This window comes from Cnephaeus nilssonii (genome assembly GCF_951640355.1).
Source record: "Cnephaeus nilssonii genome assembly, chromosome: 10".
In the NCBI taxonomy this organism is placed as follows: Eukaryota; Metazoa; Chordata; class Mammalia; order Chiroptera; family Vespertilionidae; genus Cnephaeus; species Cnephaeus nilssonii.
The window spans coordinates 30,843,248-30,974,009 of record NC_137081.1 but is presented as its reverse complement, the minus strand read 5'-3'; the positions used below and the strand labels follow the sequence as shown (position 1 = coordinate 30,974,009).

Below are 130,762 nucleotides of genomic sequence, written 5' to 3'. Positions count from 1 at the left end.
AGTCCTAAAACTTAATTGGAAATAACAGTATGAACTTATGAGATACTTTATCTATCATTCTATCAAACTTATGAGGTATTTTATCTATCATTTTATCTATATCAATTAGTCTGCCCACTGAAAAGGCTGAGAAACAATGACCAAACCAGCAGCAATGAGCATTCTTATAGAATCCATAAAGTCAGGGCAACATTTCCCTGGCCATGTGGCTCAGTTGGCTGGAATGTTGTCCCATACACTAAAAGGTTGCAGGTTTGATCCCTGGTCGCACATACCTGGGTTGCAGACTCAACCCCCAGCCCTGGTCAGGGTGCATGCAGGAAGCAACTAATCAATGTGTCTCTCTCACATCAATGTTTCTCTCCCTCTCTCTATCTCTTCCTCTGTGTGTCTCTCTTTCCCTCCCTCCCTTCCACTCTCTCTAAAAAGCAATGGAAACGTATCTTCAGGTGAGGATTAACAAAACAAAATATTAAAAACATACCCTTGAGTGAGGATAAAATAAAAAAGTTAGGGCGATGTAGAGAAATGACTGATTGCAGATCTGAGGAGAGAATGTTCAAAGGAGTCTGGAACATCTTGACATAAACAACATGGGAACCATCAGAGAAAGGTTATGCATAGACTAGGGTAGAACATGGCTTCCCACTGGCCAAAGACAGGACAAGCAGAGCTTTGATCACAGTAATAATTCCAATAAATTGAAACTCACCAAATTTATTTCAATCCATGAGTACATAACGATACTGAAAATAAATTGATCACCTCCAGAAGATAATAAGGAACCAGTTTATTATCTTACAAACTGGTAAATTTAGGGGGGAAAGGAAGCATTTATTATCCTGCCTCTCCTAAATGAGCTCTACCACTGGATAACCTCATGGTAGATAGAAGGCAGCATCTGTTTATAAAGAATTCCAGCACCTAAATGAAAAAGAAATAATGGAACTAAAATACCATCATTTTGTACTGGTGACAGCTGTGGTTCTTCTCATTACCTTATGCAAAACACTGGAACAGTCCCATCAATGTTGCCATCATCTGTTTAACACTCTCCATATATTCTCTCAAAGCCTATTTGCTTATAAATTGTGTGGAATGGTAAAATAAGCAATAAAATGTGAATCACAGCACAATGAAAACAATATATGTCAGCATTTTGGACCCCCAGTGAATTAATGGAGCTAAGGACTGAGCATCCATGATTATGAATGGCACAGAGAACGGCAGCCTGACACTATGCGGCCACCTAGAGTCTTACCAGAGAGACAGAAGCTGAGTCTGATCGAGCTACTAGATCTGGCTGACAATGAACAGCAAATACAGAGGGCAGCGGAGCAGACTATAGGGAAACACTACAGTTAAATTGCGTGGATTCTTCAACAGATAAAAGGAAAGGATGAAGGGGGAACCTGTAGATTAAAAGAGAGGGAGAAGATACACTTTTTAAAGTGGGCAAGACTGAGTCAGTTTCTAGGAAAGCATGATCGGATGATAAAACTATAAAGAAATACAAGGAAATTATTACTATAAAAGCCAGGCAATAGTTAATCTTGCAGTTGGGGTGGGGAGTTATGATTGAGACAGGGGACATAGAGTTGCTGCTGGTGGCTGCAACATTCCATCTCTTCGATTACAAGAGCATTTGGGGTGTTTGCCTTAAATAATATGTTAAATTCTACCTGTGTTTTGTGTATTTTTCTATCTCTATTTTATTTTACAGTAAAAAGATTTTTTAAAGGAATGTTTAAAATTTGATGCATATCTATTAAAATAAGTCACATACCACAATGGCATGACTAGCACACTTTGGGAAACACTGACCTTTTCCATAAACCTGAGTACCATGGGGCACTAGAAGCAGCCTTGCCCCGGTAAAGTCTCTCTCTAAAGACCTCTGGGTGCACTGGAATGGGTGGACTTAATAGTGGGGGTGGGGAAGAATAGAGCAGAAAACTGATGTCTGTACTGGGCAGCTAGAGGATACAAGGGGCAGCCGGTAAATGTGGTGTGGATGAGGGCGGAGGCCCTATCTAAATACATCCCAACTCCTACCTAACGTATGCAGCTGAAACCTAAACCCTGTTTCAACCACAGCAGTTCCGTGGCAGCCCACTGTCTTCTGCAGACCTACATCAAGCCAGTGGAGATGGATTGAGACACCATGACTAGCCTAACATCCTGAGGTATGTGGAGACAATATACGCAGCAGACGTGTCTTAGAGACATGAACCACTACTGTGCTAGAGACCTCCTGGGCTATCTGCCCAGCTGTCACACACACCCCCTCGTGCAAGAACTGCACTCCCAAGGAGGGACACAAAACCCCTACTGGAGGTAGTGGACAACTGTGGTTTACTGCCCAGCATCTATTTCCCCTCCCCCTGGAAATAGCACTTCCAATTTCTTCTCAAACACCTCCCCTCTCCATGAGCCTCAGGTGCCAGTTCTGTTATTCCTCTGGATTTTATTACATGAACCAATATTCCTCCCCTTCCTTTTTTTTTTTTTAATTAAACCAATTTGCATTAGGTTTTCTGCACCTTGCAACTGTATGTATGTTTGGAATGTTATGGCTGCAAGTAACAGAAAACTCTACTAATGATAACTTAAATAAATATGGGTATACTTTTTGCACAAATCAAGAAGTCCAAAAGACGCCGAAACCGGTTTGGCTCAGTGGATAGAGCATCGGCCTGCGGGCTGAAAGCTCCCAGGTTCGATTCCGGTCAAGGGCATGTACCTTGGTTGCGGGCACATCCCCAGTAGGGGTTGTGCAAGAGGCAGCTGATCGATGTTTCTCTATCATCAATGTTTCTAGCTCTCTATCCCTCTCTCTTCCTCTCTGTAAAAAATCAATAAAATATATTAAAAAAAAAAAAAGAAGTCCAAAAGATGACAGTCCAGGACCGCTCACATAGCTCCACAATATCATGAACATGCATGAGTTCATCCACACCACATTTACCGGCTGCCCCTTGTATCCAAATGAGGCCTGAATTGCACCAATGTCATCCTCCTGGTTTAGATCTTATACTAAAACTAGAGGCCCAATGCACGAAATTCGTGCAAGAGTAGGCCTTCCTTCCCCCGGCTGCCAGCACTGGCTTCCCTCTGGCACCTGGGACCCGGGCTTCCCTAGCAGCCCTGGCTTCATCCAGAAGGTCGTCTGGAAAGACGTCTGGTCTAATTAGCATATTATGCTTTTATTATATACTAAAATTATAGGAGATGTTACCACTGAGGGGCACTGGGTGAAAGGTACAAGAGGCCTCGCCACTCTTTTTCAATGACTTCTGAATGTATAATTGATTGAAAATTAAAATCTTAAAAAATGATTAAAGTGCATAGATCAGGCGTCCTCAAACTATAGCCCGAGGGCCACATGCGGGTGTTTTTGCCGTTTTATTTACTTCAAAATAAGATATGTGCAGTGTGCATAGGAATTTGTTCATAGTTTTTTTAAAACTATAGTCCGGCCCTCCAACAGTCTGAGGGACAGTGAACTGGCCCCCTGTTTAAAAAGTTTGAGGATGCCGAAACCGGTTTGGCTCAGTGGATAGAGCATCGGCCTGCGGACTCAAGGGTCCCAGGTTCGATTCCGGTCAAGGGCATGTACCTTGGTTGCGGGCACATCCCCAGTAGGGGGTGTGCAAGAGGCAGCTGATCAATGTTTCTCTCTCATCGATGTTTCTAACTCTCTATCCCTCTCTCTTCCTCTCTGTAAAAAATCAATAAAATATATTTTAAAAAATAAATAAATAAACAATAAAAAATAAAAAGTTTGAGGACCCCTGGCATAGATGATTCTGCATATGATTTCAGGAGCTTCACATCTTCCTGAGGCTTACCTAGCTTCCTAGGGTGAAAGGAGGCCTGGGCAGTGTTCACAGGTCTTCATCCCTCCCCAACCCCACATTTCTGCATCATCACCCAGACCCTTCCTACTCAGCTGCTTCAATTTCCCAATGAGACTGAGAACAATACAGCTCAAACAGAGAGGTTGGCATATATGAAAGCTTATCCAGCTACCTTTCTGGAGTGTGGGGTGTGCATTTGCACATATACAAGTACAAGTACACACACACACACACACACCCCATATTCTGGTAACAACCTAGTACCCCTGCAGTGGCACAACCACACAAAAAGTGCCTTCTATCTTAGGGCTCCTTGATGTCTCCTATCAGAATTCAGTTACTAGTCTGTGACCTATAGTCTTGACCTTTCAACATCATCTTCTTTTTCTACCCACCCATCGATTTCCAGACAAACAACTCAATTTGGAGAGTAAATTAACCGCCTTGTCTGTGTTTGTCCTAAGTTTCTGAGTCCACATCTCAGGATTCAGGCTCCCCTTTGTGCAAAATAATCTTTAAGGTTCCGATTCCAGCTCCAGACCCTCAGCACCATGATGCACTGCTGCCCTCTGATGGCAGTTTCTAGGTAGTACTTACAAATCTGTATAAAAAAATCAACAGCTCCAGTAGCAAAATGAGTAAGGGAAAAGAAGAAAGTCACAAAAGAAAAAATGTGATGGGATAATGAACATTAAAAAAAAAGTGGTAATTAAATAAATGAACAATATAACATCAAGGAGTTACTACTCCCTCAATCAGATTGGTGATAATGGAAAAGAATTATAATATCTAGGGCTGTACAGGGTTCAGATTCAGGGCTTGCACAACAGGGCACACACAGAAGCTGATCACCTCAGCAGGCCACCCTCTGTAACCCCCTCAGGCTCTGGCACCCGGCACCCCATTGTAAAGCTTTGGCTTCCAAAGCTGGGGGAGCGTAAGTCGGCAAGGCCTTCTGGGAGTGTTGTTTGGTTCCATTTATCAGTGGCCTTAAAAATTCCAACCACTGGAAATCTCAAACATTCCACTTCTAGTTTTTCCTAAAGAAGTTATCAGACAACTAAATGACAAAACTAAAACCAGAAGAACCAATCTTTATACAGCCACATTCTCAGGAGAGGTGCCCCCTATCTTCTCCCAGAAGCCAACCAGGCAGGATTTCAAAACTGAGAACCAAGCTCTTTGAAGCTGACCCCCAAGAGGCTGTCTTTGTCACTTGAAACCCTTCCCCCTACCTCCCTTCCACACTCACAGTATTTGGGAACAGGACTTTCAAGAAGTAATTAAGGTTCAATGAAGTCATAAAGGTATAGCCCTAATCCAATATGGCTGGTGTCCTTATAGGAAGAAGAGGAGACACCGAGGATGCATATCAGAGAAAAGGTCCTGGGAGGACACAGAGAGGGTAGCCATCAGCAAGCCTAGGAGAGGGGCCTTAAAGGGCACCAATTTAATGCCCTTAAGGTAATGTAAAGGAGATATAAGGCAAAATTTATGCATATTGAAAAGTATATTTCAACCTGTAATCTAAAACATAATTACAAGAAAAGATTTAATGAAGCAGATATTCATGGCTGCGCAGATCCCCAGAGAAGACACAGGTGCAATCACAGACCGAGCTGAATAGGCTACATTTGAAACTCAGATACCCAAGTAGTGTGACAGTCCTTCGGGTCCAGTAAAAATCAACTAATGGCCTGGCCTGCATGGCTCAGTGGTTGAGCATCGACCTATGAACCAGGAGGTCATGGTTCGATTCCCATCACATTGATGTTTCTCTCTCTCTCTCTCTCTCTCTCTCTCGCTCTCGCTCTCTCTCTCTCTCTCTCTCTCCCCCTCTCTCCCTCCCTCTCTCTCTCCATCCTTCCTCCCTCCTTCTCCCTTCCTCTCTGAAATCAATAAATATGTATTTTTTTCAAAATCAACTAATGGCTGCATTAAAAAAATGTTTGAAGTTTCAGGCTGTTAGAATAGTGACTCTAGTACAAGAATTAGAAAGTAGTTTGATTTCAGGCAACCCAGAACATGAGAGATGAAGAAAATAGCAAATATGTAAAATTATCACAAGCTGTTTAACATCTTAGATTTTTTGTCTCCACCCTATTTCCTATGACTCAAAAGTTTGCAGGGAGAGTCCTACTATCAATGATGGTCATCTCAAATTGGGAACACTAAAGCAGGCCATATTGAGGGCTTTGACCACTTCCCTAACATTAGCCAAGTAGGAACCATGATGCCTCTCACTTGGACAAACAATAAAGACCACAGAGGACCTCAGGAAGCAGACAGCTTAGGGTCCAAGGTGGCTAAAGCCAGTCCATAGGCACTACTACCAACCTTATCCTATATAATAATAGAGGGATATGCTAATTAGCCTGGACGCCGTAACAGTCACGACCAGTCAGGCACAGCCCAGGAGTGAGCCCCGGTGGAAGCGGACAACAGCGTTGCCGCCCAGCCCAAAGGCCACCCGGCCGGGGGTCACATGCTGGCATGCCACGCCACCTGGCCTGGGAGCGGCCCCAAGTGGAAGCGGACACCAGTGGGGGCGTGCGCAGGCCCGTGGCATCCACGCCCTGTGCTGAGGTGGAGTGGCCCCTGGTGAAGGTGGCCACCAGCGGAGGCATGCGCAGGCCTGCCCAGCACTGACGTCATGCTGCCTGCGTGTGTCCCCACCCAGCACTGAGGTGAAGCTGCCTGCCTGCGTCCCTGACCTTGGACATGGAGCTGCCTGCCTGCGTCCCTGACCTTGGACATGGAGCTGCCTGCCTGCGTCCCTGGCCAGGGACGTGACACTGCCTGCCTGTGTCCCTGACAAATAGCAATATTAAAATATTTCCTCTAATTAATTCCTTTAATGTGCATGAATTTCGTGCACCAGGCCACTAGTATTAAATATTATTTAATTCTTTTTAATCCCTGTTGATGAGGACACATCTTCTGAACATTGTGTTTACATGTAAAATAACTGGGCATGTTTCAAACCTAAACCCTGCTGTAACAGCATGCGGGTTGGGAAACTGCAAAGCCCAGAGTCCCGGCCTCCTACCAGAGTCCCAACAAAGCAAAGAACATTCCAGCTATTCCCACAATTCCTGGAGCCCCAGCCCCGTACTCTCAGCTTCCTTATAAAGTGGCTGAGTGGGTTTGGGAAGCAGACTGTGGTGCATTGGTGTCAGTTAAAAGCAAGATGAGCCCTCAGAGGAACAAGCAGGGTGCCAAGTGTTAGTTTGGGGAGCAGACTAAATTAGAATGTAACACAGAGAAGGTGGCAACACTTACAACCTTATCCTATATAATAATAGAGGGATTGGGCCTAAACTGGCAGTCAGACATCCCTCTCACAATCCTGGACCGCTGGCTCCTAATCGCTCACCTGCCTGCCTGCCTGCCTGGTCGCCCCTAACTGCCCCCCCCTGCCAGCCTGGTCACCCCTCACGGCCCCCCCGCCCCCGCCGGCCTGGTCACCCCTCACGACCCCCCCGCCCCCGCCGGCCTGGTCAAGAGATCCAGGAGTCTTCATTTTGACACTTACCATGGGATACTTTGAAACTCTGAGTTTTCATTTGCTCATATGTCAAGTTAGGATAACTGCAGTAATACCCTTACCAACCTCAGGAGATGGTCTGGATGGAAGGGATTCAATGATTTATTGTCCATGAAGGCACTCTGTAGAGCACTTTACAAAGGTGTTCTCATTATTGTCATTTCTATTTTGAAGGAAGCAGCAAAACTGTGGAGATGAACCTTCAGCTCCTCAGGACCATGGGACAAACAACAATCACACATTTCCTACTAGTTAAGCCACACGTCCTCTCTGCTCACTAGTGGGAAAGACAAGGATGAAAGACTTGCTGAAAGCACGTGTGCCTATTCTGGGTCTAGAAAGAATATAGTCATGAACTGCACAACATTTCAGTCAATGACAGATGGCTTATAGTACACTGATCTTCTGAGATTAAAATTCCTATCACCTGATGACGATGGGGCTGTCATAGCATCTTAGCACTTTCTGAAGAGTGACACCTCCTCAAGAAGAAGCTCAGGTAGGTCCTTCAGGAGGCGGTCCAGAAGAAATACATCCCAGGAGATGACAGTTCCATGCCCATTAGTGTCCCTGGAGACCTTCCAGTGGGACAAGATGTGGAGGTGAAGACAGTGATATTGATGATCCTGACCCTGTGTAGGCCTAGGCTGACATGTATTTGTGTCTTAGCTTTTAGTTAAAAAGTTTAAAAAGTGAAAGAAAAATAAAACATTAAAAACAGAAAAAACTTATGCTATAGAAGATATAAAGAAAATATTTTAGCACAGTTGTATAATGTGTGTTTTAAGCTAAGTGTTATTACAGAAGAGCCAAAAAGTTTTTAAAATGTTAAAAGTTTATAAAGTAACTAGAGGCCCAGTGCACAAAATTTGTGCACGGGGGGGCAGGGGAGGTGGGTCCCCTCAGCCCAGCCTGCACCCTCTCCAATCCGGGACATCCCTCTCACAATCCTGGACCACTGGCTCCTAATCGCTCACCTGCCTGCAGACCTGATCGCCCCTCACTGTGTCTGCGTGCCGGCCTGATCGCCCCTAACTGCCCCCCCTGCCATCCTGGTCACCCCTCACGGCCCCTCCACTGACCTGTTCGCCCCACGCAGCCTGCTGTTCAGTCGTTTGGTCATCCCTCACTAACCCCCCTGCCGGCCTGGCCACCCCACACAGCCTGCTTGTTCAGCTGTTTGGTTGTCCCTTACTAACCCCCCTGCTGGCCTGGTCATAGGCAGCCATCTTTGTGAGGGTGTGATGGTCAATTTGCATATTACCTCTTCATTAGATAGGATAAAGTTACAGTAAACCAAGGTTAATTTATTAAAGAAAAACCGTTTCTATCACTTCAGTGTAGCCCAAGTGTACAGTGCTTATAAGTGTACAGTCTGCAGTGGTATACAGTCATGTCCTAGGTCTTCACACTCACTCACCATTCACTCACTGACTCATTCAGAGCAACTTCCAGGCCTGCAAGCTCCATTCATGGTAAATGTACCACTGTTTATTTTTATACCTGATTTTTACTGTACCTTTTCAATGTCTGCAATATTCAATACAGTACCATGCTGTATAGGCTTGTAACTGAAGAAAAATAGGCTATACCATACAGCTGAGGTGTCAGTAGGCTAGACCAGTGGTCGGCAAACTCATTAGTCAACAGAGCCAAATATCAACAGTACAACGATTGAAATTTCTTTTGAGAGCCAAATTTTTTAAACTTAAACTTCTTCTAACGCCACTTCTTCAAAATAGTCTCGCCCAGGCCATGGTATTTTGTGGAAGAGCCACACTCAAGGGGCCAAAGAGCCGCATGTGGCTCACGAGCTGCGGTTTGCTGACCACTGGGCTAGACCATCTAGGTTTGTGTAAGTGCACCTATGATGTTCACACAACGAAATGGCATAACAATGCTTTTCTCAGAATATATCCCATCATTAAGCAACACATGACTGTAGTTATAGAAAAACCTATAAAGCTGAGAGGTATTTTTGAGAAATATGATGTTTAAAAACTTCCCCAAAATGTGTTCCACAAGGTATCCAAAGGATTTGGTGGTGACATCAGTGTGGGAACAGGCTACCTCACCCAGGCCTTCTCTGAGACCACAAGAATGAATTTCCAATGAGGATATGGGATGCAGGATGTGCCAAATTTATTTAACAACAGAACCCCTTTCCACAGAGCATCTGTCAAGAGGTTTCACGAAACATACATTGGGAACTAAACTCTCCCATTGGACATAATGTTATATGGGCACATGGACCAGCTTAAAGGGGAAACGAGAATAACTGTTAACATCTGATCAGCAGCAGGCAGTTACTGGACATGTTGGAAAAGGAGATATGGATTTTCTCCAGGTACTGACACAGCAGGACATTTCCCTGAAGCACCCTGATCCCAGCTCCTCCAGATGTACCAGCTATGCAACCCTGCACACCAGTCACACAGTAACTACACTTTAATTTTTGTTCTAAAATGTGCTTTTTCCCTCCGTGAACTTTAATATTAGTCCAGACCTCCACTTCCTCTTAAACACACACACACACACACACACACACACACACACACACACACACCACCCTCCAAGCGAGTGAAAAATCCCCGGCGATCTATAACAAATATTGACACGAGGGGGAAAAAAGGCATGTTGAAATGTATTAGAATCAGAACCTGTACAAAAAAAAAAATTAAAATATAACCTGAAACTGTTCAAGTTCAGAAAGGCTAGTCAAGTCCTTTTCTCTTGCCAAGAGAATGCCATCATCAGAGGGCTCTGGGTCATCAGCCAAGGAGGGGTGGAAAGAAACAGACAGAAGCAGCAACAGGTCCTTCCCCAGCAGGCTGGGCCTCAGCACCACCATCCCCACCACAGATGCAGCCAGGAGTAATTAAAGATCTGGGGAGAGCAAGTGTTGGCAGACAGTCCCAGTGGGCAGCTGGGCCTTCACACCGAAAGCCAGTCTGAGTAGTCAGGCAGCAGAGAACACCAAGCTGGAAGAAGTTTCTGCCACCGAGCAGACCCACAGCACCCTCCACTGGTGCTCAGATACCAGACATCAGTTAACCTAGTGCTCCCAACTAATGAGAGATTTGAGCTGGGCTTAAGAGGCTGAGTAAACATAGCCCAGCATCACATCCCTCCATGGCCTGATTGGAGCTGCCAACAAGGGGAAGGAAAACAAAGCATTTTGATACCTGGCTAGAGTGCCTGCACCATTGTGGGTTCTGTGGTACATGGGGCTGGAGGAATGCCCCCTCCTCACTCAGAGGAGCCTCCTTTGCAGTCATCCCTATGGGCTGGTTAAAGCTGCCTCTGGCTATGACCAGCCTGACCAAATGACATGGAGCAAAAGAAAAACTGGGAGAGACAAGCCCTTAAACAGAGACAAGAACCTCCTGGAGGGAAGCTGGGCAGTGTTGACCCTGTTGGGATGGCATCAGTGGAGCCCCTGAGTCTGAAGGGAACAACTGGGGAAGGAGGGTGTGGGCGAGGGAAAGGAGTTAACGGTTCTTCTGGAACAGTACCAACAGGATGGGGAGGCGCTGGTGAGGGGACGGGCAGGTCTGGAACTCACTGAAGGTAGAGAGAGGAGGAAGTAGGCCCTAGGTGTCCCCTCCCCACCTGCCCAGGCCTGGTGAGTGCCAGCTGCCCCAGCCGGCCCTAGTGGCGGCTGGAAACCAGACCTTTCACTTTGGACATCTTCTTGGTGGGCTGCCTCTGCTCGGCGTGAGGGGGACACTCCCGTTCGGCCAGTTGTTGCTCCATCTCCTGAGCCGAGGAGGATGCTGTGGCCTTGAGGGTCTTCTTGATGTTGGTAACCTGGAGGGAGACACAGAATTTGTGTGCTCCTTCTGTAAGCACCAGAAACCCACCGAGACTCATTCTCATTATAATGGGGGCCACCTAGGGAAGAAGCCAGAATCCTCTGCAAGAAAATGTGAAATTACCTTTAACCAGATGAGGAGAAACAAGCTGGGGCTACTCATAAGAGATATGTGGAAATGAGTCAAGCAAAAAAGTGAAACTAATGCCTGCTTCGTTGAAAAGAGGGGAAAAGCCATGTGGAAGTGGACCATTTGGCAAAGAAGTGAAAGAAAGCAGTGGTTAAAATGGCCTTCGAAAAAGAAAGGGTGACAAAGAATTTGACTGCTACTGTTCATGTATGAAACCAAATATTTCTACAAGAACTCTGGGGATTCTGCTCCCCAAGCGCTTCATGAATAAACAACTAGAGGTTGAACTTCAGCCACCTAACTGATAAATGATGAAAATGTAGTAAAAAAAATTAGCAAAATGTTATCACCCTACTGTTTTTCAGGATACCTTTTTTCACTCAACGAAGGAGGAGCTCAAATCTACTTAAGCAACTCCTGAACACTTACCCATGTCAGACTACACATTCTCTGTACCATCTGTGTACTATTCTGCTATGAATGTTCTATCATCTTCAAATTAGCTCCCAGTTTGTTGTTCACCAAGTACAGAGCTCCTACATCACCCTTCTATGTTTACCTTTGCATATTTTTGTGAATATCTGTGGAGAACAGTCTTAGAAGTGAGCTTTCAGTTCCTGACCTGCCAGCCCAACCAGCAGACTTGGCACTGTAGCACATGCACCCCACTCACCAAGTCAGCTCTCCCATTAGCCTCTCAACAGTCCCCCTGACTAAAACACTTTGCTGTTTGCCTCTTTTGCTATATATATTCTTTTTCCCCCAAAAAAAGTTCAGCACTCCCAGTTTCACATCCTTTAATGTAATTTAATGTCACAGGTTCTCACCCCGCTCTATTCACAGAGGGCCCATTTGTGTTCTCTTCCCATCCCTACCACCACTCCCCACCAGGGTAATGCAGACTCCCCATCTCTTGGTAACTCAATTCCATGTAAAAGTCTTTGATTCAGAATCCTGTCAAAAGCTTTTCACCAAATAAACAAACAAAAGCACAATTCCCTTCATCCTGCCCCCTTTTCATTCAAATGCCTCAAGTACTGCCCTCCCAAAAAGTCCTTATTTTGGGTGCTCAGTGACCCTGGTCACATGCAAGGAAAAGAAATGAGACGTATCCCCAAGGGAAAGCTTGGTTCTCTCTCCATATCTGAAACACCACTCATGATCCTGTACCTTCCTTCCCCCAACATACATTCTTCACTCAAGCCACGCCAGTCCACTGTGTCTTGGCTGGAGCAGTCATTCATCTCGCCTTTGAAGCACCCTGTTATTCTATCCTGGGCAAGCTTCCTCCTTAGCTAGACACCTGTAGTCAAGCACCTTTCCCACAAACCTGCCCTGACCACTCTAGCCCACACCGACCTGCCTCCCAATCTATACTTGCCTAGCAGTACCTCCTCCTCTTACATGGAAAAAGAAAAGAGAAGAGCTTCCCGGGTAGGAAAACGTCACTCAGTTGTGAGGCAAAGCAAAGGTAGATAAAAGCAGAGTCCACAGTGGGAAAGAGCTGGGAGATGGAGAGAACACTCTCCAGAAAGAACCAGGAGGCACCCTTTGGTGTGCTCTAACAGCCAACAAGCCTCAAGACTCTCACTAACCTAACTCCTGGGATATTTTCTGCATCATGGAAAACTGGGCTTACTTTGTCCAATTACACTTTATTACCTGCATGACTCAAACAAAGCCTACTTTGTAAATGTAATGGTAGCTATATATTAACATTCCACAGAACATCAGACATATGCACAAACAAATATGAAGAAAAACATGCTCCAAAGTCAAATACAAACAAGGAGATGCTCTGATGCTTCCACCAATCGTTTCCTTCCCTCCAGAGTACTTGCTCAGAGACTATGAAACAGATCACAATGTTATTACTCTATCTTCCCCAGGTATGCTAGAATTGTAACTTATTAATATGTGTTATTTCTGTGAAAGGGAGAGAATATTCTTAGGCAATAAGTGAGAGCTGACTGCACTAAGAGGGAACGTTCTTGAAGCTACAACTCACCAAAGGGAAGCTGCTGTTATAAGAATTTGGGGGCGGGAAACATCAAGTTTTTCCCCTCTCAGAAAAAGCAATCTAATTTAAGGACAAATAAGGAAAGATCACCAACTCAGTTGATAGAATGGCTAAAAAAATTAGGTCAAGTGTAACAGAAGCATAAATACCAACAGAATATTACAGAATTATACTTTTGTTCTTTGTAGATTTCTTTTCTTTTCTAGTCAACAAATATTTAGTGAGCCTTTGCTGGGGAATGATCAACAACCTACACTCAGTGCTCCGATCATCATTTACTGAATGAAAAAACTTGCCCTGGCCGGTGTGGCTCAGTTGTTTTGGCATTGTCCCGTGCACCGAAAGGCTGCCAGTTCAACCCCCAGTCAGGGCCATGTCCAGGTCAGGCTGTGTGCTCAATCCCCGGTCGGGGATATGCAGAAAGAAGGTAGCCAATCAACATTCTGCTCTTACATTGATGTTTTTCTCTCTCCCCTCCCTTCCCCTCTCTCTAAAAATCGACTTTTAGAAAAACTGGCAAGGCTCTAGGCTTTGATCATGCTCCCTTTCCTCTCATAGTGGTCTGTTCCAGATTTCCTAGAAGATGATTACTAGTAAATCAGTAGATTGGTATTGAAGGGATCTTTAGCCTTTTCTGCAAATTACTTTCTCTTGAACTTAATCTAATCCCTACTGCCACCTGGTGGCAGCTTCAGGTTCTGTCAGCAGGGATCTCCATAGCCCAGTTTTGCATCAGTGAGCCATAATAAATCCATGTGTCCTGGCTCTTTTTTTTTTTTTAAATCCTAACTTAAAGAGTCACACTCATCTCTATCCCAGCACCCAGCCAGTGCCTGTTTGTTGATGATTGATTATTTCATCTACAACAAGAGTCACAAGATAAAGGAACAAACAGGGATCCTCTGGAGCAGGGGAACAAAATTCTCCTCCTTACCTCTGCCTCTACCTGCTGCTGAGTTCGGCTGTGGTTCTCCTTGTACTGGTTGGCTCTCAGAACTTGCTGCTCAATGCCTAGCAGAACTGCTTCACAGCCATCACACCTGCAAAGGAGACAGCCAATCCTGAGCCATATAAAGGTCTGGGAGCTCTCCTGCAGACTCCAAAATCCCCCTCCCAACTCCTTACAAGGGCTTTCTGTAACACCCCCTCTGCCAAGGCTCTTACCCCCATACTCCTTCCAAAAGACAAGCATTTCTAAACAGGGCATATAACATAGGGCACAAAGAGACAAATATGGAGGATGTGGGGTAGTTTCTTAGAATACAGCCTTAATCTCCAAGTTCTGTATCCCATGGGAAAGTTTTACACATTGTGAGATAAAAGAAATTAGGAGAGAGTTTACACATGTCTTGAGAGAAAAAATTATGTTCTAAAAGCTTATATTTTGAAGATTGTCCCCTTTCTCAGAAATTTAAATTACTTCCTGTCACCCCCCTCATTTTCTTTTCCCTACTTTTTATTTTGAAAATTTTAAACCTAAAAAATGTTGAAAGATAGTACAATGAATACCCACATACCCTTCACTTAAGATTCAATAGCTGTAAACAGTTTGCCATATTTGTTGTACCGCTCTGCATTCCAATTTTGCTTCAAATTGAACTCCAATGCCTAAACACAAGTTTTAAGAATCTGCACCAGTAAACACCCTGGGATAGGGGTTAGGATGCCACCTTTAGGTAGAAACATACTGGAGGCTAAAAACATAGGAAGCCAGACCATGGATGTGAAAACTGTGTCAGCCATCTCAAAAACAGCCTAAGACATCCAACCGTAGTGGTTGGAAAACCAGATTGTGTACGCCAGACCATTTTCATGTTAGGGGTATTTTCTAAGTTTATTTCCCATTTATTCTGCTTTAACAGTTCTACAGTCTTTTAAAAACTCTTGCTTTGGTCAGAGGTTGTAAAGGGAAAGTGTTTGGGGTCACACCTAGGCTATAACTTGGGGTGAGGGGTGGGCAGCACATGTCCTGGGGCCCAAGAGTAGCTAAAGTGAGGGAAACTTGGAAGGGGTTGGGGGCATTAGACCCCAGAGAGTCAAAGCTGGGCCATTCATCTCTGGATATACTACTCCTGGGGATAAGCCAGAGATTTCATCCATTTTATGGAAAATAATTTCCCTCTCACTCAGCACAAAGCTCGCCTACTCTGCTTCCTGATCTCCAAAATGCCATGAGCCTGCCTGGGAACATATTCTCCTCAGCTCCAACCACGCTCTACCCCTGGCCCTCCTTCAAAACTCAGCTAAAACCTCATCTCCAACTAAGCCCATCTGGCTTTATAAGCCCCAAATCATTTAAATAACTTCATAACAACCCTTGTAGAACCTGAAATAGCTCTTGCACACATCAAATTCTATTAAAATAGAGTACGTGCAAATATCCCACTTCTTTTTATATACCAGAATATAGTTATATTAATATAGTATTCTGTGTTCCAACTTAGAATAACCCATTCCTTGTCTTCACTACCGCTCACAATGTTTTTATAAACACTAGCCCAATGTTACTGATGCTGAACATGGTTTCTCTTACCCAAAGAATCTTATCAACACTAACTTCCTGAGTTTGCAAAGTACAGGGTCTGTGTCACATAGCTAGGCTTCAGAGCTCCACCTGCCAACCCTGGGCATTTTACAGCCCACCATTAAATAGTCCCAGCTACACTAGGATAAGACTATTTTACAACAAGGCACTAGATTAAAAAAAAAACAAAAAAAAAAACAAGGCACTAGGAGGCCTGAAATGATTCTTGTTGCCACACAGCTATAGTCACAAATGTAGCCCCTAGTTCTCTGGCTTACTATCCTAAGACCCCAGATCCCAGGGAGCCCCAGCTAATACCTGGAGACCATATTTCCCCAAGCAGAGGCTAGCTATCCCCCTCCCTAGAGAAAAGGGACCCCTCCATCTTTCAGCCTCACCACTCATGCAAGGTCTTGACAATATTATTGATGTCCTTCTTTCGGATGTCACGGCCAATGCAGAAGTCCACTTCCAGAAGCTGGTTTCGCTGGTCCAGCTTGCCTTGGATGATGTCAGTGTAGACAGCCTCTATGATGAGGTCTTCCAGTTCCCGGAGATTCCGCATCTCCAGGTCCTTCAGCAGCACGGAGTAGGGGATACACTGCAGATAAGGCCATGTGATATTTACAAAAACCACTGGCAAACATTAAAGAAATGCAAGTATTACCGACATAGCCAACAGCTGCCTCTGGGCTTTGGGAAATGCAGTGTAATGATAATTATTAACATCTATGGCAACAAGAGATGGATAAATGAGCTATAAGACCTATGGGATCCAAACAAAACCCATCTAGAAATTCGTTCTCCAAGATTCTCTGCCTCCTGGACTTTGCCCCACCTTCAGCTTTCATGCTCTAAAGCAAACTCTTTGGGATCCTAAAGACTCTTTCCAGAAGAGAAAGGGAAATACTTGGTATATACTTGGTATATGCCACTCTGCCACCTTCTGGAAGCTTGCAGACTTTGCATAAAATGCCAGCTCATCACAAAACTCCAAACAATCTCAGCTGCTGGCGAGGAGAACTGAGGGCACAAGCAAAAACACATGCAGGCTAACACATCCACTATAGGTGACCAGCGGTACAGCCAGCTCAGTCATCCTCAAGCTTACAGTTGTTTTCTCAGACTCTTGCAACCAATGTCAATTCCCAACAACAGTCCTTTATTGGGCTGTACCAACATTCTGCATGACTCCAAGACAACTGGATATCTAAACATCCAGCTTTCTGCAAATCCTGACACATTACTTTTAGTCTGAAAATTAACATAGTGATCAAATCTGCAGAAACTGACAGGAGGAAATGGATACAGAGGAGAGAGCACACCTACCTAGAGTGGTTTTTTATGACTAAAGGTCTGAAATCCAGGGGCGATAGGTGAGCTTACAACGACAGGTTGCAAAAATAAAGGAAAAAGTTACTACTACTCTTTGGTACACTTAAGAAGTCCATGATCAGGACAAAAATAAATAAACAACAGTCAGGTCATTATTCCCTAACAAAATAGGCCTCCCCTCTGAAATGTCAGGCTAAGAATCAGAAGTTTGTGATCAGATCAGGTAAAGTGATTTCAGCAACCGAAATGGCAATACAAGAACAAACATATACCTCTCAAGCTCCATCACAGAGGGGAAATCCAAAAACAAATTCTTCAAAGGCATAGCCCCGCAAAAACTTACTCAGGCTGGGATTGGGCAAAGGGCAAATCAACTATCAGCTAACCTAATCTGGATCTTCTTTGTTAATGACTATGAGCAGCTGGTTGCAAGGCTGCTGCTAAAGTGAGTGGGGGCAGAGAACTCAGATATAATGGAGTGACATCTTACAGAAGGTTCGTGTCTAAAGCTAGCATGTAAGGCAAAAACTCCAATTAGTATAATTAATCTTGAAAATCCCCAGAGGGCCCTGGCTGATTTAGCTCAGTAAATAGAGCGTTGGCCCACAGACTGAAGGGTCCCAGGGTTTGATTCTGGTCAAGGGCACATACCCTGGTCACAGGCTCGATTCCCAGCCCCAATGCGGGAGGCAACCATTTGTTGTGTTTCTCTCACTCTGTCTTTCCACTTTCCTCCCACTCTATAAAAAATCAATGGGAAAATATCCTCAGGTGAGGATTAACAAAAATAAATAAGAAGAAAATCCCTAGAGGAAGGCAGCATATTAAAAATTACTTCTCAGTAAGTCCAACAAAACAAGTTTTTCCTCCAGCAACTGTACACCGAGCAACAAATGAAGTGGTTAACTTGCCCTGAGATGCCCTGCTATTTGAAAAATACCTATCTTTAGACAGCAGTCTCCCTTTAAGATGGCAAATACTCACACTACATGAGGCACCACAGCATGCCAGAACTGAGATCTGCTGATTCACAATCACTCCTGGGCATATTTTTCCTAAATGGGAGGGTGAGTTATTGTCAACACTATTTTAATTATCTTTTTTATCTTTTGTCCTTTGCCAAGCAAATCTTATGCATTTATGCTATGACTCTACTGTGTGTAGCTGGGAATTCCCGCATTTATGCCAATTACAGACTTGCCTCAGGGGAGGAGGAGACAGGAAAGGGTTCAGAACTGTACCTTCATTCTCGACGCCAAGCTCACGATGGTAAGGTGCTTCAGCTTGTTCTGCTGAGCTGTGCTCAGTTCTGGCAGGCTCTCCTTGTTGGCTGCTCAGTCCCACCCACCACAAAAATCAAGACACAAAATAAAATTAGGATTTCTTTATGGAATAAGCACACCATTTCCTCACACCAAATCTACTACTAAGTCATTCTTGACTCTTCACTTATTCTTAGGCAAATGTTCCATGAGCACTTCCTGTCTTTTCTGGAAGACCATGTGCTTCCAAAGAAGACAAGACTCAGTCTCTACACACAAGGAGCTTAAACGCCTGAAAATCCAGGCATGAATGCACAAAATGATGACAATTACCCTAATGAAATAGTACTATTTGTACCCTTTGTGACATTCAATCAAGTTCAACACATCTTCACTAAGCATCTGTTCTGTGCAAGGCACAATCTTAAATGATTCAGGGGCACCGAGGATAAATAAGATGGGCCTTGACAGGATGCTGCACTACACATCTCCAGGGGCACCAACCACCTGGAGCTATGTAACTCAGTGGCCCTGGACTTATCCTCAGTGTTACAAGTAGATATTTCAACAGCTACAAATGCAAGGCAGAACTAATAGAAGGTCCAAACTATCACAAGAGAGCAAAAGGGTGAGGAAGAGAGGGGGAAGGGATGTGGGAGAAAGGGAGAGACAGAGCTAGGAAAGAGGGGGAGAGGGGGTAGGAGAAAGACTGAGAGCGAGTGAGTCCAATCACATTGGGAGGTACAGGAGAGGGGAAAAAAAGAAACATAAGAGTTTGAGATGAGCCTTGAAGGATAGGCAGAATTTCAGTAATAGCAATGACGCTAACAATAGCCATGGCGGCAGCCACAGGTAACATACAGGACAAGCTTAACTTAGTGTAGATGCACACACAGATCCAGAGGCATATACACACATCCAGTCCTCACAACAACCCCATGAGATAGATTCTAAATGCTCTCAAGTCCATAATACTGGACTCCAAAAGAGTGAATCCAAACTGATTTTATTTTTCCTTGAGCATGGTACTAAAATTCATCTATTAACAATTCCTGACCTGAATTAAGGTGGGCTTTTTATCCCACTTGTGAACATTCACTTATTTTGCTACAAAACTATGATTGCAGCCCTGGCCGGGTGGCTCAGTTGCCTACAATGTCATCCCGTACACCAAAAGGTTGTGATTCGATTCCTGCTCAGGGAACATACCTAGGTTGCAGGTTCACTCCCCGATCAGAGCACATAGGGGAGATACCTGATGATGTTTCTCTCTTACATCGATGTCTGTCTGTCTGTCAGTCTGTCTGTCTATCTGTCTCTCTCTCAATCCCTTCCTCTCTCTCTAAAAAATCAATAGAAAACATATTCTTGGGTGAGGATTAAACAAATTATGATTGTGTTTGACTACAGGGACTGCCCACACCCCTCAAAGGTGTTACATAAAAATGCATATGCATCATATTATACCTTTTTTAATTCCCACAAATCTAAATTCTGAAACATTTTGCCCAAGAAGTACAGGTAGAAGACTATAGACCTGAATTATTACAGAGAAGGAAACTGGGGCAGAGAAGGTTATTTAATTTTCCAAGGCCACGACCAGTGGAAGTGGAGCTAGAATATGCAGGCAGTCTGGTTCCAGAGTCTGTGCAATTCTGCCTCTACAGTGAGGACAGAAACAGAGGATACACTCATTGGAACAAAGTGAAGATCAGGAAAAACTGGCAAGTGGGAAACTATATAGTCTGACAGCAGCAAAGAGTAAGCAGAAGTGATGAGCAAGAAAGAGAGTAAGTCAGGGATATAGTAGGGAATGTTCTGAGTCACACCACTAAAATAAACTACCAGGCCTTTGTCATGCCACTAAAATAAGCCAGGGAAGCCAGACAAAAATGGCTTGGGTGGGAGGTAAGTTAGCATTTGGACATGCATGCACCTCATTCCTAATATTTATGATTCTAATTTTAAATGACTCAAATTACCTACAGAAGAGAATGGACTAAGTCCATTATGGAGTAGTGGATTGTGAAATACTAAAAATGACTTCACAGACTTAAAACATGAATAAATACCTATGAAATAAGTGGGGGGAAAAGCAAGATATAAAATTGTGAACATAATCTAATTATACATACATAATAGAAAACCAAGCAGAGGGGGGAAATCCAGCACCATAACGCTAACAGCAGTTTAACACTGGCACAACTATGAGTGACTTCCCCCCCCCTATTTTCCAGATTTTCTTCAATATAGTATAGCAATATTATTTTGATAATATTTAAAATGTTTACTTTACAAGTGGGTATTCTGACATTTCACAACACTCCAAGAGTTCTACAAACACCAGTCCTCAAGAATCTCATCTGGAAAATAAACAAGGGCTATATTTATGAATGAGCATAAACATAGTCCCCATTTTAACCATTAATAAATAAAGGTGAGCCCTAACCGATTTGGCTCAGTAGATAGAGGATTGGCCTGCGGACTGAAAGGTCCCAGGTTCAATTCCGGTCAAGGGCATGTACCTGGGTTGCGGGCATATCCCTCTCTATCCCTCTCCCTTCCTCTCTGTAAAAAATCAATGAAATCTATTTTTAAAAAAAAGAAATAAAAGGTGAGAAGGAAGAGTCCTCATATAAGATCACCTAAAGAACACAGTAAAATGGGCAACAGCCAGGTCAAGAAGTTCCCACCCCATGCTTTACATCCCAAACCTTGGTGATCCTCTTGGAGGCAACACATCTAAACAGAGGGATATAACTGAGAAAAGTCTTTGGAGGATCTTAACCAACTCACCTATGTAATCTGGGTATGTTCCATAGGCAAACAGGTTCAGCAACTGCAAATACGCAGCATTAGCTCCTTCTGCAAGCTGAGGAGGAAAAGAAACAGTTCAGAGACCAAGCTGTCCATCAATCACTGGCAGTATTCAAGCAGAAGGCGGGTGACCATGTACCACCGTTCTGTATTCTATTAGCTGGTCCCTTACAACTCTTTCTTTGGGAAAAAAAGTATTAAGATTATTAAAGCCCCCAATTTAACTTTTCTCTCTCAGGAATTCCTTTTTTTACATTTCACACAGCATGCCCAAGGAACTGCTTTTGCTTCAACAGACACACAAAGCAGTAAGTATTAGAAGCAGTTCAAGTTTTCTCAAGATTCCCTTGCCATTAAAATGAACACTGGAGCAACCTTGTCCACACACCACCTTGGCAGGTACACTATCAATCCTAATTAAACAAAATGTAGGGTTGGTTCCAGGTTTCAGGACTCTATGTGGACTGTGACACTGGGAGAGATTAGCACAGCATAAGGTGCGACAGAAGAGCCAGGTTGGGACAAGAAACCAGGATATCAGCAACCCTAAATAAAACTTTTCATTAAAATTACTTATGCCTCACTAATGTTGGTGTCAAAGACCTTTCTTTAGAAGAAAAACGAAAGAGAATGTGTTCTTCCTGAACTGCTCTGCTCTGCTGTCAATTACCTTAACTAGGTGTTTCTTTTACTCACAAATATGGACCTGTTACTCTTCCAATTTACCAAACTCAGTGAAGTCTAAACAGGAATATCCAAGTTATTCTATGGACACCTATGAAATACTACTCAATTTTAACCATCTTTTAAAAAAAATTTAAAAAAAATTCCAAGCCTAGCCAGTGTTGCTCAGTGGCTGAGCATCAACCCATGAACCTGGAGGTCAAGGTTCGATTCCCAGTCAGGGTACATGCCCGGGATTGCAGGATCGATCCCCAATAGGAGGAGTGAAGGAGGCATCCGATCAATGATTCTCTCTCATCATTAACGTTTCTATTCTTCTCCCTCTCCCTCTCCCTCTCCCTTCCTCTCTCTGAAATCAATAAAAGCATTTTATTAAGTTTAATAAAGGGTTCCAAGAAACTATAATTGTAATTTCAAACCACTGAAAGTCAACTAGCTTATTCCAGGCTTACATATGGAAAAAACAAAACAAACTACGGGGAGGTAAAGGGGATTTGCTAAACACCCCAAATTAGAGCAAGCATCCTAATATCCCAGTCTACCTTTTCAGGTCTGTTAACAACTTCCTGAGGTTCTGAATCAGAGGTGGAAGAGACCATCTAATCCAGTCCCTACTTTTCAAACAGATGATTACAAAACTAGCTGTAACAGACTATTTCCTCTAGAGCAGATGCTCCAAGACTTCTCCCACTGGCCCAAATCAATAAGGTCTTTCCAGTTTTAATTTTCATCCATCTCCTCTTAGCCAATCTTTCACAATTACAAAACTAGTTGGCATATTCATTCAGGCTTTTTATGAACCTGAAGGAACAGATTATCCCTTAGTCATCTCTTCTATTTAAATGATTAGCTATCAAGCCATGAAAAGACACAGAGGAAATTTAAATGCATATTACTAAGTGAAAGAAGCCTATCTGAAAAAGCTACATATTATATGATTCCCTCTATAGCAGCGGTTGCCAACCAGTGGTCCCCAGACCACTGGTGGTCCGTGAGGTCCAAAAGGGTGGCGACCGCTGCTCTATAGCATAATAGAAAAGTCAAAATTACGACGACAGTAAATAGATCAATGGTTGCCAGGGGTTAGAGGGAAGGGAGTGATGAACAGGTAGAATACAGAGGAGTTCTAAGGCAGTGAAACTACTCTGTATGATACTGTAATAGGGGATCCATGGCATTATGCATTTGTTCAAACCCATAGAATGTACAGCACCAAGAGTGAACCCAATGTAAATTATGGACTTTGGGTGATAATGATGTGTTAATGCAGGTTCCACACTGGTGAGGGATATTGATAACGGGGGAGGCTATGCATGTGTGAGGGCAGGGGATATATGATAAATCTCTACCTTTCTTTCAATTTTGCTGTGAATCTAAAACTGCTCTAGCCTGGCCAGCATGGCTCAGTGGCTGAGCATTGACCTATGAACCGGAAGGTCACGGTTCAATTCCCGGTCAGGGCACATGCCCGGGTTGTGAGCTCTATCCCCAGTGTGGGTTGTGCAGGAGGCAGCCAATCAGTGATTCTCTCTCATCCTTGATGTTTCTATCTCTCTCTTCCTCTCTGAAATCAATAAAAATATTTTTTAAAAACTGCTCTAAAAAATAAAGTCTATTTTTTTAAAAAGAACCCAGCTCTCCTCAATTTTTCTCATAGTATTCCTTTTCCATCTCTGATATATTAAATTTGTACTGAAAGCCCACTGTGTTTCCGTCTACATATTAAGCTGTAAGGAAACAAGGGTGAACACAATGGAGCATAGTCTCAACAACACTGATATTAAAAAAAATTCACAATTAAAAAAATAAAAGCAGCTCTTTTGGTCTCCAGCTGTTGCAGGGAAAAGAAATGACGCTATGTCCACGTGCCTACAATGGATGGTCATAGGGAACTGCTCCAATATCCTCACTAAGAGGAATAAGCAGCCCTAACCAGTTTGGCTCAGTGGATAGAGCGTTGGCCTGTGGACTGAAGGGTCCCGGGTTCAATTCTGGTCAAGGGCATGTACCTTGGTTGCAGGCATATCCCCAGTAGGGGGTGTGCAGGAGGCAGCTGATTGATGTTTCTCTCTCATCGATGTTTCTAACTCTCTATCCCTCTCCCTTCCTCTCTGTAAAAAATCAATTTAAAAAAAATTTTTTTAAAAAAGAGGAATAAGCAGATGTACAGCAGCAAGGCCAGTCATCTGAAGGCCTGCAACTCCTACTACAATGGGCTGATTCACCACAAAGCTGTAGGTGTGGAGCCAGCAGCCAGCAGCCAGCAGCCAGCAGCAGAAGTGTCCTAGTGGTTGTGAAGCGAAGAACCAGCCAACAAGACAACCACCTCCAGCCTGGCTGGTGGGCCCAGAGGTAAGCAAGTTGGCCCGCACACCCAGGGGTCACAGAGTTGGTTCTGGTCAACATTTCTGGGTTGCAAGTTCCCTGGCCCCAGTCGGGGCTTGTGCGGGGAGTAACCAATTGATGTGTCTCTCATATCGATGTTTTTCTCTCTCTCTCCCCCTCCCTCCCTCCCTTCCACTCCCTCTAAAAAGCAATAGAAAAAAATATGTTCAAGTGAGGATAAAAAAAAAAAAAGACAACCACCTCCTATGTGTGGACCACCAAAAATAAGAACACCAGGCCACCCTCAGCCGCATCATGCACACAATCCACAAGAACAAGTACTGCCCAAATTTGTGATGGAAGCCATCTGCAGAGCCAGCACCCTCCTGGCAGCCAGAAAGAAGCTGTGATGGTAAAAAGGAAGCCAACCCACCCCACCAAGAGTGCCTGAACACAACCCCCAAAGTAATAAAGATGCCACCAGACTTCTATCTATCTCAGTCAATAAGTATAAAAATATCAATCCATAAATAAATACAGTAATCCTCCATATCCAGAGGTTTCACATTGGCGATTCAACCAACCACAAACCAAAAATATTTGGGGGGGGGGGGGGGGGGAAGTCCCAGGAAGTTCCAATATGCAAGCCTTGAATTAGCCATGCACCAAGCACTATGATGAATCCATGTGAATGAAGTGATGTGATAGCATACCCTGCTATATATGCAAATACTGTGCTATTTTATACAAGGTCCTTGAGCATCAAAGGGGGGTCCTGGAACCAATCCCCCAAGGATACCGAGGGACAACTATATAAAAGTATCCAAAGTGGGAAGTGAAAATTGAAAAGTATAGGTTGCTTTACATCTCTTTATTCCACCTGGTCATTCTTCACTGGATCATCTCATTTTTAAGGCACAACAACCAAAACTGGATACCCAAGGTTTTAATAACTACAATCAAACAAAGAAGCAAACAAGCAAAAAGGACTACTTCACAGCTTGTCAGTCATATCCTTTTTATACATCTACTTTACACATCTACACAACATTGCCCTTTTCCACAGGAAAAATACATTCCTTATTCATGCCTATCTCAGGTTCAACTGCAAACATTTTCTGCTATTATACATCTGACCAGTCTTCCTTGTCTATATTTGCACGGAAGGTTTTATCCTTAAGAATACCTGAAATTACCCGTTAAACATCAGTCTATGATTACACTCTATGTTTCTAACTTATTAGGTTTAATTGGATCTTTTCCCTATCTTTCAAAATTAGATTAGCAACCTAATCTAATTTAGTTCAGATGAAAATGTGACTAGAAGGAGTCCAAGACATTATCCTTGCTCTCTTCCCCTGTCCCACCAATTCCCATCTCTCCCTCAACAGGGTACCTCACAGGTGCACAGTGCTTTGGCACTGAAATTCCTTGGAAACCTGAAGACTCAAATGAAGGCTTAGAATAAAGGAGATAGAGAAATTGTTCTTACCTCCTGCACATTGGCCAGCTCCAGCAGTTCTCCAAAGACATAGACTCCAGGAGCCTCCAAGACTTGGTTTATGAGAGCAGTGAGGGCTGAGCCACTGGTACCTTTGGCTAGTAAAATAAACTGTTCCAGGAGGTTACTTGAGGGTTTCTGTTCACCTGCCATTCTCTGGTCTTAAGATCTGTCCAAAATAAAGGTGTTTCCATCATTTTTCCTTCTCCTTTGCAAAGTCTATGCTTATTTAATGCTGGATCAGATATCTGAATAATTTTATAGTATTAAAAAAGAAAAAAGAACAGTTAGAGTCCAGATGCTATGGCCACTTAGTGAGATGAGTAGGATTCAACCTGGAGTTAAAGGGATTTTGTCCTTATGCTGAGGTTTGAAACATACTTAGTAAAAGCCACTTTATCCCCATCTGACCCTCTCCCAAAGGCAGCATGTTCTAAACCCTCTATACCTAACCAGGACTTAAAGAAACACATGGGAGTTTTTCAGTACCTGTTTTATATTCACCTTATTTATAGACTCGTTAAGAAAAAGGAAATCTTGCCCATACACAGAGGTGGCAGATGTAAGCAAAAGCAATCAGTTACAGCTTCCAGTGTGTCATTAGACTCTCACCTGCAGCCAGGTACAGATAAGGAAAAGACCCAAAAACAGATCAAGAAAGATGTCTCATTTAATCAGAAAAGTTATTGAAGCATAGAAAAAAGGGGGGAAATCATCTTGAAAGATAAGCAACAACATATTCAAACTAAGAAAATACATGGTGTGTAAATCCATGAAAAAAAAAAAATCCCTCAATTTGGCCTCCTACTTGATATGTGACACTTTACCAAACTTCAGAATTTGTATGAAACATCAAGAAAACAATGAAGGTATTATATTGCCATCCTGAAGACATTAGGGGCAGGAGAGTCCCTCAACTGCATAATCTAATCACATGCTGAGTGCATGTGAACGCACACACCACACACCTACAGTACAGGAATCCTGCTTAAGAAAAGATTACTCCTCCAAGAATGGTACGTATTGGGGCAGTATGACAAAATGAAGGAGAAGGATTACAGTAAGCTGAAGCAGAGAACAATTCAAAGAACGATAACTTGGTGCAAGAGAAACTAAGTTTTCCTGGGGAAGCAGGCACACAGGGCAGCAGCAGCCCTTTTACAGTATTAGAGAAATAAGTATGTCGCCTCACTTAAGGTTACCTAAGGTCTTGTCGGAAACAAACAAAAAAAGTGAAGTGCCAGGGAATAAAGGTTGCTGAGAAGGCAAGAGGAAAGAGGAGAGAAGGAGAAAAGGTGGGAGGAAGAAGAGGGGTAGGTGATGGCTAGGAGAGGATGAACGAAAACCTCCTTTCCAACTGGAACACGTGTGAAGCGATTGAATGTAAGGGACTGGGGTGGAGACGGATTCGACAAATGGGCAGAAATTTCGGTTCTTCAAAAATAATATCGGCCTAAAGAGCAAAGCCCGTGGGGGCAAAGCGGTAAGAAGGCGCTGGGAATCGCTTTCTTCTGGAGTGGGCGGGCCCGAGGAGGAGGCTAGAGACGCAGTGATGATGAATTCCCGTCGTGGGGGGCACTATTTTGATGGATAGCAGAGGGGCGAAGTGGCAGCCTTTGGGAATGGGGAAGCGAGAGGAGCCGCGGTGCGGCAGCGGAGGGTCTCAGGCTAGGAAGGACTTCTGGGAGGGCGGACCAGCGGCGGCGTGCTCCAGACAGAGCGGCGAGTGAGGAGTGAGGAGCCGCGGGGCGCGCTCTCCGGGGCGGGGGCGGGGCAGTGTGGCCGCGGGCTTTCCCGGCAGCGGGCGTGAAGCCGAACAGCCCCGACTAACCTGGCCTGCTGGGTCCCGCCTTCTCGCTGACCCCGACCTGTCTTCGCGGTCTCTCCGTCCTTTCGCTCGCTGTCTCGGCCTCCCGGCGCCTGCCCGCAGGTTGTCAAGCGTCCATGATCGACCCGGCGTCCGACGCTTTTCTACCTCCGCCGACCCGTCGGCCTTACCGCTCCCCCGGAAGCCTCCCGCTGCTGCACTCGAGTTCCGCCTACACTAGGTTCTCCTCGCTGGGGAAAGGGTCCTTGTGGGTCTGTAGCCCAGGAATTGGGGTGGGCAGTCGCCAACCCGTGGTCCGCGAGGTCCGAAAGGTTGGCGACCGCTCCGGCGGTACTGGGGCCCAAACTATCACCATCACCATTTCCTGGATCTGAAATCCACCCCTTTGGTGGAGCTTTACCCCCAGGAGCTCCCTATGGCGACTGCGGCTACCCTGGCGTATGGAGACATATTAAGCCTAACAACTGTTTATTAATCGTTTTTCCATGGGCTAAGTGCTGTACATTGTCTTGTTGAATTTTCATAATTCTATGGCCTACAATATTATCCCCATTTTTCAGGTGAATTAACTACGCCTAAAAATCCAAAAGCCAGTAAGTAACAAAGTCTGCTTTGGCACCTAGGCTATCTGAAGCCAAAGACCATGTTCTTGGCATCTATTCAGAAAATGTTTTAAAATAAGCAAGAGCTGGGTTGAGTCAACAATGCCTCTGTGACCAAAATGACATTCATGGCTGTATTTGGGACTTACCAACTCCACTGGAAGATGGCAAAGGAAGATGGCTACATAACTGAATACTTAGGCTGATTCCTTTAAAGTACAGTATACACTACAGGCTTTCAGGTCTTTTTTTTTTTTTTTTTTTGAGAATATGTTTATTAAAGCTGGGAACAGTGAAACAACCGGAGAGAGCCTAGGCAGGCCTGCTTTGGCTCTCTAGAAATGTTATGGGAAAGAGGTGAGCCACGGGCTGCTGTCAGCTCACTGAAAAGTCAGAAAAAATGGGGCCTTGGAAACAGCAATGCCGCTGCCCATTGCTCCACTGGTTGCAAATCTTGTGGGGAGCCTTAGAGTTTAGGAGAAAGAAAATTCACTGGAAAAAGAGATTCAAGTGGCGTACCCCAAGGAGGACTCTCCAACTTTCAGGTCTTGAAGATGAGGAAAAGACCTCTATTTGCCCTTTGTGCTTTATAGGGTACAGAAATCAGGACGGATGTGAAGGAGCTTAACACCAACCCATTCATGAATTCAAAAAATTTCTTTAACACCTATTATTTTCTAGAATGTTATATGAAGAAAAAACAAGGTTCTTGCCCTCAAAAGCTTCAATGTGTTAAGTGCTATGAGAGACACTTTGGAAGCACAGGAGAGTATGTTGAGGAGGAAGGAAAAACAGGCAAAAATGGGAAGAAAAGGGGGCAGTGATCACAGTTACAGGCTTGCACTGTGCAACATATATTGATGCAGAAAAGAAACCCAGAATAGCTGGAACCAAGGTTTCAGAAATTAGGGATACAGAGCTGGAATCAGGTCATCCAGGGTCTTGGAAACCACAGGCCTGGCACCATACCCAGTAAATACCTAAATACAGCAAAGTTTCTACCTTTGAGAGTTTACTGTCCCCTGGAAGAGACAGGCCTATCTGACTATGATAGATGGTTGCCACAGGCACCTAGGAATACAGGCAAGGCTCTCCTTGGGGGAGATGAGGCTTGAGTTGAGCCAAGAAGAATAAGCAAGCAAATCACAAAGGGTGAAAACCATATACAAGAGGTTTTATTTTATCTTAAGGGCACTGGGGGCCAAGTTTGGGGTTTTAAGCTGTGGAGAGCTATGAATAATTGCCATTTTAGAATGATCACACCAGCTGTTCTAGGAATGAATTGGATATGGAGAGAACTGAAGCAAAGAAACCCTTGAGTGACTTGATGTATTCCAGATAAGAGACTGTGAGATCTTGAAGAAAGGTAGTGGCAGTTGGGCATGTAAAAAAGGGATGCTGTTAGAGACATTTAGATCATAGAAGCTACCATAAATATTCCAGCAGTGCCTCCACTTCCTCCAGAACAATGTCCAGACTCCAAGGCTGCAGCTAAAGTCTTTTGCACTATGCCTCCTGCCTACCCCCCCCCCCAGCTTTGTCTTGCCTCACCCTCTTTACAGCCCCAACTCCAGGCCTTCCCATGCCCACTGCAAACTACACCCTCACTTATTCACATCAGGGCCTCGAGCTTGCTCTATCTCCTTTGCAAATCTCTTCCCTCATAATTCCCTGCTAAAATCCCACCAACAATATCCTGAACTCCATGATGATGTCACTAGTACCACTGAAGGAGGAGAAACTCATGGATGTCAAAATGGGAGCTGCCAAGCTGAATACTGATGCAGGATTTCACCCCTAAAGGCACTGCTGAAGCATTCCAAAGAGGTTTCTACCAGTATTACAACAAGTATACCAATGTCAAGAAAGGGAACATCGTTGGGGTTTCTATGGTGCTGGCAGCTTCTGTGTTTTTCAACTTACTACTGCCATTAGTATAAGGAACTCAAACATGAGCTGTGACTGAAGAGCACCACTGAAGAAGGCCCAATGTGGACTCCACATTCCTGACCATGACCTTTGTCCAGCACCTGTGAATCCTCTCATGTTGTACTTAATAAAAAATGACTGGTTAAAAAAAAAGTTTTTAAAATAAAATACTACCAACCCTGTACACAAAGATTTCTTAAACTTTATGTAAAAAGCATTAATCATAAAAGAAAACACAACTATTGCACTAGAATTAAGAATTTCTGTGTATCAAAAGACACCAGTAAAGAGAGTGAAAGGACACACTACAGACTTGGGAAAGATATTTGCAAGCATATGTCAGAAAAATAATTCCATATCCAGGCTATAAAAAAGAACTATAAATCAATAAGAAGACAAACAGCCCAGTAAAAAAAATAAAAAATAAAAGATTTGAACAAGTATTTCACAAAAGAAGACATCCAAATAGCCAATAAGCACATGGAAAGGCCCTCAACACCAGAGACATTGTAAATAAGAACTATATGTTATGAGATGCCACCTTTAACCAAAATGGCTAAAACTAAAAGAATAGCAGCACCCAGTATTGACAAGGTTAAAAGTCAGCTAGAGCTCTTACATTGCCGGTGAAGGTGAGAACTGCTACAAACACTTGCAAAACTGGCAACATCTACTATTGCTGATCAACACAGCCAGCAACTCCTCTCCTGTAAATGAATACACAAGTCCACAGAAAGAAACATAAGAATGCTCATTGCAACTCCTGGCCCAGTAGCTCAGTTGGTTAGAGCGTTAACCTGATATGCCAAGGTTTCAGGTTTGATCCCCGGTCAGGACATATACAAGAATCAACCAATGAATTTGTGAACGGGTGGAACAACAAATCAATGTTTCTCTCTCTCTAAAAATCAGTTTTTTAAAATTGATTTCAGAGAAGAAGAGAGAGATAGAAACATCAATAATGAGAGAGAATCATTGATCGGCTGCCTCCTGCACATCCCCTACTGGGGATCGAGCCTGCAACCTGAGCATATGCCCTTGACCGGAATTGAACCCGGGACCCTTCAGTCCATAAACTGATGCTCTACCCACTGAGCCAAACCAGCTAGGACTAAAATAAATTTTTTTAAAAAAGAATCAACCAATGATTGCATAAATAAGTGGAAGAATAAATCAAAATCTCTTTTTCTCTTCCTCTTTCTCTCTAAAAAAACCAATAAATAAAAAAATTATAATAAAGATTGCTCATTTCAGCTTTGTTAATAAAAGCCAAAAGTTGATAACTAATAACCTAAATGTCCATCAACAGTGTTATATGCATACAATGGAATACTATTCAGCAATTTTTTTAAAAAAGCTACTGCTACATACGGATGAATGTCACAAAAATATTGATGAATGAAAGAAGACATTCATATTGTACATACTATATAATTACATTTAAATGAAATTCAAGAAAAGATAAAACTGATCTATAGTGATAGAAGTCAAAGGAGTGGTTATTGGGATGCAAAGGTGCAGTACTGACTGTAAGGGGCACAACGGGTCCTGGAATAAATTCTATACCTCGATTTGGGGGGTGGTGACACAGGTGTACACATATGCAAAAACTGTGCCCTTACTGTATGTTAAAAATCTAAAGATAAAATTTTTTAACCAAGAAAAAAATTCTATTTATCCTTCATATTCAAATGCCACCTCCTCTATCAAGTTTTGCCAGCTAGAATACATCTCTTCATTACAGCCTCTGTAGCATTCTGATGTCCTTTCTTTTATGCCATTTATCATGCTCCATCTCAAATCTCAGTGGAATCTCTTTATTTCCCTAAATAGATTATTATCTTCCTGTGGCAGTGACCATGTCTTTCACCTTTTACTGGCAAATAAGGAAAGCTGAGAAAACTGTTTGTTGAATTACATGGAAGGAAAAATTGGGTGGCTGCCCATATGGGTTAAAGGGGAACAAAAAGAGGAAGGAAGGCCTAGAAAAAGAAATAAATCCCCAAGGAAACCTTAACTTACACTACAACTATTCCTACTTCCTGAAATCTCATTAAATGTCACCTTGAGCAACAAAGAATGATGGAAAAGATATTTGCAAGCATATGTCAGACAAATAATTCCATATCCAGACTTGGTTCGCCAAGTCCTACCTAGACTGAAGATGAACAACATCACACTTACAGGAAATCCACCAAATAAATGCTTACCTAATCTCTGGGTGTTTCAACCTGTATGAGGAAATTTCACCAAGGAGACTGATAATCACATAGCCATGCTGCTAAAAATATCGCCAGCCTGGTGTGCAAAAAGCTCAGACAGCGGGTCAGGACTCTTAGGGCCTAATTCTAACTCTACCCCAACTTGCTGTGACCGATGGACAATCTCTCCGTTTCTGTGGGCCTCAGTTTCCTCATTTGTAAAACAACAGGGGTCGGATTAGCAAATTCTCTAAAGTCCTTTCCTGTATTTATATTTTGGGTATACAATCACTCTCTCCCAGTCCAACGCAGGAACACAATAGAAACCCCCGCAAAACACGTAAAAGGCGCTCCAGACCATAAAACCAACAAGATTTGAAGGAGTTATTTTGTTACATATCTTTCACGGTTTAATCAGTGTTTTTGTTTGTTTGCAGCCTTACCATGATTTGCAGGAGATTTCTGAGTTCCATGTAAACAGAAGTTACCTCTCTGTGGGCTGTCATCTTCTTTTAGAGTGAAGAGGGTCTTCTCGCCTGGTCCCAACTCTCGAGATTCAAAAACCACCAAACCTGAGAGAGGGTTTATGAATTTGCGCACACTGCGCGGCACACTGGAGTCTAAGTTACAGGGGAATAGGGTTTATGGAATGCTGGGATTTGTAGTCCCTGGGCTTCTTTGCGCGCCGGGACCTGTGGTTCCCCTGTGCGCCCCTGGAATACTGGGAAATGTAGTCTTTGGTTCATCGCACAGTGCAACCTGCAGTCATCTCAGCACTCAGCTGCGGGAGCGAGCCCCTCGAGCCTCTGCAGATCTGAAGCCAAACCTCCGGGGGTGCAAACTCTAGGCAACAAGAACGAATGAAAAATTTGTCCTACGGGACTTCCCGGGGAGGGCCCTTCCCATCGACGCTCTTCAACCCCCCCCACCCCCCACGAAGCCGCTGAGTGTTTCTATTGGATGAGCAGGATGCCAATCGCCGAAACGAGCTTTCTATTGGCTTTGGGGCGGGCACTCCAAGGCTAAGGGGAAGGAGAAGGGATCAGGAGCGGGAGCTGTGGGGAGGGAGAGGCCGGTCCAGGTCTGGCCGCCGCCTCTGCTCGCCCGAGGTCTCCAGGCGGGGCTGCGGCTCAGTCCTCGGCTCCGGGGCACCGTCTGCGAGGCTCCGTCGGGCCAGCGTGGGAGAGCCGCGGGCGGCGGCTGCCGCATCATGTCAGCCAAGGACGAGCGTGCCAGGGAGATCCTGAGGGGCTTCAAACTGTATCCGCCCGGGAGCGGGGCGGGGTCGGGAGGACTTGGGAGGCGGCCGCTCGCTGAGGAGACGGGCCAGGGAAGGGAGCCGCGCCAGGTGGGCACCAGAAGGGTGGAGGCGGGGGAGAGGAAAGGAAAGGCTTCCCGCGCCCCCGATGGGACCGGGCGCTGGAGGTGGGGAAGGGGGCGTCCTGAGAGAGGACTGGGACGTTGGCGGGAGCCCCGCGGGGGTGGAGGCGAAGGAGCTCTGGAATTGGGCTGGGAAAGGCGCCGGACGCCGGGAACGGGTGTCAGGGAGGCCGGCTTGGGTCCGAGCTCCAGCCCGCCCCCAGAGGCCGCGAAGCGGCTGCGGCTCCCAGGGAAGGGCCGGGGGGTAGGAGGGGGGGCCGGTGGGTTGGCCTGGAAGTTCAGTAGTAGCCTCTTTGGCGGGAAGCCCCTCGGGGGAGCAGGGAAAAGTGACGTGGAGCGACGGCCCTTGTGTGGGACATATGCAAACGCTTGTGTTAAACTCTCTTGGGTTCCCCCATCCCACACCACCCCCGTCTTGTTTCCACAACTTCTCTTCCTCACTTGTGGCTCCACGGGGCTGGAGCAGAGGAAGGGCGGCGGGGGGGGGGGGGGGGGGGGGCGGGGAAAGGAGGGGGGAAGAGAGGTCCCGCATCACCCTCATCTTAACTCTGTCTTGGCCTTTGAGGCATTGGACTGTGCTGCTTCTCCCTCAGCTCCTCCGCTTTCTTTCCAACAAAATGAGAACCTTAGGCTTGTGCGTGAGATGCCTTGAAGTGTTTTGGTTTTGCTGTGGGACTCCTGGCAAAGGTATCTTAGCTCGCGTAGACAAGGTGGAGCTGTCCAGCAAGTACTTGATTACGCTGGGGACACAGTAGGATATACCGTAGTAGGGTACAGAAATCATTGCTTCGGGCCTGTTGTGGTACCGCTTGTGCAACCTCTCCTTAATGCAGTGAGGAAGCTTTGTGTTTACTGGAGTGTTAAGTCTGTAACCATGTAATACAGATGAAAAATACGCAATCTTGTACAGTCCAATTTTATATTTTCCTGCTGACCTTAATCTCTTCTTACAACGTATGCATTCAAAATGGAACATTCTTAAATTCCTCTCTCAGTGAAAACGTAGTCACCACTTTAGGGCTCCTCCCCTGAGGTTTAGTAAACCACTGTTTTCTGAGCCATGTGTTTTTCACAATGCCCGTTTCAACCCTGCAAATCTTAATGGCTTTGTCACAGTCAGAAACCAAGTTGTTAGTAAATTTTAGCACACAAATGCAAAAAAGTTACAAGACATTTTGAATGTACAAATGAAATTTTCCAAATGGAAGCTGATCTGCTGTGCTTGTTTTAAAAACAAAACAAAACACACAACAGACGTCATCACCTTTGCATACTACCATTTCAGTAGTTTTATATAGCTCCATGTACCTTACCATGTTTCTCTTCATAATGGCACCTGTAAGTAGAATAGGATGGCTGAAGTGTTAGAAAAGCTATGACATGGATTTTGTTTTTCCCTTAAGTAATTTATATTGTTATTTAACATGTATACTGTAGACAGTAAGCCAGAGACTGTGGAGAATTGTCATATTTCAGAAGCAATATTTTGTCAGCTTGGAATTAACATATTGCTGAAAACAGGAGGGGGTCTTATTAACAACTTTTGAACAGAGCAGAAAGGGAAAGTTTGAGCTTTTCACCTTGGTTCTTGGACCTGTTGAGAAAGAGGCTAAGGGACAAATATGGAAAACAGTAGAAAGCAGAACCTCTGTCAGCCCAATAGAAAGGAAGGTGAATTAACCAAGTCAGTAATGACATTAGTGGGTCAAGAAACACATTTTTAAGGAATTTGATATAGGTTGATTAAATTACAAGGGAAGCAGCCACACTAAAAAAAAGTTAGCATGGGAGCAGTGGAATGCTTATCCTTTGGTAGCCTTTTTTAGCATCTGAGAATTAAGAGAGAAAAGGGGCCCTGGTCAGTGTTGCTCAGTGGTTGGAGCATTGGCCCCCCTCACACTGAGGGGTCTCCGGTTTGATTCCCAGTCAAGGGTGTGTCCCTCAGTTGCCATCTGGTCCCCCAACCAGGTCAGGGCAAGTTCAGGAAGCAACCAATTGGTGTGAGAAAGAAAGACACATCCCATTGATGTGTGTGTGTGTGTACTCTGTCTTCTCCCTCCCTCCCTCCCTTCCGCTCTTCTAAAAAATCAATAGAAAAAGTATATCCTCCTGTGAGGATTAACCAAAAAAAGAGAGAGAGAGAAAAGGAAAGGAGTTCTAAGATTTGATACTACCTTCAGGAAAAATAAAATTGTTTTATTAAGAAACTACCTGATTGTTGTCCACCTTTTATTGAATTTTTTTCTGAACTTTCTTTTAGAGTGTCTATTTCTGTAAAAAGTTTTTATTTATTTTTAAATATATTTTATTGATTTTTTTTTTTACAGGGAGGAAGTGAGAAAGATAGAGAGTTAGAAACATCGATCAGCTGCCTCCTGCACACCTCCTACTGGGGATGTGCCCGCAACCAAGGTACTGCCCTTGACCAGAATCGAACCTGGGACCTTTCAGTTCACAGGCCGGCGCTCTATCCACTGAGCCAAACCCAGTTAGGGCTAAAAAGTTTTTTTTAATTGCCATTATAGTCTCCTACCACCTTGACTATGTTGGTTTTTAAAAATTTTGGGCCAGTTTGGACAACAAATGATGTCTTCTTTTAGTTTATATTTCCCTCAATCACTAGGTCCCTGGAGAGGTGATACTGGATTGTAGAGCTATGCTGCCTGCATTAGAATCCCAGCCCTGCATTCCTGGTTTTGTGTCCTTGAGCAACTTCTTTAACTGCTGCCTCAATTTCCTCATCTGTAAGTGGGGATAAAAATAGTACCTATCTATAGGGTTTTTGTGACCCTAGGCAGAGTACCTAAACTATGAAACTCACTATGCATAGCATTTCCTGTGAGAGTTGTCATGAGGATTAAATGAGGCTGCATATAAAATACTTAGTATATTGCCTGGCACATATTAAGTAAGTAATAAATGTTAAGTGCTGTTATTATTTGTTTTATTATTATTATTAATCACAGTAAAGATAATGTTGCTATAAAGCCACTTATTTTTCTGAGATATAACCAATGTCTTCATGCTGTTATTCTCTTTTCTAACTGAGAAAAATATAATATTTTTATTTGCCTCTTTGAAAAAATGATTTAGTTAATAAGCATTGATGTATACCTAGTGCTTACCTTGTTTTCTAGGAATTAATCACATTCCAATTTATGGCCAAAAGAGAACTAGTTTTTTAAAATATGTTTTTATTGATATCAGAGAAAGGAAGGGAGAGGAAGAGAGATAGAAACATCAGTGATGAGAGGGAATCATTGATCAGCTGCCTTCTACACGCCCCCTGCTTGGGATCAAGCCTTGCAACTCTGGCATGTGTCCTCACTGGGAATTGAACCTTGACCTCCTGGCTCATGGGTTGATACTCAACCACTGAGCCAACCAGCCAGGCCAAAGAGAACTAGTTTGGCTCAGAAGGTTTCTAAAAACACCTTTCACTTGTATTCTTGCATTTCCTCTCTATAGTTTAGTCCTGGATCCCACATATCCTCTTTGTTGTAGCACCTTGATCTTTGACTTTACTTCCAGTCAAAAATAGTTTGTTTTACATCTTCTATTCACTTAGTTTTCCTTACTAAGAATAGTAGACTGTCAAACTTTTTTTGAATGTCAATATTACCTAATAGACGCCTTAACTAAGTGTTAAAAATGAATTTGAGATTTATGCTTTCCTAAAATACAGTTTTTGACTGTCAACCCCAGTTCTGGTAAAGCAACCAAAACATACCACTCATATATCCAATGAACACTGTTGATCACAGATTGTCTAGTCATGGACTTCATGTAGATTATGATTGGTACTGTGTTTTCCAAGACACTCATGCATAGACTTTGAGAGGTTGTTACTATTATCCTGAATGGATTAAGTGAATATAATGTCCTGTTGATTATGTTATTTTGCATTATTTGGGAGGAATTTGGAGTATACTTAGATACTTATAGTCTTCTTCAAACCTAAATTTCTCTCCAGGATTGCGAATATGGTTTATAGTGAAACATTTTAGTGACTTCTGGAGAAATGGACTAGAACATGGTAAGACTCGCATGGAAAATTCTGGTTATTACTGTATTTGATAAAGGGCTAGCAATGGTGCTGAGGTTTGGCAGCTCTAGGTTCTTATTAGGCTTAACCTCACTTTTGCCTCACAAGCCTCCTTTACCAGCACCTGCATCCACAAATCCCCATGATAGAGAAGGACTTGACTTCGGAATGTATAGATTTGTCCTTAATCCTGAGCTTTAGCATCTTTGTAATATATTTTAACGGCCATCTTATCTAGTATCTGACTGTTCCAACCATTGCTTGCATGCTTAAAACTCAAATTTTAAGAGCATCATTCTTTTTTTGCTTTTGACCTGCTGGTAATTTGAAGCTGAGATGGAAAGCATATATTTTTTTTTCTACAGTCCAGTATCCATAAAGATATCAGCGGACTGGACTAAAGAAGCACACTATTTATGGCAAAGAAGGTGATAGTGTCACTGTAAGAACACACATAGGGAATTTGTTTAGGTACAATGAAGGGGGTGTGCACAGTGGACCTGCTCTAGAGGAGAGGGACTTGAAATGTGCCATATTATCCTATCTAATAAAAGAGTAATATGCAGATTGACCATCACTCCAACACACAAGATCAAGATAGCTGCCCCCATGTGGTCAAAGATCCTACCCCCATGTGGACACAAGATGGCCATCACAAGATGGCCAGCAGGGGAGGGCAGTTGGGAGGGACCAGGCCTGCAAGGGAGGGCAGTTGGGAGCGATCAAGCCTACAGGGGAGGGCACTTAGGGGTGACCAGGCCAGCAGAGGAGGGAAGTTGGGGGCAAACAGCCTGGCAGGGGAGCAGTTAGACATCAATCAGGCTGGCAGGACAGTGGTTAGGGGGTGATCAGGCTGGCAGGCAGAAGTGGTTAGGGGCAATCAGGAAGGAAGGCAGGCAAGCAATTGGGAGCCAGCAGTCCTGGATTGTGAGAGGGATGTCCGACTGCCCATTTAGGGGTCCATCGAGGGGTCTCAGATTGGAGAGGGTGCAGGCTGGGCTGAGGGACACCTCCCCCATGCACAAATTTCATGCACCAGGCCTCTAGTTGAACAATAATTGGAGAACTGAGAAGTTTAACCTGAAGCTGAAGAGTTGGGCAAGGAACATGAGTATTTCCTTCTAAAGTTTAAAAAACTAGCCCTGGCCAGTGTAGCTCAGTTGGTTGGAGTTTCCTCCCCTACACTAAAAGGTCAGAGGATCAATTCCCGATCAGAGCACATAACCAGGTTGCAGATTTGGGGCACATGCAGGAGGTAATTGATCAACGTTTCTCATGTTGATATTTCTCTCCTTCCCTCCCTTCCTCTCTCTAAAATCAATTTTTGAAAATCCTTTAAAGTTTAAAAAACTATTCTAAAGAATAAGAATTAAATGTGTTTCATGTGGCTCTAAAAGAAATACAAGACTCAAGAGTGGCAGTTACAGGGGACAGAGTTTAACCTAATTTCTAACAATTAAAGTTACCTGCAAAAAAACTACATTTTCCAGGAAGTATTTTAAACAGCAGATGGATGCCTGTCCATCAAGAGTATTGCAGAAGGAAATTATGTATGCATCAGATGAGGTATTAGAGTGGATGATCTTCAGAGGACTCAAATCCTTTTCCAACACTACAATTCTTTGATTTGTGACAATCTTTCTTGTTTAACAAGAATGCTTTTCAGCAAGTATTTCCATTGAGATATGCACTACACCTAAAATAGGCAAAACATTTTTTTGTGATTTGATGTCATTAAAGCAAGCTATTTCCTTTTTGTTTTTTAGACCATTGTTAGATACTATTGAAGTATGTTTAGTGCATTGTGGATCCACTGATTTAGAGTCACAGAGGGCAGTTATGGGCTCTGAATTTAGATAAAGTATACAGAACTAAACATAAATCTCTCTAATATAAATAATACTATAAATATAGCCACAAGAAGAAAGGGGATGCCTAACAATATCTTGCATTCCTATAGTCTTTTTCGGCTTTTCAAAGCACTTTGATACATTATCACAACAACTCTATACAGTATTATCCTTACTTCATAGGTAGAAAATTAAGGATTGGTGAGGCTATATCACTCAGATAAAGGCAGAACCTTAATTTAAACCTTAACTACTATTTTTCTACAATGTACCATAATGCCTCTCAGGGGAATTAATTTTTTTGCTGTATTATTGATTTTGAGTTTACAACTTTTTCTCAAGTTTAAGTCACAGGTTTATTTTTCACTTGAAAATTATTCTCTTCCATTGTAGTCATATCCCCTATTTTCTTTGGTTTCCCTCAACTCTCAGATACAAAGGGCAAGATTTAGCCTAGGATAAGTAAGAATTTTATAACAATTAGAGTTGCCTGAAAAAAAAAAAAAGACATTTTCCAGAAAGTATTTAAACAGCATGTGTTAGTCAGCTAGAGCTGCTAAAACAAAATACCATACATTGTGTGGCTTAAACAACAGACATTTATTTCACAACAGGACTGGAAGCTGGAAGGTCCAAGAACAAGGTGCTAGCTGATTTGGTTTCTGGTAGAGGCTCAGTTCCTGGCTTGCAGATGGCTACCTTATCCCTGTGTCCTCACATAATGGAGAAAAAAATGGATGGGCAGCCCAGCTGGCATGGTTCAGTGGCTGAGCTTCGACCTATGAACCAGGAGATCACAGTTTGATTCCCAGTCAGGACATATGTCCAGGTTACGGGCTCGATCCCCAGTGTGTGGGGTGTGCAGGAGGCAGCCAATCAATTATTCTCTCTCATCATTGGTGTTCCTGTCTTTCTCCCTCTCCCTTCCTCTCTGAAATTAATTTTTTAAAATATTTCTTAAGTGGATGGGCAAATCACAGAAGAGTCATAACTATACCTTGTGTGGCACCACTATCTGGGTGACAGTTCTATTTGGAAATGATGGTTCATGGGCAGGTCGCTGCTAAATGAAAGCTTTTTTAAAAGGGCCTAAATCTGAGACTCTAGCCTGATAACTTCCATGGAATAAGAGGTGAGAAATTTAACAATAAGCCTTTGTTTTTGAGCCATCTTCTGAACGAAGAGTGAAGGCAAGACCTCTGTCCATAGTGCTGCCACTTACTGGCGGTTCATTCACGTGTTTGTTAGCAGGGTCTGTGTCAGGTAATTTGCTGAACACAAGAGATACAAAATGATAAGCTAGTTTTCATATTCAAAGAACTTGTATAAGGGATAGAAAAAGAAATCAACGATCAGAATACAATGTGATAAGTGCCTAGTAGTATAAAGTACTATGGAAACTCAGAGAAAGAATGACTACTGTCGGAGACGTTGTGGAAGACTTCAGAATTGTCATTTGAATGGAAGCTTGAAAGATGAGTAGGTATTGAGTAGTTTAATTTTTCAGATACTGGAGAGTAACAGAGGAAGGAAAGTGAAGGCATAAAAAATGAGGAAAGAGTGTTTCAGAAGGGAGTTGGGATCAAGAATGAGGATCAAAAACAAGTCCTTAGAATTGCTGGAAATTTCATTCAAAGAATACTTAAGGTTCTAACTAGAGTCCCATGATACCATATAGGTCATTGGTGATCTTTTTCAGAATGGCAGATACTTGAGGAAACAAACTATAATCTGCCAAAATTCGAAAATGGATAATAGGTGAGGAAATAAAGTCACCAAGTAGATTACTCTTTCAAGAAATCTAGTTATTTAGCCGAAACCGGTTTGGCTCAGTGGATAGAGCATCAACCTGCGGACTGGAAGGTCCCAGGTTCAATTCCAGTCAAGGGCATGTACCTTGGTTGCGGGCACATCCTCAGTAGGGGGCGTGCAGGAGGCAGCTGGTCGATATTTCTAACTCTCTATCTCTCTCCCTTCCTCTCTGTAAAAAATCAATAAAATATATTTTAAAAAAAGAAAAAAAAGAAATTTGGTGATTTAGGAAAGCAGAGATTAAGAGAATAGCTTGAATAGATGGAGAGATTTTATTAAAGAATTGAAATTACTTATTTAAGCAATCCAACTTTGTGCAAGGTGCTTAACATCTATTAAAGAAGGATAATGCTTGCTCCATATGCCTTATAGAGATGTTATGAAATAAGTTAAATAAGTGCCAACTCACTTTATTTTTTTTCAATTTTATTTATTTTGTTATTTTTAGGATGCTTTTTTTATTGACTAAAATTTTACATATGTCTCCTTTTTCCCCGCTTGACCCTCCTCCCCAGCCATCCCCACCCTGGGCAAGCCCTCACCACCCCAGTGTCTGTGTCCATTGGTTATGCTAATATGCATGCATACAAGTCCTTTGGTTGCTCTCTAACCTCCCTCCCCTGCCATTTGTCTCTGGATCTATTCTTGTTCATCAAATTATGTTGATCATTATATCCCACATATGAGTGAGATCATGTGATATTTATCTTTCTCTGACTGGCTTATTTCGCTTAGCATAATGCTCTCCAGGTCCATCCATGCTGTTGCAAATGGTAAAAGTTTCTTCTTTTTTATAGCGGCGTAGTATTCCATTGTGTAGATGTACCACAGTTTTTTAATCCACTCATCTGCTGATGGGCACTTAGGTTGTTTCTAAATCTTAGCTATTATGCTACTATGAACATATGCCAACTCAGTTTAAAAACCATAGCTCTACAAATGTATTCTGCTTACTATTACATTGCTAACATTTATTTATCTTTGCGTTAAAGTTGCTTTCTATTTTTCAAATTTGTAGGTGTCATGTTGATAAAGCCAGAGTCTTATTGATTATTTAAAATATGTCTCTATTGATTTTTAGGGAGACAGGAACAGAGAGAGAGAGAGAGAGAGAGAGAGAGAGAGAGAAGCATTGATGAGAGAGAAACATCGATAGGCTGCCTCCTGCATGCCCCCACTGGGGATGGAGCCTGCAACCCAGGGATGTGCCCTGACCAGGAATCAAATCATCGACCTCTTGGTGCATGGGATGACACTCAACCAACTGAGCCACACCAGCCAGGGCTTAGTGATTTTCTTTTATTCCAGGTTAAACATCTGAAACCTTTTTTCACCATCTTGGGAAGTAACTGTGGCTCTTGGACTGATAGCAAAGGAAGCCCCCTAGGTGACACATATGTCCCATTTGAAAGCCAAAATCATCTTTGCCTATGCTTTTATTAAGAGTGTTACAACTTTAGGAAGTTGATTTCCCTCTCAATACTGCAGCATTTTTTAAAAACTAGGTAAATTTTTGCTCAGCCAGAGTGGCTCACTTGGTTGAGTGTCATCCTGTGCACAATTGAATTGCCAGTTCAATTCCCTGTCAGAACACATACCTTTGTGGTTTGATCCCTGGTTGGGGCATACATAAAGCAACTGGTTGATGTTTCTCTCTCTGACTCTCCCTCTCTCTAAGCATGTCCTTGGATAAGGATTTTAAAAATAATAATAATTACTAAAACTAAGTAAAATTCAGGGACCTTTGACTGGATTTTGATAGAATTCAAGGGAATGTCCCTATGCCTCCAAAAAACATATAAGAAACTGGCTGATCCTTTTGGAAATGTGCCATTGGAAGAAGGCCTTGTATTATCTCTTCTTCAATCAAGAAATTCTGAGAAGCAAATAAAAATGCAAAGGGAGTCTCTACGAATATCTTTGGATATGTCTATTATATCTTGTTTCTGACCAGATTCAGGTACATAATGGCACATATCAGTAGAATAATAAACCTACTAGAGAAAGAAAGTTTTGTTTCATTGTTTGACTTTGCTAGTGAGAAGACAGTGTTAGGTTTCAAATAGTGATCTTTTTCTCATTACTAAATTACTTAACCTCCTCTGTTTCCCAGGCCAGCTTGAATTTTGATTGTATGCTTTCCAAGCATAGTACCTTTGCCAGGGGCAGAGTATTATTTCACAGGGATCTCACCACTGATTACAGTGCTGCATATTATGTTTCAAGGATACTGAAACCTGGTTTCTCAGGGAAGCCATTTAAATTTTCTTACCTTGTCCTCCATAAATAAAAACACCATAAGGAAAATCAATGGGAAATTTTTGGTGGAGACAGATATTTAAATATCCACGAATTAAATTGGTGCTTAAGAATGTACTAAAAGATGGGTGTTCTGTATAACCAATGCTTGTGCAGAAGAAGCCTAGAAGAAGGGCTTTGACAGAAATGATATTTAAAAATTCATGAAGGTAAGAGTAAGAAAAGGAAATGAGTTCCAAAAGTGAGCAAGGAGGAGAGAGTTTGAGAGGGGAGAGATCATAAAGGCAGAGAGTTAAAAGAGAACAAGAAGAAGAAAACACAACAACAACAAAAAACAACTAGGAAAGCAAAGAAAGGCATTCCTATGATGAAAATGCTCAAGATACCTCTAAATAGAAACTCCCCTTTTTTACTGCTAGTTATTGCTGCTTCACCCCCAGAGGAACAAGAAGGGAGAGGTTTTTCTTTACACCTGTGATCTTGGATTGAGGCTTTGCCTCATACTGCTCTGGTCTGCTGTGGTAGACATTAGCATACACCGTTATGTGCTTAGTCAGCCACTTTGCCTGAAAATTCTACTTACCTTGAAGTTCCTCAGACAGGTAATGAACCACATGCCCATATATAAGTTACAGGTACTCTGCCAAGTCATGAATTCAACTTAATGCAGAATGAGCTTTTAAATTCTAATATGTTTTTACCTGCAATTCAGCTGATTGACTTAGCTGTTCTCCTTAGGGAGAATTTTTGGGGGGATGGGTTGATTTGTTTGCTTTTTGTGTTTTGCTGAGCTCCAACTCTAAGTTGCCCTTTCCACAGCCTGCTGAGCCCAGAATGAGGAGTTCTCCTGGTTCGATTTTTAGACACTCTTTAGTGAGCCTTGCTTTCTGGTTGCTCAGCTCAAAAGAGAATTCTAATCAACCCCCCTGACTTGCTCTTTAATTCTCAGTGTCAATCATGTGCTGAGTACCAAGAAGACAGGATAAATAATATAGTGCCAATGGAATTTGACTTGCAAACTTATATGTGTAGTACATTCTGATAAGTACTGCGATGCAGGTGTAAACAAGTGTGCGGGTGCACTGAGAAAGGATCAAATAGCTTTGCCTCGAAGTATATCAGGGACTACAATCAGAGAGGAGGTTGACATAGCACTGGGTCATTAAGGAGCATACTGCAGGGTAGGATGCTTGTTCTAAGCCAGTGGAACAGTGTATGCTAAGCACAAGAATATAATGTCTTTACAAATAGCTGGGGGATAGGGTGCATCTGGAGGCTAGGGTAAGAGGTGACTCTGAAGAATGGACTGAATAGCAGAGGCTAGACTGATTATCTTCCTCCCTCCAATAAATCTTTATTTACTCTCTTGACTTCTTTACCCCAGGCTTATAGTAATTTATTATACTTACTGCCCTCCCAGTTGCCTATTGATTTCCTATTCTGTATAAAATTGTCCTTTCTACTTAACACTATCTTCCTATCTCACCCTTCTCTATTAACTTATAACCCTTTTTTTAAAAAAATCAACATTCCACAAACCTATTTACAAAGCCTAAACTTTATATATTCCTCAGAAGTGTGTATGTCTGAGGATAGAAGGACTTGTATTGTACACTCACATAAGGTTAAACTGAGACCCTGTCAGAGCAGAGGTCTTTCTGTCCTAGACTGTGTTTCTTATATTATCACTGGTAAAGAACCAGGTTTTAACTTCTAATCCTTCATAGGCCAATATTTTTAGGAATTAAGTGAAAATTCCTAGAAAAGTGGCATACAAAATAAAAGTAAAAAGTTTTTATTATTAAAATCAACAAACAAATTACTCTGCCAGATTGCTATTAAAATTTTTAAATACTTATCTTGTCACAGACTAATAACAAATGTGTTCACAAACTAGCACCAGTTTGTGGACCACATTTTGAGTAGCACAGCTATAGAATTCCCCAATACAGCTTGTGCCTGATACACAGTAGAACTTCAGTACATGTTTGGGGAATAAATACGTGAATGAGATGGTTAGCATGATATAGTAATAGGAAGGAAAAAATTACAGTCACGGCTCTCTTTGGAGAGTTGGAGGGAATTGGTTGAGAAAGTAGAGTACTGTAATAATGTTACACTTGATTCAAAACAACCTTATTCTCATCAGTCTTTCTGAAGGTCGATCCTTTGGCTCTCTAGTGAGGCGGATGTACACTAGCACCATGGTCGGCAAACTGCGGCTCGCGAGCCACATGCGGCTCTTTGGCCCCTTGAGTGTGGCTCTTCCACAAAGTACCACGGCCTGGGCGAGTCTATTTTGAAGAAGTGGCGTTAGAAGAAGTTTAATTTTTAAAAAATTGGCTCTCAAAAGAAATTTCAATCGTTGTACTGTTGATATTTGGCTCTGTTGACTAATGAGTTTGCCGACCACTGCACTAGCAAATCCCCTGGTTCAATTTCTGAGACATGTTCATTTTGATCTTGCCAAATATGTAAAACTTAACTCTAAATATCTGCAGAAAAATGTCAACCCATTTACCTGATCTAGCTCTCACAAGCAAATCTGCAGGTGGCTAGGATTGATTTAAAATACTAACCATGGTCTTCTAATCAAAACATCTCTACATGTAATAATATGAACCATACTGTCAAATGCTTTTCCTGCCTGAGGTTTTTCCCATTTCCTTCTGTGTCTTCTCAGAAGATTAGCTGAATAGGGTAATAAGTCTTTTTATCAAAAAATTTGTAACTAACAAACCTTCTATGTCAATTAAGGTAATTTCATATTGCTTACAACACTGCAAATTTTCAGTTCAGTGAAAATACGAGGGATTTATGGTGTCATTCAGGGGATAGGAAAGTAGGAGATCTATTTCTTAATATTGAAATACATAGCTGCATTCAAAGGAGGTCATTATTTTGAAATATGTGAACTTAATGTTTGAATGCAACTTATAATAGGGAAGTTTTGTTATTATAAGTAGAACTAGAGGCCTGGTGCACGAAATTCATGCCTGGCCGGCTATCAGGGCCGATCTGTGGGGCAACCGGCTGGGCAATGCAGGGGGCGGGGGGGGGGGGGGGCGGCCTCACTGGCATCTGCCTTGGCGGGCCTGCGGGCTAGGGGAAGCTCCTGCGTTGAGCATCTGCCCCCTGGTGGTCAGTACGCATCATAGCGACTGGTTGTTCCACCATTCGTTCCGCTGTTCAGTCTATTTGCATATTAGGCTTTTATTATATAAGATTCTGTGTCCATTGTAGTTAAGTACAGCATCAATAACTCAATACATCATCCTCATTCTCTACTAGCCATATCCCAAGAGGACATTGTTAGGAAGGGCAAAAGAACCATTTTCATGTATATTTGGGGTCTGCCTGCTTTTCTTACTCTCTCAACAGTTCCCTCAGCTCTTCTAGCTCTGGAGGCCTGTCCTCACAAAGATACTCAGGACTCTGCAACTGCCTAAAGCCACTTTCTTTCCAAGAGTATGTAGTGTGGACAAACCTCTGTCTGAATGCTAGCTATGTTATTTACTAGCTGTAAATTCCTGAGAAATGTATTCAACTTCTGAGAGCACTACTATTTCATGTGGGTGTCAGTATCATATATAATAAAAGAGTAATATGCAAATGGACCCTAATGGCACAATGACCGGTCGCTATGATGCACACTGACCACCAGGGGGCAGACGCTCAATGCAGGAACTGCCCCCTGGTGGTCAGTGTGCTCTCACAGGGGGAGCTCCGCTCAGCCACAAGCCGGGCTGACAGCTGCTAGTGCAGTGGTGGTGGCGGGAGCCTCTCCCACCTCCTCCACAGTGCTAAGGATGTCTGAATGTGGCTGCAGGAGTGGGCCTAAGCTGTCAGTCGGACATCCCCTGAGGGCTCCCAGGCTGCCAGAGGGATGTCTGACTGCCAGCTTATGCCCAATCCCCCGGGGAGCGGGCCTATGCTGGCAGGTGGACATTCCCTGAGGGGTCCCAGACTGCGAGAGGGCTCAGGCGGGGCTGAGGGACACCCCCCCCCCAGTGCATGAATTTTCATGCACCAGGCCTCTAGTTAAATGATATAAAATTGAAAAATAGAAAAGAGGGGCTCTTAGTACAGCGCTTGGCATATGTATTGAATGTAGGTACTCAAATATTACTTTTTTTACATTGCCTCCTCTTTCTTTGAGGACTAACTATAAGCAATGAATATAGTCAGGTGCCAAATAAGTCTAGAAATATTGTTCATCTTTTCCCTGGTCTTATACTGTACAATTATCAAGTTAAACAAGACTGTTAGGAAGCTATCTCTGAGAAATGCAAGAATTAGGACTTTATCTGTCTGCATTGGTACTGAACTATAGATTAAGAATTATTTAACTTTATAGCCATTATTAGGCTAATACAATCAGTTGGGTTTACCTTAGCCTTTGGAGATTTTATAGTAACTCAGAAGAGAGACCAGAATCTGAGTCTTGGGCTAATATCTCTGTTTTCCTAGTCCTGACTGGACTGATTGTCTGGTGACATCGCTCACCATTGGAATTTGCAAAAGACCAACTCCTCAACTGGTACTAGATCTGTTACCTGAACATTATTGTGGCTTCATTGATTTTATACAATTTAATGTGGTTCAATAATTTCTGGGAAGCTTGCCTAAGCTAGAAAAGTGCCTCTAGTCATGCAACAAGTCCTCTTTATAAATATGTCTTTTACTCATCAAGGATATCTACACTAATAAAAGAGTAAGATGCAAATTGACCATACCTTCATGACGCCCACCAGCCAATCAGGAGTGGGTATGCAAATTAACCCAACAAAGATTGTGGGTTAATTTGCATACGCAGGTGCTGAGTGGCTGAGGGCAGGGCGGGATGCAGGTGTTCCACACCGCTCCGGGCCTCTGGGCAGCATGGGAAGGCGGAAAGGCGGCTCCGGGCTGGAGCAAAGGCGATGCCGGCAGCCAGGGAAGGGAAGGCACATTCTTGCACGAATCTTCGTGCATTGGGCCTCTAGTATATAATAAAAGACCAAGAATTAGGGAACCCAAAAGTGAATGAGTTCTGCCCTGTGGAATACACTAGCAGCATAATCTGAGCTGGCATTCCACAACACCAAAAGGCATCCTGAATCCTGCAATATTTGGAAGTGCCTTTCTAGCCTCATGTCCTGGAGGGACTGCTTGGCCTATACCAGTGGTTGGCAAACATTAGTCAAACTCATTTCAACAGTACAACGATTGAAATTTCTTTTGAGAGCTGAAAACTGACTTCTGCGCATGGGCCACAAAGTTTCAATCGCACTGTACATGCGCACCCACACATGGTATTTTGTGGAAGAGCCACACTCAAGGGGCCAAAGTGCCACATGTGGCTCGCGAGCCGCAGTTTGCCGACCACTGGCCTATACCATAAGCTTTAGGGATCATGACGTATTCATCTTCTATACCCAGGTCTTGAGTATAGTCTCTCCCTGGTACAGACTGGGAAGACAGGATAGCAGATCATGTCATATCAATGTTAAGAGAACGGATGTTGAAATCAGGCACTCAACAACCAACTTTATGACTTATTGGCTTTATGTCCTTTGAGTAAGTTACTTACCATCCCTAAACCACAGATTCCTCATCCATATAAGGACTATAATAATGCCTATTTCATAGGTTTGTGAGGATTAATTTAGATCTGGATAAAGAACTTAGCCAGCCGAAACCGGTTTGGCTCAGTGGATAGAGCGTCGGCCTGCGAACTGAAGGGTCCCAGGTTCGATTCCGGTCAAGGGCATGTACATTGGTTGTGGGCACATCCCCGGTAGGGGGTGTGCAGGAGGCAGCTGGTCGATGTTTCTCTCTCATCGATGTTTCTAGCTCTCTATCCCTCTCCCTTCCTCTCTGTAAGAAATCAATAAAATATATTTTTTTTTAAAAAAGAACTTAGCCAATATCTGGCACTCAGTACTTGTTAGCCATGATCATTATAGATCAGTGATACTCTTACTATTGTGCATGTTACTGCCAAAGATTCTTACACGCAAGAGATGTGTAACATGAATCATCTAACAACAGAATTCTTGGTAAAGTCTTCCCCTTTAGTTTCTTCTGTTCATATAAACAGAAATTTTCTTAGGTATGGCCCATTTGATAAGGAGTGTCTGATAAAGTGTACCAGCTGATTTATATAATTGCTCCAGATAATTTTTATTTATACATGTATATTTTTAAAATTGATTTCAGAGAGGAAGGGAGAAGGGGGAGAGAGAGAGAAACATCAATGATGAGAGAGAATCATTGATCAGCTGCCTCCTGCATGCCCGCTACTAGTGATCAAGCCTGCACCTTGACCGGAATTGAACCTGGGACCCTTCAGTCCGCAGGCTAATGCTTTATCCACCGGGCCAAACCAGCTAGGACCAGATAATTTTATATGAAAGTTTTCCTATTTTATTATTTTTAGAAGTTATTTTGGGGACTTATGAATATTTTTAAATATTTACTTTATCAGTCTAAAAATACGCTAAACATTTTCAATTTCCATCAGAAAACCCTCAGGGAAAAAAAATTTCCTTTTTGTTGTTGTTATATCTCTAGTGAAGTTTAGAAATTTGCAGACTGTATTGCCAAGAAGCTGCAAAGAGCCCCTATCTTTGAGCTGCTTCTTGTTCTCTCTGCACAGTAAGAGAAGCATTTGGGAAAATAGTCCATTGTTTGTTGTTGGTTCCTAAAGCGCTGCCAGGGGAGACTTATACTCCTGGGTCTCTTCTTATGTCCCCAGGAGGGCGTTGATGGAAGGTGGTTATTAATCTGCACCAACTTCAGTTTATTAGCTGTACTAGTTCCCAAACATGTTTTTAGCAGAGAAATAAATTCTGCAAGTTCCCTTATAGTGTTTATCCCTTTCTAGCACTATAGCCAAAGATTTTGTTTTTTTCAAGCAATTTTTTAGGCATTTCATCTTTTCCCCTCACTGCCCACCTCTCTTCTCCCCGATGCTTGCCTTCCATCCTTTGTGCACACAAAATATTTAAGCCCCAGTGTCAACTCCCAATATGAATTCTTTATTTAACCACTGTAGACCACCCTTCCCTATGCGATGGTTGACAATATGGCTTTAGTGTCTAAAATTTTTTCTTTCCATTCTTTAAAAGGCTTTTTCCCCCAGAACCGTAAAGCTACTCAAAGTCTGGTCTTTGGACCAGTAGCTGGTTAGAAATGAAGAATCTCAGGTCCCACCCCAGACCTACTGAACCGGAATCTATATTTTGACAAGATCTGAATGTGATTTGTATATACATCAAAGTTTAAGAAATCATTGCTGTAAATCATGTTTTGCTCAAAGGAGGGGAAATTATCAAGTAGTGGTTCTCAACCCTGGCTGTTCAGTGTAATCACCTGGGGAATTTTGGAAAAGACAGATGCCTGGGTTCCATCTCCAGAGATTCTGATTTAATTGGTCTGGGGGGTGGCCCAGGCATTGGGAGTTTTAAACATTCCCAAGTGAGTCTAATATGCAGCCAAGGTTTAGAACCACTCTTGTGCACGAATTTATAATTTTCCCTAGTTTCTTAGGATATCATTAGGTATAAATCAAGGCAAGACTAATAACTAAAAAAAAAAACCTAAATTTTTTAAAATTACATTTATTGGGAGGATGTATATATGAATAGAAAAACATTGGAAATATAGACCCCCCCAAATATTAAATGGTAATCTCTGGGTTATAGGATTATAGCTATATTTTTTTACCTCTATTTTCCAAACTTTCTATAATAGCCATGAATTCTGTTGGTTAAAAATCCTCACATGTGTATATATACTTTTTAGTAAATGTAATCACATTCTATGTGTTTTGTGAACTGCTTTTTAATTTTTTTAAATTTTTATCCTTTTTTCACATATCAGTATATTACAAATATTTTCTCATACCTTTAAATATAATTTACACTGGCTTTTATATTGCTTAAAGTGAATCCTGACCCAGGATGACTGGATTTTTACTTTAACAAGTATGTTTACATACTGACTAGGAAGGGCCTTTGAGAGACTGATTAACTCTTGGAAACCTTTAGTACTTGGAAGCTTTTCTTGTCCACAGAAAGCAAGATGTTTAGATAGAGATGTTGAAACTGCAGTGAGGTCAGATCAGACCTTCCCAGAAGTTTTTCTAACTATTGTTAAATGAGTACCAGCATTTGTTTGAGCTATTAAACCTAACACATAGAACTGAACTTTACCATCCCAAAAGATACTGCACCACAGGGAATTCTTAATGATGTTTGGATTGCAACTTATGTGTCCTATTGGATGGAATTATATTTCTAAACTTCCTCTTCAAATCCTTGTTGGTTTAGTTGGAATTGTGTTTCAAGACAACTAGCATCTCTTACAGTTTCCTCTGTGGAAATTTTGACATGGAAAGCTGGCCAAGCTATGTTGTAATCAAAGCAAGTTAAGTGCATCCTCTTTCCCAAACTCTGGGAATACCAGTCCTACAACTTAAAAAAAAAAAATCTTCCTGCCCGGCCATTTTGGCTCAGTGGTTGAGTGTCGACCTCTAAACCAGGTCACAGTTCGATTCCCAGTCTGAGCACATGCCCAGGTTCTAGGCTCGATCCCCAGTCATGGGGTGTGTAGGAGGCAGCCAATCAATGATTCTCTCTCGTCATTGATATTTCTATCTCTCCCTCTCCTTTCCTCTCTAAAATCAATAAAAATATATTTTTTTAAATCTTCCTATAAAATTGTTCTGTCCTCAACCCAGTTAAGTTGCATGATATGGGAAGAGAATAATTTTGCTAATGATCTCTTTACGAAAAGAAGAAAGGAATTACATTCTGCATTTGGGGAAGTTTTTTATCTTTTATTTCTATTTTTTTAATATATTTTTGTTTATTTCAGAGAGAGAAAGGGAGAGGGAGAGATAAAAACATCAATGAGCCCATTCGGCGTGGCTCAAGTGGTTGAGCGTAGACCTATGAACCGGGAAGTCACGATTTCATTCCTGATCAGGGCACATGCCTGGGTTGTGGACTCAATCTCCAGTGTGGGGTGTGCAAGAGACAGCCAATCAGTGATTCTCTCTTATCATTGATGTTTCTATCTCTCTCTCTTCCTCTTCCTTCCTCTCTGAAATCAATAAAGATTTTTTTTAAAAAAATTTTTAAGAAACATCAATGATGAGAGAGAATCATTGATTAGCTGCCTCCCGGATGCCCCCCCACTGGGGATCGAGCCCACAACCTGGGCATGTGCCCCGACCTGAAACCCAACAGTGACCTAGTTTAGGTTGACACTCAACCACTGGGCCACACGACCTGGGCATTGGGGAATCTTTTTAAAGATGCATAGTATTTTACTCTGCAAGAGAAAAGTTCTGTTTGTCACCTTTTTACCGTATTTAACCTTTTCCCAACCAAAATCAGTATATAAAAGATTCAGAAATATACAGTCTTTAGTTTCAGAGAAATAGGCTCAATATTTCATTTACAGAATTAACAAAGCTTTTAAACTTAGCATTCTGAGGAGAAAGATTCCAAGGCATTTCACAAACTAAAGAAGACTTCAGGAGCTATACTCGCCGACTAGGGATATGTGTTCCCTTTGAGTAGTGTTTGATCTAAGTTTGTGCTTTTACTTCTGAGTTTGTGCCTTAACTTGAGATGGTAGTGCTATCGGCCTTGGCTATCTTGCCTGGATATGCAAATCAGGAAGAGACCAGACACCTGGGCATGGCACAGTATTGAAAGGTGATACGGGTTCGTGAGTGTATATTCAGCTTTGGAGGCATGTTTTAGACACTGATACTTATCTTATCTCACAAGACCAGATCACAAGCAAGCCAAAGATGGTAGTTTGTACAGGCCTTCATTATAGATAGTTCTTCTCACATTGCATTGTAATTATTCTTTTACCAGGTGGTTTTTCCTACCTGGAGGAGAACTCCAGGGAGCATGAATAGAGAGCATGTCTAAATGAAATGTCTAGTTCAACCTTGTTATAATCCAAAACTCTTTGTTTGTATTCAAATCTGGGTTAACTTGATTTTTGGACAAATGAAATGTCTAGTTCAAGCTTGTTATAATCCAAAACTCTTTGGTTGTATTCAAATCTGGGTTAACTTGATTTTTTTTTCACCAATTAAAAGTTGATCACTACTTAACACTAGTGTTTAACAACTGTAAAGTAGATGGCTATTCTGCACTTTCTAGAGGGGACATAATTATGAAACCTATTTAAAATTATATCAAAATTTGGGGATTGGATTTTTAGAGCACATTTATGTTCACAATGATATTATGTTTTGGATGTTAATCAAAATATCATAGTGTCTTAACTCTTGCTTTGTTTTGTTTTGTTTTGTTTTTGTTAATCCTCACTCAACGATATTTTCCATTGATTTTTAGAGATAGTGGAAGGGAGGGAGAGGGAGAGAGAGAGAAACATCAATGTGAGAGAGACACATCCATCGGTTGCCTCCTGCATGCGCACAGGGCCTGGGATCTACCTGCGACCCAGGTAGTGCCCCTAACCCAGAATCGAACTCAAGACCCGTTGGTGTGCGTGCCTACACGCTACCATTGAGCCACATGGGCTAGGGCCTTAACTCTTAAATAAGATATGAAAACACAAGCTAAAGAAAGAATATTTCTCTGGTCACTGATATAATAAGTAAATTAAATGAGTAAGACACATTTGATTTTTGGATTATCTTGTATTGCCCTAAAGCATTATTTTGACTTCTTAATTATTAGTCCAAAGTTACTTGTGGTAGTCAGTTTGGAGTTTGTTCATCCTGAGTAACAGTTTTTTTATTTTTAAAAAATGAAATATATTATTGAGATTAGTGTAGAATATATGTTATCTGTATGTTAAACTATGTTTCAGTATATACCAAATTGCTATTTAAAATTAGTTTCAGAAAATATATGTAAGAGAAAATTCGCTGAGAAAAAATTATAGTAAAATAAAGAAATATTCTAGCCCTAGCTGTTTTGGCTCAGTGGATAGAGCGCTGGACTGAGGACTGAAGGGTTCTGGGTTCCAATGTGGTCAAGGGCATGTACCTTGGTTGCAGGCTTCTACCCCGCCCAGGCCCAGGCCCTGGTCAGGGCTTGTGCAGGAGGCAACCAATTTATGTGCTTCTCTCACATCGGTATTAATCTCTGTCTTTCCCTCTCTCTTCTACTCTCTCTAAAAATCAATGGAAAAATATCCTTGGGTGAAGATTAAAAATAATAATAAAATCAGTAAAAACCTTTTAAAAAAAGGAATATTCTATACAAAAGAGTGATTTCTTTATAAACTTAGGAGGTGGCTTAGTAAAGTATGGCCTCTCTCTACCTCTCACTAGTTATGAGGCTTTATATAAGTCTGTTAATATCTCTGAGGGTGTTTCTTCATTTTTAAAAGGATAGGGTCAGCTGAGATAATATGTGTAAAAGTAATTTATAAACTTTAAGAGACTATGCAAATTAATTATGAATTTCATTAATAGCCTTAATAGGTTTGATAGCCGATTCTGTATTTCTTTTGTTACTATCAAAGCAATGGTTTAGAAAACATTAGAGTGGAAGGTATATTTGGGCATGAAAAATAACTATTAAATTTTTCATATATCTACAGAGTTCATATGCAGACCAGACTTTTTTTGTCATTTATAAAATAAAACTTCAAAAAAAGGTGGAACAGGTTGTGTTAGCCTCTCCCTAGTGTTTTCTTTTTTCAGTTTTATTGAGGTATAATTGACATATAATGTTTTTTTCTTTTGTTTTTCAGAATAGATCCAGACCAAGAATACATTTTAGCTTTGTGCTAGATCCTTTGTATTCTTACAGACCCCTTTTTCACATGCTTAGTAAGTGTCTCTCTGATTCTTTATTAGATTTTTGCCTTTTGAAATATTTATTACCCTTTTATTAATTTTGAAGAATTTTTATTGATATCTCTATAATTCTTTTTTAAAAATATGTAACAACCTTAATGAGATATATGATGTAAATCCACTATACCATACAATTCACCCATTTTAAATGTACAATTCAATGGTTTTCACTGTATTCACAATGTTGTGCAACTGTCAACACAATCTTTTAGAATTTTCATCACCCCAAAAAGAAACCCTGTGTCTATTGGCAATCACTCCTCATTTCCCCTACCCTTCCACCCCAGCCCTGGGAAACCATGAGTCTACTTTCTGTCTCTATAGATTTGCCTATTCTAGATATTTCACATTAATGGAATCATAGAATATGTAGTCTTTTGTTCTGGTTCCTTTCACTTAAGATAATATTTTCTTTTTTATTTTAAATATATTTTATTGATTTTTTACAGAGAGGAAGGGAGAGGGATAGAAAGCTAGAAACATCGATGAGAGAGAAACATCTACCAGCTGCCTCCTGCACGCCCCCTACTGGGGATGTGCCCGCAACCAATGTACATGTCCTTGACCAGAATCAAACCTGGGACCTTTCAGTCCACAGACCGATGCTCTATCCACAGAGCCAAACCGGTTTTGGCTAAGATAATATTTTCATGGTTTATCTATATTGTAGCATGTATCAGTATTTAATCCCTTTTTCATTCCAAATAATAGTCCATTGTGTTAATTACCACATTTTATTTCTTCATTTATCAGTTGATGAACATTTGGATTGTTTCCACAGTTTCGGATATTATGAGTAATGCTGATATGTGCATATATGTACAAGTTTTGTGTGAACATATGTTTTCATTTCTCTTTGGCATACACTTAGGATTGAAATAGCTGGGCCATATGGTCACTCTGTTTAACCTTTAGAGGAGCTGCCAGACTCTTCTAAAGTGGTTGCACCATTTTACAACTCTACCAGCAGTGTATGAGAGTTCCAGTTTATCTACATTTTAATCAACACATTTTATTGTGTTGATAACACAATAACACCCATTCTAGAAGGTATAAAGTGGTACCTTCTTGAGATTTTGCATTTCCCTGATGACTAGTGATTTGAGCATCTTTTCATTATATATTGACCATTTGTATATATTTGGAGAAATGTCTATCCAGATTCTTGCCCATTTTTTAGTTGGATTGTCTTATTATTGAATTGTAAGAGTTCTTTGTATAATCTGGATACAATTCCCTTATCAGATCTATGATTTAAAAATATATCTTTTTTTTCTTTCACTATATTTTTTATTGATTTCAGAGAAGAAGGGAGAGGGAGAGAGAGATAGAATCATCAATGATGAAAGAGAATCATTGATCAGTTGCCCCCTGCACACCTCCTACTGGAGATTGAGCCCATAACCCAGGCATATGCCCTTGACCGTAATCAAACCTGGAACCTTCCAGTCTTCAGGCCGATGCTCTATCCACTGAGCAAAACTGGATAGGGCTCCATATGAATTTTAGAATCAGTTTGTCAATTTCTGGAAAACCAACTGGGATTTTGATAAGGTTTAAGTTGAACCTATAGATCAATTTGGGAAGTATTGTCATATTTACAATATTAATTAGTCTGATTCATGTAACCCTTTTTAGACCTGTAGGAAAGAATAACAAAAAATGTTGTAAAGAATAAAATTCTTGCCCTAGCTGGTTTGGCTCAGTGGATAGAGCATCGGCCTGTGGACTGGAGGGTCCCGGGTTCGATTCCGGTCAAGGGCACATACCTGGGTTGCAGACTTGATCCCCAGTGGGGGGCATGCAGGAGACAACCGATCAATGATTCTCTCTCATTGATGTTTCTATCTCCCTCTCCCTTCCTCTCTGAAATCAATAAAAATATTAAAAGTTAAAAAAAGAATAAAGTTCTTTGCCTTCCTTCCACAAATAAAGAGCCTCTGGGGAGAATTTGACAAGTGGATGAACAAAGGGGAAACCTCTGAATCCCTGTTATCCATCAATCCCATCCTCCCAACTAAGGGTGTTTCATATACTGAGCCTTTGGGTTTCCAGAGGCAGACAGTGGGCTGTCCCCTACTGATGGGAATGTATATTCCACTCCTTCTGACCTCCAAACTACCCTAGGTGGTTAGAGACAGTGGAGCAAGAAGGCATGTTTATTTCCTAAGTAGATGAACCTTTTGTTTTTTACCCTTTAAGCCAAGCATGTCAAACTCAAAGGCTAACACAGGCCAAATAAACAAGTTTTAAGTTTATGTGAGCTGCAAAAAAACAAAAGCTTCAATTTTCATAAAAACGTAGGTTTATTTCGATAGAGACATGCTGAATACAAAGGGCTGAAATAAATGAGTAATCGTTAACATAAAATAATAGAACATTTTAATAAAAATTAATATTTTTTTCTTGAACATTAACTTACCAGACACTGAATAACTGCACAAATTAATAAGTGTAATGCAAATAAGCCTATTTTTCTTGTTCTCCAAAAGTGAAATAGTTCCTGTTGCGCACACCAAACAAGTCAGTTCATGACTAATGACGTGGCAATCGGCTGCTAAAATATTCGCTGCTAGTATTAGTGGAGAGAAATGGTGTGCCTGTGCATAAGGCGCATAAGGAAAATGAATGCAACACGATTATAGTAATCAGTTCATTAGCAAACGTTGTAGAGGCCTGATGCACAAAATTAGTGCACTCGGGTGGGGGTCCCTCAGCCCAGCCTATGCCCTCTCTCAGTCTGGGACCCCGCAGGGGATGTCCACCTGCCGGCTTAGGCCCAATTGCTCTGGGGATTGGGCCTGAGCCGGCAGTCAAACATCCCTCTCTCAGTCCAGGGCTCTCGCAGTCCAGGACCCCTCACTCCTTACTGCCCGCCTGCAGCAGAGGCGGGAGAGGCTCCTGCCACCGCCACTGCACTTGCCAGCTGTGAGCCTGGCTTCTGGCTGAGCTGCGCTCCCCCTGTGGAGCACACTGACCACCAGGGGGCAGCTCCTGTGTTGAGCATCTGCCCCCTGGTGGTCAGTGCACATCATAGCGACTGGTTATTCTACTGTTCGGTCTATGCATATTAGGGTTTTATTATATAGGACTAGAGGCCCGGTGCACGAAATTCGTGCACGGAGGGGGGTTGTCCCTCAGCCCAGCCTGTACCCTCTCCAATATGGGACCCCTTGAGGGATGTCCGACTGCCCGTTTAGGCCCGATCCCACCGGGATCGGGCCTAAACGGGCAGTCGGACATCCCTCTCACAATCCAGGACTGCTGGCTCCCAACTGCTTGCCTGCCTGCCTTCCTGATTGCCCCTAACCACTTCTGCCCGCCAGCCTGATCACACCCTAACCACTCTGCTGCCAGCCTGTTTGCCCCCAACTTCCCTCCTCTGCCGGCCTGGTCACCCCTAACTGCCCTCTCCTGCAGGGTTGATCACCTCCAACTGCCCTCCCTTGCAGGCCTGGTCCCTCTCAACTGCCCTCCCTTGCAGGCCGGGTGCCTCCCAACTGCCCTCTCCTGCTGGCCATCTTGTGGTGGCCATCTTTTGTCCACATGGGGGCAGGATCTTTGACCACATGGGGGCAGCTATATTGTGTGTTGCAGTGATGATCAATCTGCATATTACTCTTTTATTAGATAGGTTAGAGGCCTGGTGCATGGGTGGGGGCCAGCTGGTTTGCCCTGAAGGGTGTCCCGGATCAGGTTGGGGTTCCCTTGGGGTGTGGGGCGGCCTGAGTGAGGGGCCTGTGGTGGTTTGCAGGCTGGCCACGTCCCCTGGCAACCCAAGAGGAGGCCCTGGTATCTGTAATTTATTTTCCTTCTACAATTGAAACTTTGTAGTCTGGAGTGGAGCCAAGCCTGGGGCTCCCACCGAGGCCGGCAGCCATTTCTGTTGGGGTTATAATTGAAACTTTGTTGCCTTAAGCGGGTGGACCCGGCCAGGGTGTGCGGAAAGCTTCACTTCCCCTGTTGCCGACGGCAACCCTGGCCTGCTCTCTCAAGCTCCATTCTGCCGCCATTTGTTTGAATTTGTTTACCTTCTATAATTGAAACTTTGTAGCTTGAGTGGAGGCTTAGGCCTGGCCAGGGCAGGCGGAAAGCTTGGCTTCCTCTGTTACCTAGGAAACCTTGCTCTCTGTGGCTGTAGCCATCTTGGTTTGGGTTAATTTGCATACTCGCTCTGATTGGATGGTGGGCGTGGCTTGTGGACGTGGCTTGTGGGTGTGTCGGAGGTATGGTCAATTTGCATATTTGTCTATTATTAGATAGGATAATTATGTATAACAGGGTATTGTAAAAATTAAGTTACAAAATTTTTATTAAAATGTTTCTTACATACCGTTATATTGTCTGGGCCGCAAAAATATTCATTGTGGGTCACATGCGACCCATGGACTGCGAATTTGCTTTTTATTGTTGTTTTATGTCTGTTGGTTTCTTTTGCTTGACTTTTTTGGAGGAGTTCTTTAAACTTTACCAGCCAAAACAGTTTGAGAGTTAGCAAGACAAAATTTTATCTTTAGTTCAGAGACTGTGATTTTCAGCCTGAAAATTTTAGACTCATAAAGAGGCCTAATCTGTAATGATTCCACTGGAAATCAGTTTGTAAACATAATTGCAATAACAGTTAATATAATGGCCTATTTTTGTGTTCAATTTTACAAAAAAAAATTAGTTGTATATAGTTGTACTCTCATGGAATCGATTAAAGAGTAAATAATTGTGGGGTCTGTCCTTCCCATGCCCTTTAGGGTTTTGTCTTCTGACTCTTCAGACTCACATTCTTTTAAATGTTACCTTTGGGAAAAGTTGGCCCCTTTTGTACTCAGAAGGCTTGGCTCTTTCTCTTAAGAGCTTCTCTTCCCGCCCCCCCTCCCGCCCCCCTTCAGGAAACTAAAGAGTATAAAGAATGCTTTTTGATGATGGAAACCTGGTTTTTGTTTTTGATGCCTGATGGCATGATTTCTCACTCTGGAAATGATCTTTTTCTCTCTTGTAACAAAGCATGGAGCTTCTAGTGTGCTTTCTCTCTGAAAGTCAAAGGGTTGTGGCAGTCCCTAGAGGAAAGCACAGGCTCTGGCTGTTTGGAGAGTGATGTTAATGCCAGATCTAGTGACAGTGATCAGTTCTCCCTGAGGGAACTCTCTCTCCAGGTAAGGAAAGAAGGACAGAATTGGCTCATTAGGGCTGCTCAGTGATCATTCATAGAACTCCTAGGCAATTTTCAATCTTAAAACTCAATCAATCAGAAAATCACCTGCATCTTTATCCCACTGTTAACCAGCTGTTTAATATTGGTAAAGTTTTCAATATCTCCAAAACTTAATTTTCCCACTCAGAAACCAATGTAATAGAGTTAATGATACCTAACTCATGGGGTTTTGTGTATAAAGCGCCTTATACAGGGCTTTGGCACACTGAGTGTTAATGAGATGAAGTATATAAAGTATGAAGAAACAAGAACTAAATAAAGAAGTTTAAATGTAAGAGATAAAATAACAGTGCACACAAAAAAAGACTATACTCTGCCCTGACCGGTTTGGCTCAGTGGATAGAGCGTCGGCCTGGGGACTGAAGGGTACCAGGTTCGATTCCGGTCAAGGGCATGTACCTTGGTTGCGGGCACATCCCCAATAGGGGGTGTGCAGGAGGCAGCTGATCGATGTTTCTCTCTCATCGATGTTTCTAACTCTCTATCCCTCTCCCTTCTTCTCTGTAAAAAATCAATAAAATATATATTTTTTAAAAAAAGGCTATACTCAAGAGAAAAGAGTGATTTTGACAATAATATTAATACTAATCCTAGTGATAAGGCACTGTATTCCAGGCACTGTATAGTTTTACATACATTAATTAATTTTCATAGAATCTTCACAAAAATCATATAAGTTTTTATTGCTTTTTTGGAGTTGCAAACTAAGCCCTAAGTCATAAAACTATTAAATGACAGAGCCATGATTATAACCAAGGCTGTGAGACTTCAGGCCTGTGCCTTAATCACATGGTGTACCAGTTACTGTTAGGAGGAGACGGACTGAAACTGAACATGAAAGAATGCTAGACTATGGAGAAGTAAAAAGGGAAGGGTGTTTCAGGTGGGAATAAGGCTTAGGAAAAGCATAAAACAAGGTTTCGAGTGATAGTGTCATTTATAGGGACAGGTCAATGATTTGAACTACTTTGGCTGAATCAGGTGGGTTGTTTTTGTGAGTTTTTTAAAATATGATTTTATTGATTTTAGAGAGGAAGGGAGAGGAACAGAGAGAAACATCAATGTGACATCCATTGGCTGCCTCCTGCAGGTCCGCTACCGGAGATGAAGCCCACAACCCAGGCATAAGCCCTGACTGGAATCTTACCGACAACCACACCGCCACATCGGCCAGGGCTGGAGCATATGGTTTTTGAGGTGAACTGGAGACACCTCATAGTTAAGGGTGTCAGACAATGACATATGTCTGCACTCGATCCTGTGACAGTAGAAAGCACTGAGAGGGTTTTGAGCAGGGAGGTGACATGATCCAACTGGTATTTTAGAAACAATAGTCTGGCAGTAGTTTGTAGATTGGATGGGGGTGAGGGGAATACATGAAAATGCATTTCAGTGGAAGAAATAGCAGGGCTTGGTGACTGACTGGAAAGGAAGGTGGGGGGTTGGTCATGAAGGTCAATGCCCAAAGAGACAATGCCCTCAAGAATAATTTTGGCACCCAAATAATTTTGCCAAAGCTGAAAACCTTGAGAATAAGCTATAAATGACTTCATGACCCTCATTTCTGTAAATTTCCTGTGCCTCCCAAAATGCAGACTCCTCCAGGCAATAGTCCTTTCTGGTAGTCTCCTCCCCTTGCTTTATAGTATATTCCACCAATTTCTCCCAGCACCACCCAGTCAGAAAGCTCCTTTCATTCTAAACAAAATCCCTCCCTTCTGGAGCTCTTCACTGAGCATCCCTCCCACCTGCCTCCCACCTGCCTCCCACACTGAAACCTGACCCGCTCCCAAGGAGGCCATTTCCCTAGGAACCCTGGGGAGGACAGCTCTTTCTTCCTTACCTACTCTAAGGGCCAAGCTCAGGACACCAGTTTGATAGGTGAAAATTTGCATTTTCCCTATGTTTTGGATAGTATTCTTTTTTTTTTAAATATATTTTATTGATTTTTTACAGAGAGGAAGGGAGAGGGATAGAGAGCTAGAAACATCGATGAGAGAGAAACATCGACCAGCTGCCCCCTGCACACTCCCCACTGGGGATGTGCCCGCAACCAATGTACATGCCCTTGACCGGAATCGAACTAGGAACCTTTCAGTCTGCAGACCGACGCTCTATCCACTGAGCCAAACCGGATTCGGCTGGATAGTATTCTTTTGAACTGGTTTATCTTTTTCATATATAAGTGCTCCTTATATAGTAAAGACCCTATCCTTTTGTTTGCTGTATTATAAATATTTTTCTAGTTTTTCATTTGGCTGAATTTTATGACTCTGAAGTATAGAAGTTATTCTATATTTTTATTTTCTGAAATACTTTTAAAATTTAATTTAATTCAGGTAATGCACAAATACATTCTTCTTGTAAAAATTTAAAACCATTTGGATCAACTTATCTCTTTTGATCTCAGTTCCCAGCCCTAGTGTCCTCCCTCTCTTGCTGAAACCACTCAGGTTCTGAACTTTTTCTGTGGAATTATATATGCTTTTCTCTTTTTATGATTTCTCCTTTTGTTTTTCTGCTTAGAGAGGCCTTCCTCATTCGTAGGTCTTATAAATATTCACCTATATTTTCTTTATATTCTAACTCTTGTGGTCAATTGGTATATATTATAGTAAGCAATGTGGGATAATTAACCATTTTTCTTCACTGATTTGGATTTTAGCATATATTAAAGTCAACATGTGTTGGGGTCACAGATCGGTTTGCTAGTATATCAATCTGCCAATTTTTGTGCTAGCACCACACTAATTATTGTAGCCTGACTTATACTTTAGTGTACTTCCCACCTCTGCCACCTACATGTTCTATATTAACTTCTTTTTTTTTTCCATTTCATCCTTGAGGTTCTTGAAGGCCCTCCCAGTTAGCATCCACCTTCACCAGACTGTTATCAACAGTTTTCCTCTCCTCTCTAAAATAAAATCAATTTTCTCTCTAAATTCCTTAATTTTTATAAAGTACCATTGTTTTTCTAGTTACTCTGGTTCAAACCCACCACCAGCTGTTCATAACTCAGCAGCTCTCTCCATAACTATGAACTCTTCTGTATCTTTCCCCACCTTGAAAACAGTAATTCTCAGGGTGAGAAATAAATTCCCAGTCAAAAGAGGCCCCTCCTTGCCTCTCTTTGTTTAATTTCCCTATTGAAAGTTTTGTTATATTACTGGAATATCATTTACTCTGATATTACTAAGGGAAAAACCCAAGTGATAAGTTTTAAACATAAGTAAAACAGCAATGGGATATTGAAGGCCATAAAGAAAAGCATAGCCTTACAGTCCTAAATGTTGTCTTAGAAAGTAGTAGTGTGGATATACAATGGGTGTCTTTGTTAATTTTTTTTAATTTTTAAACTTCATTTTGAAATAATTTTAGCTCACAAGAAGTTGCCAGATGGTACAGTGAGTTCCCATGTATTCTTCATCTAATGTCCCTTAATGATAACATCTTACATAGCCATAATATATTATCAAAATCGGAAATAAATATTGATATAGTCCCACTAACTACTGTTTTACCTGGATAACATGTTTTAGAATTACCCTAAGAGTTCATTTGTTGAATAACCATGCAAAACAGTCATGTAACTAACCAGCTGCTGTTTAGCTACCGTATTTTCCGGCGTATAAGACGACTGGGCGTATAGAAGATTTTCCTGGGTTAAAAAGTCGTCTTATACGCCGGAAAATACAGTATCTTATTTACCGTCAGAGTCAGTAGATGTGTATTAAAAGAAATGAGATGTTGAGCAAAGAACAAAGGGTAGCCCTGGCTGGCATGGTTCAGTGGTTAGAGCATCAGCCGGTGCACCAAGGGTCTTGGGTTTGATTCCTGGGTTGCAGGTTTGATCCCTGGCCCCAGTCGGGGTGCATGTGGAAGGCAAGCAATTGATATGTCTCATATTGATGTTTCACTCTCTCCCTCCTCTTTCTTTCTCTCTCCCCCTCTTGCCCCTCCCTTCCACTCTCTCTAAAACTCAATGGAAAAAATATCCTCAGGTGAGGATTAACAAAACAAAACAAAAAAAGAACTTTTTGTCAAAGCCAGCTCCACAAAATTTCCTTTTGTTCCTTCTGAGGGACATTTCTGTGTTCCCCAAGGAGCCAACTGAAAGTTTCATGGAATAGCAGATTACTCATCCTGTTTGGTGTGTTCTGTCTCCAGCTTTACTGTTTCCAGGGGAGGAGCCAGGAGTCAAGTTAGTCAGTGGAGGGAATCCATAGCCTCTGCTGTTGTTACAACTCAAAAGCAAACCCTGTCGCCCTCATCTGTGGCTCTGACTGAGACAAAGGAAAATAATGTAACAGGAGCAAATTGACAGCAGCCTTCCCTGCCAGCAGTTACTAATATAGCAGTTTCAGGTTCTCTTGGTCAAAGTTAGTGCTGCCTTAAAAGTTTGCGGTAGATAGTTTGATCTTGATCCTTGCTTGAGGCAATATTGAAAGTTATTATAAGGTGTCATTGATATTACAGTGATGCATTTCAGGGTCTTTGGATTTTAAAAAAGGAAAAAAGGAACTTTATAAAGACATGAAAGGAATTTTTTTTAAAGAGAGAGGTATTGTGAGGTAGGTAAAGATATATTATGGTGGTGTGACAAATTAAGTTCTGGCTTTTTAGGGGGTTCAGTATCTGAAATGTGAGTGTGTCTAAATGGGGTATAATCTTTAAAAGTTGTTATCATCTAACATGACTGGAATTCTTCCCTATCACAATGAAGACTTATCATGGCCTTAGGAAATCACAGGAATAGAAATTCACTTACAACTCTCAAATTAGGGCTTTATCAGAGAAAAGTTACTCCATTCATAAAACAATTCATTTAGTACCTTTAAAACAGTAAATTCCTACAAAGCTTTGTAAATCATTTAATTTACCAAAAAGAAATCCTTATTTTCACATGACTGTTTTAAATTGCTAAAATTAAATGCACCTGCATAGAAAAGCATTCTCTCTGGGCTCTTACATTAGCAGGGGTCCTCAAACTTTTTAAACAGGGGGCCAGTTCACTGTCCCTCAGATCGTTGGAGGGCCGGACTATAGTTTAAAAAAACTATGAACAAATTCCTATGCACACTGCACATATCTTATTTTAAAGTAAAAAAACAAAACGGCAAAAACACCCGCATGTGGCCCGCGGCCGTAGTTTGAGGACGCCTGCATTAGGGCATCTCACAGAATCTTAGATGTAATACCTTTTTCCAGCTAAGTGTGTATATTCAGATGAGCAGCAAACAGATATACTCATTAATTTCTTTAAAAATATGTTTTTATTGATTTTTAAAGAGAGGAATACAGAGATAGAAACATCACTGAGAGAGGAACATCATCGATCAGCTGCCTCCTGAACACACCTCCACTGGGGATTGACCCTGCAATTGCCCTGACCAGGAATCAAATTGGCAACCTCTTGGTTCCTAGGTCAATGCTCAACTGCTGAGCCACACTGGCCGGACTATATTTATTCATTTTTAAAAGCTAGCAATTTTCTAAAAGTTGTATGAAAATATAAAGGAGACTGATTCTGCTAACCTATATAATAGAGGAATATGCTAATTATCCGTTACGCTCTGAGGCATAACGACCAACCGTGTAATGACCGGATCACGGATCTGCAGGAGGGTGGGGTTGCAGAGAGCAACAGGAGGGGGCAGGGCAGCAAGCAAGTGGGAGGCGAGAGCTACAGGAGGGGGCAGGGCAGCAAGCTATGGGGGGTAGGGGGAGCTACAGGAGGGCAGGGCAGCGGGTGGAGAGCTACAGGAGGGCGGCAGTGACCTATTGGCACATGGATTCATGCACAGGGCTACAAGTTTATTTATAACTAGAGGCCCGGTGCACGAAATTCGTGCACTTGGGGTTGTTCCTCAGCCTTGCCTGTGCCCTCTCACAGTCCAGGAACCCTAGAGGGATGTCTGACTGACGGCTTAGTAGGCCTAAGTCAGTTCGACATCCTTAGCATTGCCACAGAGGCGGGAGAGGCTCCCACCACTGCCGTTGTGCTCACCAGTTGTGAGCCTGGCTTCTGGCTGAGGGGCGCTCCCCTGTGGGAGCACACTGACCACCAGGGAGCAGCTCCTGCATTGAGTGTCTGCCCCCTGGTGGTCAGCACGCATCATAATGACCAGTCATTCCACCATTCGGTCATTTGCATATTAGCCTTTTATTATGTAGGATACGCTGTAGATGAGGCCCCCTAGAACCATAAGTAATGCCAAAAAATTCACTGTTAACTCATTCTTGAATTGCCCCCACTTAAAATCAAATGCCCCCCACCCTCTGTGGGGCATGTGCTGCACCTTGGGAACCCCTGGGCTTGACATTTTTCCTCTCTGAGCTTCATTTCTGAATACATACGCATATACCATGGGAATTGTAATCTCTTCTCCGCCTACCTCACTGGGTTGTCATGAGAAGGTTCTGAGCTAATAAACCTAGAAATGTTTCTTCAAGTAAGTGATGTCTAAACGGGAAGGGATTGTTATTTTAAGCCCATGGGTACCCTCACAGGTAGCAGGTGCTGATTAGGGGAGGAGGGCATGCTTGTTTCCTGGGACTGTAGCTATGGAAGCTTTGCAGAGGGTTCCGCAGGCCTTGGAGGGGCGGGCTCTGGCCAGCAGCCCTGTAGCAGTGGTTGTCCCTGGAGGTGCTGGTGGGGGGCTGGGCGTTAGGGGTGCGCTGGGGGCAGCAAGGCCGAATGGGGAGTAACTGTCAAACCTTCCCACTTGGCGCCATTCTTTAAATTGTACGTGGCTGTTTCTCAGCTGTACTTGCTCAGGGTGGGGCTTCAATCTCCTGGAGCGGGGTGGGGGTCAGGCCAGGGGGGAGCCAGGTGGGCTAGAAGGGCAGGTTTAGCTGTGCCCCCAGCGAGGTTCAGCACGCTTCAGCTGCAGAGACAGCGCTGCTGCTCTCGGGGGGAAGGGTCTGACCCTGGGGGGCCACGCAGGCCTGCCTCCACCTGGGTGTGGAGTTGTAGGGAGGAGGGGCGTGCCCGGCCCCAGCAGAGGAGGCCCGGCCCCAGGGGACCTGGCAGCGGCAGGCCGAGGGCCCCAGGTGCCTCGGGGCGCTGACTGGTGGTCACCTGCATGCTATTGTTGTGGGTGCCCCTGGCGGGGGTGGCAGGGGAAGAGATCAGGAGTCAGAGTTTGGGCTGCAGCTACCCCCAAGGCTGGGTCTTCTCCCTGTCTGGTCAGCCTCCCCATTCCTCTGGGTGTGCGGGGGCTGGGGTAGGGTGTCCGTGCAGGCGGATTGGAAGAGCTCCCTGTGGCGGCTTCCTCTTCCTTCTTTGCAGTCCGGCCCCTGTCAGGCACTCTCCTCAGACCCCCTGGAACTTGGCTCCGGCCGCCCACCCCCTGCTGCGAGCGCATCCTCCTGCTGGTCTGTCAACATGCAAATTGGTCGTTACTGGGACACCGTAACGGACAATTAGCATATTACCTCTTTATATGTATAGATAATATCCCATTTTAAAATGATACCTTTGCACCTGCTCAAGTTTCATGATAATAGAGCTAATGATCTTGGCTTCTCTGGCACAGCTTTAGGAGTGTGCCCCCGTTTTGAATATGTAGCATCTTTAGTGATTTCTATTTTCCAAAGTTTATAATTCTAAACTGTTCTGAAAATGATAGGAAAGAATTATTTGTAGAATTTTATTATATTTAAATAGACTAAAAATAAGAACCAAGTGCTAAAAAATAAGAACTGTATAATAACTCTAAGGCAGTGATTTTCAACCTTTTTCATCTCATGGTACACATAAACTAATTATTAAATTCAGTGACACACAAAAAAATATATTTTTGCCAATCTGACAAAAAAAACAACAACTAGGTATAATTTTGATTCATTCACACTGGATGGTTGTTGTTGTGTTGCCTGTTGTCATTTTTTATTTGACATTCTAAGGGAGAAGAGGTCAGTGCCTTTGAATAAATAGTCAGGTATCACATGTTTTAAAAATTCTTGGGGGGAAAATGTAAAATAAAATTTAAAAAACAAAATAAAAATTCTTGCAACATACTGGTTGAAAATCACTGCTCTAAGATACTGTTAATAAGTGCCATGAAAACAAGATAAATGGACTTTACAAAGTAGAATAAAAAACAATATTGATTAAAAAATTAGTCCCACCTGGCAGAGTGTCTCAGTTGGTTGCAGTGTCGACCCATATCCCTAAAGGTTGCAGGTTCAATTGCCAGTCAGGGCCCATATCTAGGTGGTGGTTCCATCCCCTGTCAGGGTGCGAATGGGAAGCAACCAATTGATCTCTCTCTCTCTCTCTCTCTCTCTCTCTCTCTCTCTCTCTCTCCCTCTCCCTCTCTCCCTCTCTCCCTCTCTCCCTCTCCCTCTCTCCCTCTCTCCCCCTCCCTCCCTCTCTCCCTCCCCCTTCCTCTCTCTAAAATCAATAAACAGGCTCTAGCCAGTGTGGCTCAGATGGTTGTGCACCAGGAGGTTACCAATTTGATTCTGGTCAGGGCACATGCCTAGGTTTGGGGCTCGATTCCCAGTAGGGAGTATGCAGAAGGAGGCTGATCAGTATTGCTCTCTCACATTGATGTTTCTCTCTCTTCCTCTCTCTCTAAAAATTAATAAACTATTTTTTACATAAATAAGATAAAATAAATAAACATATTCTCAGGTGAGGATAAAAAAATTAGTCCCTTTTTTTTTGCCTTAATTCAAACAATTCTAAAATGAAAATTATTCCTAAGAAAATATATCCTATAAAAAATTAATATTGACTGTCCTTATGTAGAGTACCTCAAACCTAATAATTTCTAATAACTGTTCATCCTTCTTACCCATATTACCCAAAAGAAAAAGTAAAATCTTTACTAAGTCCTTTTGGTACAATGGAAAAGTTACTGACTGACACGACCAAATGCCAGGAACTCACAGCCAAAAATTTCCTCCTTTTGCTATCAACTTAATGAAAGATAACGCCTCTACCCTCAAGAAGCCTACAATCAAATTAGGGAGGTAGTAACTAGTAACAAAATGCCTGCTAAAAGTTGCGTTGGTGGTATAGTGGTGAGCATAGCTGCCTTCCAAAATGCCTGCTAAAAGCACTGTGAGAGTTAAGAATAAGGGGAAGTGTTATGGGGAGCAGTATTAGAAAATCAGACAGGAAGAAGACAAGAAATAGGCATTGGGGGTGGGGCCATTTGGCAAGTGGGAACTGATTTTTTAAATGTTAATTCTTTTAGAGAGGTAGGATTATAATGTCTGTTTTAGCCAGGAGGTACAAAAATGAGACCTGGTAATTCTGCCCCTGTGTTTAAAGAAGCCTCACGCCTCTGCCTTTAGTGAAATAAACCAACAATGCCAAAGTTGGCATGACAGAGCTGTGAAGATTAATCTAATCAAATTCAACAGACCTTACTGGAGTCCTCTCCTTCAGCGGGAAGTTACTGTATATTAGAGAAATGAGATCGAATCATCACTAAAGAAAAGCTTCCAATGAGAAAAAGAAATTTAAGTAACCTAAAATATGAAAAATTAGGTCGGTCTTTGGTTAATAATTAAGAAGTAATTTTTAGCCCTAGCCAGTTGCTCAGTGGTTAGAGCGTCTGCCTGCAGACTGAAAGGTCATGGGTTTGATTCTGGTCAAGGGCACATACCTTGGTTGCAGGCTTGATGTGGATCTTTCACATCGGTGTTTTCTCTTTCTCTGTCTCTACCCATTCCTTCCTCTCTCTCTAAAAATCAATGGGAAAAAAATATCCTTGTGTGAGGATTAATCCCCCCAAAAAAAGTAATTTTTATCAGTTATTTATGCTTTTATTTTAAGTTAATGGACAGATTTTTAAAAATTTCAAACACTATAACAACTTATACAATGAAAACTAAGTCCCCGCCCCTGCAAAAAAAAAAGTTTCTTTTAGTTTAAAAGCTGAGTGTGTTTGTTTTTAAATCAGATGGAGGAATAAATTGTATGTTAAAAGAAGTAGGAGCCTTTAGGCTTTAAGTGGGAGGAATAAGACAATGACACAGTAGCTCTGAAGTAAGACTTCTGGCAGTCTGCATGTTTGGTCAGAGAAGGCTTCTGGATTTATTTGTCAGATTAGATCTTTCCCATCCCAGATTATGAAAAAGATTCTCACATTTTCCCTTAGTATTTTTCTCCTCCCTCCCACCTGCCTTTCTCTTTCTCCTTGTATCTCTCCCTCCTTCTTTTCTCCCTCCTTTCCTTTCTTCATTTTTAAAATCTTTATCTATCTGAAATTTTAATGGAAGGAGTGAGATAGAGATTTAATTTAATTTCTCTATATGGCTATCCTTTTGTTTCAACACTATTTAATTAATAGTTCATTATTTTGCCACCGATTTAAAATGTCCCTATTAACATGTACTAAATTCCCTATGATTGTGTTTTCTAGGTGAGCTTTCTGTTCTCTTCCATTGATCTGTCTGGTCATATTCAGCATTACACACTGTTGTTGTTTTTTTGTGTGTGTTTTTTTTTTAGCATTACACACTGTTTTAATTCCTATACCGTTGTAAGTCTTAAAATCTGGAAGGACATATTTGTTACTTGTTTCTTGTTATTCTTTTTTTTTTTTTTTAAATAAACTTAGTTTTTGTTTGTTTGTCTTTATTGTTTAAAGTATTACATGTCTCCTTTTTTCCCCCATTGACCCCCCCAGCCACTCCCACCCCTGAGGGCAAGCCCCCACCTCCCTAGTGTCTGTGTCCATTGGTTATGCTAATATGCATGCATACAAGTCCTTTGGTTGATCTCTAACCTTCCCTCTTTCCTGCCTTCTCTCTGAGGTTGGACAGTCTGTTCAGTGCTACCTTGTCTCTGGATCTATTTTATTCATCAGTTTATGTTGATCATTATATCTCACATATGAGTGAGATCATGTGATATTTATCTTTGGCCGACTGGCTTATTTCGCTTAGCATAATGCTCTCCAGGTTCATCCATGCGGTTGTAAATGGTAAAAGTTCCTTCTTTTTTATAGCAGTGTAGTATTCCATTGTGTAGATGTACCACAGTTTTCTAATCCACTCATCTGCTGATGGGCACTTAGGCTGTTTCCAAATGTTAGCTATTGTATATTGTGCTGCTATGAACATAAGAGTGCATATGTCCTTTCTGATTGGTGTTTCTGGTTTCTTGGGATATAGTCCTAGAAGTGTGATTACTGGGTCAAATGGGAGTTCCATTTTTAACTTTTTGAGGAAACTCCATGCTGTTTTCCACAGTGGCTGCACCAGTCTCTGTGACCCTTCTTTTAAGAATTTTCCTGGTGATTCTCATACTTCCATATGAACTTTAGAATCAGTTTTTTGGGTTTTCAAAAAATCCTATAGTTACACTTATTTGGAAAGCATTAAATTTACATTTTTTTTACAATTGTACATTGCATTAATTTATGGAGTATTACATCTTTATGACATTAATTTTTTTTCTATTCAAAATTAGGGTGTGCCTTTCCATTTATTTAAAGTTTTTCTGGCCGAAACCGGTTTGGCTCAGTGGATAGAGCATCGGCCTGCAGACTGAAGGGTCCCACGTTCGATTCCGGTCAAGGGCACGTACCTTGGTTGCGGGCACATTCCCAGTGGGGGGTGTGCAGGAGGCAGCTGATCGATGTTTCTCTCTCATCGATGTTTCTAACTCTCTATCCCTCTCCCTTCCTCTCTGTAAAAAATCAATAAAATATATTTTTTTTTTAAAAAAATAAAGTTTTTCTGATAGAGCTTACAACTTATATATGCTTATTCCTAAGTATATAACTTTTTTGTTGCTTTTACAAATGAAATTTTTCATTCTGCTACATTTTCTGATCTTTGTTAATATACAAGGCATATACTACTTTTTGTATATTAATTTTGAGCCCATCAATTTGATTTGTTTATTATTACAGTAGGTTTTCTTTTTATTCTTTTGGGTTTTCTAGATATATAATCCTATCACTTGCAAATAATGATAATTTACTTTCTCTTTTCCAATTTTTATATTTCTTATTTCTTTCTCTTATAGTTATATTGCCTAGTACCTCCAGAATAATGTGTTCTCTGTACTACTTCTGACTTTAAAGGGAATGCTTCTAGTGTTTGTGTTTCCAGTAAGCATGAATCATGACTTACTTTACACATAGCACCTTTATTCTCCTGGCTCAATATTTCTTGACTCCTTTTCTTCCCTGAATACAAAATGTTTCTTTTAATCCGTTGTTAAAAACTTATATTCCTCTTCCATCACCGAATATTCATCTTTAACTCTATACCAGCCAATGACCATAAAACTCAGGATATACAAGAATGAGCAAACTAAGGGAGACTGAACTGCTAATGGTTGAAAGGATTAAAAGCTATATTTTACCGGTGAATCACTTTCATGAGACTGAATGAAATCAGAGTTGCCATTGGTTTGAGCAGTTGGATCTTTATAGAAGTGCTTAAGACGTAGTTTTTCTGTGTCTTTTTACAAATAAGTTTTTTTCATTTCGTTAAGAAAAAGACACGCAAATTTTTTAAAAGTGGCAATGGAAACAAGGGTGAACTTTAATCTTTGGAGGAAAGGATAAGAAAGATTACGGTAGAGCACCAAGAATAAGATGGTTGTTTTATTGTTGCTTTATTCCTTATCATGGGAAGGAGGCAACTGGGGACAGAGGGAGAAGCTTGAGCTTCACAGTCTGACCATCCCTCCAAATCCTGGACTGTGTAACTTTTTAGGGCACTTAACATCTGCATTATTGCTTTTCTCTTAGTCTCATCACACAATGAGAAACTCTGCTATTTTTTGGAACAAGTTTTTCTGCACAGTGTTTATGGCAAAGGTATTTTCTTCTCTCAGTGGTAGAAGTGGACTAGTCACACTTGTTATATTTTAGAGATTTTCTTGGAGTGATATGGATGGCTTTTCTCTGCAGTTGGTACATCTGGGAAAATTATACCCAGCTTCTGCCAATGATAATTACCATGTCATTGTTAGTCCTATTTCCTTCTGTCACAGTTGCCTCCACAGGGGTCCCCTTAAGGTAAAGAAAGTTTTCTTCACACCTCCTTTAATCAGCTTGTCTGATGTAGCCTTGTGGTGATTATAACACTTGATTGGGTCAACTCTTTTGATTTTGCTGGCTCTTCTGGGGAGAGACTTCAAACAAGTGTCCGAGTGGAGCACAGAGAGGTGCATGAGCGCATGGTGAAGTCACTGTGCCTAGATGAGAGTGGGGGGTATTGCGAGGGTATGAAGTGGAAAGGGAGACTGGAGAGATGTTTGTGCCACAGAGTAAATAACTTTAAGTGCTAAACTAAGAAGCTAGGAAATTTTCTCTGAAGTGATGATATGATCCAGCTTGTATTTTAGGGATGTAATTCTAGTCACAATGTATCCTATATAATAAAAGCATAGTATGCAAATTGTCCCCTCAACCGGGAGTTCTTCTGGGAGTTTGACCAGGGGGCAGGGCCGGTGGGGGGAAGGGAGGGAGGCCCTGACCGGCAGCCGCTAGGGACCCTACCAGTGCACAAATTTCATGCACTGGGCCTCTAGTTAGATTATAAAGACTAGACAAGTGATACTTCAACTTTATTGCATGTAAAAATTGCTTTTCAAAATGAGCATTCCCAGGCCTATAGAGAGATTCTAATTAAATAGGTCTGAGATGAGGCCTAAGAAACAACATTTTTTTTATTGTTTAAAGTATTATATGTCTCCTCCCCCCCCCCCCCATTGACCCGCCTGCACCATTCCCACCCCCCACTGCCCCAGGGTCCATGTCCATTGGTTATGCTAATGTGCATGCATACAAGTCCTTTGGTTGATCTCTTATCCCCCCTTCCCTGCCGTCTCTCTGAGGTTGGATGGTCTGTTCAGTGTTTCTTTGTCTCTGGATCTATTTTTGTTCATCAGTTTATGTTGTTCATTATATCTCACATATGAGTGAGATCATGTGATATTTATCTTTGTCCGACTGGCTTATTTCACTTAGCATAATGCTCTTCAGGTCCATCCATGCTTTTGCAAATGGTAAAAGTTCCTTCTTTCTTACAGCAGCTTAGTATTATATTGTGTAGATGTACCACAGTTTTCTAATCCACTCATCTGCTGATGGGCTCTTAGGCTGTTTCCAAATCTTAGCTATGGTGAATTGTGCTGTTATGAGCATAGGAGTGCATATGTCCTTTCTGATTTGTGTTTCTGGTTTCTTGGGATATATTTCCAGAAGTATGATTACTGGGTCAAATGGAAGTTCCATTTTTAACTTTTTGGCGATCTCCATACTATTTCCACATTGGCTGCACCAGTCTGCATTCCCACCAGCAGTACGCGAGGGTTCCTTTTTCTCCACATCCTCTCCAGCACTTTGTCGTTTGTTGATTTGTTGATGATAGCCGTTCTGACAGGTGTCAGATGGTACCTCATTGTTTTGAAGAAACAACATTTTTAACAAGATCATCAAACTATACTTTGCAAAACAATGGGCTAGAGATTGAAGGAGAGAAATTAGTTGGAAGATCATTATATCAACAATATAAAAGAGAGAAAATACCTTAAGAGATCTAGCTTAACAGCAAGTGCAAATAGTAGGGGGAAAAAATCATTGTTTTCTAGTGATTTTCTTAGGAGTCAGGCAGATGTGGTTTCAGAGACCACTGTAGACTGAGTAGTCCCAAGAGTCTGAGGAGGTGCCACAAGCCAGGACCTGCGGGTCTGAAGAGTTAAGGGGAAGAGCACTTGTGTGGGCACCTCAGGCAGAAGAGACTGTAGTAGTGCGTTGGAGAAAAAGAAAGGAGTCCATTGTGGCTAGAGCATTGTGACTGAGGGGGCCTTGTAAACTGTGCAAAGAACTCAAAATTGTTTTAAGTACAAAGGAAAGCAGGGATTGACATCTATTTTACAATTTTAAGAAACGACTTCCTTCTGTGAGGAGAATGGATTAGAGGAGGAAGCAAAAATAGAAGCAAGGAAAACCATCAGGAGGCTGATAGAAAGATGATAAAGAAATAATAATAATAGTAACAGTAATAGATAATGCACCGAGCACTGTTCTAAACACTTTACATGAACAACTCATCTAAGTTTGCTATCCAGTTAGCACCCTCTTTCCTTCTCTGAAGTACCACAGTTTGGATGGTAAATTACAGGAAACTGTGAATCAGCCAATTAACATTTTCAGAGGGGCTGAACAGTTGTGCACAGTCTTCCTCCTCTTCCCATCAATTCCAAATCGTTCTATGAAAGGCAATAGCCAAGACAACTCCTATAAGCCAGTGTTATGTTAAAGTAGGAAAAACTGGAATCTTATCCTAAACTTGCTGAGCTCTTCTATTTTGTTCCCCTCTGTCTTGGTGCTGTCTCTTCACTCTGTTTGTCTCTTTCTGAGTAACTTTTTTTCTCTCACTCTCATTCTTATGTCTTTCCCTCTGTTTGTGTGTGTTCTGTGTTTCCTTCCTTTTTCCCATCTTTGCCTTCCATGTTCCCTCTCTCTACTATCTTCCCTTCCCCTAATCTCCCTCATTGCTCCCTCTTCCCTCAACTGGCCAGTGAGGTAGTGGCATGCACAGTGGCTCTGTTCTGTTTAATATATAAAAACGGATGTGAACCATTTTCATTTAAAACTAATTAAGACTCCAAGAGCCAGTGTATCATTCCAAAATGCTTCTAGATGGTTGTTTCAAAATATTTTAAATTCTTTATTCCAGTCCCTGCATTCACATCTCTAGAGGAAATTTACCTATTACCCCATTCATCTAACTATTTTCTTCCAAACCCCAAGCCTTCCCTTCCCACTCTGCCACCACCTCCATGAATGCCTTTTCTACCTCACATCTGTCCCCAGCTCCTGCCCTGGACTGAAGTCATACCAGATCACATCTATTCTTTAACATAAGAAGACTTACATTACCTTCTGTGGTGAGCCAAGTCTCTTTTTCTTCCATAATGTTTATCTTTATTTACTTTTTCTTTTTAATCTTTCCTAAGGCTTGACAGTTTACAAACTATTGATTTTGCTCTGAAGTGTATTGTTTTGGCTCTGAAGCTTATTTTAAAGATGCTCTTACTTTTACGTATGAGAGTGCTTCTTTTGTCTGCCTAGTTGCAAATAAAAGGCCACCAAGGACAGCTTTCCCCTGAGCCATGGCATCCCAGTCAAGGAATGTTTCTTTGTGCTTGTCCTGTGCACAAATCACAGGGAGCTTTTTTTTTTTTTTTTAAAGAAATAAACAACAAAGATATATTCAAGGGTCTTAGAGTTTGAAAACACAATTAGACAAAAACCCAGAAGTGTACTGAAGAAGAAAGGAAAGTTATAAGTTCTTTTTTTATATATATATAAGTTCTTATAGAGACTAATCAGTTCTGTATTCTTAGTTGGTCCAAGACACTTATCAGTTGGATGTCAGGCGGTCTGGGTGATGGATGCCAGGTAGTCTGGTCATGTAAGACCTGGCTGACCCAGAAGGTGGTATTTATAAATAGTCCTCCTGGCCCTCTCCTTAAAGCTTGTTCACCTAATCCTCTCCTCTCTCAAGATTGGAAGTGACTTGCCGTTTGAGTCTTAAATTCTCTGAAAAATCTGGTTGGCAAAAGGCTGTCATAACAAAAATGTTTTCAGCCAGATGATGACCAGCCATCAAAGCTTACCTTTCATTTCCAACATTTTTAGCCAAATATGCTCCCTCTTTAGAGGACCAGCTTTTCTTATTATTTTTCTAAGACACCTACCTCAATAATTTTTTTTCTTTTTACTAGTAGGCTATCATGGATTTGTATTTTTAATATTTATAAAGCTGTTCCCAAATGGCTGCATCTCCACCATGAACTCAGAGCCTTCCTTTTCACCTTTAAACCTACAGAACATGGAGGGGCTCTAAGTGGCCTCAAGCCCATCATCGTTGGATGGAGCTCTGTTTTTATTTCTTTAACTTTGAATTATTTATTAAGGCTTTTCTTTGCTGACCTGGGCCAATGACAATAATGCTTTCCTGGAAGCTGCTAGGTCTGATCCAGTTGTTGCTTTGTGAGGGGAGCCCCTTATTTCAGTAGTCTTGCCCCCACTTGAATATGAGCCTGGAACTTTAGAAGTAATTTTATTTTTGTTATTTAAGAAAGTCTGGTGTCCACTGTGGCTGGATTGGTACATAAGAGACTCTCTGTAGAGGAAGAATGAAAAGCATGCACAAAGAAGGTCGAATGAGTAGTGTGTCTTCTGAAAACCTTAGGCTTAAATGTCTAAGGCCATTCAGTTTATTTTTTAAATATATTTTTATTGATTTCAGAGAGGGGGAGAGAGAGAGAAACATCAATGATGAAAGAGAATCATTGATCGGCTGCATGTCGAGCCTGCAACCTGGGCATGTGCCCAGGACCCTTCAGTCTGCAGGCCAACGCTCTATCCACTGAGCCAAACCAACTAAGGCTAAGGCCATTCTGTTTAGATCTGAGCTCAGAATGGACTTGTTAGAGCAGTACTATCTATTGTTGTATTTCTCCAGTTGGGGAAGCTTTCTCTTAACCCCAAAAGAGACCCCAAAATGGGTAAACATATTTGTAGTCATTAGAACTGTAAGACATGACCTAAACAAGTATGTATACTTTTGACTTGCTTTTTAATTTAGTTGTTTAAAAAAAAGTGGAGTTTAGAAATATGAAGCAGAGAGAAAACCACCTAGATATAGAAGAGCAGCAGTACCTGGTGATGTAATGAGCACAGGAGAGCTTGTTAGGAATGCACTCCAGGCGGAGAGTAGCACAGCCAACACAACTTCAAAGCAGTGGGTTTGTGTGTGTTGGGCGGGAGGGGGGGGGGGGGGGTCACAAGCAGGTGGAGGGCACAGGAAGCTAATATACCCATCACATTCAAGGCACTTTGGCACTTTGCTGGATAACCTTTAGTTATCTTTTCTTAACTTTTCTTATACAACAGCAAAATGTAGAAATAATCTTTCCAATGAGTTAAATGTAGTACCATTACATACATAATGGTCTTTAAAAACCGTGTTAGACCTACTAGCCACATTTAGAGCGCTGGTTCTATTTCGGTCAAGGACACATAACGTGGTTGCAGGCTTGATTCACAGCCCCAATTGGGGAGGGGGAGGGAAAGAGGGTAGGAGGCAACCAATCAATGTGTGTCTGTCTCACATCGATGTTTCTCTCTCTGTGTTTCTACCCCTCCCTTCCACTCTCTCTAAAAGAAACCAATGGAAAAAAATATCTTCTGGTGAGGATTAACCAAAACAAAAACAAACAAAAAACTGTGTTATTCAGGGTTGTCAACTGCAAGCTACCCAAACAGAGGCTCAAAGGCTCTCTGGGGCTTTGAAAACTGACTGGCAGTGGAGGACCAGGGCCCATAGCAGTGGTCACACTGCAGGAATGGCCAGGTTGGCACTACCTGCTGCCCGCCCTCCCTGAAGAACTGCTGGCTTTTCCTCAAGTCCTGTGTGACTACAGTTTCAGAACCCCAGAATGAAGTACCCAGGGGTCTGAGCCTAGTTATGTCCTTGCCTCCAGCTGCACCAGGACCAGGAAAAAAGGTTCTGGATCTTCTAGTTGCTATAGTGCAAAGCAGTCACTGCCTCCCATAGGGGGAGGGAGGCTGCAGTGTGCTGTTGGGAAGAGGATTTGGTTGCTAGACAGAAAAAAAAAAAAAAAAGACATAAGCTATATCAACTATTTGAATTGAAGCTCAATTCTTTACAAATATTAACCATCTTTCTCATACTTAGCCATATTAACTATCTTTCTCATACTTAGCCTCCATGCATGAATAATATTAATTTTCTTTTCCTTTAATGATTTGTCCATAGTTTTTAAAAACTAAACAACAACAAAAAACCTTTGTTTCCATTTGAGCTGTTTGGTTCTGCTATCAAAATGTATATTTTTCTAGATTTCTTTTTTTGTTCTCTGAGAGTCCTTTTTTAAAATTTTTTTAATTCACCCTAACCGGTTTGGCTCAGTGGATGGAGCGTTGGCCTGCAGACTGAAGGGTCCCGGGTTCGATTCTGGTCAAGGGCATGTACCTTGGTTGCGGGCACATACCCAGTGGGGAGTGTGCAGGAGGCAGCGGATCAATGTTTCTAACTCTCTATCCCTCTCCCTTCCTCTCTGTAAAAAATCAATAAAATATATTTTTTAAAAATTTTAATTGATTTCAGAGAGGAAGGGAAGACAGAGAGATAGAAACTTCAGTGATGAGAGACAATCATTAATCATCTGCCTCCTGTATGCCCCCCATTGGGGATCGAACCCACAACCCCGGCATGTGCCCTGACCAGGAATCGAACCATAACCTCCTGGTTCATAGGTCGATGCTCAACCACTGAGCCACACCGGCGGAGCTGCACTGTTCATTTCTTACCTCTTTCTAGATGTGTGCAATCTTTGGTTCTTACGTTGTAGATGAAAATATCTCCTCCGGGTTTCATGCTTCTTCCTTTACATGTCTTATGGACTCGCCTACACAAACTTATTTGCTTGGATGGCACTTAGCAGTTAGGCCAAGTACAAAGGTGAAGTCACTTTTGGTGCCTTATTTTTCCTCAATATATTTGATCAGAAATTGGATGAACCTCCGGGATGCTGAGACAGGGAAGATACTCTGGCAAGGAACAGAAGACCTATCAGTCCCTGGAGTGGAGCATGAAGGTACTTTCCGACCCTTTGTCTGCAAAGCTCTTGATGATTGGGGAGCAGGGCCTAAGCATTACAGAGTTAAGTCAATGCAGACCTAATAGGAGGGTGAGCCCTGGAGGCACAGCACATTAATCTACATGTTACTGAGATTTCTCGTTTCTTGTTTCTGTCTCACACTTCCCAGAACCCACTTTGTGTTGAAATTTTAGCATTAGAATATACCTAAAGATATAAACTAAGACTCAACTTTTTTTCCCCAAATAAAATTTGCATTTTAATCTCCCTTAAATAAAAAGAAAAACTAAGGGGTTAAAACCAATAGAACAGTAGAGAGGAGGTGCCCATTCAGCCCCTTTCCTGATGACAGTAGCTAGGTAAAGCCTTTAAACGCACTAAATCTGATGTGCCTTAATGATCTTTCAGTCAAATACACTTTACCAATTGGGGACCTCTTTAATTAAAAAGTGTAATTTTGTTACCAAGGCATTCTCTGAAATTTAACATAGAAAATGGGCTCTCTAAATCAGTTTCCAGAAACTTGAAGCACCACAGTAATGTGCTTTAATTTAGAATGGCTTCAATATTTCTTTTTCTTTACCAGCCCGTGTTCCGAAGAAAATTCTCAAGTGCAAGGCAGTGTCTCGAGAATTGAACTTCTCTTCAGCAGAACAAATGGAAAAATTCCGCCTGGAACAAAAAGTTTACTTCAAAGGGCAATGCCTAGAAGGTATTCTGCTGCTCCGTGCCTGAAATCCAGGCTTAGGGTGACAGGGACAAAAGGCAAGACCCAATGAACTATAAAACACTGCTTTGATAACATTCATTTTGCAACTCAGTTTGTAACAGGATTCCTACACCCTGCAAGATTGGGGACCCCCAGTGAGAATAATCAGAAACAAAGCTGGCACTATAAGGGGCTTTGAGCTCAACAAAAGCTCAACACTATGGGCCAGGCACTGGTGCCTGCTTTGACGGTCACAGGGAAGCTGCTGATTAGAGCCTGGTACAGTGCTCTCCACAGTCTCACAGATTTGACTGGCAGGGCCACTCTGCATTGAGTTTTCACCATGAAGTATGAGTGCACATGTGTGTCCTAGAGCTAAAATTCCAAGTGAAAAGGCCTATTCTATACTTCTGTTCTATATTTCTATTTACATCCAGCCTTACTTCTAAGAAAACTTTGCTTATACTGTATTCACCCACTGGTCCCAGTTCTTTAGACTCAAGAGCATAGGGACTAGGCCTCTGGTGTGGTTCAGAGGACAGCCTAAGGGAGTCCGTTTTTATGCCTCTGTGCTGGGAGGTTTCTGATGGCTTCATTGGTGGTTCTCAAGGTAAAAAAGAGGCCCGCTCTAAAGGAGGGGGACAAGGAGCCCTGAGACTCTATCTGGGATGCCCACTCATCCAATTTTCCTTCTTCCCGCAGAGTGGTCCTTCGAGTTTGGCTTTGTGATCCCGAACTCCACAAACACCTGGCAGTCCCTGATAGAGGCAGCGCCCGAGTCCCAGATGATGACCGCCAGCGTGCTAACGTGAGTGAGCAGGCCGCAGGAATTGTGGATGTGTGCTAGAAGCAGGCATTCCAGACAGGCCGGACTCATGGTCCTGTTCAGTGGGCAGGCCACCTACTTTAAAAAGAGGCTAAAAGAGTATCCAGGGGTATCTGAGTTTACAGGTACTGAGTTTACAGGTACTGACTTTTGTCATATGAAAAAGGCAGTGTGATCAAATGGAAAGGATAGAAAACTTTAGACCTTTAGAGTAAATTCCTGATTAAACTTGACTAGTTATGTAATCTTGGACAATCTATTTTACCTCTCTGGTCCTTATTCTTCTCTCTAAATATAGAATTAATAATTCTCTTTCACAGAGGTGTAGTGAGAATAAAGTGAGATGCCATAGAAGGAAGCTGGCATATAATATATATTATATTAAATCCATGCTAATTTCCTCCCTTTCCTGACTACCAAACTTCTGGTACTCTGTACTTTGTTTAAATGGCCTTTAACAGAAACTGGTAAAGTCCTAATTCTGTTTTAGAGGATAATGTTTGGTTACAGTTTTTCATTATACCTTGCCATATTAATAGCTGTGCTTCCTACTCAAAGAATAATCACTTTGTCCTTTGTCCAAAAACACTGTCAATAACTACCCACCCACCATTTTATCTTAGGAAAAGATATTTGTCTTTCAAAGGTTTTAGTAAAGTGCCTAGTAATGAGTTATTCACACAGGTAATTGTGTAATGTTGGATCATCTCTCTAAACAGGCCCTTTATGAAAGCCATGTTGAATTTGTAAATAGAAGTTATATATAAGTCTTTGGTAGTTTTTTAATTACAATAGTAGGTATTTTTATATTCTATAAACCAGTCAGATCTTGAATTGCTTATTTACCTATCTTATAATTAATTATCAGCAAAAATGTATCTTCTGGTTATTAATTGCCCTGGGAAAATACAGCATAGTATGTAGAAGGGCATTTTTTAGATTTTATTAACCATAATCTGACTTCTTGTCCACGCCTGATTTCTTTTAGGTACTAGAACCAGTAAGTCTTTGATAATATATATATATGTTATTGAAGTCATATATTACTTTTTAGAACCCCAAAACAGTACCTCTGTTGCCCTTAACTCGGTTCCCAACACAGATCTGTCATTTGGGGTTCTTTCGTTGCCAGCCATAGAAATTGACCCTGACTAACATGACAGAGTTGAAAGGGCTGAGCTCTGGGCAACTTGAAGAATGCAGGTGGCAAAAATCTGTGGATGTTTTCTTCAAGGAGCAGCCATAGGGAAGGATCCTGCTCAAGGGAGAGAGCCTGATTGGCCCAAATTACATCCTTTGTCCACCCTTTTGCCAGGAGAGGGAGGAGCCACTTGATAGACCCTTGGACTGGAGATGGGTGGTTCCCCAAAAGAAGAGCAAAGTGCTATTACCCGAAGTGAGGAGAACAGATGAAGGACAGACCAACCCACAGCAGTGTTGTAGGGAAAGATACCACCTCTGTGTATCAGAAAATCAGTCATATTTATAAGCACCCTGTGTGCAGAGCACTCTACTAAGGGCCTGAAGTGTACCAAGGATTAAGAAATGCTCTCTCTTCTGATTTCTTTTTTTTTTTTTTCTTCTGATTTCTGAACTTGAGGAAGGCAAACCTTGTCACATAAGTTAAATGTCATATTAGACTTCTAACCCCATGTAGACACAGATTTGAATGTCCCCAAGCCAAGGCGCTAGGTGGGTGTATGTCCAGGGGCCCATCAAACCCAGATTGAAATCACTTTCTGGAAATGAAACCTGTTGCCTAACACATCACTCTTTTGCCGTCTCTTCTTACTCACAGTGGGAATGTTATCATAGAGACAAAGTTTTTTGACGACGATCTTCTCGTAAGCACATCCAGAGTGAGACTTTTCTACGTTTGAGAGAAGAATGTATTGCATTTCAAGAATTTGGGTTTTGGGGGGAATGGAGGAAACTGTTTACTTTTTTCCTCCACACATTTGATTTTTGACACTTCCACCCCTAATTCCCTCTACAACAAAACCCACCTGCGGCCACAAGGGGACCAGCTCTGCATAGGTAACCAGATGGCTTTTTTCCCTCAAGCTGCCATCTTCCACTGACCAGGCTAACTCCCCACCTCAGACCAGGGCAGAGGGCATGCCTCAACTCTTTCCCAGGGTAAACACGGGACAAACACACACCAGGAGCCAGTGCAGGAGCCGATGCTGTTCCTGTCACCCTCCCTGCCTCCTCCTTGGGTCCTACAGGGCACACATCTTCTTTTGGCCCCTGGCTTTGGAAAAATTCATGTTCTTGACCCATATTTAGTCTTTTCCTACCTTTTCTATTTCATACATTCTCATACATTTAACTTGTAAAATAGACTGTGATATTATTATGTAATGAATTGAAATATGAATTAAAATATTCCTACAGTCTTTAACATGGCACTGCTTTCATCTCTCCTTTTTCTGGAATACAAACTTGGCTCCATGATGAGAAAATGACATTTATCAGACCGTAGGATCACAATTCTATTTTACTCCAGAGACCGGCTGATAGATCTTATGGTTCCTGAGTGCTTCAGTTGCTGATTTCCAAGAATAGCAAGACCTATGACCTTAATACTTGTCTTTTAGACATTATATTTAGTGGTTCTCTTTCACAGCATACATGCACCCTGTCTTTGTTGGTTTGTTGTTTTTAACTTTTTCTATTTGTTTAAAATGTTCATTTGTTTAAGAGGTTTCCAGAAAGAAGATGTTCTAAGTTGGTAGGGTAGGGACTCATATTCCTAAATGAGAGAATAAGTTACAGAATGAAGAAAAGATCTTCCTGAAGTTGACTGGAGAACACTGGGAAAGCACCTGGGATGCTGTGGGATGCTGGGAGGCCGTGAAAATCAGTCAGAGAAGTTCATGTGGGAGAGAAGTGATTATACATCTATAGTGCTTTCCAGTCTGATGTGAGAGAGAACATTTAAAAGGGTTCTTTTTTAGGAACTTACCTCTGAGTTACCAGTAGCCTCCACTATCCTTTATAAAATACCAATAATTAGTCCCTGGCCATGTAGCTCATTGTCCCAATATGCCAAGGTTGCAGGTTCAATGCCTGGTTAGGGCACATACAAGAATAAACAAATGAATGCATAAATAAGTGGAACAACAAATCAATGTTTCTTTCTTGCTCACTCCCTCCCTTTCTAAGAAAAAAAAATTAATAAATATAAAATACCAACAATTAAAAGTTTTCAGGTTACCACAGTAGTAAGGCCGGGGGCGAGGAGAGTACACTCAGAGACCTGCCCTCTGCCGTAGCCTCTGCTCCCAGTCCCTGCTCTGTTGCTGAAGGGGCTGTTTGCATTGGTGGAGGGGAGGAGCTATACATTTTTAGTATATTATTGCCATTTTTCAGGGACAGTTCTGTCCCTCACAGTAGATCTATTGTCTTAAAAGCTAATTTTTAATTATCAAAGATTGGATAAAATAAACAAGGTAAAAATGAGTGAAGGTTTCCTTTTGCTTTCTGAAAATGCCATCTGTTCTCAGAGTGAACTCATCTCCTTTCCTTTTCCTGAACCATGTCTGCTCCCCAGAATTCCAACAGGCAGGGCTATCAGGGGCCTGGACACATTCCAGTGGAGAAAGGACTTCCCAGGGAATGCTGTTCCATCTGCTTAGAGCCTCCTTCACTGCCCTTCTCCAGTCACTCAGCCAGTCAGAACTGTAGGGACACCCTTCTTTGCTATCTTCTATGAGAAAAACAAAATGAATTATAGCCCAGTTATTTGAGCAGCATGCTTAAGGAACAAGAGTGGTTCCAGTCTGACCTGGGCAGGCTGAGGGGAAGCGTTCCATTGCTCAGTGCAATTAATAGGACCCATCGAGTCTGTGGGGAAGAGAGGACAGAAGAATCCCGGGCAGCACCGCTTTGGAAAAGACTTGAGAGAACTTAGAGACTCTTTCGAGTGTAGATTTCTACTTAGAGGATTTTGGTAAGGTTTACTGTGTTTTTTTTTATTTTGTTATTTTTTTATTTTTTGTTTGTTTGTTTGTTTTCGGTAAGGTTTACTGTGTAATGAACAGTAAAACCTCTCATCCATCTCCCCATCTGCATGACTTGCCAGTGTTTTGAGTATTGATTCCATGTGGTGAAGCACTGAGTCTGGCCAGTTGGGTGTGGGGGGGTTGGAGGAAGCAAAATCTACCAAAGCGGGTATAGCCACATCCAGGCCACACAGGCCTACTATATGTATCAATAGGATGTCATGTGAAGCGCAGGTCTGCCTCTGATGAGCTTTGTCTCTAAATGATAAGTAATTATAAATGCCTGGCATAAAGGAGTTTAAAAGAAGAGATTATGCACGATTCAGAATAATCAGGAAAGCCCTCTCTCTTTGATCCTTCAACTCTCAGCCTACAAAACATATTCCAGTCATCCCCCCAAATAAATAATCTATATATATAAAAGCCTAAGCGACTGAAGGACCGGTCAACCAGTGCTATGACGCACACTGACCACCAGGGGGCAGATGCTTAATGCAGGAGCTGCCCCCTGGTGGTCAGTGCACTCCCACAGCGGGAGTGCCACTCAGCTGACCAACCCCTCCCGGCAGCCCACCAGCCCGACAGCAGCCACTCACTCCCTCAGTAGTCCTGCAGGTCCAATCTCCGGAGAACGGGCCAGGCACCGATGGATCGGCACCGCTGGCACGATCTTGACAGCGCTGCTGGCACGATTCCAACAGCGCCACTGGCCTCCTGGAAGTTGACCTCAGGCACCAGGGCCACTTCCCCTCCCTAGACACTCCACAAGGAAGAAATGATATAAAAGCAGCTGCCAGGTGGCTCCCAACAACCGGCGTGAACGTCAGCAGGATGGATCCGGATCCCAGGCTGGCAAGGGCGTCCCACTGCCTGCCTGGAGGGCCAATTGTGCCCCAGATCCCCCCGACCCCCTCAGGACAGGCGCCAGGTGCAGGGCTCCCAGCAGGCGAGTGCTGCTACGGCTGTGCGAGCCTCTCCCAATCAGGACTGACTGGGCAGTCAGCAGCGGGGCCGAGATGAGTGGAAGCTGCAGGCAGGAATGGCAGGCGGGATTGAACTGCAGGTTTCAGCCCAATCCCTGCAGGCCACTCCAAGGGTCTGCACCTGTGCATGAATTCATGCACAGGACCTCTAGTTTTTTAAAATAAGGCTTTTTGTCAATCCTGCATCACCTTCAGCTCCTGCACCATCTTTCTCTTTCCCTACAGATTCAAGCTTTTAGAATTCACTCATTCTTTCCATTCCCTACCTCTGTTAGTCCTCAACCCACCGAGGTCTGGCTTCAGCCAGTGGCCTCCTCTCCTTTGCTGCATCAATGAACTCCACTGACTCACTGCCCCCTTCCAGTCCTTCTTGCTTTATCTGCTACATGGCTTCTTCTTTTTTTTTTTTTTTATCTCCTGGAAATTCTCTTCTTGGATTCTAGGAGCCCTTCTCCTGGGTGTCCTGCTCCTTGCTCCTTTGAAGATCTTCATTTTTTTATAGCTACCTTGTCCCTAAAATGTTTGTTGGTAGCTTTTTTATTTTATTTGTATTTTTTTTTAGCTATTGCCTATTGAGAACATGCTACATGCACATTCTTTTTTTTTAATGTATATTTTATTGATTTTTTTTCCAGAGAGAGGAAGGGAGAGGGATAGAGAGTTAGAAACATCGATGAGAGAGAAACATCCATCAGCTGCCTCCTGCACACCCCCTACTGGGGATGTGCCCGCAACCAAGGTACATGCCCTTGACCGGAATCGAACCTGGGACCCTTGAGTCCGCAGGCCGACGCTCTATCCACTGAGCCAAACCGGTCAGGGCTCTTTTTTTTTTATTATTGATTGAGAGAGGAAGGGAGAAAGAGAGACATCTATTTGTTGTTCCACTTATTCATGCATTCATTAGTTGATTCTCGTATGTGCCCTGATCAGGGATCGAACTCACAATCTCATGTATCGGGACAATGCTCTAACCAACTGAGCTACCCGGCCCGGGCCTTATGTGTGCATTCTTTAAGCATTACACATAATACATTCACTCCACACATATTTACTGAGCACTTTTTATGTAGCAGACACTGTTCTAAATGATGGAGGTATTTACTGGACAAGATGAGTGTGTCCCTACCATTAGATTCTAATGTGAGGAGACAGAAGGCAAATAATTTCAGATAGTAACCAGGACTCTGAAGAAAACAGGACAGAGCAATGACACTATCCGTCTGGAGTAAGCAGGTGATGAAACAGGAAGTAGTTTGCGTTTAGCTTTTGACCACCAAAACGGTTGACCAGTCCCCACCAAGCTAACAGCCTGGAAAACCAGGCTCTACTAGAAAGAAAATATTTTTTAAAAAATCTTAAACTATCATCAACAAAGCAGGAACCAGGTGTGCACACTTAATTGTCTAGTTCCCCACAAAGAACACAGAATACGATAGAAAAGGCCCTGCTCTGTGCGAGAAAGAGAAGCCTGCCCCTTCCAGCCTGGTGTAGGATGGGGAGGGAAAAGGAGGAGGAAGCAGGACAAAGAAGTGACGTCCTTGTTCTCCACCCCCAGCCATGGGTGGGAGGGGTGGATAGAAATATCTGCCCAGGTGTGGGGGAAAGATGAGAACTTCGGAAAGTTCCTGGGGAAGGATGAGCTGTCCCACAATGCAGTGGTCCAGGCCTATTGACTTTTCTTCCTAAACATGTCCCCATTGTCCTCCTTCCCCCTTCCCCCCTCCGCAGTTCCTATGACCATATGGGGCTGGTCCAGCTGATGGCATTGCCTCCCCTTCTGATTTATCCTTCACAACCAGAGAGAGCCCCAAGATGTGTATCTGTCGGTCAATCCCTTTGTATTACCAAGTTATTTTTAGAACTTCTGGCTTAGTGACCTGGTTGTTGTTTTGTGGCTTTCAGAGTGCCCTGTTAAAATGGTCCTCAAAGTGAAGACATCATCTGGCTTTGCAATTCTTTTTGGTGCTTTTATTTGGTCTGAAACTGAGCAGCTTTGACTGTAGCTTTGAATAAATTGAGAGGCAGAATGGAGTGGCGTGAAAAGCAGAGATTTGGTGAATACATTTGGTTCCCAAACTGTACACAAAGGCACCCTGTAGCTCTGCAGCAAACTCACAGAGGTGCTGCAGGATCTTTTAATTTTCAAAGGAAATACAGTGATACAGGACATCTGTCATATATTGCTCAAACTATTAGCTCGAGATAGTTCAGTTTCAACAGTAGAACACACTACGTGCTTTTTTTTTTATGAGGTATCTTTGGTAAACCATGTTTTTGAAGGTTTTGGTGATAAGAAGCAACTACTACCCTTCAAAAATAATGTGACCAGAAAATAAGGATGGTGGTGTCCAGTCTGATTCCAAGGATTAAGAAGCTGTGCCGTGCCCAACAGGCACACACATTAGGAGGTCATTGTGATTATAAATGAAATAAAAATATTTTTTCTCTCAATTTATATGGCTTTTTTTTTTCACAAGAAATAATATGGCAGCCAGTGTTAGGACATAAATACTGAAGTCATTTGGACCTAAGTGTTCAATAAAGGGAATTATTAGTTTGGTGGGGTTTTTTGCCTAAATAAAGTAACTGCAAAAATTACTGAGACACTAAAGATATAATGAGCAGAGAATGTTTGGGGACCTCTGGTAAGCCCTTGGTTTAAAAATATGCCTTTCAGAGAGTTAAAACATACATCACCATTCTGGCCAGCAGTTCCCAGAAGAATCCTTTCTAGTCATCTGTTTAGTTCAGCAAATATTCCCTGAACCTTGGTGAGGGTCCTTGTGCCAGATCAGCTTTTTTCTGGGCACTAATATCCTTCAATATTATAAGTCTTTCTGTAAAAAAAAAAAATCCAAGTAAAATAAATTTGAGACAGCCCTAGCTGGCTTGGCTCAGTGGATAGAGCGTCAGCCTGCATTCTGAAGGTTCTATTCGGGCCAAGGGCACATGCTCTGGTTGTGGGCTCAATCCCCAGCAGGGGGCGTGCAGAAGGCAGCCAATCAATGATTCATCATTGATGTTTCTATCTCTCTCTCCGTCTCCCTTCCTCTCTGAAATCAATAAAAATATATATTTTAAAAATAAATAAATTTGGGACAAGATGCCTGTTAAACCTTCCTCTTGGAGACTCCTTCCCCTTGGTATGTTAAAAACCCAGTGAGTTCTACAGAAAGAAAGCCCTTTTAACATTGCTTACCCAGGCTGCATGAAGATGGGGGTCTCATCCCTTATCCAGGACTTCACAGAGCAATTGAGTTAGTTCAGGGGACTGTTTGACTATGAGGCATGGGTGGAAACACTGGAAATTCAGTGTGTCCCTGAGAGGTCAGAGGACCAGCTATCACTGAGGGCTGGAAAAGAGGGATGATGGTGGGCAGCTCAGATTAGCCTGGGCCATTCCCCCCAACCTGGCTGGGAATGATTCAAGCAGTAATCTTTGATCCTGTTGAGAGATGGACCATGAGCATCACAACCCCTTCTGAGGCCGATTCACCTCTCTGTTTAACCTGGAGACCACACCACAGAAGAGACCCCCCACACTTCTGTGCTCATCCCTTTCAAGCTGTCTTTGTTCACGGAGGCCTGGTTGGCCTTGAAACCTGGAGCCCTGTGTTCTCCTGTTTACTGATATAACTCAGTTATAGATAACAGAAAACCTCATAACTCAACTCTGCTCCCTATCTGTGTGGGTGTAGCCTCAGCCTCTCAGCTGCCTAAATTCAAGTCTCCAAAAGGGACAAAAGTGTTTCCTCCCTTCCCAGAAACTCAATAAAAAATCCCAGGGTGGCCCTGGCCAGAGTGGCTCAGTTGGTTGGAGCATCGTCCTGTATACCAAAACGTTGTGGGTTCAATTCCCAGTCAGGGCACATACCTAGGTTGCAGGTTCCATCCCCGACCCCAATCAGTGTGCATGCAGAAGGCAACCAATTCATGTTTCTCACACATCAGTGTTTCTCTCCCCTCCTTTCTCTCCCTTCCCCACTCTCGAGGAACATGTCCTTAGGTGAGGATTAAAAAATAAATAAATAAAAAATCCCAAGGCTCACTCTTACTGGATCAACTAGGTTATGTGTCAACTTCCATCCAATCAGTATTTTGGCCAGATGGCATCAGGGCATTGATTGGCCAGGACCAAGTCACATGCTCTGCCCTCCTCTCTGCTTTGATTGAGAGTGGGGGAGGGGAAGATCTCCTGAAGGAAAACTGGATACTGTTTCAGGGGATTATTGCCAAAGCAGGGTGAAGAGATGGCTGCTGGTGTCAAAAACAACAGCTGTCTCCTGGTACCTTCTGGAATCCTCACCAGCAGCTCCTTCCTGCAAGGCTGCATGGATGCATGTGAAATTAGGTTGTTTCAAGTGACCACCTGGCACTTCATGTTGCTACAGACAGCAGACTTGACAGAGAGCCCATGAGTACACGCACCCTCCAAGCTGGGTCCATTCACAGAATTCACACCAGCCACTGGTTGCTAGGCTTTCTCCATAAATAATGCATACCATTCACCCAGTACATAAGGTCAATGCCCCAGGTGGTCTTAGACTGTTTCCTAATTTGAGCTTCCATCACCTCTGTTCTCAGATCAGACCCTGTGAGCATAGGCTGAGGTCCCTGGAGGGAAGGGCCTGGGGACAACCTTGCCACTTCCCTGGCTGGCCTGGTCTTGGGTTTGGGGTGAGGGAGAGATAAGCAAAATTGGAGTTCCCTGAGTAAAGCTGGGATCAGGGTTTCCATCCCCATGAAGCAGCTTCCACCAGGAAGAGACCATGGAATGGCCTGCGTCCAGAAAACAGGAGGCCACAGCAGATGCTGGTAGAAGAAGGTGGGGCATCGGGGCCTTGGGGAGACTAAGATATAGGAGGCCTTTGGACCCTGTGCCAGCGCTGACAGCAGAGGAGAGGTGACAGCAGATCCTGGCTCTCAGACCTGGGGTAGCCTGGCAGGAAGCTCTGAAAATGCCAGGGAGAGCAGCTGGGTGCCTCTGGCCACCAAAGCCAAACCCCAATTCCAAGCAGCCCAGGGGCCTGCAGCTGTATCAGGACAGCGGCCACTGTGAGGAGTCCTACAACAGGGCCCAGAAGTGACTAAGAGATGGGCCTTCCTGAGGACGGTGCTTTGCACAGCAAGCAATTTAATGGAGCTAAACAAGAGGAGCCCAGGGGGTGAAACCCAGAGATGGCTGCTGACCTTGGAGGAGCCAACTGTGGCCTCAGCTCTGAGGAGGCCTGGGGTCTCCTGGGAAAAGGATCGTGCCTTATTGGACCCTTAGATGCCCAGGAAGGCTTGGGAAATGACCACTGGCTGTCATGTCTGACTGAGGTTTCAGCAACAGAGATGGAGGAAGATCTTGTGTGGGGCGGTGACGGGGTGGGTGAGCTGCCCCTGGGCCCAGGGCCCACTGAAGGGCTTTTTCCTGGACTGAGCAGAACTCAGGGGAGCCCCCTGTAGTTCCTCTGTGACCACGAGAGGGCGCCCATCTCTCACGAATCTTCCAATCTGTCCTTGCTGTCGGAGGAGACTTTGGAAGTAGGTAGGATGGAGGTGACCCTGGACCCTGAGGACAGGTTCCCAGGCAGTGTTTAATCATGTGATGTGCCAGGCTCAGGACAAGAGGAAAGTGCGTTCTGCTGGAGTCAGCAAGGGCTATTCCAGCCAAACTTTTGGTGGAGTGAAGGGGTGCTTGGACAAAGGGTACAACAGGGAGCTCAGTGCAGATGTAGGACCCCAAGAGAGGCAGCCCTGGACCCTGGCTCATGCCTCATGCTATTGTTCTCATTGTGCAGAGGAACAGATGAAGACTCAGTAAGGTTCAGTTATTTGTCCCATATTAACTGCCATGTCTGTATGGTAAGGTGACCAGATTTTAACATTGGTAAAGCGGGACACCATTGACGGGGGCGGGGGGAGGGGTGTTCTTGATTAAAAATTTGGTCTATATGGAGCAACAAAAATTTTCATAGAACGCAAAAATAGTATTGTAAAATATATATTTTAAATTTCAACATAAGTACAATTTACAAATATAATAAATAAAAATTATGTATAGTATTATTTTATTCTTTGGCATATTTCTCATTTGAGTGAATTTTTTTTAGTAGATTGCTGTCATTGTTTTAAAAGGTCATGAATTTGCCGTAACGTAAGTCGTGTCACTTTCAAGGCTGGCGCTAGACTTTTTGCCGCCACTATAAAATATAAATAATATGAGTACTGTCTGCTAAATTGAAGAAAATTTATGTATTTATGAAAGAAATAAATTACTTACCTAAATTATCTGAATAGCTGATTTGTAATGACACCACTTGTTTAACTAGCTTACTAGCACGCAGTACGATGTGTATCGTCTGAGAGACAGTTACAAAATGTTTTCGTCGTTGCCAATCCCAAAAAATGCCATTGTTCATTATGTCCAAACAATGGTGGTCAAATTCTAACAACTGATCAACAATGTGAACTTTGATAAGCAGTTCTCGATAATCAGTTCTCAACAATTATGTTATTATTAAAGTTTAACACTATAAAATTAACAAAAATAGCCGAAACCGGTTTGGCTCAGTGGATAGAGCGTCGGTCTGCGGACTGGGGGGTCCCAGGTTCGATTCCGGTCAAGGGCATGTACATTGGTTGCGGGCACATCCCCGGTGGGGGGTGTGCAGGAGGCAGCTGGTCGATGTATCTCTCTCATCGATGTTTCTAGCTCTCTATCCCTCTCCCTTTCTCTCTGCGAAAAATCAATAAAATATATTTTAAAAAATAATAATATAAAACTCATATCCTGGCTAAATAGCCACATGGCCGCCGAAAACCGTATATTCCCTTCCCGTTCTCCCGCCGTTCCCTAGCTTGTCGTGCATTCTTTCCAAAAATCGGGACTTTTTTAAAATGCCGCGGGACGCGGGACAAATTGTTTAAAATCGGGACTGTCCCGCCAAAAGCGGGATGTCTGGTCACCTTAGTGTATGGGGCAGCTTCTCACCTCTTTTCCGGGGAGTTGCAGAGTAGTAGCTCTGAGCAGAGCAGGGCCGCAGCCTGAGGGAGCTGGGTTAGACCTGACCCCAGCCCTTCATGTTGCTGCTATGTGGCCTTCCTAACCCCCTTCTTCTGCCTTAAGGTCCCCTTGGGCTACAGGCCTTGGGAACATCAGCAAGACTGTGCTGCCCTGGGCAGCAGGACAGAGAGCAGCTGGCCAGTCTTACCTTGAAAAGTCAGCAGCCCAGACTGTGCAGGGGTGTAAGGTGGTCACACAGGGTCGAAGGTCCCTCCTACAAAGCCTTTATCTAACCCTCACCCTGGCAGCAGTTTGGGAACAATTTGATAGGGGAATGGGCATTCTGGGGCCTGAGTGACCCACTGAGGACAGCTAAGCTCTAGTCCCTGTGAAGGGGTGAGGCCTTCCCAGAATGTGGGCATCTGGAGAAACCACAAATGTGGTGGAGACAGGTGTGGAATGGGTCATGCATGGTATCCCACCAGTCATGTCATGATTAGGAGGGCTTGTCTCTCTTGTTCTTTTATCTCTGGAGGCTATAATAGTGTCTAGCACAGAAAGCATCGGGTATATATGCGAACTAATGAATGAATGAACAAATGAATGGAATGGACAGAATACTTACCATGTGGGGGAGAAAGTGTTGAATAAGAAGTGGCCCCTAGCCCAGCTGGCCAGTCTTACCTTGAAAAGTCAGCAGCCAGTTGTCCCCAAAAGTGACTCCAGTGGTTGAATGAACCAAGAGGTCACCAGTTTGATTCCTGGTCAGGGCACATGCCCAGGTTGCGGGCTGGATTCCCCAGTAGGCGGCGTGCAGGAGGCAGCCAATCAATGTTTCTCATTGATATTCCTCTTTGTTCCTCTCCCTTCCTCTCTAAAATCAATAAAAACATTTAAAAAAGAAAAAAAGTGGCCTGGCCGTGTGGCTCAGTGGTTGAGCGTTGACCTGTGAACCAGATCATGGTTCGATTCCTGGTCAGGGCACATGCCTGGGTTGCAGGCTCGATCCCCAGTGGAAGCAACCAATCAATGATTCTCATCACTGGTTTCTATCTCTCTCTCCCTTCCTCTCTGAAATATATATACTGTATATATACACTGAGTGGCCAGATTATTATGACCACCCCATCAGTACTTGGTTGGGCCACCTTTTGCCTTCAATACTGCAGCGATTCTTCTTGGCATTAACTCCACGAGATGTTGAAAGGTGATGCGAGGAATCTGACACCATGCCTGGTGAATAGCACTGTCCAGTTCTGTGAGATTTGATGGTTGTGGAACCAGCTGCCTGACGGCTTTTAACTTCGTCCCACAAATGCTCAATTGGATTGAGACCTGGTGATTGTGGGGGCCACCTAAGCAAAGTAAAGTCTCCCTCATGTTCTTGAAACCACTCCTGCACAATATGAGTACCGTGGCATGACGCATTGTCTTGTTGGAAGAAGCCATCTCCATTGGGATACGCCATCAACACGATAGGATGAACTTGATCAGAAACGATACTTAGGTATGCTGTGCTATTCAGACATTGTTCCACACGAATTAAAGGGCCCAAATAATGCCAGGAAAACATGCCACAAACCATAACACTGCCCCCACCAGCTTGAAGGGTTGTACTCATGCATGTGGGGTGCATGCTTTCATGCTGTTTCCGCGAAATTCTCACTCTGCCATCTGCATGATGCAACTGGAAACGTGATTCATCGGACCACATGACTTTTTTTCAATGCTCGACTGTCCAATCCTTGTGTTCCTGTGCGAATTGGAGATGTTTTATCTTGGTAACTGCAGACAGCAAAGGTGTTTGAACAGGCCTTCGGCTTCCATATCCCATACGATGCAGTGTATGGCTAATTTGCCTACAAACGTCAGGTGGTCATAATAATCTGGCCACTCAGTGTGTGTGTGTGTGTGTGTGTGTATATATATATATTTTTTTTTTCTTTAAAGAAGTGGCCCTTGACCTCAGTGGGCCAAAACACACAAGCAGGTAAATATATAAGCTCACATTGTGAGAATTGCTCTGCAACGGAGGGCCAGAACTGGGAAGGGCCTTCTTACACTGGGGACCAGGGAAGGCGTCTGGGAAGATAACATTGGCACTGAGACCTAACATGGAGTGAGTCATGAGAAGTCTGGAAGTCAGACATACCTGTAGCAGGAACAGCAAGTGCAAAGGCTATAAAGGAGAACCAAGGTTGCTGTGGACACAAGAGGCTGATTTGGCTGGTGAGCAAGGGAGGTGAGGCACAGGATAAGCAAGAGAGAGAGGGGGTCCTGGTCTGTTTTTCTTTACCAGGAGGGGCAGTGCCCAACTTGGTATGGTCCCTGGTGTGTGACTTGAGCCTTGTCTCTTGCTGTGCCCTCGCCCTGGCTTGCCTTATTCACACCTAGGCCTGTTACTCTGGTGCAGCCCCGGTCTCTCTCCTGCCCTCCAGACCTTCATCTCTGGCCCCTTCCCTGTGGTAAATGGCTCCTTCTTATGCTCAAGGGCTCAGGCCAAAGCCTGAGGGATCCTCCATGGGAACTGCCTCCAACATCCAATCCATCAGTGAATCATGATGCTTTACCCTAGATGATGTCTTAAGTGTGCCTGCTTCTCTCCCTCCCAGCATCTCCCCTTAACCCAGGCCCCAGTGGTGTGAGGTGTGAATGAAATACCCCCCAATGTCTCCTCCTATTAGGAGATGGGGGTCCCAGAGACTCTCTTGTGATAAAGCAGTGTGCCCCCACTCCAAGATGAGAAAAGGAACCCCCACACAGCCAGTGTTAGAAGGGGCAGGGTGGGTAGGGAGGGTGCATGACTTTTCAGTCCCCACCCATCTTTGTCCACACCCAGCCCTACAAAGTCAAAACTCCAGGCTATGGAGTGTGTGTGTGTATTTTTTAAAAATATATTTTATTGTTTTTTTTTTACAGAGAGGAAGGGAGAGGGAGAGTTAGAAACATTGATGAGAAACATCAGCTGCCTCCTGCACACCCCCTACTGGGGATGTACCCATAACCAAGGTACATGCCCTTGAACGGAATCGAACCTGGGACCCTTCAGCCCGCAGGCCAACACTATCCACTGAACCAAACCCGTTATGACAAACCCCACTTTTCTTTCACCCAAAACAAGTATTTCACTTGTACCAAGACACCAGAGATGTGTTTAAGACTCTTCAGGAGAGACAAAGGAGGCACAGATGAAAGCAGGATCAACGTTTAGATCTCAGTCTGGCAGTGTCCTGCAGCCTCCACATTGGCAGCATCAGCCCATTCCCTGTACCTCCACAGCTGGGCTGTCAAACCTCCCTGACTAGATTTCAGGAGGCTTCTGCCTATAAAGCTCACCTGTGGACCCCAGCCTAGGAAACAGGCCCCAGATGGTTCTTGGTGGTCACCTTCCCTCCGAGGCCTGTAACTTGAGGTCGCACCACACTTCCTCCAGGTAGTCAAAACTGGCCCACCTATCATCTTCAGCTATGCTCAAGGGGCAGGATGGCCTGCCAGACTAACCAAGGAACTTTTCTCTAGGAGGCCAGAGCTTACAGAATGAGGACAAGGCTGCATCACTGCCCTGGAAATTAAGTCCTAAGGGACAAGGTACCACCTACCACCACCAGGGGGAGCCGCTCCGCAGACAACCGAATCCAATGAGGCCTGTACAGGGGAAGGCCAGCTGTCCCACTGGAAGAGTGCATCCACAGAATGGCAGCTACACGCCTGGCCTGTGCCTCTCTGAGGCCCTAGACACCTTCCAGGGCACACAGGTTCACTTGGCATCCAATAATGTGGTCCCAGGAGAAGGGTTTTGGTACCACCAGGAGACAAACCTGGTAAGCAGCTCCCCTCAGCTCCTAACTCCAGTGCCCCCCACCAGACGCTGATGCCCAAACCCCTATCCCTACCCAGTCAAGAGCTGGAGCTGAGTTCAAGATCATTTCCCATTTCTTTGTCCCTCCCCAGGTTTCATGAAACCAAAACAAGAAAAAACAGGCTTGAGACAGAGCTTTGTTAGAACAACTCAGCAAAATAAAATTCCCGTTTATTGTGGACAACATTGTTTCACACATACATCAAACAGGCCAAAAAAAATAAACAGCAATTTCATAGACAAAAAAAGGGAAAAAAGAAACCTTTTTATCTTTGGCCTTTTTAACCATCTCATACAAACCAACTACTTATAGTACAGCTAAGTACATACACAAAGTTACTGGAATGCTCGGAATAAGATTGTTTTTTTGTTGTTGTTTTTGCTTTTTTTACAAGGTTTTTTTTCTCCTTTGAGATTATAATGAACATGGTCACACCACAAGTAAAGTCAGAAGTAGGACAGAGAGCTCCAAAGGCTGGTTTGGTCATCCCAAGATCATTAAAAATGGCTGACCCCTAACAATATGTACAAAAATATAAAATGTAAATAAAAAATACAAACAAATTTTCCTTTTTAAAGTACTTTTAAGAAAAAAAGCAGGGCCTTAGAAGTTTTGGTTCTTTTTTTCTCCCCTGTTGCAAATTCACGTTGTGGATTTGGTTGGGTGGTGAAGAGCGCGTGTCATCTGCAGGTGGCGCTGCCCGAGGTGGGTGGGTGGGCAGGCGGGCGGGAGTCTCTACTCGAAGGTGACCACGTTTAGATTCTGAGACGGGAAGTGGAGGGTGAATAGGTCACGGAGGCCTTTAACTTTTCCTTTTTTGCTGTCTAGTCATCTTCATCAGTCTTCTGCTTCTTGGTGTCAACATCGTCATCCTGAGCAGGAAAAATATTAAGGTCCGTTTCAACCCACTGGGCCCACCCACCAACTGCCTCAGCTCCTCCTGATAGTTCCAGAGGCCTTTAGAGGCCTTTAGAGCAACTCAGAAATACCCAGCACCCCAAATACAACTGAGTCCCCTCAGCCCCCAACCCTGTCCCTCAAAAACCAGAACCCACCTCATCATCTTCAGCTGCCCGTTTGCCTGTAGCTGCCTCAGCCTCCTCATCTTCATCTCCATCCTCTTCCTCACCTGGACAATCAAACCCCAGGTGAACCACAACCCTTCAGGAACCAACCAACCAACGAGGGAGGGTCTTGGCTCCCTTCCACCCAGTGGGACCCAGAACTTAGGGGAAAGGAGCAGGAAAAATGGAAAACTGGACTGCATTCCTTAAGGACTCTCCCAGTAACAGATTTGCCAAGTGTAATGTCCCTGCTGCCTGACAGGGCAGCTGGGAGAAAGAGGACCCAGAGGTGCAAGCAGCTGCACCTAGAGAGGCCAGACCCACAGATCAGTGGGTGGAGGGAACTCTCCATCGGGTGAGACAGTGTGAGGCACAGCTTTAATCTAAAACAAGGCAGGCCCTCACTCCACAAGTACAAACCCAGTTGTAGGTAGTGCATTGGCCCCCACCCTGGGAGCCAACTCCTCCCCCTGTGACAGAAGCCAGGGAAAGGTACCCACAAAAGAGGAGGCAGACAAGGCTACTCACCATCACCTTCCTCTTCCTCTTCCTCCTCCTCCCCTCCTTCTTCCTCTTCTTCATCTACCTCATTGTCAGCCTCCTGCTCCCCATTTTCCTCATTCTCCTCGACAGAAAACATACCAAGTTATTACGTAGGACACAGCATCACTGCTGCCCCCATCCCTTGCCCCAAACCCTGCCCAATACACTTCTACAGCCTCAGACCCCTGAAGAAGAGACACCAGGTGACCTTGACACACAACACTGCCCAGCCTCCTCCCCGACCCTGGACTAAGCCCAGGAAGAGAACTTTCCCGCCAGGAGCAGCTAGGAAGTATTGAGCAAGGTGGACACTCACAGCATTTCCATTCGCAGGTGCGTCTCTTCCATTCTCTGCCTCCTCCACAACTTCCTTCTTCTCCTTTAAGTCCTTCAAAGAGGAAGGAGGAAAAGTCTTTTAAGGGGCGCTAGACTCCAGGTATTATACAGTGCTAATCGGATGCCCAAGTTAAAAGCGCCGCACTTAACACATGGACCCAGTGGAATAAAAGGCCACAAATACAGTGTGTCTGTGGTCAGGTCGTCGTCCGATTTTTCAGTCCTTGAGAAACACACTTAAAATGCCATGTGGCACCACAGCCCCAAACCCGTCTGACTGGGTGGACGAGCCCGGGGAACTCTCACACGCACTCATCGGACTTGTTTCCAACCAGAGGAAGCTCCGCCTCTCACAAGTCCTTCTGGGAAGGCAGCAGGTATGCGCCATAAATAAGGCAGAGGGAGGACCCTAACACTTCGGGAGTTCCCGTGGGTGGACTAACCCAGGAAAGGAAGGAGCTAACAGGCAGAACTGGGGAGGCCGCCTCACCAGCCAGTCCTTGCAGCAGAGCTCCAGCCCCAAGCCCACCAGTCTAGGACCTGGCAAAAGCTCAGGCCTTTGAAAAAACCCAAATTCCACCAACCTCCCCATATCTGACAGCTATCCCAGGGGGCTGCAGATCGTTGTCTGGAAACGGGTTCGGGCTAAGGTAACCAGTGCCTAGGCCCCAAACGCCTCTAGCCCTCCCGCGCACCTCAGGGAGCTGAGACGGCCGGCATTCCAAAGGGCAGTGCCGCTGCGGACGCCCTGAAGCCCCGTAATTTTTTCCATATAGTGTGGCTGGGCCAACCGCCAACAGACAGGCATCAAGCTGCCCCAGGCGACGTCCAGAAAGTGGCCTCGGGGCACCTGTCGGCCCGGTTTGCCCCGGCCCGCCCCAATCCGACCCGACTGGGCGCTGCCCACTCCCGCCCCCTGGCGGCTGAAGCCCTAGGGAACGAGTGGGGGTGGGGAGGCCGCACTGCGCAGGCGCACAGCCCCCGCCCGGCGAGCTTTGCGCGCGGGCTCTGCACGCACCGCGCGCGCAGAGCACGTGGCCCGGGGCCGCCGAGTGTGCCCCTGACCATGGAGACCCGTAGCCGGCGGGCTGCGCTGGCCCCGCCGAGCACTTGAGGTGTGCACCAGTCCTTCCGGGCTCCGGACGACTGCGCAACACCCCCACCCCGCAATCCTAGAAACGCGGGGTTTTGCGCCTCTGCATTTGGCGGGCAAAGTCCCGCGGGAGGCCGCCCCAAAGTCTGCCGGGCTTTTTCGGTATCGCAGCCCCGAGGCCGTCGGGGACGCGCTCCACCCGGCTATTTATTGCCCCTCGTGGGAAATCACCCTGGAGGAAAGCGCGTACGCCCGCACGGCGGAGGGACAATCTTCCCATTTAAACTAGACTCTGGCTGTGCCCAGAGCGGGTCGGAGGGAGCCTCTTCAGAAAGCCGGTCGCAAGCCCGCGTCTGCCTGGAGAGTCGCCCCTGGGGGAGAGCCAGAGGTGGCGCCAGGGGCACTAGGGTTAAGGAGACGCCAAGGTGACTCGGGGCCGTTAGGAGACGAGGCCAAGAGCCGAGGGCTAAAAACCTGGCCCGCTTTAAAGTGTCGCGCTCCCTCCGACGGCGGAGACACTCCCGGGGCCGGCAAAGGGACCGACGCGGCGCGCAGAAGCCCAGCTGCGCCAAACGCGCAAGACCTCAAAACCGAGGGCGGCAATGATCCCGCCGCACAGGGTCCCGACTACCCTGGCGCCCCGCACGACCCCACAGCGGGCTACCTGCGGCCACAGCTTTTGTTCGTCCGCGTCGCCCCGGGAGGAGCTGCGCGCACCGTCTTTCCCGGCAGCCGCGGGGGGCGCCCATAGTCGCCCCGGGGCGCAGCTCCTTCACTTTCTGTTTCCTCCCTCCGGCGCGTGGGCTCTCTCCTCCGCCAAGCCCGGCTCCGCTGGTGTACTAAAGCCGGGAGGCTGCTCCCGGCGCACTGCCCCCGGGAGGACGCCCACCCCCGCCTCCCAACACCTAGGGAGGATAAGACCTTAACATCTCCGCGGAGAGAACTGACGTCGCGGACGGCCCGCCTCCCACTCCACTTATCAGAGCTCTGCGCAGATAAACCTCGGACCCGCTGCATGGCGCGAAACGAGGCAACCCAACGCCAAACAAAGAGCAGCGCCGCCGGCGGGCGCTCACCGCGGAGCTGCCGCTTCCCGCAGCCAGCCCGCATACGCGCCCCCCCAACACTTCCGATTCCAAACGCACTGGAGTTTCAAAGTTATTTCCGTGCGCCCGCCTGGCCGAAGACCCCCTAGCTGGGCCCCTCTCCTCCCGCCACCGCTCTGGAGAGTCAAGCAAGTTTCCAGAGCCGAAGAGCAGTCTTTCCTCGAGCCCCTCAGCCTCCGCTCCCGCCCTCCCCGAGTCTCCGAGGGTGCCCGGCCCACTCCACGACCGGCATCACGTCTGCCCGCAGCACTTCCCGCCCCCTCCCCCGCACACACAAAGAGTGGGCTGCCTCGAGGGCCTAGGCCGAGCTCTCCGCGGGAGAGAGCAACAGCGGGTTCAGGAAAGCCCAACCGCCGCGCGCCCAAACACCGCTCCGGCGACAACAGCGCGCGGACCCCGAAGGGGCGGGCGGCGTCCAGCTCACCTTGGTGGTGATCTCGGAGCTGGTGTCCACGGCCGTGTCTGACATGGTGGAGCACGCCGGTGATCCTATGCAGAGGATTTTTTTTAAAAAAGCGAGAGCTGGAGGACTCTGGCGAAGAAGCTGCCGGAGTCCGCGGCGGTGGAGGAGGCGCGCGGCGGAGGTGGTTGCAGCGAGCGGAGAGGAAGCCACAGGAACAATGCAAAGATGGCTTTTCAGAGCAGCCAGTGGGGAACTCACGCGGCGCCAGAACCTTTAATATAGATTAGTGGGCGGCGCCCGGCCTCCCTTACCCAAATGCTATTGGTTGAGCTTAGGGAGCGGGCGCTCGTTCATTGGCTCCAATCTGAACAATGGGCAAGCGTGCTTAAAGCGGCAGTGCCTCGGTGCGTCCCGCGCTGCGCAATCGCCGGTCGCTCTGTCATTCAGAGCCTGAGTTTGCTGGGTCTCAGCGGCGCCGAAGCCGCGGGGGGAAGGGCGCGCGCGCGCGAGCTCAGGGCGCGCGCTCGCGCCGCTGTTTTGCCCGAGCAGCCGACGCCAAAAGCCAAAGCGCGGCAAAGTTGCCCGCCCAGCCCCCCTTCACCCCTCCCCGCGGAAGGAGGGGGAGGGCAGAGGAGGTGGCGGCCTGCGCGTACGACGGCTGCCCGCGAGGGGGAGGGGAAGACTGGGTGCTGGGCTGCGCTCACCCCGGGCGGTGCCTGCGCAGTGCCCGCAGAGATCCCCTGCCCCATACGCCTGGTACCTTCGACCAAGAATTGCTCCAGTGCAAGTGAGCATAGGTCCCACGACAAGCGTTGAGGGCTGCGAGGCTAAGACCCGCGCACCTGGGCTGCCCGCACGACTCTCTTACTTTGTTCACCCCCTCTGCCCAGCCGCGGGGGCTCCGAGTCTTTGGGGATGACACCACCTTTACCCACCACTTGCCCTGCGTGCACCCCCTAAAACAGCCGACGAGCGGGCTCCATGTCAAGCACACACACTGGGTGTTTCATACATCGAAGGGCCTGGAGGACCGGTGCGGGCTACTATCCGAGCTGGGCAGCCCACGGGCGTTGTCCCAGGGTTCTGGATAGCGCCTGCCCCGACGGTCACTGCCGTCGCGACAGCCTCAGGGAGCTTCCCTCCAGAGCCCGGCCATCGAGTCTCCCCGTCTCCCCTCCCACTTAAGGGGCTGCGAGGGACACATGAATGCGAGGGAGTATAGGGGGGCAATAATCAGTTGGGTTAATCCTTGGGGGGCTCCTTGAAGTTTGGCGCGCCCTGTAGGGGACCACGCGGAGCCCGGAGAAGGGAACCATCAAGCCGCCACACTCAAAATGGCGTTGGGCTCCGCGAGCGTAGCGTGACGTGTCGATCCAACCCGAGCAGAGGATCGTAAAACCGTAGGCTACACCCTCTTTATCGCCACCTCACTTGGCTGTCGATTTAAGAAACCAGCGGTGTGGGAGGAAAGATTAGAAGAGGTGCAAGTATGTTCCAGAAAAATATATTTGCCACACACAACATGGCGACAGATAGGGTTCATCCCTGTGTTGCCAGAAGGGGGCGCCCCACACGGAAGGCGGGACTCCGGAGAAACGAGCGCACACTGGCTGAGAGTGGCGGGCGAACACAAAGTTGACGCTTTGCGTCCTTCCATTGGCAGGTCCCACTGTCTGTCTCTTGGGGCCGCCGATTTGGGAATGGAGAAAACCCGGAGTCTGGGATTGCAGGAGAGGGAAGGTTGCCAAGTTCTGTAGAGCTGTGAGCCTGGTGCAGAGGAGAGACTGAGTCTCCCTTCTTGGGTTTCCTAGGTCAGGGGCCAGCTGGCCCCATTTCCACCGCGAAACCCATTTACTGAGCTTACCACGCGCTCTCCGGCTGCCCCCACGGGCCTCCGACTCCGCTACCTGGCCGGGAAAAGGCTTGAGTGCCTGGGCGCCTGCCGGCTCTGAGCCCCCTCCCGTTCACCCTGTCCCGCACGCGTCAGTCCCTCGTCCCCGATCAGATCTGCCAGCCTGCTCGCTGTCCTGCGGGGCTTTCCCGGCAGAATTGGGGGAGCGAGGTCTGCCCTCCCAGTCCTTTGGCCGGTAGAAACGTGGGCTGGTTGTGGACGGGGAGAGGGAATCACGCCACCTCCCGCTGGCCGGCGGTTACCATCCCCTCCCGGCGGCGGAGGGAACGCTCGCCACGTCTCCGCCCTGTCCAAGGAGTCCCAATGGCTGACGGTGGGATTCTCTCAAGGTGGGCGCGCGCCAACCCGCGGGACTCACAATGGTGTCCCCGAGGGACCACGCGTCCCCACTCTTGTTCGGTCCCCTCGGTACCACCGCCAGCTGTCTCTGAGGCGCGGGCCTGGGGCCACTCTTCGTCTCAGAGGAGCAGGGAGTTCCTTGGCCGTAGCCGCCACCACCCCCTCCTTTGTGCCGCATTCTCCAAGACGTTTGTGCGGCACGGTCCAGAGCGCCGGAGAGCGCCTTCTACCTGGGGCGCATCCATTAAGCTCTAGCTACACTCGAGGGCATCGTGTAGTCCGCAAAACCTGACGCAGCATGAGCTTGGTCTGTGCCACATCTAAGCGACTGAATCGTCTTCCCTGTCTGGTGGCCTTGGGCGGTTGTCTCTGTCTACAGCTGAAAACTGGCTATGATGGCTGTTCTGAATTCTGGCTGTTATGGTGGGGATGGGGGTGGGAGTATCCAGGAGGAGCTGTATGGACGTGAATTTCCCTCAAAGAACTGCTTTGCCTGACTTGTCTGCATCAAGTTGGCTTTGGCTAGAAGTGAGGAAGGAAGGCTATGCCCACCTGGTTCTGGAACCAGCATTTACATTCACCAAGCACTCACTGGGCACCAGCTATGTACTTGGCAATGAGCCTTTGGCTTTAAGCATTTTCATTTATTCTCTGCGCCTTGCAAGGTAGGTAGGACAATTATAGGGTTGAATCATAAGAAACTGATGTTTTTGTAGGTCAAAACCAACTGAAAATCAGCACATGTATAGATTCGGCTTCTAATATAATATCACTCTCTTTTTAAAAAATATATATATATTATTGATTTTTTTACAGAGAGGAAGAGAGAGGGATAGAGAGTTAGAAACATCAATGAGAGAGAAACATCGACCAGCTGCCTCCCGCACACCTCCTACTGGGGATATGCCTGAAACCTAGGTACATGCCCTTGACCAGAATCGAACCTGGGACCCTTCAGCTCTATCCATTGAGCCAAACCAGTCAGGGCTATAACTCTCCTTTTAACAGGTCAGAAAAGCAGATTAAAGGATTATAGCAAGGAACTTGGAGTGACTGGGCTGAAGCTAAAATCCTAGAATGGAGGAATCCATGTGCTAGATGAACCCTGGAGCTGGAGTAGCCTCCTTGGACCTCCTCCTCCTAGCCATAGGAGTGTGGCATTTGACTTAGGCTAGCATGAGCCTTGTTCCTCCAGTGACAGGCAACTCCCCTCTTTAAGTCATTGATCCATCTCTACCCCTTGCTGCTTCTGTGGCCTTTCAAACCATCCCCAATACAAGTGGTATGCCCTGGTAGGCCACATTTTCCTGGCTGGGGTCTGTTTTCAGCCCCAAGTGCACTGGGTTTAGGTTAGAGCTTCTCTAAGCTAGCCACAAAATGGCCTCAGGCAAGTTTTGTTTTTAGGGAATTTGCATAGGGACACCGCTGGTTGCCTATACACTCTCCAGTTGGAGCACAGGCCTCCCTGTCCAGCCCGAGTCGCACATTTATTTCACCTGCCTGGCCCTGGAGGCACTCAAGTTTGCAAAACTTACTCCTAAGCCATTTCCAACCTGTTCCTAAATGGTTGTCTGCTTGATTCCCAAAGAAACAGAAAGAATTTAAAGTGTCCTAGGTTCAAATCCCAGCCCTGCCACATGCTAGCTGTGTGAATTTGGGCAAGTTACTTTCTCATTTCTAAAAGACGGAGACGACAATAATGGTTCCTACTTTCTAGGGGTATGGTGGGAACTGAAGGGGTTAATATCCAGAAAGTGCTTTAAATAGTGTCTGGCACCTCCAGGAAAACCATCCGTGTTCTTAGGACCCCATTTCCAGCTGCTGTCTGTACCTAAGAGGGTTCATTTCACAGTGTTTGTAGAACCCTGGTCAAAGGAACAACGTCTTCAGCATATTCTTCCCATATTCGGTGGGAAATGAGGGCACCAGCCTAGCTGAGTTTTTGGAAGCCTATGATGCGGTGCCCGACATGCTTGGCAGCCCCTCTGGCCTCAGAGGAATGACAGAATCTGGGAGGCAGCCTGCATGGAGTAGGCCTCAAAAAATCCCGCCTTCCCACCCTTCAGAAACCAGGAGTTTCAGGCTGTGCTTTCCTTGCCCAGGCACAAGAGCTTGGGGAGCTGCCAGGGGCCTTTCAACTCTCCCGCCCTGCCGAGCCCAGCTGGGCTTTTTTCAGAGCCACCCCCATACACCTACTCCCTTGTGCATCACGCCCGGGCCTGCCCGGTCTCCCGGGAAGCTGTGCCAGAGGCCCTGGTACCCACACAGGTCTGGCTGCCCCTGCTTGGCAGGGAGAGGGTGGGGGCATCTGCCATTCAGGGCCTGCCCCAAAACTAATGCCAAACTGGAGCCCAACTGGAGACAGGGAAAGGAGCCTGGGGGAAGTGTGTGTACTGTGTACACGGCCACCACCGGCCCCTGAACAGAGGTGCACTTCTGGACTCCCTGCACACACGCCCCATGCCGTATCCCCGGGAATCGTCTGCCTCCTCTGCCATTTCCCAGCCCCCCTCCCCTCCCCTGCATCCATCTGAGTGTGTGAGTGTCTATTTGCATAGTTCGAGCTCCGTGGGTGTTTTGCTTAAGCTCTGGTTACCCGTTCGGGAGTGCGTGGGCCCAGCAGCACCGTGGCAGGTGAGGGTGCCAGTTGGGGGAGCACGTGTGCAGGCACACACCCAGTCTCCTTGCCTGTGAGAGCAGTGTGCCCCAGGAAATGTTAAACACCTGTTTGTGACTGTCAGGAGGCATTTAACTGGGCACCTGCACACCTGTCACCTCCTGCCACCTGGCCTCACAGGAGAACCCGAGAGACAGGAGCCTCAAGTGGGCCCTCGCTGAGGATCTGTGTGCCCAGGTAAGCTTGAATTTGAGGAGACGCAGGTTCTTTGATATCTCGGAGCTTCCTCTTTCCTCTTCTCTTTTAATCTCAAATGGGTCTTTTCTACCTTCTTGTCACCCCAAGCAGAGAAGCCACCCCCAGTCCTGTTTGAGGGGAGAAGGTGTAAGGGCAGGAGGACACATGCCCAGCCAGGATTTATTCACTCTCACCCCAAAGGGGAGTACAGCCAGGGTGACCAGCTGTCCGGGCTGTTCCTGGAGGGAGAGCTCCCAGTGCTACAACCAGGAAACTCCCAGGCACTCTGTCCAGTCCTTATTCACATGCTAGTAAGAATGGCATTTCTGAAGAAATCTATAGCCACCACCAAGGCAGTCACCTGTCACCTGTGACCCTCGGGCCAAAGACAGGCTCTCACTTAGATTCTGCTTCTCTTTGCCGTGGAGAACCCAGGGTGACGCGGGCAGCATTTGGTTTGCACAGGGCAGAGCAGAGGGATTGAAGGGCTTAGCGAAATCACAGAGCAAGCTGGCAGTGCGGGCATGTGCGGCCCCACACCCTCCGGCGGGCTCTCACCTGCCACGTGCGGTGACGACTGTAAACATGGGAGTCTTAGTTTCTAGATCCAGGTGGGAGCAAGAGTCTCTAGAACTGGGGGAGGCGATCCCTTGGGCTCCTTTGAAAAATGTTCTCCCTCTAAGAGGTTTTCTGAGACGCTCACAGGGGGAAAATAGTGCAGCTTTCAGTTGAATGATTCGATAGGAAAATCTCAAAATGGGATATAGCATTACCTCAGAATTCAAACCTTTTCCAGGGACATGTGAGCTCCATGCATTTAAAGCCTGAGAGGAGAACTCGAGCTCATGTATCTCATTGATCTCAACGTGCTGCCTCGTGGCCGGCCAGGTCTTGGTCGTGACCATGACTGGCTCTCGGCAGCCTTCTCTAGGCCACTCTTGCCACTAGGTGCTTTAAGAGTGTTACTTAAAAGCATGGGCCAGAGACCTCCCATCCACTGGGCTGCTGGTAAGTCTCAGTTTTCCCACTTGCTGAATGGAGACAAGAATATTGTCTCCCAGGGAGAGAACAGTATGGCTGCCTGTACCTGCTGTGTCCTGGGCTGCTCATAGGGCCACAGCGCTCTGAGGTGCAAGACCTGGTTTTGAGACCCCCTCTTGGGCCATATGTGGTATGTTGGAGATTTCCTCAATTAAGATTGTCAGGATAATATATTCCCGAATGTTCTTCAGAAGTCACCACTACTATTAAACAAGGCTGAGGCTGGATTCAGGGGCTTTCGTGGTGGAAGTAAAATGTGTTCTGAATACTTGAAGAAACAGATAAAAGGCCAATTAGAAAAGAATAATTAATATTAATCAGTAAGCCAACATGAAACAGCTCAAACCAGGGAGGGACAAGCATTAAAAAATTTCCTTAGCCAGTTTGGCTCAATGGATAGAGTGTTGGCCTGCTGACTGAAGGGTTCCAGGTACAATTCCTGTCAAAGGCACATGCCTGGGTTGCAGACTTGATCCCCAGTAGGGGACGTGCAGGAGGCAGCCAATCAGTGATTCTCATCATGAATATTTCTATCTCTCTCTCCCTCTCCCTTCCTCTTTGAAATCAATAAAAAAAAAAAATTATTATTTTTTTTAAATATCCTTAGCCTTGCCCTAACCGGTTTGGCTCAGTGGATAGAGCGTCGGCCTGCGGACTGAAAGGTCCCAGGTTCGATTCCGGTCAAGGGCATGTACCTTGGTTGCGGGCACATCCCCAGTAGGAGGTGTGCAGGAGGCAGCTGATCGATGTTTCTCTCTCATTGATGTTTCTAACTATTCCTCTCCCTCTCTGTAAAAAATCAATAAAATATATTTTTTAAAAAATAAAAAATAAAAATATCCTTAGTCTTGGCTGGTGTAGCTTGATTGGGTGTCATCCTCTGCACCAAAAGGTTGCTGCTTTGATTCCCAGTCAGGGCCCATGCTCAGGTGGACTTGATCCCCAGTGGAGGGGGAAGGGATGTGTGTGCAGGAGGCAGCCAATCCATGTTCTGCTCTCACATCGATGTTTCTTTTTCTTTTTTTAAAATATATTTTTATTGATTTCAGAGAGGAAGGGAGAGGGAGAGAGAGATAGAAATATTAATGATGAGAGAGAATCATTGATTGGCTGCCTCCTGCACGCCCCCAACTGGTGATCAAGCCCGAAACCCAGGCATGTGCCTTTGACAGGAATCGAACCCGGGACCCTTCAGTCTGTAGGCTGATGCTCTATCCACTGAGCCAAACTGGCTAGGGCTCATGTCAATGTTTCTTTTTCTCTCTCCCTCTCCCTTTCTCTTTCTCTAAAAAAAATAATAATAATGATAATAATTTTAAAAAACAACAGAAAAACATCCTTAGCTGAGAACTCCAGCCTCTCTGGTGACTCAGAGCTTTCAGTTTCCTGGAAGACTGTCACAGGGTAATAGTGGGGATCTCCATGCTTTCTCTCTTCCTCCTGGGGCCCCCAGTAGGAATGGGGTACTCGAGGCTTGTTTGACAGTGGTTCTAAGAAGTCCTTTCACTTTCCTACCTTGTTCCATCATCTGGGATTCTGGGTGTGGACAGTCATGTAAGCACCACCTCCCTGCAGACGCTGTGAGCTGGGGTGGCAGGGTCAGGCTGTGTCCCCACTTGGCCTGGCCCTATGCCTTGTACAAATGGCTGTTCAATTGCTCTGAATTAAATGGAATTGGGCCCAATGTGCCACTGAGCCCCCATCCCTGGGTGTTGACGCCTGCTCCATGCCAGAGGAGCAGAGAAAAACTGAACACACTTCCAACAGTTATGGCAAGTACCCCTGCTGATGGAGAGCATAGGCAGGAGCCTTATTCTACAGAGGGAGACGCTGGGACCCCAAACAGGAGCCTGATTTGTCAGCAGAGTGGCCCCTGGCCAAGAATAGAGCCCCTTTGGCCCTGGCTGCTCAGGCTCCATGCCACCTACTCTCCCTCTCGCTGAATGGGGCCCTGGCTGACACCAGCTTTCCAGACCAGGGCAGACCAAAGAGGTCAGGGGCACTTCCTGGAGCAAGTAGGGCTTGGCAGGAGCCAAGAATCAGGGTAAGATGTGAGGTGGAAAGTAGGGGGAGAGCCTGGGCAGCTGCGGCATGGAAACAAGCCAGAGGTGTGTGCATGAGCAAGAAAGTGGGGCAGGAGGGGCAGTGGGAAGAGGGCACGTCTGAAGCCTGGCTTGCCCAACCACACAGAGGCATTCCAAGTGTGGCCTTCTACCTTGGTGCATCGCTACCAGGCTGGGGCAGAAGGACCATCGCCACAACCCAGCACATTTCCGTGCAAGAGGCAGAGAGGCCATGTGAGAATGGAGCAGCTCTTTACTGAACAAACTTTTGGCCAGACATTGTTCGGAGTTCTAGACACACATTAACTCACCGAATCCTATGAGGCTTGCTGTTAACCCCACTTACTAAAGGGGAAACTGAGGCACAAAGTAGGCAGAGCTGGGATTTGAAACCAGCAACCTGGCTCCAGAGCCCCATGCCACCTGCAGTTGCAGGTGCAGCCTCAGTTTTCAAAGGGAAAAGTCCCAGGTCAGAAGGAATTTATTTTCACCAACTGAGGCCCTCATCCCCTAGCAAATGCATCTCAGGTTGGGGCGGGGGGGGGGGGGGGGGCAGAGAAAGCTTCCAATTTAGGTGGCTTCTGATTGTGAGACAAGATTTTTCCAGTGGGACCTGGTGACTTGGGGAGAAGGGCATTTTGCAACTGTTTGTTGCCCAGGGCTCACCAGGAAGTTAGCCCACTAAAAGCCCTGAGCTCCCAGGGTGTTCTATTGTGCTTTTCCATGGCATCAGCAGACAATTGGTAACATCTGCCTTGGCTGTTTCTCTAGGCTCCCATTTACCACAGCCTGGCTCTGGACTGGGGTACAGTGTTGCTCAAGGTCCCTTTTAGAGCGACCCACAGGACCAGTCTCTCCCGGGCCTCTGAAATCAGGGCAGTATTGCCTGGTGGTCAGGAGCACAAACGCTGGGTTCCCCCTCCTGTCCTGTGAAGACATCATGTCACGCCTGCATCTGTGACTTCGAGTGTGGGTGTTGGGCAAGATTAACCCCAGCGAACTTCAGGTTTTTCACCTGCAAAATGGGACTTGATAACAACCTCTAAGACTTCTCTCAAATCATTCATTCCATTTTTGTTTACAGACCCACCGTTGTCTTGTAACTAATCACATTTCCCTCCATCTGGGGACCCACCTAGAAGGCATTTCTGGGTTCCAGAACCACCTCAGGTGGGTGGGACTAACCCTAACCTGGCTTCCTCCCATTCCTATTCTCCTTTCCCTTAGTCCAACTTCTTCAGTGACTTTTTTTTTTCCTGTTGGCCTTTAAGTATTTCTAGAAACTTTAGAACTGAGGCCTAAACTAATTAAAATGGTAATTAATTAAAGAGCTGGATGGAGCCCTTTTTTATCTAAAGCACTGCCTCACAGGTTGTGTCATTTAAGCCTCACATCAATCCAGGTAGGTGCCTCCTTTTACGGGAGAGGAAACACGGCTCCCAGAGCAAGCTGGTGGATGGAGACAGGTCAGCCCCAGCCGCCCAGCACTTGTCTCCCCTTGCCCCTGGCCTGGCTCCGTGAGTGGCTGCCCCCATTCTCGCAGCCACCGTGGGCCTGGAGCTGAGCTGGAGTCGAGTGGAGAGAGCTGAATGGCTCTGCAGAATGTGGGAGCATCTGAGCCTTGCCAGGACACTGGCAGCAGTCACTCGGTTGACATCTCAGTGACGAAGCAACCCACAACTTAGAAACTTGTTGGTAAGTTTTATTATTATTAGTTGGTGGTAAATTCCCTTCTTGGCACACAAAGCTCATGATTTGTTGCCTTTCAAGAAACTGTGGCAGTGCTGTTGGTGGTAATTGCTCCGAGGCCACCCAGCTCTGCCCTAAAGGCTCTTACTCCTGCCCTCAGTCCCCATGTATCCAAGGGCCAAACCTGTGGGGAAGTCATCCAGGAGCCAGGGCCACCTCTCTTCTCTGGAACAGGCCCTTTTCCAGTCCGTCCACATCCCGATTATGGGTGTGCACGTGCGTTGGAAGTATGACCACGAACACATATCCATATCAGGGACATGGTTCGTGAGTGGGGGCCGGATGCGTCTTCGTGCATGTGCCTGTGATGTCGGCAGTCGTGCAAGCACCCTTCCCGTCCAGGGGCTGGCGCACAAAGCTTCCCGGCAGGCACGTGGGCGTTTGCTTCATTCTCCTTTATACTTTTCTGGTTGTTTTTTAAAAAACCTTCCCAAATGTAAGCTCACACACACACACAGTTTCCCTGCCCTGCTCAACACCCAAGGGAGAGGCAGGCACAGTCAGGAAGGTCCACACTAAGTGTGGCAAGGGTCACAGAAGCAGGAACCGGAGGAGAGAGACGAGCTCCCCGGGCAGTTAGGGAAGGCTCCCCAGAGGAGGCTCCTCGGAGCAGGTGCTTCAAAGATGAGGGGAGCTGCTCAGGTGGACTCGGCCTTTCCCCGCTGATCGCTCCTCACTGTCCCCATCCCCCTTCCTCAGGCTGAGCCCTTCCTCCCGTGGCTCCTCGCTTTGCTGTATCCACCTCCCCCTTTCCCCTCACTGTGCCTCTGGTACGTGTCCATGTATCTCCCTGGTGCCTCCGTTTTCTGACCAAGACAACAACAAAATAAGAAGCCAAACAAATAGTGAAAAATGTAGCTTATCTGGGTGGTAATGAAACCTTACTTCCAGTAGAAACATTTCATTTGGCCCAGTCTTTTTCTAAATGTTTTTGAGACACCTAAGCCTAAGAATAGAAAGAAGTGATGGAACTAACCCAGTCCCACATCCCAGCCTGGGAGGCGTGATTCCTCGATAAGCTCCCTTCGGGGCCCCCTGGTCTCAGCCTGAACACCTGCACACGCAGGTGATCACACAAGCCTGCATGGACACCCATGCACCCAGCCTGCCTAGTCCTCCCCTCTTGGGAGAAGGAGGAAGTGTGACATTACAGGGATGACCCCATCCTGCCTCCCCCGTGGGCCATCAGATCCGCAGGCAGCCTCCTTGCCTCCTGCTGAGCCCCCTCCCTGTGCCTCTCCCCTGCCTGGAACTGGGGACACCGTGGGCTGGGGACCAGCAGGCCCCACGAGCTCTGCCTACTCCTCACTGTGTGGTCTTAGAGAAATCGGTGAACTTCTCTAAGCCTCCGTTTCTTTTTGTAAAGGTGGGAAGGGGATGAGGAAGAAGTTACAGTTTGTAAACTTTCAACTGCTCTGCAGATGATATTCATTATGATGAGACCATTTGAGGGCAATTAGAGAGCAGCCATCAAGATTATAGAACAATGCAGGGGTACGGCACACGTATGTGCTAGAGAGGCCCCCCAGGAGAGCACTGCGGGCAGAGTCCTCTCGTGGCTTCCATTTGGGGTGTATCTATGCCCATTCTCAAACAAGATAAACCGCCTCTAATCCTTAAAGCCAGCCTGGGGAAGGGAGGGGAGGTCAGCCCCACGTGACCGTGAGGACCTGTTGGCTTAGTACCGTGGTCGGCAAACTGCGGCTTGCGAGCCACATGCGGCTCTTTGGCCCCTTGAGTGTGGCTCTTCCACAAAATACCACGGCCTGGGCGAGTCTATTTTGAAGAAGTGGCGTTAGAAGAAGTTTAAGTTTAAAAAATTTGGCTCTCAAAAGAAATTTCAATCGTTGTACTGTTGATATTTGGCTCTGTTGACTAATGAGTTTGCCGACCACTGGCTTAGTCGGATCTTAGACATCAGGCTGGGTCCGGAATTTGGGTCTTCTGGCAGCAAAATGTGGATGCTCCTACTCTGCAGCTGCAGTGGGACAGATGTCAAGTCAGAGATCTGAGCAGAAAGACGTGAGTCACGGGAATTGATGAAGACAAGTCACATTTGCTGTGGGGGAAGGACATTCATTCATTCATCCATTCACTTATTCATTCATCAATACCTGCTTCTGAACACCTATAGCCTGTTGAGTCAATGAAAATAAGGAGGGGAGTCATTGAAGGGAAGTGTGTGGGCTCCTAAGGGGTTATGTGGCAGAGACAAGGTGCCTTCCTCATCCTCGTTAGTGCTAAAGCCAAGACCCAGCCTGAGGCTGGCAGGGACCAGTCCCAGTCAGTTAGCAGGAGCCTTCTATGCATGGGTAGAGCCTCTGTTTTTCATCAAGACCAGTTAAGTGGACCCCAGAGGCTTGGTTGAGGGGGGCAGGAAGGCACAGAAGGAGGGGCAAAGAAGATGAGTGGGCCTCCCTCCAGTCACTCAAAGTGCCCAGGGGACGAAGGGAGCTGGAGACGGAGCCTGGCAGGGCGGGCCAGGTTGGCGGAAGCAGGGCCAGGAGCAGATCCAGGGCCACCAGGCCTGCGTGTGGGAGGGGCTGGCGGATGGAGGCAAGCATGACCCAAGGGGGGAGCAGCATGATTAATAGGATGATGGGGGCAGATGGACGGGCAACCAGGGCCACTCTGGGCACCAGCCTCCTGCTCCCCAGCCGAGAACCAGGCCAGTGGCTTGGGGCAGGGATGCTGCTGGCCTCTGGCAGGGCTGAGGCTGTGGTGAATGAATCACTGGCTGGTGCCAGGAGCCTGCAGGCCTCAGCACTCATTCCCTGAGGACCAACTAATTCACTTGGAGTGAGGCCGGACCGCTAATGATGAGAGCGGCCTGCACAGGCCCTGTGGAGCTCCTTGTGCAGCTGACCATGGTACAACGGGTAGGGCAGCAGGGGACGTGAGGGCCCACCTGCCTTCAGGAGAGGCAGCAATGCCCCTGAGGGAGGGAAGACCCCGACCTGGGGCCAGCTTGAGTCTGGGGGTGGAGAGGAGGCACAGACTCCCCTCCTGAGCCACAAAGAGCCTAATTATGATGGGACAACAGGGAAGGGCATATGGGGGGTGTGGACAGGGAGGACCAGCCTAGTCCTCCCCTCTTGGGAGAAGGAGGAAGTGGGACATTCCAGGGCTGACCCCCATCCTGTGCATGTCCCTAGGTTTAGTGAGTGACTTTCTGCTGGGCTCCAAACACCATCCCAAAGACTCAGCCAGGAAAGGGCTCAGCACACAGTAACCAGCACAGTGATAACAGCCAACTTCATGCACTGTGTGCCCAACCCCAAACCAGCTCTCTGTGTGCTGCCTCATTTGTCCTTGCATTCACCTGGGAGGCAGGGACTGTTAAGGGTGCCCATTTTACAGAGGATAAAACTGAGGCTCAGAAGGGTAGATACTCACCCGAGGCCCTTAACTTGTAAGCAGCGGGTCTTGAATGACTCCCATGTGTGACCTCTGCTTGGCACAGCTCCAGGACTCTGGGCTTTTGTCCTTCAGAAACTGAAGGCCATACCAGTGGCCCAATGGGGCCAGAAGGGCTGGACACTGGTGAAAGGGGAGGATTGAAGGGCTTGCCTTTGGGTTCCTAGCTCCCATTTCAGTGTTGAGGGGGCCTTCTTCCAGGGGACAACACATTAACAGAGTTGGCCATTGGCCACTCTGTTATTTAGTGCCTACGAGGAGAAAAAAAGGAAGATATTGAATGAGTTCCATCCCTAAGGAGCTATGCATGTGAACGGTTGTAATCTAGCATGATGATTAAAATGATAACTATGCTGGAGGTGCTGGCAAAATGCAGAGGGAGCCTAGGAAAGCCTAAGGAAGGCCAGGAACAATCCTGGAAGGCTTCATGGAGGAGGCAAAGCCTGAGCTAAAGCTTGAGGGGTAGGTAAAGCCTGAGAGTTGGTCAGGCAGGCAAGTGGGTGAGGATGTTGGGGGCCCAAAGGGCTAACGACACAGAGAGCAAAGACTCAGAGAGGAAGGTGAGGGCAAGCCGAGCAAGTGAAAGATCCATTGGGAGTCCAGTGGTGACAAGCAAGGCCAGAGAGGTGGGCAGGCACAGGTGCCCCAGGACTGCCTGGTGGTGGAGGGTTGCTGTCGAGGTCTAGGCCGGGCAGAGACTATCCGTTGTGGGGTTCAAGGGTGGATGGGGGACCCTCTGCCTCATACCAAACCTGGGAAGGAAGGCCCATGGTTTTCCCCTCTAGGGATTTGCAGGCACCGAGTCAGGCTCTCCCACCTTTTGCACAGAAGTACCTCAGGATGGGGATGCCTGGGGCACCCACACTGACCACAGATGCTCAGACCTGGGCCTCAAGCCCAACAGAGGCCTGGGTGCTGTGGGATCGTCCTGCTCCCCCCTCCAAGGCCCAGTGATGGTGCGCCAGCTGCAGTGGCTCTGGGCGCCTCCTCTCCCATCAATGCCTCCTCTGTGGCCTGGGCCTGGGAGGGTGGGCCGGGTAAGGCCTTGGGCCCCAGCCAGCCTGGTCCCCTCTCAGGGTGGCACGGGCTGGCCTCGGCACTGGGATCGGGGTCCTAAGTAGGCATTCTCCATCCTTAGGGCCCGGTGTTCCCAAAGCCCCTGCTGAGGCTGGTCCTGTGCTCACTTGTGAAATCCAGCTCAGGGAAAATGTCCCCCAAACACACATTCATTCATTCAACAAAATGGGCACATGTGTACACACAAATGTGGGAGAAGTATAGCTTTCTTTTTCTACAATACTAATGGCCTTTTTTTAAAAAAAAATGATATTACTCATGTTTAATAGTTTATAAAGGGAGGGGAGAGAGAGAGAGAGAGAGAGAGAGAGAGAGAGAGAGAGAGAGAGAGACATAGACATAGATTAGCTGCCTCCTGCATGCCCCCCACCGGAGCCTGAGCCATTGCCCAATGGATGGAGAATCAAACTGGCAACCCTTCAATGCACGGGACGATGCCCAACCAACTGAGCCACACTGGGCAGGGCACTAGTGGCCTTTTTATGTCAAGCCTGATTTAAGGGTGCTGGCTTCTTACCACAACCCTACCTTCTCCCTGTTGGTACCCAGACCTTGCATGGGGGGCCCTGGAGGTCCTAAAATGGTCCCCTCTGCAGGCCACAGCTCCAATAGCCCTCATTTTTTTTTTTTAAATCCTCACTGGAGGATATTTTTCCATTGATTTAGAGTGTGGGGAGAAAGAGCAAGGGAGAGAAACACTGAAATGAAAGAGACACATCGAATGGTTGCCTCCTGATCGCACCCCGACACAGGCCAGGGATCAAACCTGCAACCTAGGTACATGCCCTTGACTAGGAATAGAACCCAAGACCCTTTGGTGTACAGGTAGATGCTCTAACCACTTAACAACACCGGTCAGGGCCAGCCCTCATTCTTGCCCACCCACATGCCCACTCAGGCTGCACTTGGGCGCAGGGACACATCCTGCATTTCTGAACCCCAGTTGCACAGCCATTGCTGTGCAGGGCCCCCTTGGAAGCCCATCCACATCCTTGCTGTGTACACCACTGCTCCCCAAACTCCCCAATAAGGGGCAGGAGCCACAGTGTACTCTGACCACGGGGAGGCCGCCCTGTGATTCCATTCAAGCCACTCTTCCTTCCCACTAGTGACAATGTTCACTTTCAGGAGTGCGTCGTGTGCGTTGCATCATCCAGTCCTTCCAACAAACCCACAAAGGCAGTCTCATAATGCTCCCAAATTACAGCTGAGGGAGCTGAGGCCCAGAGAGGGTCAAGGTCTAGATTGATTCCCAGGCTGTGGCCCCAGGACCCTGGTGTTAATCCCTACACCAGGGCCTCTTATCCCCCACCCACACACCTACCTGGCCTCTTCTCACTGGACGTGGTCTCCCCACTACCCTGTTCAGCAAGAAGATGCTCCCTGCTCAGCATCTTCTCTAGCTCCCAAGGACTCCAGGATGAAGTCCTCATTCACCTTGGTGGCCAAGGCCCCTGTGTTGCCTGCCACACGCATCTCCTCCTCACCGTGAACCTCTTGCTCCTGTGCCCCTGTCATTCCCATCTCCAAGCCTTTGCTCAGCTCTCCCACCCTTTCTTCCCTCCTGCTGCACCCATACCATTCTGGCCTTGAGAGAAGAACAGGTGAGAAGGAAACCAAAAGGAATGGTCCTCACCCCCACTGGGCCCTGGCCTGGGCCTCATGGTCCTCTCAGTGGTTTCCTCTCTGCTGCTTCCCATACAGCTCTGCCCCTGGCTCCTCAGGGACTGGCCCATAGAAGCCCAAGGCCAGGGATGTACAGTATGTAACAGTGCGGCCATGTCCTTGGAGCCTGGTGCCAGGCTGACCGGTTCTGGAGCAGGTGTGGACAGGGAGCTCAAGCATGGAGGGAAAGAGGAGGCAGCGGGCAGAGGGGAGCATGAGTGCTGCCGTCCTTCCCCGCACCACCTCTCCAGGCCCCTGGGAGTGGTTGCTAGGCTAGCACATGGCAGCAGTGGGAGCACTCTCTCACTGCAGACACAGCCTGTCAGCTGCACCCACAGTCCACATGGCAGGAGCTGGCTGTGGGCATGGGGCAGCTCTTCACCCAGGGGAGGTGCCAACAGGCTAACCTGACCATGGGGCAGCGGGAGATGGAGCAAGGACCCTGGGGCCACAGGAAGTGAAGCCCTTCTATAACCCTCCAGGCAAGGGTGACCAAATGATGGTGGGGGTTCCCACTCCTGATACCAAGGAGTCTTCTTTAAGAGCCTTATTAATTTTCATCCTGTCTGTTGGGCCACCCAGGGGCCCTCCAGGTATTACTTGGGGCCAAGGGGCTGCTAGGAATGTCCTGGCTCACCCCCCAGCTCTGGCTATGCCTCTTTGCCCCTGTGCAGGAGGACCCAGGGATAAAGAACTCTTCCAGGTCTCATATCTGGGAACCCCCTCTCTCCTCCAGAGCTCCAGGAACTCAGCTCCTCCATGACCTTCATTCTGACCAGGACCTTAGAGACTGGGTCTGCTTCGGGCCCTCTGATGCCCTTGTGCCCTCATAGGCTCTGGCCCTTCTTGCGATCTTCCCTGGGGCTGCTCTCAAGATGTGTGTGGCCAGAAGGGGAGGATTTGAGCCTTGGGCTGAGGGGGCCAGATCACCAGACTGGGCCTTTCCTGCCCTTCCCTGCTGCAGTCCTAGAAGCAGATGTACGGGTGGGTGTGAGTAGTGAGGGCCCAGAGTGGGGGCTGGTGGAGGGAGGGGCACCATGATTCTGGGCAGACTCCTGCCAACACATTTCCCTGCCCCTCCCCAGCCCCTCTACTCATTATCAACTTGGGGTTTGTGTGCAAACAGCAGCTGGTCTCTTTTGTCAGCCTTCCCTCCCCCTCTCTCCCCCCTGCTCCTTCTCTCCTCCCCAATGCCTCCCAAATGGCTCATCCATCTCAGGTCCTGCCTATCCCCCCAGGTGATTTAAAACTGGGACTCTGGGGAGCACCTCAGAGGGGAGGTGGCCCCTGTCCATTCTTGGCCCTGCGCCCAAAGTTCTCCTTGAGCCCTTCAAAGATATTAAATCCCTTTGGGACATGAGATCCAGAGAGAGTAACAGAGCTAAGGTCACAAAGTTCAGAGCAGGGACCAGACCTAAGTGTGCCTGTTTGCTGAGTCAGTCTATTCCCCAGGCTTAACTGTTCCTCTGGTCACCCCAGGGCCTAGCATCACTTCTGGGTGCTCGGAAAGACATCCTAGCCTGTGTCAAGGGCTTTAATCGAAGGAATTCTGTGTGCCTGTGGCTGAGACAGGAAGGCAAGCAAGGCTGATGGGAGGGCCCTGTCAGTTATACCCAGGAGTTGGGACTGGTGCTCGGCCAAGGGCAATGGGAGAAGGAACCTTGCAAGCAGCAGGCCCTGCAGATTGTGGAGGCAGAGAGCAAGGAGTCCCATTAGGAGGAAAAGCAAAAACTACAAGAGTGTGGACCAAGGCACTGGCCCTGGGGGCGTGGGCAGCCAGAACTGGGAGACTTGGTCTATGAGGGGTGTGGGGATGACACCCAGGTTTTGGCAGGCAATGGTGAGGATGTGAGTCCTTTACAGATACAGAAGATGGTGTGGCAGGATGAGGACCTTGAGTTTGAGACAAACAGGGTTTGAGATATTTGAAGGATGTTCAAGTGGAGGTCTCCAGGAGACCCAGGAAACAGGTCTGGGCAGGGCAGGTGGAGGTCTAAGAGTAGATGAGCTCATGGAAAGTGAAGGGAATATGGGAAGAAGGGGACTGAGGATGGCATCCTGAGCAGACTTGGGGCGGGGGGCGGTTAAGGAGTGGGTGAGGGAGAGCAAGAAGAGTGTGCACTGGATTTGGGAACTTGGAAAAGATAAGGGCTGTGGCCTGTGTGGCTCCCTACCAGGCACTCTGTTCTTCAGATTTTAGCTCTTAATCCTACAACAGGCCTGGGGTAACAAGCCTATCTCAGGTGCAACCAAGATAGCTTGTTGCAATCTCTTGATTAGGGAAGGATGGAGCACCATACTCTGCCAGAAGATGGGGTGACTGAGCCTGAGTTTCTCAGGGCCTCACTGCTGAGATGCCCAAACCCAGATTAGAGGGGACCACATGCTAGGTGAGTGGTGGTGGTGGGGACACCTGAGGGAGGAGGCACTGACGACTCCCAAGGGCATCACAGAGGATGCAACCTCTAAGATTGGTCTGGAAGGAAGACCGCGGGTTCATTAGGTGAATGTATCTGCAAGGCAGCAGGCAGGGAAGGAGACTGAGCAAAGGCAAGGAAGCATGAGGGAGGGAGGAAAACCGCGGCCCAGGAAGGAAAGGTGGGGCCTGAGCTGGACCACTGCCCAGTCCTGGTGCTCACTCGGAGCTCCCCTGCCCCCCGCCCAAGGTCAAAGTTCAGCCTCTCAAAAGAGCTTTTCTGGGGCTTGGGGCTTGGGCCCGGCCCTCCGGGGTCCCTGGGGCAGCTGAGGGCACTCGAATGTGCAAGATCATGGGCAGGCCTTGCCTGGTGGCGGGCCCCAAGCGCCCTGGGACAGGCAGGGACGGGCCCTGCACACGCGCGTGCCCACACCGAGTACACGGTCGCGTGCACACAAGCCGGTCCGCGCGGGCCGGAAGTCACAGGGCTGGAGGCCGGGAGCCGGCCGTGGGAGCCGCGCCGAGGGCCGCCAGGGTAACAGGGAACAAAGGACACGGCGGGGCGGGGGCAACTGAGCCGGGCCGTGATTGGCGGCTGGAAGTCCCGGTCCGGCGGTGATTGGCCGCGGCCTCAGCGGAGCCCCTCGCGCCCGCCCCGCCCCGCCCCTCGCGGCCGAAACCTGAGCCTGAAACGTTGGCCCAGGACCCGCCCGGGCCCCCGCCATCTGCCCCCGGGGCGGGGCGCTGGCCGGAGTCGGGTTCCTGCTCAGGCCTCCCCCCCTCGCCTGGCTGGGCGACTTGTGCACCCAACCCCCACCACCACCGTCGCCCCCAGGCCCTGGCGGAAAGGCCCTGGCGGGCAGGGTTCCCGGGCCCGGGAAGGCCAGGGGGCCAAATGGAAAGGGTTCGGGCTCAGGAAGCTGCTCCTTCCGGGAGCCTGGCCAGGGCCTCGTGGCTGGACTGGGAGGGGGGTCAGGGGACACTCAGAGAAGGCCGCCTGGGGGTGAAACGAGCGGAGGGGGAGTTAATTGACCTGCCAGCCAGGCCCCCGCTGGAGCTAAGGACTTAGGATGAGTGAGGGGCCTTCCCGACTCCATCCCTCTTTCCCCGCCGCCTGGGAGGTGAGAGGGAAGGGGTGGAGCAAGAGGCCCGGGCCACCAATCACAGCCTCAGCTCGGTTTTGAATCCGGGCTGGCGGGTTCCGCTGCCTGGCGGCCAGGTGTGCTGGCGTCCTCTTTGTCCCCACTCGCCTGCCCAGACACGCCCCACTCCACCCCCACCCTTCGGGAGGCTCTTGCCCCACCCAGCTGTTTACCCTCCTCTACTGGTTCCCCTAGCCAGCTGGTACAGAAGCTGGACCCTGGTTCTGCCCGGGAGCCCCGAGGACTCCAGACCATGCCTCTCTCTCAGCCCCATTCTCAGCTCTGCAGAGACAAGTTGCAAAGCACAGCTGCCTCCATCTCCCAAGATGGCCACCCAGGGCCTGGTGGTGCTGGAGCGGAGTGGTAAGAGCCCATGATTTGCGGCAAAGTCCTGGCAGAGGGCTGGCCCAGGCACAAGCTCTGTGACCCAGAGCAAGCCCCTCCCCACAAAGGTGACCCCTACAGTTGTGAAACCAAGATCATAAGAGCCTGCTGCCAGGTGGTTGTGAGGATTAAAGGTGATCCTGCAGAAGGGAGGGTTTGTGAGAGAAAGCCTCCACTGGGTGTGTGGGAGGGGAGAGGGATGTTATCATTCTGTGCCAATGTTTGGGACAGCCAGAGAGGGCGGGATGAGAGAGAATAGTTCAGTGCCATCCCCATGGAGCCCAGAGCCCCACAGGCCCTGAACAAAGGGGAAGCAGATTTTAGGGTCCTGGCCCTCACACCATCCCCAGGTTCTCCAGGAAAAACAGGGCAGAGGGATCTGGGGGCTACTTTTCCTTTCTCTTCAGTCCTGAGCTGTGGAGCTGGAGCCATCTCCCACGTGAAGGCCAGAGAGCAGGTTGGGGGCCCACGTGCCCCTACATTCTCCCCACTATGCTTCATCTACGTCTTTTTGCCTCCTTCCTCCTCCATCTCTGGCATGAAATTGGTCATCAAGACCATCTAGACTGCTTTCTTAATGTCTTTCAAATCTGTCTTCTTGCCCTGGCTGGTTTTGCTCAGTGGATAAAGCATCTCCCCATGGACTGAAAGGTCCTGGGTTCGATTCCGGTCAAGGTCACGTACCTCAGTTGCAGGCTCCATCCCAGCCCTGGTCAGGGCACGTGTGGGAGGCAACCAATGGATGTGTCTCTCTCACATCGATGTTTCTATCTCTCTGTCTCTCCCCCTTCCTTCCACTCTCTAAAAATCAATAGAGAAATATCCTCAGGTGAGGATTAACAACAAAAACAAAAAAGAAAAAGAAGGGGAGAAAAATCTGTCTTCTCTATCCCTCCACTGCCATCCTGATCACAGCTGTACCGTGGTGACAGCATGAAATGCAAATTAGGTTTTGTCCCTTCCCTGCTAAAGTTCTTTAGTGGTTCCCCATTGCCCCCAGGACCCCCTGATGGGACCTTTCAATCTAGTAACTGCAAGCCCACACTCTGGAACCAGCCTGCTGGTGATTAAATTCTGAGGCCAGTGCTTGCTAACTGTGCCTTGCTTTCCCCATCTGTGGAATGGGGATGGAATAATGATAACAACTGGGCAGTGTTCCAAGTGCTTTGCACATAATCATTGATCCATTTTATCTTTACAACAACTCTATGAGATAAGTAACTCATTGTGCCTGTTTTACTGTGTACCCATAATACCCACAATAATAGAATAATGGGAGCACCTAGTGCATACAGTTGTGATTAAATGAGTTAATTCATATGAAAATCTAGAAGAGCTTAGACACAGCTGGTGTTCAGTACATTCTAGCTAGTATTTTCGACCCAGCCCCTCCTGCCAACACCTTCCCCAGCTAACCTCCAGTCCCACTGAAGCATTGGGATTTGCCTCTTCACTTGTCCTGTTTCCTCTCTCCTTCCCTCCCTTGCCCTCCCATGCTCTCCCCTTTTCTGTGTCCTGTCATCTGACACAGAATGGGTGCTTAATACATATTGAGGAATGAGTGGATAAGGTTTTAGGGAAGAGGCTGGACTGAAGGGATTATTCAAGGCTCACCCGCCCCCTGGTGGCCATTGTGGGCATTCCAGGCCTTGGTGCAACCTTTAAAATGGGAGGGCTGAAGACAGTCTCAGGCAAGGCCTGGGAAGCTGGCAGACTTCTACATGAGGTCAGACACTGAGCCCAGGGGGTTGTCCCCAGGGCTTAGTCCCCAAATGTCTATGGAGCTTCAGGGATTTTCAGACCCCCAACCAACTCGATCTTTCTTTCTCTTCTCTCTGAGAGCTGTGTGTGTAACTTGTCAGTGTGAGCAGGACTGTGTGCTGATGAGGCCAAGAGTTCAACTGTCTGCACTGAACAGATGGCGGCAGCAGGTTCTGTCTTGGGAAGAGGTATGTGTGGTGGGGAATTCATAAATGTGTAGTAGGGACACATACATGAATGTGTGTGGCTCTCACCAGAACCTATCTAGGTTGAGAACGCTGGGCCTCAGCCGGCCAGTGAGCCGAGGGTGAGCTGCAGCCCATCGCTGGAACTTTCTGGTGTCCAGGTATCCATATCCTAGAAGGACCAGTGCCCAAGCCCCGAGCCTTGGCATGCATTGGCAGGTACTAGGTAGGGCCTGGGTGTGCACCTTGGAGGGCAACTGGTTGATCTCTCCCTTTCTTTCATACGTGTGTGTTCACAGTATGGTAACTGGTCTGTCATCATTCCATTTGCTTCTGCTGAGCACCTGCTGTGTGTACTTCTGGGGCAGGAAGGAGTTGTACATCTTCATTCATGAACTCACCGTAGTAACAGCATGAGATACTCGTGTCTCTCCTACGTTATTGTGCCAAATTATCTTCCTGTGTATTGGTAGACTTTTGTAAGAGGAAGGAATTTGGAGTCAGACATGTTTGCATTCAAATTCAGGCTTCACCCAGCTGTGTGATTTAAATAAGGGATTTAACTTCACTGAGCTTCAGTTTCCTCATCTGCTAAATGGGGATTATAATAATGTCTATTTCCTAGGTTGTTGTGAGAAGTAAACAAAGAATGGAAAGCCTGGGACAGGGTAGCAGGCACACAGAAGGCACATGATAGATGCTGGTGATTGCTGCTGCTGGTGTGTTTTTGGCTTCTAACTGGGCCTCTGCCCTATGCTTCCTGTCCCCATGTCTCTGTGTCCTGTGACCCATGACACAAGGCAAAGTGTTAGGCCAGGTCCTGCAGACAGTCTTGTAAGCAACTCCCCACAGCCTGGCTCAGAATACTTTACAGCAGGGCCTGGTCACACTGCCCCTTTCATTCAGATATAAATGTACATACAGGTGACCTGCTTTTCCAGACCCCACATTGCTACACCTGGTCTGACCCGGCAGAGATATTTACGGGGCTGAAGGGGCAAAAGGTTTGAAGCTGGTCCTTGCAGACTCCCCAGCTTCTGGCCTTGGCACATTTGGCCACCTGGGGGAGCCCTCTGTCCCCTTTGATCAGAGGGAGTAGAGGGGGATGAGTGGACAGAGGAGGGGTGCTGGCTGCTTTGGGGACCAAAGAAAGTCCAGGAGTGGAGGCGGGGAGGTACCTTAAGAAGTGTCCCTTCTAGGAGGCAGGCCAAGAGTTAACCCATCTGTTGCCAGCCTCTACCCTTTATGCCCCAGGGGCCTAGGGTTCCAGGTAAAGATGCCCAGTGTGGGGAGGGGCTGATTTGACTTCCTTGGGAGCACTGGCAGCAGAGGAGAAAAACCTGGTATTCCTTGCAAATGACTGAGCACCTCAAAATGTGCTCAGGAGAAGTAAGCATGAGAGTGCGTGTAGCTTCTCACATCAGCCCAACTGCCTGACACCCTCCGTGACCCTTCGCCTTGGTTATCTGGCCCATCGCTGTCAGAGACCTCTTTGAACCCAGTGTCTGATGCCAGTGTCCAACCTCTCCCCTGCCCCCTGCCACTCTGGGAGGGAGAACTACAGCACTGAGACCCAGGCGGACAGAGGACCTGCAGGGAGGACAGGAAGGGCCAGAGAGGTGGGTGCTTGAGGGAGGAGGGAAGAGGATGGCGAACCAGACAAGGGCTGCCGAGACCAGCCTTTGAGCAGTTTCAGGGTCACAGGCTGAGGAATAAGCAAGGGAGGAGGAAGTGGAGATGGGACATCTCTTTCAAGAGGGTGGCTGTGATGGAAGGGCCCAGAGGGAGGGAGCTCAGGGCACTCTTGTTAACATGCAGGGACTTGGTGGCTTTAGTGTTGGTGGGAGGAGCCAACACTGGGGATCAATATGGAGTCCGGTGCCCAGAACCTGGGCTAGGGGAGGGTGGCAGCCAGCACAGTGCCAGAGCACCCTTCTTCCTCACTGAGGACAGGGATCCGAGCTGTTTGCAGGTGACCAAGGCAGGAAGTGGGATGTCCTGTGGGACGGGGCTCTCTTTCCTCTGGAACCTGGATAGTAGAGAGAGGAAGGGGTAGGAGAAGGAGATGGAGGGGGCTTCCAGCTGGCTCTGGTCTGGGGGAACAGTGCCCAGAGACAGCCTCCCACGTCAGTAACCCCATCCCCATGCCTTCTTCCTTCTTACACAGCTCTTCAGGGAAATTCTAAGGACCCTCAAGAACTGGAACCTCAGTGGAAAACAAGAGTTTCAGTAAAATGGGGGCCTCTGGCCTCATTCAGGATCGCCAGCGGGCAGGGGGAGGAGCTGGGGGTGGACCCCCTTATCTTCCCTTGGGTACTTAACCTCCTTTCCTGGCCTCATGTCCCTCACAACAAATTCCCAGGGCTTGATTGGGGCTCACTCTAAGCAGGGGTCTTGGAACCTATCTGTTCCTCAACCCACCAGGCCCCCCACCAGGACCCCCTGGAGTCCACTCCTGGAGGCCTGCATGCTGGTGCTATGAAGTCCCGCCCACAGCCCATTCTAGTCCTGCAAGCCTGCGGCCTGGGGAACAGATGTCCCCCACTCTCCCTCCTTGACTGCTCCTCAGTAAACCCTGGGGGCCCCTTGGCTCCTCTTTGTGGCCTCTCCAGTCTCCCCCCTTTCACTTTGGGAAGCAATGAGCTGAAAAGAGACAACATCTGGGTCTCCCCAGGGCCCCAGTGGCCCAGCTGCCTGCCTGGCCAGCAGCCGCAGGAAACAGCTATCCCCTCCCCCAGGGCTGGTGTCACCTAGCCCTGCATCATTTGAATGCCCGGCATCCTTTGAGGCAGGGTCCCAAGCTTGGCCCCTTCTCACTCCCAAGGTATTTTGTGCAAGAAAGAGCCTTGGGGGCCTGGCCTACGGGACCCCTACCCAAAGCCACAACTGTTCTTATTATAGTGGGTGCTCCTCAGAGGTCTTTGCCACATCTGTCCCCAGACCCATAGGGCCAGCTCAAGCCCAGACTGAAAGACGTTCCCCTCTGAGCCGGGGGGGTGGGGGGGGTGGGATAGATACCTCCCTCCTATAGTCTAAATTTGACACAGGACACAAGTGCCTGCAGAAGGAACAGAATGCTGTGCATTTCACTGGGGAGAGGACCAAGGGCCCTGGGCTCATGCAGGGGAGTGCTGGGTTCCAGCTGGGCCCCTGTCCCCAGCAGGTCAATGCCACTGTGCCCCTAGGTGCCCAGACTGCTCCTCTCTGTGAGGACACCCAGGCCAGCACTCTTTGGGGGCATCTGGGTCACACTGGACCTTGTCATAAGAGAAGCAAACATTGATTTACATATTGGGTTCTCATTTGCATTTCACACATCAGCTCTGGCCTTGACCTTTCTACCTAGGGAAGGTTCATATGGCCTGGGCTCTGAACATCACAACAATGACACATTGACCAGCAGAGTTGGGATCTGCCCATGGTCATCCAGCCAGCTAGGGTCAGAGTTGGACCTCCATGCTGGCCCTGAGAACCCGTCCAGGGCTCTTTTCCTACATGCAGCCTGCCTCTGCCTAGACAGCAAGGGTTCCAGGGGGCTCTCTTAGGGTCTCCAAGTCCTGGGACAGCACCCGAGGGTCTGGGCCTGAGCATGTCTTCAAATCCACACCAATGTCAGGGAGGATGGCACCTGTCCACACACTGTCAACACAGTGGAAAGGTGAGGACAGAGTGAAGGTGTGTTAGGAACTGGGTGGAGAGCAGGGGATGGGAGGGTGGGATCTGGGTGTGGGCTCCTGCTTTCCTTGGTACATCTGAGCCACCCAGGGGTCTCTCCCCAGCCCTCCTTTCCTCTCAGACTTGGTGAGTTTTATCTTCCTTTCAGTTGTCCTGCACTGGCATGTTGGTTTTTGGGGTTGCCTCTCTGTCACAATGAGCTGCAGTGGGATTCAGCGGGAGCCATGGCCCTGCCCCTTCCCTCCTCGTGCCCCTCCCCCACAGGCCAGGCCCCTGCCTGAGCTCCCACCAGCACACCATCAGGTGCGGTGACCTGGATGGATGCCTGTCCCCTCCGTGGCTGACAGGTCATTCTAGAAGGTGGGCACTCAGTGTGGCATAAAACCCCTTCTGGAAGGAAAACCTCTCCGGAAGATTCCCCCATCCTTCTTGGGAAGACTTTATGATCGTCACCCTCCATCTGCCTTTGGTCTGCAAGTTCAGGCCAGGCCTGGTCCCAGCCAGACTCCTAGTCTGCCTTGAGGCAGCTTCAGGGCCAGAGCCCCCTCTCGCCACCCTTCATCAGATCCACAAACAGGGCAAGAGGTGTGAGTTGGCCCTGGCCCAGTTGCAGAGGGGACAGGAGAAGCAGGTGTCCAGGGTGTGGACACTCTCCTGGGATTGCTCCCTACCTCTTAGCCACCCAGGACTCAGTCAACAAACACATGTTAACCCAGAGCTGTGTGTTCAGCTACCCCAAACCTGTTCAGTATGTCAAGGGCAAGGCATCTGGGAGCCCTGGGCTCACGATGGTCAGGCATCTGCTGATTACCAATTATGAGTCTAGCTTGGGGTCTGGGGGAGAGCCCCACAGCCAGGTTTTACTTCCTGAGCAAAGGGCACACTCTGGCATCTTTGCCCACAACCAGAGTGAGTCTTGGTCCCATGAGCAGGAACCACCTAGGAGGACTGAGAATGCCCATTCCCCAGTCTGCCCCCTGTGATGCCAGTTGGGGCCCATCATAGGACAAGGCACTATTGACATCTGCAGGAAGGAGCCCTCCTCTTGGTTAGAATTGTGGCAGTTGAAGTTACAGCTGTGCCACACAAAGGACCAGCCTGGGGCTTAGAGATGCAACCACAGCAGGAGCTAAAAATAAGGCCTGGCAAGGCCCGGCTGCAGGGATGACAGAGCAGAGCACACAGAGAGAGGGTGCCCCGCTCCACTGCTGTGCTGGTCCAGGCACATCTGGAGAACTGAGTTTGCTTCAGGGTCCACTGCTGAGAAGAAACACTGCCACCTGCATATGGTGTCCAGGTGGGAAGGACGAAGCATGTTCAGGACACAGTGTCTTATGTGGGATTGTGGGGAAAGCTGGTATAGTTCAGCCCAGGGTGGGTGGCTTCAAGGTGGCACTTATTTATTGAGGCCCCACATTCATGGAACACCACCATGCTCCAGCAGTGGGACTCACCAGGACCCCGCCCTCAGACCATAGCCTGGCAGACAAGGGCTGTGAAGACAATCTGACACATCCCAGTAGTGAGAGTTCCCTGCCATTCAAAGCATTCCAGGAGAGTTCTGCCCTAGGTAGCCGGGATGAATGAGATGGCTACTTGATCCCTTCTAACTGTGACACTTGGCCATTTTGTCAGTGTATGGATTACAAGGTCTCCTGCTTTCTTTTTTAATATATTTTATTGATTTTTACAGAGAGGAAGGGAGAGGGATAGAGAGTTAGAAACATCAATGAGAGAGAAACATCGATCAGCCGCCTCCTGCACACCCCCTACCGGGGACGAGCCAGCAACCAAGGCACATGCCCCTGACCAGAATTAAACCTGGGACCCTTCAGTCCACAGGCCGACGCTCTATCCACTGAGCCAAACCGGTTAGGGCTCTCCTGCTTGTGAGTGTCCATTTCCCCATCTCCCTTCTTCAGATTCCTTGGGGACTTCTCCCCAGGTGTGGAAAGAGAATCTTAAAACTGGACAGTCTATCCACTGATGATGTTTTGGTGCACTGGGCAAGGATGGCTCTTGTCCTTTTACTGACAGGATTTTGACTTCAGCTCCTAGGACCTTGCATCTTACAGAACAGGGGTTTAATTTCGGGCTTGAATCCTGTCTCTTCCCACTGAACCAGGATGGTGTGTGTGTGTGTGTGTGTGTGTGTGTGTGTGTGTATATGTATGTGCGCGTGCTGTGGCCAAGGAGAACCCTGGGATGGGTAGTAAGGGCAGTGGTAGAAGAAGGCAGCTTGGGCGAGTGTCCTATGACTCAGGAACAGACCCCAGGGAGCCAGGATCAAGGACCAAGAGGAGGAATGAGAATCACCAGGAAGCTGGTGGGAGGGCTGGGGCCAGGCATGGAAAATTTCTTCTCCCTCAGCCTGCATGCACAAGCCTCCCAGACAGGAATTCTCTCTCACATGCAGCCTCAAATTATATCCCTGAAATGAGACCAATTAGAAATTCACTGGGATGAGCAAATTTCCTGCTAAAAGCCCCACTTAAAAAAATATCCCATAGGGAACCTGCCCTGTCAGATATTAAATTCTGCTCAAAGGCTGTAATATTGGAGAAATGAGATATTGGCCCCAAAACCCAGGACACTTCAGGGGCTCAGAGCAGACACCCCAGAACCTCGAGAGGGGGTGTTAAAGCTGGAGGTCTCCAGGGCAGGTCTCCAGGGCCCCTGCACTAATTAATCAGGCTCTGGGAAGCTTGGGCACCTGCCCAGGTCACTGCTGTCCCCACCCCCAGCAGTGCAGGGGCCCTGG

General features: G+C 45.9%; 3 protein-coding genes and 1 long non-coding RNA gene across 8 annotated transcripts in view; 2 read left to right on the top strand and 2 right to left on the bottom strand.

Moving 5' to 3' along the window:
• Positions 1 to 10,031: 10,031 nt before the first annotated feature.
• On the bottom strand, positions 10,032 to 33,014 carry COPS7B (COP9 signalosome subunit 7B). Of its 3 annotated transcripts, none has more exons than XM_079781745.1 (7): positions 32,823 to 32,981; positions 25,811 to 25,988; positions 21,289 to 21,364; positions 18,472 to 18,560; positions 16,294 to 16,496; positions 14,306 to 14,411; positions 10,032 to 11,217 (listed from the first exon to the last, which is right to left on the bottom strand). In XM_079781745.1, exons 2-7 carry the CDS (start codon positions 25,970 to 25,972, stop codon positions 11,059 to 11,061), a joined length of 795 nt encoding a protein of 264 aa, XP_079637871.1. In that variant the 5' UTR covers positions 25,973 to 25,988; positions 32,823 to 32,981; the 3' UTR covers positions 10,032 to 11,058. The 3 variants fall into 3 exon arrangements, with proteins under 3 accessions (XP_079637871.1, XP_079637870.1, XP_079637872.1); XM_079781744.1 differs by lacking the exon at positions 32,823 to 32,981 and adding an exon at positions 27,651 to 28,508; XM_079781746.1 differs by lacking the exon at positions 25,811 to 25,988 and having other exon boundaries at positions 32,823 to 33,014.
• Positions 33,015 to 33,397: 383 nt separating this feature from the next.
• PDE6D (phosphodiesterase 6D) lies at positions 33,398 to 86,399 on the top strand. 2 transcript variants are annotated; one of them, XM_079782050.1, is made up of 7 exons: positions 33,398 to 33,639; positions 53,356 to 53,435; positions 55,465 to 55,543; positions 80,306 to 80,394; positions 80,984 to 81,109; positions 81,809 to 81,914; positions 83,731 to 86,399. In XM_079782050.1, the coding sequence occupies exons 4-7, from the start codon at positions 80,313 to 80,315 to the stop codon at positions 83,810 to 83,812; spliced, it is 396 nt and encodes a 131-aa protein (XP_079638176.1). In that variant the 5' UTR covers positions 33,398 to 33,639; positions 53,356 to 53,435; positions 55,465 to 55,543; positions 80,306 to 80,312; the 3' UTR covers positions 83,813 to 86,399. The 2 variants fall into 2 exon arrangements, with proteins under 2 accessions (XP_079638176.1, XP_079638175.1); XM_079782049.1 differs by lacking the exons at positions 53,356 to 53,435; positions 55,465 to 55,543 and having other exon boundaries at positions 33,399 to 33,639.
• An 11,512-nt stretch (positions 86,400 to 97,911) lies between these two features.
• On the bottom strand, positions 97,912 to 102,547 carry PTMA (prothymosin alpha). Of its 2 annotated transcripts, none has more exons than XM_079782263.1 (5): positions 102,343 to 102,547; positions 99,700 to 99,771; positions 99,369 to 99,465; positions 98,832 to 98,905; positions 97,912 to 98,648 (listed from the first exon to the last, which is right to left on the bottom strand). In XM_079782263.1, the coding sequence occupies exons 1-5, from the start codon at positions 102,385 to 102,387 to the stop codon at positions 98,601 to 98,603; spliced, it is 336 nt and encodes a 111-aa protein (XP_079638389.1). In that variant the 5' UTR covers positions 102,388 to 102,547; the 3' UTR covers positions 97,912 to 98,600. The 2 variants fall into 2 exon arrangements, with proteins under 2 accessions (XP_079638389.1, XP_079638390.1); XM_079782264.1 differs by having other exon boundaries at positions 99,369 to 99,462; positions 102,343 to 102,546.
• Positions 102,548 to 121,821: 19,274 nt separating this feature from the next.
• The window catches only part of LOC307105983, a 24,793-nt gene continuing 15,852 nt past the window's right edge, over positions 121,822 to 130,762 (top strand). Inside the window, exons 1-2 of the long non-coding RNA XR_013814076.1 lie at positions 121,822 to 122,359; positions 124,221 to 124,329. This is a non-coding gene — a long non-coding RNA (uncharacterized lncRNA). The remainder of the gene's footprint in view (positions 122,360 to 124,220; positions 124,330 to 130,762) is intronic.

Bases quoted from the DNA above. Each gene is read 5' to 3' on its own strand.
- COPS7B (XM_079781745.1), bottom strand. From the start codon at position 25,972: ATGGCAGGTGAACAGAAACCCTCAAGTAACCTCCTGGAACAGTTTATT. The intron at 14,412-16,293 runs GTGAGGCTGAAA...TCTCCTTTGCAG, and splicing joins GTCAAGACCTTGCATGAGTG to GTGTGATGGCTGTGAAGCAG. The intron at 11,218-14,305 runs GTAAGGAGGAGA...GTCTCCCTCCAG, and splicing joins AGCAGCAGGTAGAGGCAGAG to GTTACCAACATCAAGAAGAC.
- PTMA (XM_079782263.1), bottom strand. From the start codon at position 102,387: ATGTCAGACACGGCCGTGGACACCAGCTCCGAGATCACCACCAAG. The intron at 99,772-102,342 runs GTGAGCTGGACG...TCCTCTTTGAAG, and splicing joins GCTCCGAGATCACCACCAAG to GACTTAAAGGAGAAGAAGGA. The intron at 99,466-99,699 runs GTGAGTGTCCAC...TTTTCTGTCGAG, and splicing joins CACCTGCGAATGGAAATGCT to GAGAATGAGGAAAATGGGGA.
- PDE6D (XM_079782049.1), top strand. From the start codon at position 33,590: ATGTCAGCCAAGGACGAGCGTGCCAGGGAGATCCTGAGGGGCTTCAAA. The intron at 80,395-80,983 runs GTACTTTCCGAC...TTTCTTTACCAG, and splicing joins CCCTGGAGTGGAGCATGAAG to CCCGTGTTCCGAAGAAAATT. The intron at 81,915-83,730 runs GTGAGTGAGCAG...TCTTACTCACAG, and splicing joins ATGACCGCCAGCGTGCTAAC to TGGGAATGTTATCATAGAGA.